This window comes from Rhinolophus hipposideros (genome assembly GCF_964194185.1).
Source record: "Rhinolophus hipposideros genome assembly, chromosome: 6".
NCBI lineage: Eukaryota > Metazoa > Chordata > Mammalia > Chiroptera > Rhinolophidae > Rhinolophus > Rhinolophus hipposideros.
Genome location: NC_138052.1, coordinates 803,718 through 925,613, shown reverse-complemented (window position 1 = coordinate 925,613; position 121,896 = coordinate 803,718). Strand labels below are relative to the sequence as shown.

The following is a 121,896-nucleotide window of genomic DNA, read 5'->3' as shown; positions in this document are numbered from 1 at the left end:
AGATGAGAACTAAGGACCACAGGGTGAAGTTGAGTAGGTCACTGGCAACTTTTAGGGAGCATTTTGAGAAGGGTGGCAGGAGCAGAATCCAACAAGGGTGGAGACTGCCTAAGGAAACGAGGCTAAAGTGTATTATTGCAGCAGCTCTTTCAGAAGAAATTTGATAAGGGAAGAAAGTAAGAAAGGAAAATGGTTTGAGGAAAGAGGATGGGTATTTGAGACTCATCCCAGCAAGCCGTTATCTTACACAGCTGGGCACGATAGAAAGAAGGGATTTACGCCCCGTTTATTTAGTCACAAAACGCCTGGTCTAAAGTATTACCTTGGGAAGGCAGGAAGGGGCACGTAATCTTTATTATCAGACCCGAACTTTGCTTCAGCAGCTCTAAGACTTCTATAGGTGTATAAACTCCGACCTTAAATCTCCCCAAAATAACAACAAATCAACACCACCCCCCCTCGCTTCTTCGAAACTGGAAAACTGAGCAGGTGCAACGTGCCCGAGCCCTGTGCCAGGGACCGCTATCCGGGCCGGCCTGCTTCCACCAGAGGGTGCTCGGCTCTGCGGCAGGCAGACCCGACAGTCTCCCCAGACCGGCACCCGGACCTCCCGCGGTGCGCAGGCTTTGCGGTCGGTGGCCTTCGGTGCTGTATTAAGTCCCACTCGCAGCGCGGGGAAGCGAGCTTAGTCAGGAAAACCCTCGCCGGCCCTGCGAAGACCCCTTCCCCCGCTGCAACCAGCCTTCTCCATTACCCTGTTCCCGCGCCGCACTTCCCTCGGGAAAATGAAAGCCATCGCCGTCCGCTGAGGCAAAGGGGCGGGATCCATTATCTTTATACCAGGCAAAGAGAAAAGCCAGAGACCACTCTAGACAGCAAAAGGCGGGTGTTGTCTCCGGGAGGCCCCGCCCAGGCCCGCCCTCCTGGCGCCGGGACTACATTTCCCTGAGGCCTCCGCGACTCCGGGGGGGCAGGCCCGTCCGCCCTCCGGCTCAGACTGAGCGGTGACTGGCTTTCCTGGGTGAGGGAGGGGCCTGCTCCAGCCAATAGGTGAGGGGCTCGTTACGGCGGCGGAAGTAGCGGCGCTGGGCTGAGGGGTGGGGGGCAGAGTGCTCGCGCCCCGGCGGCGGCGGCGGCGGCGGCGGCGGCGGCGTGTCCGGAGCCGAGGACGTCGGCCCCACAGGCGGAGAGCGCACGGCAGCGAGCTCGAGGAGGCGCGGTGGCCAATCGGCGCAGCACCCAGGTAATGGCGGGACGGGCGCCCGGGAGGGGAGGGGAGGAGACGAGGGGGCGGGGCGGCAGAGCCGGGCTGCAGCGTCCGTCCCGCTGCGCGTCCCCGGGGAAGAGCACCGGTGCCGCGTCTCCGGCGGCTCAGACCTAGGCTCTGTGGCAAGCTGGGCATGGCGGTTGGGCCAGTGGCAGGGGCCGGGTGTCCTACAGCAAGGAAAGAAGAGGCGTCGGGCTGACTCGGGCTTGGGGGCGTGGCGGGCGTGGGCCTTGGCTGGGAAGCCAACCGGCCGGGGAGCGCGGGCGGGCGGGCACCCCGAGAGTTTGGCTCCTACAGGAGTTTAAAGTGACTCTCCACATCCGGGCCCTGCGCCCGCCGCTTTTAGACCCCGACCGAGGCGGGGCCTCCCAGCTCTCCGCCCCCCTCGCCGGGAGAGCTGCTTTTTCTCTGCTATTGGCTCCATCTCGAGGAGTTTGGGCTACGCGGCCAAGGCTCGTGTCTGATTGGCTGGCAGTCGGCGGGAGGGTGGGGCGGGATCAGAGCGCGCAGGCCGCGGCGGATTGGTGCCGGCCCTCGAGTGACGCGCCCTTCCTAGGGCCAATGGGCGGGCGGGGGAGGTAGGGGCAGGTTCGGGGGAAGAGGACTGGAACGGAACGGCGGCGGGGTGAGCGGGGCCGAGGGGCTGGACGGCGGCGGGCCTGAAACGCGCTCCGCACGAGTCCTCTCCACGCCCCCGGAATCTAGCGCTACCACCGAAATGGGCCCTACTCGGCACCCCCAACCCGGCGAGATGGAAGCGGGAGGGGCGGGCGGCGGGCGGCGGCTGCAGGTAAAGGCACACTGCTTGTCCCGGGGCTCCACGGAACGCCTGTCGCCGGCCCCCAGACGGAGTCTCATACCCGAAGTGTCTGGAAACCTGTGTTCTCCGATCTCAGCTGGGGTGGGTGGGGGCGGGGTTGCGGGCGACTCGGGGATATCGGCAAAGCCTGGCTCCTGAGGGAAAAGTGGGCGGTCGATTTTAGAGAAGGCAGTGAAGATTTTGGGTCTCTCTGGCTCACGGGGGGGGGCGGGGGTTGTGAAAGATGGGGGAAGGGAGATCGGTAAGGGGAGGCCTATGCAAAAAGCATTCGAGAATTCTTCTTGGATCACGTCTTAATGTAAGGTTTCTGATTCTTAGGACAGGACATCTCCGATTCCTCCTATGACTTACTGATGACAATGTTCACCTTGGTGTGAGGGTTAAGTCTTTCAAAGGGACATGACATTTGCCATAAAACTTTACACAGACACATACGTATTGTGTTGATGTATTGTGGCTGTTGTGCAGGATTCAATATTGATTTTTGTGGCAATCCACAAGTATTTATGGAGGGTCATAGTATTCCCCCTATACCATGTTAACTGTTAACGATTTTATTATTAATTGAACCTATGTCCATCAAAAACGTAAAGAATTTAGATCATTTCTGAACTATATATTGATCACAAGTAATTGTTTTAGATAAATGATGCTGCATTTGCTTTTCTGAGGGAAGATACAGGTACTAAAGATGCTTTAATTTCTCATTGTAGATTCTAATCTCAGAATCCAGTAATAACCATATGACTGTATGCTCTGCAGGTGGAAATGAGTTCTCAACAGTTTCCTCGATTAGGCACTCCTTCCACTGGGCTAAGTCAGGCTCCTTCACAGATTGCAAACAGTGGTGCTGCAGGCTTGATAAACCCAGCAGCTACAGGTGAGATATGTGACATTCTTTTATATTGCTTTCCACTTTAAAAAATATTATCAGTTTTCTAATTTAAAAATTAGCAAATTCCTTCTGGGAGTTTAGTAAATACTAATAGGTTATCAAATTTAAAGAAAAGACATACTGCAATTTTACTTTAAACAAGGCCTTTTCATTCCTGTTTTAATTACTTCATTTACATGTACTAGAATACACATGAAAGTTACAGTAAGCATGCCGGCAAGAGCTGTTTTTTAAATATATTAATGTCTTCTCAGTTGAGGCCCAGAGGTATGGTAATCAATGCCATGAGCGAACCCAAAGGTGCGTAAGGCATAGATCTTGCCTTCCTTGCTATCTAGGAAAAGAGGCTAAAAACAGTTTACGTACACATAAACAGCTTGATTTTTTAGTTGTAGACCCTTGGAATGCAGCAGATCAATGGTGCTCAGTGGCATATGATTTTGCCTCCCAGGGAATATTTGGCAATGTCTGAATACATTTCTGGTGGTCACAACTAGGAGGTGCTATTGGCATCTGATTATTTAGAGGCTGGGATGCTGCTGAGCATCCTACAATGTGCAAGCTGAAGAACACCAAATAGCCTCTTTATATATAGCCAGTAAAATGATGGCCCTGCAACCCCCTGGAGTGAAGGCCAGGAGCTTGTCTGTGTCATACACCTTTGTATGTATTATGCTTGCTATATAGTGTAATGCACAAAGTAGTAGTCAACTAGTTCTTGTAAAGCCACTTAAGTTCCCTACTCCTTAAATATTTTGACACTATTTTGTCTTTGGTATACGTTCACAGCAGAATAATTTAAAAGCATAGCTAAAGAGAATATTTTTGAACATCTGTTCTTTGCAAAGAATAAACTTGTCCATTTAAAAAGGTGTCCGCCATCAATAATTGCCCTCAAATTTTGTTAAAAAGGAAATCATTGACTTATACCAAAATTGTGTATAATTTTACTTCTGAATAGTGTGTTTTTTCATCAGTGGCTCAAAAGAAAAAGAAAAAAGTTTTCTGTAAGCAGTTAGATGTTTTTTATACTTCCTATTCCTCTTATCAGAAGAAGTAACTTGGGATCCTAAGCACGTGAGGATTTCAGGTATACGTTCAAAGTTCAGAAGAATAGGTTACAATCACTTCTCTTAACTGCTGCTTCAAGATTCTTTTCTGGTAAAAATAAACTGAAATCGAGAACTTCAAATGTCTGGAAAGAAATGTAAACGGTTCCAAAAAGAACTTTACAGGAGGTGGTCAGAACATTATATCTTAATGAAATTGTCAAAAATCAAAGTCTTCCTGGACATATAAGTTTGAGGGGAAGTTATGAAATTGTCCATTTCCCTTAAAAACTTGATTAAGGGAAATATGTTTGGACACTGGGGAAAGTTAAAAATAAATTGATAATGGAAAGACAGAGGTAAAACTGTCTTTATTCACAAACATGATCACGTATGCAGAAAATACTAACGAATGTGAAAAGCTGTGTGAATGAAATTAATGTGTGTAAATGAAATTAATGGTTGCAGGATAAAGGTTTAATATAAAAAAATCAATTTTATTTCTAAGTACTAGCAATGCACAGTGAAATTTTTAAAGTGTTTACAATGGCATAAAAAAACCCAGAAAACTTAGGGACAAATTAACAAAATATGTGTAAGACTTGGAATTAGAAAACTATGTAAACATTTCTGAGAGAAATTAAAGACCTAGATAAATGGAAATATCTGTCATGTTCATAGATTGGAAAACCCAGTATTTTTAAGATGCTAGTTCTACCAAAGGGATCTATCATATAGATTCAGAGAAATTCTAATCAAAATCCTATCAGGCTCTTTTGTAAAAATTAACAGCCCGAATCTAAAATTTACATGGAAATCAAAGGACCTAGAATATCAAAGTAATTTTGATCAAAAAAAGAAAGTTGGAGGACTCTGCCATAAAGCTATGCTAATCAAAATAGTAATTTGGGCATAAAGGTAGAAATATAGATCATTGCAACAAAGTGGGGCATCCAGAAATAGACCCACACATAATGGTCAATTGATTTTTGACAAAAGTACATGGGCAATTCAATAGGGAAATGATAGTCTGTTCAACTATATAGTGCTAGAACACCAGAATATCCATATATAAAAAAATTAACCTTGATCTTTACCTTCACCATACACAAAAACTAAAATGTATTATTATGGACCTAATATAAAACTTAAAACTTCTAAAAGAAAACATTGGAGAAGCTGTTTGTGAACTTGGGGTAGGCAAAAATTGCTTAGGTTACAAAAATATAAAAGAAACAACTGATACATTCGTTGTACATCATTAAAATTAAAAATGACTGCTTTTCAAAAGACACCATTAGAAAAACAAAAAGGCAAGCCACAGACTGAGAGAAGACATTTATGATAAATATATCCTCAAAGTACTTAACATCTTGAATATATAAAGAACTCTTGTAACTCATTGGTAAAAAGATATAAACAGGCTGATTTCTTTTATTGGGCAAAATATTTGACTAGACACTTCACCAGACCCTATTTAAATGCCAAATAGCACTTAAAATATACTCATCAGTATTAATCCTCAGGGCAGTGCGAATTAAAACCACAGTGAGAAGGACTAAAGACCAACAATGCCAGGTTTTGATGTGTCTGTGGAGCAAGTAGAACTCTTACATTGTTGGCAAATATGGGGAAAAGTTTGGCAGTATGTTATAAAACATGAATTTACCGTACACCCCAGCAATCCCATTCCTAGGTATTGACTCCAAGGTAAATGAAAATGTATGTCGTACATACAAAGATTTACACTTCAGTGTTCATAGAAGCATTGTTTATAATAACCCCAAACTGGAGACAACCCTTATTTTATTAACTAGAGACTAGATAAGAAAAGTTTGGTTTATCCATACAATGGGATACTATTCAGCAATAAAAAGGAACAAACTTACCAGTATACACAACAACATGGATGAACCTCAGCAACATTATGCTAAGAGAAGAGCCAGACACAAAGGACCACATATTGTATGATTCTGTTTATATGAAATCCCAGAAAAGACAAAGCTGTAGTGACAGAAAGCAGATCAATGGTTTGTAAGGAGTAGGTGTGGGAGGAAGGGAATTTGCTGCAAAGGGTTCATGAATGAACATTTAGAGGAATGGAAAATGTTCTGTATCATGCTTGTGGTGTGGTTCTAGTACTGTGTACTTCTGTGAAAGTTAAACCGATTGCACAAGGAATTAGTGGAGTTTATGTGTAAGTTGTACCTCAGTAAAAGCTGATTAAAAATGGACAAAAAAACAGGAACATAACACTTCACAAAGGCAGATACATGTGAAAGTGGCCTATGATCACATAAAAAGGAGTTCAGCACTACTAGTTATCATGGAAATGCTACTGAAAACCACAGTGAGGTGGCTGCTTGTACCCCCACTAGAATGTGTGTGTCAGGAATTGGTGAGGATGAGGAGCAACTGGAACTCTGATACACTGCTGCTGGGGACATAATGTGATACCACTGCTTTGGAAAGTATAATACTTGGAGTTTCATATAAAGTTAAACATTTACTCACCATTTGACCCAGCTACCCTCCTAGGTTATTGGTGAGAAACTTTGTTCATATGTGTGTGTGTAAAATTGAAAACTCTACTCTTTTTTTTTTTTTTTTTAAAGATTTTATTGGGGAAGGGGAACAGGACTTTATTGGGGAACAGTGTGTACTTCCAGGCCTTTTTTCCAAGTCAAGTTGTCCTTTCAGTCTTAGTTGTGGAGGGCGCAGCTCAGCTCCAGGTCCAGTTGCTGTTGCTAGTTGCAGGGGGCAGAGCCCACCATCCCTTGCGGGAGTCGAACCGGCAACCTTATGGTTGAGAGGATGCGCTCCAACCAACTGAGCCATCCCGGATGGCAGCTCAGCTCAGTGTGCCGTGTTCAATCTTAGCTGCAGGGGGCGCAACCCACCATCCCTTGTGGGACTCGAGCAATCGAACTGGCAACCTTGTGGTTGAGAGCCCACTGGCCAATGTGGGAATCGAACCGGCGGCCTTCGAGGAGCATGGAGCTCTAACCACCTGAGCCACCTGGCTGGCCCTGAAAACTCTACTCTTAGAGTAGTCATTTTATTGTATGTAAATTATACATCAATAACGTAGTTTTCAAAATAAAACTTTTAGGGTGGCTGGTTAGCTCAGTTGGTTAGAGCTCAGTGCTCTTAACAAGGTTGCTGGTTTGATCCCCACTTGGGCCACTGTGAGCTGCGCCCTCTACAACTAGACTGAAACAACTACTCAACTTGGAGCTGATGGGTCCTGGAAAAACACACTTAACTAAATAAAAGTTTTTTTAAAAATCAAACTTTTAAAAAGTCTGACCTGGGAGGAAAGTTAATATATAGCAAAATGTTAAATATGCATCTGTCTTTTCACTCAGCACTATTAGAAATTTTTTTTCTGAGGAGATCATTGAATATAAGTACATACTCAATATAAGTACATACAGATATTCATCCCAGAGTTTTTGTTAATAGCAAAAATTTGGAAACAACCCCAAAGCCCATCAATGATATAATGGTTTAAAAAGCTATCATAGGTTTATGCAGTGGAATTCCATTTAACATTTTTAAAATGATGCAGTGTGTATACTATATTACTCAGCACTTCCACTTCTGGAGATATATCAAATAGAAATGGGACATTCTATGTAGGTATGATCAAACAATACCAGTGAATGTTTAAATAAAAATGTTACAGTAAAAGACACAGTGCCATTAATCCCCCTCAAAATACTCTCCCTCACTTCGACAGCTCAACTGAAGACACTCATGGAAGAATATTTCCAGAACTGCTTCAGAAAGGGGTTAGAAGGATGGGATAAGTGTATTCAAAGCAAGGGGAAGTATTTTGAGGGGGATTAATGGCAATGTCACTTTTGCTGTAATAAATTTTTTATTTAAACATTCACCACATTGTTTGATCACACCTCATATGTTTACCAAAAGACGTGCAAAAATGTTACTAGCACTTCTATGTCTAATAGCAAAAAAACCAGAAAACTGTTAAATGCCTATTAACAGTAAAGTAGATAATTTGGTTTATTCACTCAATGACGTATGTGCAATAACATGGATGAATCTCATACCTATAAGTGAAAGAGACAAGACACAATGGGGCGAGACATTTGTTATGAGACTACATAAAGTTCAATATTAGAAGTTAGTATTTTTGGGAGGGATAGGGACTGAATAGGGTGGAACAGGTTTCAGGGGAATCAGTAATGTTTCTCTTCTTGAGCTAGATGCTGATTACTTAGGTGTATTCACTTTGTGAAAGTTCATTGAGCTGCATAATTAACATTTGTGCACTTGTCTGTATGAAAGTTCAATTAAAAGTTAAAGTTAAAAAGTTAAATAGTTCAATTAAAAAGTTAAATAAAAACCTAACCAAAATTAAAGAAGTGAGAAGCATCTGAGTTTGTACGAAAATATTAACTGCTGATGCCTTTGGGAGCAGCTTTACTTTCGTTATAGTTTTCCAAACAATTAAATTTTTTTCCATAAGTATAATCTTTTTTTCCCAGAAAACTAATGATATTATTTTGGAAAAGTGATGGACAAGAATGAGTTAATATTTTCACAAACTCTCTTTCATCATTTCATGAGTTCCTTGATTTTTAAATAGGTTACGTGTTCTCAATGGTCCAAAATTCCAAATGAAAATGAAAAAAAGTATACAGTGAAAAGTATCTCTCTTATCCCTGTCCCCCTGTCCACTTTCTTTCTCTTCAGGCAGCCAAGGTGCTTTTGGAGATATTTTACCTATATACAAATATATGTGCATGTATGTTTTGTGTGCATTTTGTTAACTTTTTCACAGTTCTGTGTCTTGTTCTTGTCATCTATATGTTATGTAATTTTTCATAATATACCGGGGGTGCCAAAAATATGTATACACATGACTTGTATTTATCTTTTGTTTTCGGTATATATTGAGTATTACAATTTTAATTTTTTTCTTTCTTAAAACATTTTTTTGGCATCCTCTTTATGTTATTTAAAAAAAATTTTATTGGGGAATGTTGGGGAGCAGTGTGTTTCTCCAGGGCCCATCAGCTGCAAGTCGTTGTCTTTCAACCTAGTGGAGGGCGCAGCTCACTGGCTCATGTGGGAATTGAACCGGCAACCTTGTTGTTGCAAGCTCGCGCTCTAACCAACTGAGCCATCCGGCCACCCTGACATTCTCTTTATATTACAAGTTTTCCGTAAGAGTACCTAAAAGCCTTCCTTGTTTTATTTTTATAGTTGTATAGTAGTCTGTTGTGGGAGTACACGTAATTTACATAGCCAGTCTCCTGTTGATGAGCATATATGTTTTTTTCACTTTCTTTACTAGTATAAATATGCTGAAACAAATAACCTGTACATAACTTTTTACACATATGCTCTGTATCGATAGGACACATTCCTGCAAGTGGATTTGTTGAGCCTCAGAGGGTGTGTGGGTTGCAATAATGATAGAGGTTGCCATGTTCACTCTGTACGGATTTGGACTGAGAAATTTGTTTACAAAAATTATATGTTCTTGGACTTAAGACTGTACTTAAGTTATCTTTTAATGTTAGGTTTGTATGATTTTTTAAATAAATTTCAAATGAAATTGTCTGTATCTTTTATTGCACTCTGAACCATTTGAGCTCATTTTAGATAGCTGTGAGGTCCTTTGTTCTTAGAGGACTGGGAAAGCCACAGTATTCCAAGCAAGTCCCGTGTTCCACGTGTGGGACTCTTGGATTTGATGTCCATCGGGAATCTACTGCCCAAATTCTCCTTTTGAAGAAAATCTCACAAGAACATGGTTAGTTTATTGATTCCAAAACTTAACTGCAAGTACTACTCTTGTATATGCTGCTGTATTTACTAATGTTGGAAGGATATGACATGCTGTATTCCCTTTAATGTCTTTTATAGTCAATGATGAGTCTAGTCGAGATGCTGAAGTCACTGCCAGGGAGCACCTGGGCTCCAGCAGCGCCCTGCAGCCCCGTGAAGAGAAGCAAGAGCCTGTCGTGGTAAGGCCCTACCCACAGGTGCAGATGTTGTCTACACACCATGCTGTGGCCTCGGGCACACCTGTCACAGTGACAGCCCCACCAGCACATCTGACGCCAGCAGTGCCACTCTCATTTTCGGAGGGACTTATGAAGGTAATGGCGAGGTTTAAAATTTCACATTGAACAACAGCTGAAGACTGGTTCCTGACAATTTTCATGAAGTCTTAGGCTGTACACTAGGCTCATAGGTTTTTGGTTTGGTTGGTTCGGGTTTTTGACCTGTCAGTTCAGCTCTTCTCTGTAATTCAGAGTTCTGCTGTTCTGCAGTGCTTTTTCTTGTGCCGTTGGGCAGTTGGCATCACAGGATCTTTTCTGGTATCCATTTGACATTGGTTTTATTTACGTCATGGGTCTGCAGACTCATTTTATCTTGGAATGGCACTCTTCTCCAAGGTTTTGTTGCAGTAGCTTGCTAATTTGGGGTATCTAAGAATATCGCCTTGTGTATTACCTTGTGGTTATGTTTCAGGTACTGAAAGTTTTGTTTACTTCCTCCCAAACTTGGGGAGAGGGATAGTGTTGTGTAGAAGAAAGACTGGGCTAGGAGCTATACAGATGTGGGTTTTATTGCCAGGTCTAGATTTTACTGTCTGTGTGTCTTTCAGCAAGTGACTTAGCCTTGCTTTGCACATTTCCTCAGCTGTCTGTAAAATGGAAATGCTAATACATCAGTGCAAAAACTGTGATGCTGAGCGATCAAACATAAGGCTCCTGGCATCTTTCCTGGCACTCTTCAGGGTTGAGTTGTGTACTTTTAACTATAGAATGAAATGCATCACTAGTAAAAAGTTGTTGATATATTTCGTGTGGTTTTCTGTTTGCAGCCGCCCCCGAAGCCCACCATGCCTAGCCGTCCCATTGCTCCTGCTCCACCTTCTACCTTGTCACTTCCCCCCAAGGTTCCAGGGCAGGTTACCGTTACCATGGAGAGTAGCATCCCTCAAGCTTCAGCCATTCCTGTGGCAACAATCAGTGGACAACAGGTTTTTTTTCTCTTAATTTGCTGATTTTCAAACTGAGATGCCAAACTGTCGATCATTATTCATTGAATGCCAGCAGTACATTAGGCTCTGTACTAAATAAAAAATGGTCACTGATATCTACAAGGGGAAGATAGGTCTGAGAGAAAAGGACAGCTACCGGAAGTAAACCAGTGTGCGCAGTGGTCTTTGTCATTTAGCCAGTGGCCCCTGAGCCTATCTTGTGTTTGCGGCTCCACCCTCAGTGTGAGATGCTGCAGATCTAGAGAAGATAGCCCACGTCCTTAGGGGTTGCGAACAACCTCACAGTCGTTTTTTTCTCAGAGAGCAAAGGTATATCTCTTCAGTGGTTCCCTCAGGCAGCCACCAATCATGAACATTTATTTTTAAAGTCTTGTGCTTTAACTTTAAAAAAAAGAAATAATAGTCCTACTGCATAATATGTATTTGATTTATTTAAATATTTTAAATTACCAGTGAAAACAACTGAATCTCAAAACTTTTTCCCTTCAAGTTTTCAAGAAAACGTTGGTATTGCAAAAAGATATGCTGTGTTGTTTTCCTTTTGTCATACTGCTGAGTACTCTCAGAAGTACTGGGAACCTTCTCCTCCGCCCTCCCGCAACACACATACCTAAGAAGCACTGGCAGCAGGGTTGGGAGAGTGTGAGAGAGGTACGTTTCAGGGCTGAGCTGAGGAACTGGTACGGGGGTACCTACTGGATGCTACCTGACATTTCCTTAGAAATACAGAATGGATGACTGCAGTGGCGTGTGAAGGAAATAGTGAGGACAGGAAAAAAATAACTTCGGCCAAGGAAGAAAACAAGTGTAAAGACTGATACTAAAGGTGGGAGTCCAGAAGTGGACAGTCACTTCTGTCGCCTGTCACAGGGACCTGGCACCTGGCTGGGCTCAAGGCGGGTGGGGCATCCTCACAGTCTTACACCTGCCTGCTGGCACAGTCGCCATGCAGGATGCTGTAGAGAGAAAGCCGAAGGGCTTTCCTTGGGTTACTCACTGTATAAAAGGAGCGACCTAACCCATATTTGGAGGCAGTGGACTTCTTAGAAGCCATGGCTAAGCACATTGGCCAAGCCCAAGCAGATGACGTTGCCCCCTCCTGTGTTGCAGGGCCACCCCAGTAACCTGCATCACATCATGACCACAAACGTACAGATGTCTATTATCCGCAGCAGTGCTCCCGGGCCCCCTCTGCACATCGGAGCTTCTCATTTACCTCGAGGTAGACTGCCTGTTCTGTTCAAACTCTTGCAATGCAACATACGTATGGTAGAGGACACGGTAACACAAACCATATCCAGCTTACTAAAGCTGCAGGACAGAAGTAAGCGCAATATACATTTTTAGAGGGGTCTAGTATGTGCTTGTTGTAGATATATTACAGGAAGTGTGTATAGGTGTGTTTAAACTTAAAGCAATTCAAATTTTTAGTGTGGCCTAAAAATCGTCCCTTTTAATGAGGAACTCCTCAAGGCTACGGTAGCCTGAACATGGTCTTCATTTTTAAAAAATGAAAGTCACAAATAATACTGAAAATTTTTTAAGTTTAGTGATAATGGTTACTCAAAAATTTTTACTCGCATAGCAATAAAATGAATTTATTTTTATAATTCAGTTCTGATAGGTTAAGAAGTATTAAATGTAATAAGTTTTCTCAACTGCTTGATAAGAAATTGTTATCTTCTGTTGCAGAGTATAAAATCATTGCTTGTGAAATCAAACTAACAAATACAAAAGCAGGTTTACTCGGTCATAACAGAACTCAAAGAGTCTCAGAGTGAGGTTCACAGACCACGGGGTTTGTGTAAGGTCAAAACTATTTTCATGACGAGACTAAGACGTCGTTTGCCTTTCTTTTCACAGTGCTGGCATTTGCACTGGTGGTGCAGAGGCAGTGGTGGTTCCACTGAACTCTCACTCTTGGGGTTAAAGTGGTGGACCCTGGCTGGACCCAGGCCGGTGGCCCCACGCTCTGGTGTTCGTTGTGTGCCCATGGCTGCACACGTGTAGCCATTTTCATTTAAGAGTGTCCCCAAAGAAGCAGTACAGATTATCAGATTTATTAAATCTCAACCCTTGAGTGAGCGTTATCTTAATTTTCTGTGTGATGAAATAGGTATTCATAAAGCACTTCAGGTGAACACTGACATACGGAGTTTTAGAAATTCTGATGATTTTCCTAGGAATTATAATTGGACATATTTAAATTGTGAGCCATACTCATGCAAAGAATTATTCTTCCAGGTGCAGCTGCTGCTGCTGTGATGTCTAGTTCTAAAGTGACCACTGTCCTGAGGCCGACTTCCCAGTTGCCAAACGCTGCCACAGCTCAGCCAGCGGTGCAACATATCATTCACCAGCCGATCCAGGCACGTCCAGGGTGTGGGATCGACCGGCAAGAATCCAGGGCCTGTTCTCAGTCATTCGTTCTGCTGGGCACCGTGACAGACTTTGGGCCTGAAGTGACTTTTAGTCTAGTTGCTAAGATGTGGGGAAGGTTGAATTGTGTTCAGTCCTGTGACCTGCTGTAGGAGTTTAGAAGAGGTAGTAAGGGAGGGCTTTTTGTGAGGATGGATGTGGTAATGGGGATTCAGAGAAGTGAAGAGGAAGTCGGGGGGCAATGCTCTGAACCGTGGCAAGGAGGACAGTGGTGATTATGCACAATGCTTAGTAAAGGCTAGTTAAAACTGAGGAGTTTTAACGTGGACAGGGAGCTATGAATCCCCTAAATGTTTTACATATATATATATGCTTTTGGAGGAAGGTGGTCCATGCTTTTTGAAGGAAGTTTGTGGCCAGTACGACCGAAGTACAATGATTACAGTGCTGTATCTCTAATTTCAGAACTCTAGATACGGAGTGTAAGTTGATTTTGTACACTGCAGAGAGCCACTACATTTTTTAAACACAGTGACGTATGGTCGATGAAATACTTACGAAACGTTAATCTAGCTAAATTTCGTACAGGAGGTGGAAATGCAAACACATTTGGCAGCCAGACTGGTAGTGTGTGTGAAACAGCTGGGTTTAAGACAGTAAGAACAGTGCCGATAACATCGGGTAGTACATGTCCAACCAGAGCCTTCAAAATGCAAGAGCTTGCTGCTGCCAGGACACAGTCGGGTACTGAAAGGCCCCCAGCGGTATGTGTGGTGCATAGGAAGGACTGCAGAAAGGAGAACCACGACAAGGAGCTCTAGAGAGGAAGATGGCACAGCAGCCCTCCTATGAGACATCAGGCTACAACGATAGGTGCAGTAGGTAAGGGAGGTGACAGGTCAGGAATGGGCAGAGTTTGCGGATTTAACTGCATGTAATAAGGTCAGGAAAGGAACTACGCAAAGCACAACTGGATGGAAGAATTGACAGTGGACAAGCAGATGAAATTCAGTGTGGAACTAGTTTGTCAGGTGAAAATTTTACACACAGATGTAGTTGGTGGTAGGGGAAGTATATCCCTGTGAAAACATCCAGGACGTATGTGGGCACCCTGAGTCTTCCGCCAGCGAAGAGCGTAGGAGTGCGTGCCTGATGCGTTCAGTGTGCCATGCTGAATGGCCCGAGCGCCACGGCTCTCTCTGTCCAGGGGCTTGAGTAGGTCTCTGTGGCCAGCACTCGGTTGTGTGGTCGTGTAAATGTCAACACCAGGACCACAGCAGATCGGGGGGAATTCTAGACTCGGGGTTAGGTCCCAGTTTGCACTAATGGTATGACAGAATTTTTGATCCAGTTGTATTTGGAAAGGAGGGACTTGTATATTATCCAGCCAAAATCAGATTTTTTTTTAAAATTCTGACTCTTATTTTTATAACAGCCTTTGAAAAGAGAATTCCTTAATCAGAATGGTGAGAATTTACTATCATTTGGACATTAACATACTTACTTGAAGGCCCACATTTCCAATTATATTTTCAGTGTTTGACTTACTACATTTTATCTTGCCTTTTGCTTGAAGTGAAACGTTTTTCTCTGCTCTCGGTAGTCTCGTCCGCCTGTGACCACCTCTAATACCATCCCTCCTGCCGTGGTCGCCACCGTCTCAGCCACCCGAGCTCAGTCCCCAGTCATCACTACAACAGCTGCGCATGCTGCCGACTCAGCGCTGAGGTACAGCCGGGGCTTTGGACCCTCGCCATCTGCCATCCGTCCGTCTTCTCTCCCCTTCTCCTCTCCGTTCTTCATTCCTTCATTTAACTCAGTAATTAACTCGCTGAGTCCTGTGTTTAATGCGCCCTTTGGTGGTCTAGATCCCGCGGATGGCAGTGAGCAGATTCCTGTCCTTGCGGTTTCTATTTTAAGGGTCTCGAGACGTACAGTAAAAAAATTGAGTTTTTTAGGTAATGAAAAGTGTTTTTGGGGAAAATTAGGGCAGAGTGAATGAGATTTGGAGTGACAGGGTAGGCAATACGGGGGGCTTTTTCCTATAAGCTGATCAGGAGGGTTTTGTTGATAAGAATACATTTGAGCAGAAAATTGAAAGACACGATGAAGTGAGCCATATGGCTGTCTGGGTTAGGAGTGTTCTCGGCAGTGGGCAGAGCCAGTGCAAAGGCCCTGAGACGGGTGTGTTTGCCACATAGAAGGAGCAGCAAGAGATTATTTTGGGAGGTAACAGGGTCCCCAGAGCACGTGGGCCTTACAGACCACGCCAAGGATTTGGACTTGCTGGGGTGCATGGGGAGCCTTGGCAGAGTTGGAGCAGGGCAGTGCCATGATCTGAAGTTTTAGTTGAATCAGCCTGGTTGCTAGGTGCAGTAGGCTGTAGAGAGGGAAAGTTGGAAACAGAGAAATTGTTTAGAAGGGCATGGCAGAAATCCAGGAGAGGTGATTGTTGGAGGTAGAAAGATGTGCTTAGATTCTGAATAGAATTTTGAAGGTAGTCAAGAGGATTTTGGAAGAATTACATAGAGGGCTGTGGGAGGATGAGATGAGTTGGTCTGGGCAGCTAGCAGGGGAGTTGCATTAACTCGAGATGGAGAACAGCTGGAGGAATTGGTTTTGGAGGGGAATTCCATGGAGACTTTGGTTTGGAGTGTTTTAAGGTTGTGCTGACTTCTGAGCACCCAACTGGAGGTGTTGAGATAAGTTACTATATGAGTGTGGAATCCAGGAAAGAGTTCTGGGGGAGCTAATGTAGAAAGACAGTATAAATGGGGAGAGGTTTATGAGACAGAAAATAGCTCTCCGTTTAGAAGGCTGTGGGGAAAGCAGTGTTCTCAGGGGAGAACCAGGATTCATTAGCGCAGGAAGGTAAGGCTGATTCAGAGAAGAGGTTGAGGATTTGGGCGATTTTGTTAAAGATGTATTTTAAGTCCAGAAGGTATGGAGGAAGGGTTGGGTGTTTGAAAAGGAAGATAGTGTAATTAAGAGATTTATGGAGCCAGACAAGGATAAAGTCTGGTTGACGAGGGATGACCTCAGATATGAGTGACAGAATCAGGGATGAAGATGTAATGGGATTTGTCCTCATGGTCCCCAAGCCATTCGGGGTGGTGAGGCTTTGAAAGTGTGGTTGGGGAAGGCTGTGGGATTTGAGCCTCGTCAGGAGCACACAGTTCCAGTGGTCTTGCTTGATTCCTGCCGTTGGTGATGTGGATGCCCGGGAAAACCTTTGACAAGAGAGACAAGAAGGGGTTCAGTAAACAAGAGAAGAGGTAGTGGATATGGGGGATAGAGCTGTAAGAAACTAGACTCCCTCTGGAACACGTGATTACAAGCGGAAGGCACGGCAGAGTGGAAGGAGGAGTCTGAGACACCTCCTCTGTTTTTTTGTTGCTTGGCCAAGTACATGGAAAGGAAACAAGGGAAAGAAAGCAGGTTTTAGAAAGACAGTTGCATTTGGGGATACTACGTTTCTCTGTGGAGCATCAAGTGGCTGTGGTCAACAGGTGGTTGAAGGGCTGTCCATGCCAGAGATGCAGGTTCAGAAGTCACCAACACATGGCCTGCAGGTAAAGCGGTGAAGTGTCTTGAGTCTGTCTGGGGGGATGTGTAGAATGAAAAGAGGGCCTAGCACCAAAATCTGAAGCAGACAACATTGAAATGCGGAGTACTGCCCAGGACTTATCTTCAACCATTAGTCTGTCATTTACTAGCTGTGTGACCTCAGGCCATTTTCTCAGCTTCCCTGATCCTTAGTCCCCTCTTCAATAAAATGAGGACACTTTTTGGTGTTTGTCTGAGGTACAGTGAGACACAACTGCCCAACATAGAATAGACTGTGTGTTGTCATTTTAACTTCAGAGTGCCTTTAAAAAGTTAATATATTCAGATGGTAGGATGAAATTCAAAATGTACAAATGTGTATACACTGAAAACTAGGGTTAAGTTGGTTTTTTAAAAACCATGTTATCGAAGTATCTGTCTTTTCCAGGATATTGAGTTTTTAATGAAAAATAGACATGAATTTTGTCTGATATATTTTCAACATTCACTCATACAACACAGAGTCACTGTGTACCTTTCAGTGCTCTTGGCACTGGAAATACATTAGTGAATTAAACAGACAAAAACACTAATGTCAGATATAACATAAATACATTTTCTATTTATGTAACTGTGATGAATTCCTAATATCTTACTCCCTTTGAATTCTGGAGAGAGAAAATTTAAATAGACTAATTTCCATAGAAGAAATAGAAAAAAAATTCAGAGTATTCTCCCAGAGAAGCACCAGGCCCAGACTATTTCACTGAATTCTACTACAATCCCAATGACCAGATAAAACAGTAATAATTAAATTGATTTGGGGGCTGCCAGTTAGCTCAGTTAGCTAGAGCACAGTACTCTTAACAAGGTTGCCGGTTTGATCCCCTCATGGGTCACTGTGAGCTGCGCCCTCCACAACTAGATTGAAACAAGTACTTGACTTGGAGCTGATGGGTCCTGGAAAAACACACTTAAATAAAATTGTTGACAGATAGATAGATAGATTAGATAGATTCAAGGCATAGAAAAAGAAGGAAAGTTCAAAAAAACAATTTAAGGGGTAAGTCTTACTCCTTCTGTTAAGTAGATTCAGTCCTGTCTGCAGTTCTTTGATTTTTTTTTTATTTGTTCATTATTTGATGGAATGAAATTTATTCTCTGTTACTTTCTTCAAGAAGGGTTTATAGAACGAATATTTTTTTTCACATGCTTAAAATCGTTTCCCAGATGTCCTTATACTTAAGCAGTAGTTTGGCTGATAGTTTTTTTGGTTTCTGTGTTCTTCCCATGAGCACTTCATAGGTATTTTCCTCTGCCTTCTAGGGTTGGATAATACTGTACAGAAAAGGCTGAGGTTAGCCTGGTGGTTTTTTTTTTTTTAAGTCCCTTTAAAGGACCTTGATATTTTTTCCTGATTGCCTAAGATTCTTGATCATTGAATTTCAGCAGCTTCACTAGGATTTGTGTTGTAGTGACCATTATGTGTCGTTTTGTCTGTAACATGGTGTGTCTTGTTAACGTGCAGCATAAAACCATATTTGTAAAAACTTTTCTTGAATTGTATCTTTGTATGTTCATTCTGTTGCATTCAATTATGTATTTGTTGGATATTTTTGCATGACTTCCTTCTCTAATCCTTTTTAACTCTTCTTTTCCCCTTCAGATTCTGCTTACTTTCTCCCAATCTGTGTTTCTTAAACTGCATTTTTAACATTGTCTTCCTTGTTCTGCATTTAATTTTGCCTTCATTCCTGAAACAGCTGAATGCTTTTCGTCTGTCTCTCTCGAGCTCTGTTTGTGCATTTAGTTTGTCTCCATTGTTTTGTCATCACTTCCAGTGAACGTTTGCATCTTTGTGTTTTCATTTCATGGAAGCAGTTTTTTCATTAAGTTTTTATTTCATGGCACAATTTTCATGTGCTTCATGAAAGCATTTCTAGTGAACTTCTCTGTTTCTGTCTACCTTTTTTCTTGTAGCATCTTTGAATAGATCCTGTGCTGGTTCCTTTCTGAGTGCTCATCTCTGAATGAATTGAATTTATTCTGGATCAGCTATTTATAATTGGTTCTTGTAGGCTGGGCTGTGTACTGCATTAGGGGAAATTTTCCTGACTCACAGTCCTGTGCTTGAGCAGTTTGGGGCCATTATTTTTGTCCTGCTGGTGTAGACAGATTGCTCAAAGTGGCAGAGTTTCTCTATTCCCTGAATCTTACCAAACACAGTTTCCCGCATGGGACTTGATCTGCATTTGTATGATTCCTAGTCCTGCTTTGCCACTTCAGTCTTAGAACCGGTCTGGGTCGGCTTCACTGCCAGCTCCCACTGCTGTAGCAAGATGTTGGTCTCCTATGTCAGTGTGCTCCTCACTTTGGGAAATTATACTTTGCTGGATTTTTACCCCTTAAATTATAGCTGCAGAAATCCTTTCTCCATTGGTTCATGTGTCCCTTGGTTATTGCTACCTCTGACAGTTCTGCTACCTATTCTGTGGGTTGAGGTTTCAGGTGTCTCCTAGTTTTGCCAGAGATGGAGACTGCATTCTTATTTTCAGTTTTCCTTATTACTGCTCTCCGAAAGGAGGAGAAAATATCAAACTGGCAGTCCCTACCTGCAATAATTCTTGTCCTCAGCTCCAGAAAAGGCAATACAAGGACCCAGCTAAACACTAGGTGATCACTGTCCACTTGTAAATTAACCCCTTAATTTCCGTATATGTCCAGTTTCTAAATTGGATCTGTATCCCTAGAGTTACCTTTGAGGCAATTAACAAAAATCTGATCATTGGGAGAAACAGTGTAGTGATTAGGAGAGCATATTTGGGGGCACTTTCCAGCTGGCGGGACTTGATCATTTTGATGCTCGGGGTGGGGAGTGGAGTTGCCACTATAGACTCCAGGGTGTTTGACTTATTCAAAGTGATTTAATTAAAACACCTCTCTTTTTCTCCCAGTTGCCTCAAATTTGGCTACTGAGAACCCCTTTGAACTAGGTGTCCTTTTGATAACACCTGTTAAGTCTTTGAATACTTTCTTCTTTCTAGAACATGAGACTCAGGCTGTTTTTTACTTTCCCTGCTTCCCTTGTCTCGAAATCAGCCATATCACCACGGATTCCTGGTTCATGTTAGTGGAGAATAGTATTTAGCACCCAAGATCTGGGTGCTAGGGGTACACAATGCTTCTCGGATATCATTGCTTTTGGATTGTTTCTGTGGAAAGATGTGGTCAATGTAGTAAAGACAGTCATGTCGTCATACCAATATTTCTAAATGAAATTTAACAGTACAGGTTTTTTTCTTGCTTAGATTTTATCTTTGTGTATCTTTTATTTTACATCAAAAGCCTTGTTTCCTAAAGACATTAATATAACTACTTGGTTTTTTCCTCCATAATACATAAAAAAATAGTTTCAGAGTAACAGTTCATAGTCCAAAACCTACTTGTCATAAATTAATCCCTTATTTTCTGTAGGTTACTACTAACAATAAGACTACTGAGTAAAGTTTAAGATTACTTCACATTCTTCTTGTCCTCAGACTAGAGCTCACTAAGTAGAGTAGAAATGTGTTCAAAAGTCTCCTAAAGTGATTCTTTTCTCTGTGGGATATGTAGTAACATTTTCTTTTTCCTAATTTATATTCACATTTCGAAAATACAAACATATTAAGAAAAGTATACAATGAGGAGTGTCACTCTCATATCTGTCCCACAGATACCAATTTCCCATGTTCCTATCCCTCTGCTTTCTAAGGTAACCTGTTAATTTTTTGGTTGTCTTTCCAGTGTGTGTGTTTATTATAATTTAATATATACTAGTTATATATTTGTTTAAATTTGTTTTAAATTTTAGGATTTGCATTCAATTTAACTATTTTAAACATGGAAAATATTGATTAGGTTTAAAAGTCAAAGCTAATGTAAAGATGAACTCAGGAGTACCCCTGTCCCCTCCCAAGTCACCATCTGCTGTTGGGAGGCTCCATTTTATCATTCTCTGGTTTGCTCTCTCGGAGTTTCTTTCCATGAGAATAAATATACACACAGATAAACACACACATTTCCTTTTTTCCATTCCTTACAGAAAATACAGCATGCTATATTTACATACACTTGTTTCATACCTTGCATTTTTCTCATAACAGTATATTCTGTAGATGACTCCAAATTAGCCCATAGAGAATCTCATTCATTCTTTTAGGCTGCATTGTACCCCAGCTCATGAGGTACTGACGATTGTTTTGGCATATACAATTGAGTGTTTTTGATGGTATACCTTCAAGGTATATTTATGGGAATAGGAGTGCTAGGTCAAAGAGTAAATGCCTCAATTTCCGCACCTAAAAAAATGGCAGTAATATTACCTACCTCAGAAATCATTATGAGGAGTAACTAAGTGATATATATAAAGCATTTAAAACATATCTGGTGTGTAATATACATAACATATATTAACACTTGTTTTTACCCCTACCTTCTTCTGCCTCCCCTTCCCCCCCTCCCACCACTCCAGTTCAAGCCGTTGTGTCTCAGTCTAGTGGTATAGGACACAGTTCCGTGGCCCATGCTGGTATTATGAGCCTTGCGCTCCTCCCCAGCTAGGTCGGCTGCTCATGTTGGTTGCCGGCCACTCACTCTGGCCACTGGCCACTCGCCACTCACAGTGGCCACCGGCCACTCATGGCAGCACACTGTAGTCCATGGCAGCACACAGCAGCCCGTGGCTGCTCACGCTGGCTGCTCGCCACTCACCCTGGCCACTGGCTGCTCCTGACAGCACACGGTAACCCACGGCAGCCCACCGCAACCTCCGGCTGCTCATGGCAGCCCAGCTCCAGGGAGAGCCGTTGTTCACAATCTTAACTGTAGAGGGCGCAGCTCAGTGGCCCACGTGGGAATCGCCCAGTGACCTGAGCCACTGGACTAGCCCAACACTTGTTATTTTCCATTAGAGTAAATGAAAATCAAAGATTACTATGTTCTGTGCTTTCAGAAACACTTAAAAACACATTAAATACTTAATATAAATATTATTTTGGGGGTTTATTTTTATATGATCTGGACCTCTTAAATTACGAACGTGTTTAAGTTTGAATTAAGGAAACCCTTTCCAGGTGATTCTATTGGCATTCTTTGTTACAAGGATCTTGAAAATTATTTCCATAATTAGGTTCAGTTACCCTAAAATTTGTCACTGTTTTAATTGTGTATACATATATCGCTCTGAATGTTTTATATTGTAAATGCCGGGGGTATGTGGCTTTCATGGCACTGTGCTTGGTGACGTACATCGTCAGTTCATAAAAATCCAATCTCCAATAGTAGGCTTCCTTCTCTTGTTTCATACCATGTTTCCCCGAAAATAAGACCTAGCCGGACAGTCAGCTTTAATGCGTCTTTTGAAGCAAAAATTTATGGAAGACCCGGTCTTATTTTATTATAAGACTGGGTATACTACAATATAATATAATGTAATGTAATATAATATAATATACTATATAAATAATACCGGGTCTCATATAATATAAGCTGATTGTCTGGCTAGGTCTTATTTTCGGGGAAACACAGTAGTTGCATCTGTGGCCAGGCTTTCAGCTATCCTTTGAACTTGAGTGATTTGCCATTTAGTTCTTTCTCCAGAGAGAAAACCATCCTTTATTCAGTTTATAAACTTTATTCACAGATGTTCCACCAGGTCTGATTTTAAAGCATTTTGAGAAAGGACCCTTGTGGTGAAATCACTTAACATCTCAATCATGTTTTCACCCTTCCAGCCCAACTTACCAAGTTTTCTTCTTCCTACTTTATATTTACGTAGTTCTTAAATACGAAAGCATAAAAAGGTACACAATAAGGAGTATCACTCTCTCCTTTTCCTCCACCCATGAGATTCCTATGTTCCTTTCCCTTTGCCTTTCTAAGGTAACCTGTTAATAGCTATTTCGGGGAATCCTTCCAGTATTTCTTAAATACAGTTAATTTCAAATGCAATTCTTTTATTTATTTATTTATTATTGGGGAAGGGGAACAGGACTTGATTGGGGAACAGTGTGTACTTCCAGGACTTTTTTCCAAGTCAAGTTGTTGTCCTTTCAATCTTAGTTGTAGAGGGCGCAGCTCAGCTCCAGGTCCAGTTGCCATTGCTAGTTGCAGGGGGCGCAGCCCACCATCCTTTGCGGGAGTCGAACCGGCAACCTTGTGGTTGAGAGGACGCGCTCCAACCAACTGAGCCATCCAGGAGCTCAGTGGCCGCTCAGCTCAAGGGTGCTGTGTTTAATCTTAGTTGCACGTGCCGGAGCCCACCATCCCTTGCGGGACTCGAGGACTTGAACTGGCATCCTTGTGGTTGAGAGCCCACTGGCCCATGTGGGAATCGAACTGGCAGCCTTCGGAGTTAGGAGCAGGGAGCTCCAACCGCCTGAGCCACCGGGCTGGCCCTCAAATGCAATTCTTACTTTTATCCTTTTTACACAAAAGATTGTTTAATGCATATATTCCTCTACTTTTTTTTTCCTATAACAACATATATTGTAAGCTTTTCATTTCAGTACCTGGAGAGTTTCTTCTTTCTTTTAGTAGCAAAGATGATTTAAGGTGATTCACTGTGTAAATGGATTTGAGGTTGTATCTAGCACTTTACTATCACAAATAATATTGCAGTGAATAACCTTATATGTAGGTTATTAGTCATGTGTGCAAGAATATCTGTATTATGAATTCCCAAAAGTGATCAGCGGGTATGTATGATTATTTTGATGCCTCCTGTCTGTCTAATTGCGTTCCTTGGGCTTGATACCGTTTTACACTCCTTCCCAAATGTTTAAAAGTGCCTGTTTCCTTACAGCTTGAACAACAGAGTAGGCTGTCTTTTTTTGGATTTTTGCCAATCTGATAGGTGAATAATATCTCAGTGTATTTTAACTTCTGTTTCTCTTCATTTGAGTGAGCGTGAGCATCTTTTCTTTGTTAAGGGGCCGTATGTGTTTTCTTTTAGTAAACTATTCTTATTCTTTGCCTGTTTTTTATTGGGTTGTTATTTTTCTCATTGATTTGTAGGAGCTCTTAATATATATTCAGAAGATTACACTTTTACCTATGAGTCTTTTGACTTTGTTCATAGTGTGTTTTGCTATGTAGGAAGTTTACTTAATTCAGAGTCAAATTTATTGATCTTTCATATTAATAGATTGGGGACTTTGAAAGCTTTTGATAGAAAGCTCTCTCCTACTCCAAGGTTATTTAAAAATTCTATATCTTCTCGCCATGTATTTTTTTATTTTCCATTAAGTCCTTGATCATTTTTATATTTGTCCTGGTGTACTGTATGGATCGAAATTTATTTTTTCCAAATAGCTATACAATCTTCCCAGCATAATTTATTAAATAGTTTCCCCCCAAACCCCAACATGAGATGCCAACTTTGTTGCACTGTCAGGGGTTCTTGCTATTGTTGCAGTTCAGTAGCTTGTTGCCAGTTGAATTAACAGGCTATCTGTGTTGATATCCCTTTCAATCATTAGGCAACCATAACTAACTTTTTATCATTTGGTGAGAAATGATATAAAATTGCAGTGGGGGCAGGTCAGTACTTCAAGGGTCCTAAGTTAAGCTGCTGTTAATCGAGGTTGTCTGTAATCTTCCCTCAGAACAGTGAGAACCTTGGTGTCTATCTTCAGCTTTGTCCACAGAATGAAGAGTGTTCATTACAGTACTGCTTACTCTGGATTCGCATAGAACACTGATTAACTCTTTGGAGGGTAATGAGAATGATAAGGATTTGTTTATTTAGTTCATGGTACATATTGACACCTCTTAACATGAGGCTCATGGCAGTTTTGGGAGAGAAACTCAATGGGCCATTGCTTCATTGGTTCAACTGTGGACTTCTCAAACCTGTGAAAAAATACGACTGTGTAGTCTAGCACTAGATAGTAAACGGCCTTGACTGCCTGCATTGCGTCTGGAGACATCTTATAAATCATAATGTCCTTTCTGGCTTTTCAGTCGGCCGACTTTGTCTATCCAGCATCCTCCGTCTGCAGCAATTAGTATTCAGCGTCCTGCCCAGGCCCGGGATGTAACGACGCGAATCACACTGCCATCGCACCCTGCGTTGGGGACGCCAAAACAGCAGCTTCATACCATGGCTCAGGTAAAACCAGAGGGGAACACCTGTATATTCTGTGGGGTAAAACCAGAACTGTGCCAATGTGCCGAGTACCTGCAACACTGAAGGCAATGATTGCTTTTAACCCGGTTTGAGTGGGAAATGGTCTTGTTTATAATTCTGTACTGTGGAATTCCTCCTCGCCTCTACAGAAAACTATCTTCAGTACTGGCACTCCAGTGGCTGCAGCAACAGTAGCACCTATTTTGGCAACCAACACCATTTCTTCAGCAACTACAGCTGGTAAGTCAGCAGCCCTGTCCTTGCTTCTTGCCAAGGAAGAATGGAACGTAAGTGGTGAGTTAATTTTTTATTTCTCAGCTTCAGTCAGAGAAAAAGAATAGGCTAGGAAAAGTCTCTTAACTTTTCCCAAGAGCTTTTCTTAGGTTTTTAAGAATCTATGATGTATGCAGAGAGGCCATTGTTGAAAATTTTCCTTTTTTCTTCCCTTTCAGGATCTGTGTCACACACACAAGCTCCCACGAGTACAATTGTTACCATGACAATGCCCTCACATTCATCCCATGCTACCGCTGTGACCACCTCAAACATCCCAGTCGGTAAGTGTTGTGCAGCCTTCAGGCGGAATCGTAAAAGGAATTTTTCAGCCCCTCTGATCAGCTTTTCATACAGATGGCTAGCAGTGATTTTTTTTTTAATTGTTTATTTTCAAAGCAACACTGAATGTAACTTTTAAAAATATTTGTCATGTAGATTTGACATTGATGGTAGGGGAAAGAGAAGATAGTAATCTTTGAGAGCTCAAAGTAAACTTTATTTTAACTCTACTTTTCACTTCCTCATTTATCAAACTTTATCTCTTTTATGTGTACCTTTTAAAGAAATAAATTTACTGACATAGATAAGAACAACAGGAAAAGCAAGAAAGAAGCAAAGATCTGGATTGGAGAGATCTTGTACACTCATAGATTGTTCAGGAAAAATCTCTAGGTGATGAAACAATGGGAAGAATGCTAAACCTCGAGATTACTCTGGGTTTTCGTTTTCGTCTGAGTGCTGCCTGAGGATACTTCATGATCATCCTAAAATGTTTTCTAGGCTTTGTCTCCCTTTTAAATGTGTGTATACTTTGACTATAAAAAATCTTTAAAAAGTTTCTGACAGTCCAATTCAGTCATCATGAGCAGGGACTGGCACACATTTTCCTTTGGGCCATATAGTAAATGGATGTGTAGGCCTCCTTTCTGTGCGGCAACTACTCACTGGCAGATAGTACAGAAACAAGTGGGTGTGGCTATGTGTCGGGAATACTTGATGGACACAGAAATTTGAATTCCATCTAATTTTTATGTATCGCGAAATACTTTGATTTCTCTTCCCCCCTCCCAACCATTTAAAAGTGTGCACCTATGCCTCACAGGCCTGAGAAACAGGCATAGGCAGGATTTGTTCACCGTTGCCATTGCCTATCCTAGGGGCTGATACATCATTGTCACAATTCCCAAAGCAGAGATGGGACCTATGAGTCAGAACATTGCTCTCTTTAATGTATAAGCCACAGGTTTCAGTGTCCAGAGTTCCCTTTGCCTTGGTTCTGTAATGATGAACATGTCATCATCCTGTTCTCCACTCCCAAAGATCTGGATGGCTGCCATATTTTTTAACATACTCTACTCTTAGAAGTAAGACTGCTTTTTGTGAGATGATACTCAACATACTGAACCGTCAGAATCTGGTGATCAGACACAGAAGTGTGGCTTCCGTATCTCTGTGTTCCAGCCGTGCGGTGGTCGCTCCCTACTTCCTTCTTTAAAGAGCAAGGCAGGCTGCAGCTTCACAGCCCTCAGCAAACTTTGAGGACACTTGTCCAGAATAATGATTTGACCCAGGACACCCTTACTCCTCGTCTAGGTACCTGGGCCATGCCAGCCCTTAAATTGGTCCTAAGCCCTACAGAAGACTTCTAGCAGAGAAAACACTTGCTGGGTCTTTCTCATCTGACTGCTCACTGCCACTAGTCACCAAACTTCTCTCAGATTTGTCTGAATTTAATTTCACTTACACAGAAAGAAGTTTCTTACATATATGTATGGGTTTCACAGTAATGCACTTTGTTGAAAAAGATCGTTTGTTTTTCCATATAGTCATTTGAAACCGATTTCTGGCTATACATGACAATGTCATCACTGTTCCCCAGTAAAGTCCTGTTCCCCTTCCCCAATAAAAAAAATAAATCTTAAAACCACAATGAGATACCACCTCACTCTTGTCAGAATGGCTATCATGGATAAATAAAAAACCAACAAGTGTTGGTGAGGATGTGGATAAAAGGGAACCTTCGTGCACTGTTGGTGGGATTGCAGATTGGGGCAATCTGTGGAAAACTGTGTGGAGGTTCCACAAAAAATGAAAAATAGAAGTATCTTATGACCCAGTGTATAATTTCCTGTTTAGATTTTTGCAGTTGAGAATCCCACGAGGGAATCTGCAGCTGTAATGTAAACTCAGACCAGTAAAGAGGGGGCAGTGTATCCCATAGGGGTCCCCTGATTTCATCTTGAACCCTTTCTGAAAAATTATTTTGGGATTGGTTCTTGTTAATGTCACTGTATTTTCCACTGACTTCCACTGTGGAAGTTAATATCTTCATTCATTTGGCTAAAACTACCAACTTTTTACTTGTCCTGAGTTACTGTATTACTCTATTCTGTATCTCCCCAGCTTATTTATCTTTGAATTTTAACCATTTACCAAATTCTAGGTATGAAAATTATTTGACAGAAGTGTCCAAACAAATTTAACATCTGCCACTTAATGTGATTCACGTAAGGTCCATCACATTTATGCCTAGTTTTTATTTTTGTCTTTTATGGTAACCCAAATACTTCTTTGTTACATCATAATGTTGAGAAGGGAAACCTGAGCACAGATTTTCAAGTTCAGGAATAGGAGATAAAATTACTTAAGTGGCTATTTCCAAGTGACACTTGATTTCTCCAGATGAGATTAAATATTGAAGTCAGCCATTGTTGCTGATAAGATCTTGTTGGATGAGAGGGAAAAATCTGATAAACAATGACCATAGAGTTTTCACATCGAATGAACACTTATATCCAATAGAATACCATCCTTATTTTCCTTTTTTTAAATTAGTTCTTGGTGTACAAAACAACATGATGATTAGACATTTACACGCTCACAAAGTGCTAACCCCAACAAGTCTACTGCCCCTCTGACACTACGTAGCTATTATAATATCACTGACTATATTCCCTATGGTGTACTTTATATCCCATGACTATATATGTATTTATTTTTAATGATAGTTGACGTTCAGTATTTTATATTAGCTTCAGGTATATAACACAGTGGGTAGGCATTTTTATAATTTGTGAAGTGATCCCCTTCAATAGGTAGTACCCATCTGACAGGATACATGGTTTTTACATTATTGACTATATTCCCCATATTGTATTTCGCATCCCTGGGGCTATTTTGTAACGACCACTTTGTACTTCCTAATCCCTTCATGTTTATCATATACGCCCCTCCCATCTAGCAGCCATCTAGTTGTTCTCTGCATTTGAGTATTTGTTTTATTTGTTCTTTGTTCTTTAGATTCCACATATAAGTGAAATCATATGGTATTTGTCTTGCTCAGTCTGATTTATTTCACTTAGCATAATGTCCTCTAGGTCCATCCATGTTGCTGCAGATACGATTTCATTCTTTTTTATAGCGCAGAAAGACTCCATTGTATAAATGTACCACAGTTTGTTTATCTAATCATCTATCAGTGGGCATTTCTGTTGCTTCCATATCTTGGCTATCGTGAATAGCATGGCAGTAATCATACGGGTGCACATATTTTTTCAAATTAGTGTTTTGGATTTTTTGGATAAATACCCAGGAGTGAAGTTATACACTGGGTCATAAGACAGTTCTATTTTTTGTGGAACCTCCACACTGTTTTCCGTAGATTGCCCCAATCTGCAATCCCACCAACAGTGCACGAAGGTTCCCTTTTATCCACATCCTCACCAACACTTGTTGTTTTTTTATTTATCAATGATAGCCATTCTGACAAGAGTGAGGTGGTATCTCATTGTGGTTTTAAGATTTCTTTTTTTTTTTCTTTATTGGGGAAGAGGAACAGGACTTTATTGGGGAACAGTGTACTTCCGGGACTTTTCCAAGTCAAGTTATTGTCCTTTCAATCTTAGTTGTGGAGAGCGCAACTCAGCCCCAGGTCCAGTTACTGTTGTTTTTAGTTGCAGGGGGTGCAGGCCACCATCCCTTGCGGTAATTGAACCGGTAACCTAGTGGTTGACAGTATGTGCTACAACCAACTGAGCCATCTGGGAGCTCAGTGGCAGCTCAGCACAAGGTGCCGTGTTCAATCTTAGTTGTGGGGGAGGGGGTGGAACCCACCATCCCTTGTGGGAGTTGAACCGGCAACCTTGTGGTTGAGAGGACGTGCTACAACCAACTGAGCCATCCCGGAGCTCAGTGGCAGCTCAGCTTAAGGTTCCAGGTTCAATCTTATTTTAATATAAGACCGGGTCTTATGTTATGTACGACCCGGTCTTATATTAATTTTTGCTCCAGAAGACGCATTAGAGCTGATGGTCTGGCTGGGTCTTATTTTCAGGGAAACACGGTAGAATTTGATATCAGGTAGCATGATACTCCAGCTTTTCTTTTCTTTTCTCAGGCTTGCAGTCACTATTCAGGGTCTTTTATGATTCCATATAAATTTTAGGATTATTTGTTATAGTTCTGTGAAAAATGCCATTGGTACTTTGACAGGGATTGCACTGAATCTATATATTGCTTTGGGTAGTATGGACGATTTAACTATATTCTTCCTGTCCGTCAGCATGGTATGTGTTTCCATTTCTTTGTATCTTCTTTAATTTCTCTCTTAAATGTCTTATATTTTCTGAATACAAGTCTTTTACTTCCTTGGTTAAATTTATTCATGACCATTTTTTTTATACAATTGTAAATGGGATTGTCTTCTTAATTTCTCTTTCTGATAGTTTGTTATTGTGGTATAAAAATGCAACTGATTTCTGAATATTAATTTTGTATCCTACTTCACTAAATTATCAGTTCTTACAGGTTTTGGTGGAACCTTTAGGATCCTCTATATGTATAGTGTGTTATCTGCAAATAATAAGTTTTACTTCCTCATTTCCTATTTGGATGCCTTTTGTTTCTTTTTCTTGTCTGATTGCTAGGACTTTCAGTATTATGTTGAATAAAAGTGGTGAAAGAGTATATCCTTTTCTTGTTCCTGATCTTAAAGAGTATGCTTTCAGCTTTTTTCCGTTGAGTGTGATATTAGCTGTGGGTTTGTCTTCTATGGCCTCTATTGTGTTTCCCTCTATTTCCATTTTACTAAGAGTTATTATCATGAATGGATGCTGGATTTTCTCAAATACTGTTTCTGCATCTATTGACATGACCATACGATTTTTAGTTTTTATTTTGCCAATGTAGCGTATCACGCTAATTGATTTGTGGATATTGAACCAACCTTGCATACCAGGAATGAATACCACTTAATCCTGGTGTGTGGTCTTTTTACTGTATTGCTGAATTCAGTTTGCTGATATTTTGTTGCAGATTTTGCAATTTCTGTTTATTGGGGATATCAGCCTATATTGTTTTCTTTTTTTGTAATGTCTGTCTAGTTTTGGAATCAGATAATGGCCTCATAAAGTTAGCTTGGGATCCTTCCCTCCTCTTGGATTTTTAAAAATTGTTTGAAGAGAATAGGAGTTAATTCTTTCTATGAATGTTTGGTAAAATTCACCTCTGAAGCTATCTGGTTCAGGACTTCTGTTTGCTGGGAGCTTATTGATTACTGGTTTGACTTCATTAGTTGTAATCAGTCTGTTCACATTTTCTGTTTCTTCTTGATTCAGCCTTAGAAGATTGTATGCTTCTAGGAATGTATCCATTTGTTCAAGATTGCCTAATTTCTTGGTATGTAGTTGCTCGTAGTATTTTCTTACGTTTTTTGTATTTCTGTGGTGTTAGTTGTCACGTCTCTTTCATTTCTAATTTTATTTATTTGGATCCTCTTTTTCTTGATGAATCTGGTTAAAGGTTTGACAGTTTTCAAAAAACCAGCTTTTGGTTTAATTGATCTTTTGTATTGTTTTTTTGGTCTCAATTTTGTTTATTTCCGGTCTCTGTTATTTCCTTTCTTGTACTCACTTTAGGCTTATTCTGCTGCTCTTTGTCTAGTTCCCGTAGGTATCAAAAAAGAACATTGATTTGAGATTTTTCTTTCCTTAGTTAGGCCTATAGTCCTGTGAATTTCCATCTTAGGACTGCTTTCATTGTGTCCCATAGATTTAGGGTTGTTGTGTTTTCATTTTTGTTTGTCTCAAGGTATCTTTTGATTTCTTCCTTGATCTCATTGTTGACCAATTCATTATTCAGTAGCATGTTGTTTATTCTTCATGTATATGTGCTTTTCAGTTTCTCTTCTTGTAATTTTTAGTTTCATACCACTGTGGTTGGAGAAGATTTCTGATTTGAATTCAGTCTTCATAAATTTATTTAGACTTGTTTTGTGTCCTAGCATATGGTCTGTCTTGGAAAATGTTCCATATGCACTTGAAAACAATGTATGAAGTTTGACAATTAAGCCACAAACCTGCCACCGTGCGCTTACATTGGCAGCACTGTACAAACAGCTCAGTAAGGTTTCATAACCTTGGTGTATCTGTCTCACAGCTGTGTTCGTTTCAACATGTGACAATGTCTTGCTGAGTGGCATTCATTATTGCTTGTTTTTGTGTGCTTTTGTGAGATTGTCTGAGCTTGAATTTGAGAAATGAAAAATGTTAAAATTCCTCTTAAACTTGGCAAAAGTGGAAGTGAAATCACGTCACACTAAGTTTCTGGGGATAATACCATGAAGAAGACAACAGTGTACAAATGGATTAAACGTTTTTTAAAGGGGAGAGGATGCATCACTGATGAAGAGAGGTCAGGGTGGCCACTTTCAAGCAGAACTGATAAAAACATTGAAAAATTCATTGAATTGTATGTCAGAATTGTTGGCTAACTGTGAGAAGCATAGTATATCAAGTAAACATTGATAGAGAAGCAGTTAGGAAAATCTTAACTGAAAATCTTGGCATGAGAAAGGTGTGTGCAAAAATGCTCCCAGAGAAGCTCACCGATGAACAAAAGCGAAGAAGAGTTGAAGTTTGCCAAGTCCTTTTTGATATAGGCAAGATGACGTTTTGTACTGTGATATCACTGGTGATGTAACATAGGTGTGCCAATACGACCCTAAAACAAAGCAATACAGCACATAGTAGAAGTCAACCAATTCCCCATGACCAACAAAGTTCCATCAGTCCAAATCAAGAGTCAAAACGATGTTGCTAACCATTTTGAAGTCAGATTATTCATTATGAATTTGTACCAACTGGACAAACAGTTAACCAAGTTTACTATTTGGAAGTGATGAAAAGCCTGCATGAAAAAGACGAAAATGACCTGAACTTTTTGCCAACCATTCGTGGCTGTTGCATTGAATGCACCACAACAATGCATCAGCTCACACGGCACTGTCTGTGAGGCAGTTTTTTAGCCAGTAAACAAATAACTGTATTGAAACACCCTCCTTACTCACCTGATCTGGCCCCCAATGACTTCTTTCTTTACCCAAAGGTAAAGGAAATATGGAAAGGAAGACATTTTGATGACATTCAGGACACCAAGGGTAATGTGACGACAGCTCTGATGGTCATTCCAGAAAGAGAGTTCCAGAATTGCTTTCAAGGGTGGAATAGGCACTGGCGTCGGTTCATAGCTTCCTAAGGGGAGTACTTCAGAGGTGACCGTAGTGATATTCAGCAATGAGATATGTAGCGCTTTTTCTAGAATGAGTTCGCAAACTTAATTGTCAGTCATATATTCTGTTGCTTTGGGGTGAAATACTCTAAAAGTACCTATTAAATCCATCTGGTCTAGTGTGTCATTTAAGGCCGTTATTTCTGTGTTGATTTTCTGTCTGGAGGATCTATCTATTGTCAGTGGGGTGTTCAAGTCCCCTACTATGATGGTGTTACCATGTTTCCCCAAAAATAAGACCTAGCCAGACCATCAGCTCTAATGTGTCTTTTGGAGCAAAAATTAATATAAGACCTGGTATTATATTAATTATATTACATTACATTAACATTATATGAGACCCAGTCTTATATTGTAGTAAAATAAGACTGGGTCTTATATTAATTTTTTCTCCAGCATTAGAGCTGATGGTCCAGCTAGATCGTATTTTCAGGAAAACACGGTACTCTTGATCTCTGCCTTTATGTCGGTAAATATTTGTTACATATATTTAAGTGCTCCTATGGTGGGTGTCTAGACGTTTACTAGAGTTATGTCCTCTTGTTGGATTGATCCCTTTGTCATTACGTAATGTCCTTCCTTGTCTCTTATTATAGTCTTTGTTTTAAAGTTTATTTTGTGTGATGAAGTATTGCTATCTCAGCTTTTTTTCTCATTTCTATTTGCATGAAATATCTTTTTCCATCCCTTTACCTTTCAGTCTGTTGAGTCTTGCTCTGAGTTGGGTCTCTTGAAGACAGCATATGCTTGGGTCTTGTTTAATTATTCATTCAGCTACTCTATGTCTTTTGATTGGAATGTTTAATCCATTTACATTTTAAAGTAATTATTAATAGGTATATAGTTAGTGTCATTTTATTATTCATATTTTTGATCTTATTTTGTTTGTTCTTCCCCTTGTTCTTTAATGGAGTCCTTTTCACATTTCTTGTAATACTGGTTTGGTGGTAATGAATTCCTTTAGCTTTTTTTTGTCTGGGAAGCTCTTTATCTGTCCTTCAATTTTAAATGATAGCCTTGCTGGGTACAGTAGTCTTGGTTGTAGGCCCTTGTTTTTCATCACTTTTGAATATTTCCTGACACTTCCTTCTGTCCTGCAAAGTTTCTGTTGAGAAATCAGCTGATAGTCTTATGGGAGCTCCCTTGTAAGTAATTAGTTGTCTTTCTCTTGCTGTTTTTAGGATTCTCTTTGTCTTTAATGTTTGCCATTTTAATTACGATGTTTCTTGTTGTGGGCCTGTTTGGTTTCACCTTGTTTCAGACTCTCTGAACTTCCTGGGCTTACTTGTCTGTTTCCCTCACCAGGTTGTGGAAGTTTTCAGTCATTATTTCTTCAAATAGGTTTTCAATCCCTTGGGCCCTCTCTTCTCCTTCTGGTACTTCTGTGATGTGAATGCTGTTATGCTTGATGTTGTCCCAAAGGTCCCTTATACTGTCTTTGGCTGTTGTTGTGTTTTTTATTCATTTTTCTTTTTATTGTTCCAGTTGGGTAGTTTATTCTACTTGTCTTCTAAATCTCTGATTCAATCCTCTGCTTTATATAATCTGTTGATTTCGTCTCATGTATCTTCATTTCAGGTATTGTAGTTTTTATTTCTGACTGGTTCTTTTTTATGATTTCTTTGTCCTTCTTTATGCTTGTTATCTCCTTGTTGAAGTTCTCACTAATTTCCTCGAACAACCAGTGTTTTAAACTATCTCTTGTAGGTTGGTTGCCTCCAGTTTGTTTAGTTCTGTTTCTGGAGTTTTCTTCTGGTCTTTCATTTGGGACATATGTCTTTGTTTCCTCATTCTGGCTGCCACTCTGTGTTTGCTCCTATGTATTAGGTACTTGTGCTATGTCTCTCAGTCTTTGCCCGGTGGCCTTATGTAGTATGTGTCCTGTGTGTTCCAATGGCGCGGTTTCCCTGTTTTCCTGTGCGAATGTTCTGGGAGTGTCCCTTGTGTATGTTCTCCTGTTGAGCCTTGATTGCTTTTGGTGCATCAGTGGGTGGAATTGTCTCCCAGACTGACTAACTGTGAGGACTGGCTGTGCCCACAGTGTATGAGCTGTTGTGAGTGGGTTGGTCCCTCAGAGAGGGATTCACCCCTGTGAGTTCTTGTGCCTGTTAAGACCACACTTTGGGTGTGTTTCTTGTGGGGCTAACCAGGTAGTGCTCTGGTATGGTCTGAAGCTGGTCTCGGTGTGTTGTTTCTGGTGTCTCTTGGGAGGGGTTCCCATGTAGACCTATTTCAGCCTTGCCTCTTGCCTGCCTGCAGCTATCTGGTAGGAGCTACGCAGCTATATGTGGTTGGCTGCTGCCTGTGCTGGACCTGGGAGCATGTGAGGCCAACCACATATAGCTGTGTAGCTCCTACCAGATAGCCACAGGCTGGTAATAGGCAAGGCTGAAATATGCCTACGTGGCCACCCCACATTGTGAACCAAGGCCAGCTACCACCAATTGGGCCTGTGGCAGCTTAGCGAAAGGCCCAGGGGCCCCTAGGCTTGTTGCCACCTGCCTGTATGTCTCTGGTTTTGGAAAAGCCTCTTTAGATGTGCTAGCCAGGCTGATTGACCTTAAATTGAGAGTGTCCCCTGTAATGCAGTACTAGGTGGGCAGTGTTGGGTTCCAGGAAGTTACAGGGTGTGGGCAGTGGTTTTTACAAAATTAATGCAGTTTCGGTTCTTGCATTAGTGCTGAGCTCGTGAACATTTTGCAAAGTGCCCTAGCCTGCCATCCCTTGCCTCAGGCCTACAGTCCCCAAGAGCAGCCCAAGAGAGGCTGCAGGGTGCATTGTGGCACACTGCCCATCACCAAAATTTTCCCTGGAAACCAGGGGCTGTCTGCTGCTGTAGAAGACTTCGGCAGCATGTGGGGCAGGGCCAACCGTCTAGGAGCCTGAGTGTCCCTGGCAATACCCTTACAGCTGGGCGGGGTGGGCACCCAAGGTGTCACCAAGGTGGTATGCACACACAGATTTTACCAGACCAATGTGGTCTCAGATTTGGCTGCTTCGGGGAGGGTTCAACATAGAAAAGATGGAGCCCTCCTCTATGCTACACATGAGGCAGGCTCCTCATAAGGACAATGGCTTGTCCCTCCAGTCCTCACCCTGTGGCCACAAAACTCAGTCCTTCTCTAGATGTGTCCAGTGCCTCTCGCGTGGCTACCCCTCCGCCGGAAACCAGGTGAATGCTTGCAAGTGAGTGAGTCTGTGTGCAGGCCCTTTATGAGGGTGTCTGGGTTTCCAGTCGCCTTCTGTCTCCCTGGGATGGGCAGACAGTGTCCTCGCTGTTCTCACTGTCAGGTGTTGTGGGAACTCCTCCTCCTGGCCCAGGACCCAATGGCTGGGGAGCCCGGGGGGTGGGGAGGGCTGGCGTCCCTTCCCCCCCCCGCCAGGGGCTTACCCACTACCTGTGGGTGTGGGGTCAGCCCATTTTCCGTCTCAGCCTCTCCTACCAGTCTTGATGTGCGCTTTTTCTTTAGATCCTTAATTATAGGGATTCTGTTCAGGTAGACTTCAGATGATTCCCGAGGTTGATTATTCTGTAATTTAGTTGTAATTTTGGTGTGATCCTGGGAGGCAGCAGGCATAGCGTTTACTTAATCTGCTATTTTATACCTTCTCCCCATTCCTTCCTTTCTCCATATTTTGTCCCATATGACAGTGGTCTTAGAATTAGAAAAAGCAAAATCAGACAGTCACAGGATTCAGAAACGGATTATCTTGGGTGTTAGCATTGTGGCCAACTTGGGATTTCTGCTTTACATTTTTTCTTAGGTTTTATTTATTTTAAATAATTGAGAATATGGCTTTTTTAATTTGAAAAAGTAAAGATACAAATTTGATACAAACTCTTGGGTACGTGTGTGGTTACCAACCACTGGTTAGTTGCCCTGCCAAATGACAGCTGCGTTCCTATTAGAAGTATTATTTTGTCCTGCCTTTAATGGGCACAGTGAAAAAATAAGGCATAATTGCTTTTAACTCAACACTCACTACTGATGGAAAACGTGTCATGCCAGCTTCCTTCTGCATTAGCCAATAGATGCCATCATCAGTGGTCACATTGGGCATCTCAGCTATCATCCTGCAGAAACTTCTCCGGCTGCCTCCCTCAGGAAATAGCCAGGCATCGTGGTGGGTTTGTGCTGCTTGCTTACGGTTGGTGTTTCATGTGCTGCACTTTGGGTAACGTGGTGGCATCTTCCCAGTCTCTAGTGGTTATTTGCCTATCACTGGAGTAACTTGGGTCTTTGTATGGATGGAAGCTGTCTCTCTGTATTTCTGAGATCACACTTTTCTTTCTAAATTCCCAGTCAAAGAGTTAACTGACAGGTCTGTAAGAACTATAAAGTACAGTCCAGTTCAGCTCTACCTTCTGAACAAAATTTGATGGCAAATATTAGAGGAAAGCAAACTTTGAGCCTCATGGTAAATTTGAAAATTCCGTGGTCATTTTGATTTTGCTATGAAGTATTGTATAAAATCAGGACATTCAAAATTAAGTCATTACTTAGAGAAGGCCTCATAGATGTGGAACTGAGACTTGGAAATTAAAAGGATCTACTAATTACTAATTAGTTACATGTTACTAATTAGTTATGGACCCAACTAATTATGGAATAGAATCTAAGGTCTTTGTCATTTCTGTATTCACATTTTTGTTGATTTTTTCTTTTTTTAAATAAAATGTTTTCTTTTAAAAAAAGAGTCTCAAAGAAACTAGGTCATGGGAATAGTGGTCGGTTGCTGATAGTTTTGTTAAAGTATTAATTTTAACCCTGCTTTGACAAATAACAGTGTGAAACTATTAGTGGATCATTGGATTGCAGTAATTCAGTTGAACCTTATCTTTTATTTTTTATTTCGATTAAAACTAAAAATCCAGACTTCTTATTACTATTTACATTGGTAGGATTATTGCTGGCCAAGAATGATTTGGCATGCCAATAAAAGCACATGAGTGGTGATGTAAGTGGGTTCTGCTTTTTGTAGCTAAGGTGGTGCCTCAGCAGATCACGCACACTTCTCCTCGGATCCAGCCTGACTACCCCGCGGAGAGGAGTAGCCTCATTCCCATTTCAGGACATCGGGCCTCTCCAAATCCTGTGGCCATGGAAACCCGCAGTGACAACAGGTAGGAGGGAATATGCCAGTTACATTGCTCCATGATGTCATTAATCGTTTTGAATTTTCACTAAAACAAAATGCCCCACAAATATGGCATATATTTACTTATTTTCAAATTGCTCCCTGAAAATAATATATTGTGTTATTTCTCTTTTAATTTTGTGAAAATGTCTATATTCAGCCATTCTTCTTTTAATGGATGTTCTCCTAGTACCATTTTTTGTTTTGTGTGCTTCTGTTTATTTTGAGAGTAACAGTTGCAGCATCGCTACCCTACCCCAAAGTACTTCCATTTTCATCTCCAAAGAACAGATATTCTGTTAAGCGCACTACAGTTATCCCTGAAACGATTTTTTAGCTTTCCATTCTCTTTCATACATTGACATTTTTTAAGAGTATAGGTAGACCAATTGTTTTTATAGAATATTTTTCAATTTGGGCTTGTCAGATTGTTTTCTCATAAATTCAGGTTGTGTATTTTTGGAGCGAATACCATCTAGGTGATAACGTCCTTCTCACTGCTATTACATCAGAGAGCTCCTGCTTCCCCTCTGTCCCATTGTTAATTATGTCAACATTAATGACTTAGTGAAGGTGATGTTTGCCAGATTCTTCTATAAAGGGTTATTTTTTCTTTGTAAACAAGTGGTCTGTGTGGAAATATCCTGTCCCCCATTAAGCTTTCAATACTGTTAGTGCGTATTGATTATTCTTGGCTGAACCAATGGTTGCAATATAATGTTTGCAAAGTAGTGACTTTTTCTAAACTGTAATTTCTTCTGTATCAGTTGGCATTCTGATATAACGAAATTTATCTGTCCCCACTTATTTATTTTGTTGTGTATTTTATTTTTTAGAATTGGCACAGGCTCATGGATTTGGTTTTATTCATTATTGTAATAAATCCATTATTGTCTTTTATTTTGATGCTCCAATTGTCTTTGGGCTGGTCCTTGGGAACCCCTTCAGATAAGTTCCCGTGGTTTTGCCATGTCTTGGTCATTCTGGACCTTTCTACCACAACAAGATTCTCCAGGCTCCTCCTAAACTTTGTCTGAGCTTTGGAATCTGCCATTTCTCCAAGGAGTCTTGGTTCCTTTTCATTATTTAGAAAGCAAGATGTAGGCGTTGGCTTTGTTCATTGTTACTGGATTGTCAATTCTTTTAGGTCCTTTCAGCAGGCAGAGGTAGGGAGCATGTAACATTTTATAAACTCTTTAGAATGTACTTATTCCTCAAGTTCAGTCCCATTAGCTCCCCCATTTCATGCTTGTATCTCCCTTCTCCCAGAGTGAAAACCTGGTAGATGCACATAAAGTAAGTTCAGAATTTGGTCATTTTTAAATGATCTTGTTTAATTATTATGGTGATGGGAATGCTTACAGGTTTTAATATGTTGATTGTGTGTCCATCTTTCTGAACATGACTATTAGCTCTAAAAGTTTGTAGATTCTTTTGGATTTCCTGTGTAGATGTTTATTTCATCTACAAATAAGGACAGCTTTTTGAGGGTTGAGGGAGTTTTTTCATTTCTGCTTTGTATACCTGTGTTTATCTTGTTGTTGGCGAGAGCTTCCAATATGATGCTGAATACAGGAGAGATAGTGAGCGTCTTTGTCTTATTCCTGATCTAAGTGGGAATTCTTCGGAAATTTCATGATATATTTGGGGGTAATAATCCTGTTTTCTTAGGTATTCACGTCATGAGTAAGTGTTGAGAGCTGTTAAATATTTTTTATTTATCTTTTGCAAAGTTTCAAATTTTTTTTAGTTGTTTAATATCTAAACCATTAACAGAAATTCTGATATTGAATTATTTTTATCTTTTTATAATAAACCTTATTTTATCAAGATGTGTTTAATGTTATATATAGTACTTGATTCAATTTTATCTAGGGATTTTTGTGTCAATACAGAGAGATATGTTTATAATTTTTTTCATACACTTCCTGTCCAGTTTTGGTATCAAGGCTATGTTAAGCTCAAAAAACAAATTAGATTACTTTTCTTGTTTTTCTGGCCTCTGACTCAGCTTGTATAAGCTTGGGATTATCTGTTTGATAAAATTTGCCAGTAAAAATAATCAGAGCTTAGAGTCTTTCAAGTGGAATTGAGCAGAGAAGACATTGCTGAGGATTTTTTGAATCAGTTTTAGTAATTATTATCCCATATATATTTTACATTTAATGATACAGTATTTATAGTATTCATTTATTTTAAAATATTAGTCTGTATATCTGTATCTTTTCATCTAATTGGGACACAATTTGGGAAATGTTAGTATGGCAGTTAAGAGTCTGAAGAGAATCTGGGGGATAGGATCATTTGAAGATAAAGAAGAAAATAGACAATTTTGGTTCAAATTATCTGTATTCTATCTATAGACCATCTGTTCCAGTTCAGTTCCAGTACTTTTTGCCAACGTACCCACCTTCTGCATACCCACTGGCTGCTCATACGTACACCCCAATCACCAGCTCTGTGTCCACCATCCGACAGTATCCAGGTATGAGCCCCCCTGTTAAGATGACTTTTAGAATTTTAATTTTTGTAAGCAATGAGATAAAAACTGATCAGTGAATATTCCTAGTATGGATTTAATTATTGCAGCTTCTATTTTCAAATTCACATAAAGCTAAAATCTGAAGCTTTACGGTTTTAAATCACCATCTCATTGTTCATACAAAGGTTATTATTAGTGACATTAGCATGATTTTATCCCACCGTGAGGATAATTATGTTAACTTTTTATTATGCCTTAAAATTGTAATATAGTTAAAATGAGTAAAGCTGTACTCTCACAGGGCTCCTATTTTGTGAGCTTTGTGTTGTTTTTCATGTTAATCCACTTATGCTGAACACTCACCATTCTTGTAAATAGTATTCTTTTTGAAAATCCAGGAAGAATGATCCTTAAGCCTCAGCATTTGTGTCATACTTTCCTGTGGAACCCTCAGCTCACTGTAGGCATGAGAAAGACAGATTGTTCAGCTAGTGGACACTGCCCTCCACTCTGTGCCAGTTAGGGCTGCAGCCCAGGCCACGTGTCGCTATTGAGGACTGAAGAGGGACTCGGTGCAAATGAAGAACTGAATTTTTTTGTTTTACTTAAAATTGGAGAAACTTCACATATGTTTGAAACAACTTAGTGGTGTGGAACTACTTTATCAAAATGTAGATTTTATGGAATCAAAATACAACTCTAATTTTTGTGATAAAAATTTAGTATCTAAATTGAGATACGCTTTAAGAGTAAAATATACCCTGAATTTTGAAGACATAGCATGGAAAGAGAATGTAAAAGATGTTATTTAAAACGTTTATAGTGATTACATTTTGAAATGATAATATTTTGGATATATTGGATTAAACAAAATATATCATTAAAATCAATTTGGCCTGCTTCTTTTTACTTATGTTGCTATAGGAAAATTTTAAGTTGCATGTGTGGCTTATATATACAAAGTGCTGGTCTAAAACTTTGAAACGCTGGAAAGTATTTAAATAGCTTTGAAAACAGGTTCTTTTATCTCTGTTGGTTTGTTTTGGGGTTTTTTTTTGCAAAACTTTCTCCAAGTTTTATTTTTAATTTTTACCTCTAATGTGGGAAAATAGCTGAACTGTTCTGAATATTCTGCCATGTTTTGCTATACGTTAAATTAATACCATCTTTTCAAAGGAAATTCCTAACAATGTTCCTTATTGACAATCTCGAAGAGACAAAAGAGTGTGTAATTGATTGTCGCTAAAGGTGTTACACTTATTGCTCTAAATCCTTAAGTCGTTATCAGTGACAGCTCTTAACTTTCATGTTCCTTCAACTACTTTGACCAATTGAAACTTCAGTAACAGTGCAGTCATTTTGCCTTTCTGGAGAAGGTGACTCATGACCAGGACGTATTTCTCTGAATGCTAGCCAACTGAAAAGAATATGCAGAGTGTCTCCTGAGCTAGCCCAGTGATTTTCTATAAACGTTTGTAAAACTCCATCATACCAGCACCATGGGAAGTGTTGGGGATCCTGCCAATCATCTGGTTTTCTACATTATTCCAAGTGTCTTTCACCACCGCAGCAGCCCTGGTAGACCCTAACACAGAAAACAGAATGGTACACACAGTCCGCAACACTTCTTTCAGTACCGATATCTACACCATTGCTGGCGCAGATGAGAGGTAATACATTCTTTCTCAGACATGTCAGCCCGTACATGGATGAATACAACTGAAGGAATGATTTATGAACCAGCTTACAGTGTCCTGTTCCAGTGGCTCATTTCAAATAATTCCAAAACAGATGTTTTTCAAATCAGGAAGAGGACAGAAAAATTTTTATATTGTAGGCTCCAATCTTGCCAAATATGGGATTAATCTAATACATAGATTGTGACAGATTAAAGTAATTGTCTCTGGTTGCTTATAAAGGTGGAATCTTGGTCCATTGTTTATTAGTTCAATGTAGATATGAATATGTAATTATGAATATATGTAATCTGTAGTTTATAAGTGATTGATCTCTCTCCAATTGTTCCTAAAATTTCACTTATTTCAGAGGTGTTTTCCATTTTATGTATTCATTTATTCATTATTCATTCCTACATTTATTAATTTCACAAATATTTATTGACACCCTACTGTACGTAAGGTCCTATACCAGGCTCTATTATTAAAGTTGACTGTTAAACATATCTTGCTTTCAACAAGCTTAGAGTCTAGTATGGAAGTAAGACGTGAAGAGATAGTTAGTAGACAGAATAATAAGTCCCAGAAGAGAGGCTTGAGCAAAGAAAGCCTTTCTGCTTCTGAGGTAAGAGAGGTTATTTCTACATGACAGGGTAAGGTTGGAGGTCAGGAGTGATTTTCCTAAATGAAGTAGCATTTGGAAAGCATCTCTTAGAATGGATAAGACAGAGCTATGGTGGGATCAGAGAAAAGCACATTTCTGTCTGTGAATAAAGTATTAGCATAGAATATGTTTTTGGAACAGAGTGGTTCGGTTTGGGCTGGAGCACAGTGTGAGTGAGGATGTAGTCCTTTCAAGATTGGATCTTGAAAAGGCTTGGAATGGTGACTAGACTGCATGATCTACAACAGGCAAGCTACCAAAAACTATTATTGAACAGAAGTAACAGAAGTACATTTCTCAGGAAGAAACTAATGCTCTGGCACTATTTGCTAATTTATCAAGGGGGAAATTGCAATATAGCAGTGACTATAAATTTGCATGTACTAACTTTTCACTCTACTTTTCTCATTCAAAATAAAAATTGATCTTTATATGGTTTATAAAACTTTTTCATTTATATCTTTTTTAAATTGAAGTATAATTGACATATTAGTTTCAGGTGTACAACATAATGATTTGATATTTGTCTGTATTGCAGAATGCTCACCACAGAAGTGTAGAGCATCCATCACCACATATAGTTAAAATAATTTTTTTCTTGTGAAGTGAGAACTTTTAAGATCTCTCATAGCAACTTTTAAATAAGCAGTTCACTATGATTAACTATAGTCGCCATGCTGTACATTACACCCCGTTGACTTATGTATTTTATAACTGGAAATTTGTACCCTTAGACACCCTTGAGCCATTTTACTCAGCCCCTACCCCCACACCGCCCACCTCTGGCAACAACCAGTCTGTTCTCTATATCTGTGAGCTTGGTTTGCATTTGTTTTTTCTTAGATTCCAATATAAATGAGATTATATAGTATTTGTCTTTCTCTGTCTTTAGTTCATTTAGCACAGGACCCTCAAGGTCCATTATGTTGCAAGCAACAAGATTTCCTTTTGTATGGTTGAGTAATACTCCTGTGTGCGTGTGTGATATGCACATAGGTGATGTGTTTGCTTGACAGAAAAAAGAAAACTTGCTTGTACTGTCTCTTCAGTGGATATATGGAACTTAAAATTCATAACTGTTATATTTCAGAAATGCCTATGATAGTGGTTCTATCAAGTAAAACAAAGATTCTTGACCTGGGAGCCATGAGTGTATTTCAGACGTTTTATATTAATTACTTAGCACAATTGCCTGGCTCACATTTGGAATTTAGTAGGTGATTGGTTTTTTGTTTTAATGCTATTTCTAGTAATCTGTAGAAAGGTCATAGCGACTTGATAGGAAGTGAGAAGGGGAAAAAAACCTCGATTTGTAGTTTTGTATAGCACTTTTTTGTTTTTAACCGAGGGTTTATATCTTGTACAGTAGGAAAGTTCTGTTTTCATTTTAGTGTTTTTCTCCTATGTGGACTGTGTCTAATCAGAGCTAACACTTGTAGTCACTTTTTGCATTGTTTTTAGTTTCAGCTCAGGCTCCAAACTCGGCCATAACGGCTCAGACTGGTGTGGGGGTGGCATCTACCGTCCACCTAAACCCCATGCAGTTGATGACAGTGGATGCATCTCATGCTCGGCACATCCAGGGGATCCAGCCTGCGCCCATCGGGGCCCAGGGGATCCAGCCTGCGCCCATCGGGGCCCCAGGCATGCAGCCAGCACCCATTGGCACACAGGGAATTCACTCCGCAACCCCGCTCAACACACAGGGACTTCAGCCCGCAGCAGTCGGTACTCAGCAGCCTCCGCCCGAAGGAAAGACGTCAGGTAATTTTACTTTCTGCGTGGGAGTTGGTGTGGAGAAAAGAGAGATACTGGGTTTAAATCCTGATCCGCCGCTTGCTGGCTTTGTTGTCTCAGGTAGTTTCTCCAGGCTTTCATTTCCTCCTTGGAACAGGAGTTGCTTAGAACTTTCCTGTCAGGGTCACTGTAAGCATGAGAAATACATAAACAACCTAGTAGCCATTTACACGTGGTAAGAACTGCATTCTGGAAAGGACTCTTAGTTGAGAGAGCAAATTCACCTTATAGTAGTAATAGTCTCATTCCATTTAAGATTTTTTTTAAAGCTGTATGTAAAGCTGTAAAATTAAGATTGACTGAATTGTTCGTACCACTTTTAGGGATTGAGAGGCAGTTGTGTTTTATGAAAACTGGGAGAACATTTCTTGAAGTATACTGTGTACTTTATGTATCTTACCTCATTTATTAGGAGTGATGATCATACAGAAAAGAAAAATTGTTATTGATTACGTACCAAAAGACTCCTAACCCTTATCTTCTTGAAATTGGACAGTCATAGCATGCATGCTCTGATTCTGGTGATCTGATTGCTTTTTATTTGTTATGTGACATTTTCGTAGTTTTTCTTTCGTTTCCCTCTCCTCACTGTTCTCCCTGCCCCTCCCTGTCCTCCAGCAGTGGTCCTGGCAGATGGAGCCACAATTGTAGCCAACCCCATTAGCAGTCCATTCAGTGCTGCCCCAGCCGCAACCACGGTGGTGCAGACCCACAGCCAGAGTGCTAGCAGCAGCGCTCCAGCCCAGGGCTCATCGCCCCGGCCAAGTATACTGCGGAAGAAACCCACCACAGATGGGTGAGTAGGCCCAGTCGTGCCAGATGCCACTGCTCATGCTGGCTATGAGTGGTCTAATCCAGTTGTAGGCTGTGCTTATGTTCCACTCTGGTACATCGCGCCAGTCGTTTTTCCAGGTGCTCATATCCGTTTACACCCTCGCCAGCTGTGGGGATCATTGCATTCATCATTACCAGCTCTTGTTATTGGCACTTTTTTAAAGTTTAGTCATCTCATTAGGTTGTTTTGTTTATTTTTGCTTTTGGGGAGTGGGTAATGGAGTTGATCTATCTTTTCTGTTTATTTCTTATGGAAAAGTTTAAACATAATCAAATTTTGAACATATAAATGTGTACCCATTATCCAGCTTCAGTTATCAACGTAACAGCTCATGGCCGATTTTATCTTTATGCCCACCGACCCCCTGCCACCATATTATTTTGAAGCAAATTCAAACAGCACATCGTTTCATTTTTATATTTTTCAGCATGTCTGTTGAGAGATAATATATTTAAAAAATGCAATGACTCCTTAATATCAAATATCTAGTTATTGTTCAAATTTCCACTGATCTCAAATGTCACAAGTTTTGTTTTGGTTTATATTATTTACTTGAATTAGTATTTTGATGTGGTGCACACGTTAAGATTAGTTGATATGTCTCTTAAGACTCTTCTAATATGCAGGTTTCCTCCATCTCTTTTTTTCATGCAATTTATTTGTTGAAGAAACTTTGTCTTTTGTCCTATGGAGTCCCTCACTCTCCCCCCTGGAATTTGTTGATTGTATCCACCTTGTATTAGTTTCTTAGAACTGCTATAACAAATCACCACAAACTTAGTAGCTAAGAACAACGGAAATTTATGCTCAGGATTCTGATGGCTAGAAGTCTGCATTCGAGGTGTTTGCAGGGTCGCTTCTTCTGCATGCTATCAGAATGCTGTCTTCTGCATGCCGTCCCGTGCCTGTCTCTCAGCTGCTGAGGCTGCTGGCGGTCCTCTGCATTCACTGCCTGTGGACTCCTCACTCCAGTCCCCTTTCATGTTCATGTGGCCTTCCCTTCTCAGGTCTCCCTCTCCTTTCTGTTATAACTGCCAGTCATTGGGTTTAGGGCCTTCCCTAAATTTAGAGTGATCTCAGCTCAAGATCCTTAACTTAATTACATTCGCAAAAACTATTATACTCACACGTGCCAGGGATTAGGACTGAGATGTATCTTTTTAGGGAACACAACTCAAACCACTAACCTTATAGCGTAGTTTTACTTGTTCTTCTCTCCTCCCCATTTTCTCTAGTTGTTACTTGACTCTGAAGGCTTGATTAAATTCAGTTTTTAAATTTTTGTTTTGTCAAGACTACTTCATAAGTCTGTGATTTAGTCTTTTACCAGGAGACAAGGTGTCTGGTGCTCACCGTTTTTGAGCTGTTACCTGTCTTGAAGATCAGTATCTGGGTCCATTAGTTATTGGGCGTTGCAAAATGATGTATTCTGGTTCTAAAACTTCTCTCTCATACCTACTCTCATCTAACTTTCGCTCTACACCACTGCCTGCATTAACATGTCGTGGTCGTTCACGACTTCTGCATTGCTGAGTCCAGCGGTCAGTTCTCAGTCTGAGCCACACATGGTCTCTCTACCGCACGGCATAGTTGGTCACTAACGGCCTAGATCAGCCTTTTTCACTTGGCTTCCAGGAACTTGCTCAGGTCAATATAAATACATAGACATTATAATGACTGTAGACATTTAATATGGATTTAAATTTTAAGTGAAAAGGAGATGTGGCATGCTAGTAAAAGCAACTAAAAGAGTTACAGTGATGGCTTTCTGGAGAGTTCTGGGCACGAAGTGGGGAGGGATAGGGAATGGACCCGCTCTATTTTGTTGAAAGTCTTCTAGTACTGTTTGACTTTTTAAATAACATGCCTATATTGCTTTGATAAAATTTTAAAAATCATTAAAAATTAATTTAAAAATTCACTTTAGTGTGTTTTTTTTTTTTTTTTTTGCAATAGCTATCTATGCCTAACAAATGTGCATCTCACACTTATCTTTTAAGGCTTTCAGACTGCTGTTTTCCAGGCTTGCCTCTTGTCTCTTTCAGAATGGCAGTTCGGAAAACCCTCATTCCTCCTCAGCCTCCTGAAGTGGCGAGTCCTCGAGTGGAGAGCACTATGCGCAGTACATCCGGGTCACCTAGGCCTGCAAGGTGAGCGCATGATGGTTCCCACTCTTCGCTTCCACCTGCTGTAATCGGGGAGGAGAAATTCTAATACATGTCACGAATTTCACATGTTTTATATGCTATTTCTAGCTACATGACCTGGACACATTTTTCAACCTCTCTGACCCTCATTTGCCTCATTTATAAAATGGAGATGCTTATAACAATTACCTCATAGGATTCTTATGTATTTACATGAAACGATGCATTAAAAATACTTAGAACAGAGTCTGCCTCATAGTAAGCAACCAGTTGTTTTTGTTGCTAAAAATGGCTTCACGACAATACTTAATACATGCTTTTTTCTTTATTCTTTATCATCTGAATTCCAAAAGTGAAATTATTTTGGGGAAAAAGTGAGACAACAGAAAAACAATTTAAAAGTGAATATACAGTGAAAATCATTGTCCTAGTCTCCATCCACCTTGTCGATCCCAATCCCCAGAAAAATATTGATGGGTAACAGTTTTGTCAAGTATCTTTCCATATCTTTTCCTACATATACATAGATGGTTAGATTCTTAAAAACAAGATCTTGCTGAGTGATTATTCTGTAACTTACTGTTCTGTATCTTTTTAATTTAACCTAATATTACCATGGTAATATATTTAGATCTACTTCATAAGCCATTCAAGAAAAAAATTATGAATACCTTGAGGATGCCAAGTGTCATTTTAGAATTTGGGGATATATAACAGTGATTAAAACAGAAAAAGTGTCCTTTCTAGTGAGTGTAGAGAATGAATAAATGTGTGAAAAGCAGTGTGAAAGGAATACAGTCGTATCTTTTCAAATTAGTGTTTTTGTTTTCTTCAGATAAATTTCCAAAAGTAGAATTGCTCGTTCACATGGCAGCTCTATTCTTAGTGTTTTGAGGACTCTACACACTGTTTTCCATAGTGGCTACACCAATTACACTCCCACCTACATACAGGGCACAAGGGTTGCCTTTTCTGCACATCCTCAACATTTGTTGTTTGTTGACTTTTTGATAATAGCCATTCTGACAGGTGTTGCAGTACCTCTTTGGAGATTTGATTTGCATTTCCCTGATGATTAGTGACGTTGAGCATCTTATCATATGTCTGTTGGCCATCTGTATGTCCTCTGAAGAAATGTCTCTCTGTGTCCTCTGCCCAGTTTTTGATCGGATTGTTTATTTCTTTGTTATTTCTGTTATATGAGTTCCTTACGTATTTTGGGTAGTAGCCCCTCATTTGTGAGTATATTCCCCCATGTAGTAGGTAGTCTTTTACTTTTTTTCTTTAAATTTTTTAGTTAAATTTTTTTTTATTTTTTTTTATTTTTAAAGTTAATTGGGGTGACAATTGTTAGCAAAGTTACATAGATTTCAGGTGTACAATTCTGTATTACATCATCTATATATCACATTGGGTGTTCACCACCCAGAGTCAGTTCTCTTTCCATCACGACATATTTGAGTCTTTTCATTTTGTTAGTGGTTTCGTTCACTGTACAAAAACGTTTTATTTTGATGTAATCTCATTTATTCATTTTTGCTTTTGTTTCCCTGCTTGAGGGGACATACCCAAAAGATACTATTGATGTCAAAGGGTTTACTACCTCTGTTTTCTTCTGTGAGTTTTGTGGTTACAAGTCTTACATTTAAGCCTTTAATTTACTGTTCCATTTCTTTTTTTTTTTCTTTGCATATATCTGTCCATTTTTCCCAGCACCACTTATTGAAGAGACTGTCATTTCTTCATTGTATATTCTTGCCTCCTTTGACCACATAAGTGAGGGTATATTTCTGGGCTCTCCGTTCAGTGATCTATGGGTCTGTTTTTATGCCAGTACTATGCTGTTTTGATTATTATAGCTTTGTAGGATAGTTTGAGATCGCAGAGCATAATGCCTCCAACTTTGTCCTTTCTAAAGATTGCTTTGGCTATCTGCGATCTTTCATGGTTCCATATAAATTTTAGGATTACCTTTTTTACTTCTGAGAAGAATGTTGTGGTATTTTTATAGGGATTACGTTGAATCTGTAGATTCCTTTGGATAGTATGGACATTTTAACGATATTAGTCTTTCCAATCCTTGAGCACGGTATATCCTTCCATTTATTTGTGTCCTTTTTAATTTTTTTCTTCAGTGTCTTATAGTTTTCAGAGTATAGGTTTTTCACCTCCTTCGTTGAATTTATTTGTACGGTGTTTCACTGAAGACCTAGCTGGACCACCAGCTCTAATGTGTCTTTTGGAGCAAAAAGTAATATAAAACCTGATATTATATTGTATTGTATAATATTATGTCATATTATATTAATCATATTATGTTGTATTATATTAATTACATATTATGTTATATTATACCCAGTCTTATATTAAAATACAACCGAGTCTTATATTAATTTTTGCTCCAAAAGACGCAGTAGAGTTGATGGTCTGGCTAGGTCTTATTTTCGGGGAAACACGGTAGGTGTTTCATTTTTTCTGAAGCAGTGGTAAATGGTATTATTTTCTTTTTTAATTAAAGTTTATTGGGGTGACAGTTGTTAGTAAAGTTAAATTGGTTTCAGGTGTACAATTCTGTATTACATCATCTGTGTATCACATTGAGTGTTCACCACCCAGAGACAGTTCTCCTTCCATCACCATGTATTTGACACCTTTTACCGTCATCTACCACCCTCCTCTCCCCCACCCTCTGGTAACCACTAAACTATTGTCTGTTTCTATGAGTTTTTGTTTCTTCATTTGTTTGTCTTGTTCCAAGGGATTATTTTCTTAATTTCTCCCTATTAGTATATAGAAATGTGACAGATTTCTGTATATTGATTTTGTATCCTGCTATTTTACTTATTCATTTATTCTAATAATTTTTAGTGGAGTCTTTAGGGTTTTCTATGTATAGTATCATGTCCTCTGCAAATAGTGACAGTTTTACTTCTTCCTTTCAAATTTGGATGCCTTTTATTTTATTTATTTTTGTTTATTTATATATTTTTTTAGTTTCAAGTGTACAAAGCAAAGTAATAGACATTTAAACCTCTCATGAAGTGATAACCCACCTCCCAAGCTACTGCCCCTCTGAAATCTTATATAGCTGTTACAGTACCAACGACTATCTTCCCTATGTTGTACTCCACATCCCGTGACTATATATATTTATATATTTAGTTGTAGTTGACATTCGATATTACTCTACTGGAGCTTCAGGTTTATAGTGCATTGGTCAGGCATCTACACTGTCTATGACGTGATCCCCCTGATAAGTCCAGTGCCTATCTGACACCTTACATGATCTTGACAACATTGTTGATTATATTCCCCTTACTGTATTAACTATCAATTTACATTTCTTAATACCTTCACATTTTTCACCCTGCCCTCAACCCCATTCCCCTCTATTATCCTGATAGATCTAGTATCTATCTGGTACCATATACCTAGTTATTAAAATATTATTGACTGTATTCCTTTTGATATACCCTACATCCCCATGACTACTGTGTAGCAACCCATTTGTATTTCTTAATCCCTTCCCCTTTTCACCCATCCCCAAGAAGTCCCTCTAAGATTGCTTGTAAAAGGTAGCTTCTTATCCTTTCTCTTGTCTGGGAAGCTCTTTATCTGTCCTTCTATTCTAAATGATAGTTTTGCTGGGTAGAGTAATCTTGGTTGTAGGTCCTTGCTTTTCACCACTTGGAATATTTCCTGCCAACCCCTCTGGCCTGCAAAGTTTCTGTTGAGAAATCAGCTGACATTCTTATGGGGACTCCCTTGTAGGTAACTAACTGCTTTTCTCTTGCTTTTAAGATTCTCTCTTTGTCTTTAACTTTTGGCATTTTAATTATGATGTGTCTTGGTGTTGGCCTCTTTGGTTTTGTCTTATTTGGGACTTCCTGGGCTTGTATATCTATTTTCCTCACCAAGTTAGGGAAGTTTTCTGTCATTATTTCTTCAAATAAGTTTTCAATTCCTTGCTCTCTCTCTTCTTCTTCTGGTACTCCTATAATGTGAAAGTTGGCACACTCAGTGTTGCCCCAGAGGCCCCTTAAACTCTCCTTAGTCTTTTGGATTCTTTTTTTCTTTTTGCTGTTCTGGTTGGGTGTTTTCTGCTACCTTATCTTCTACATCGCTGATTGGATCCTCTTCTTCATCTAATCTGCTATTGATTCCCTGTAATATATTCTTCATTTCCATTATTATATCCTTTATTTCTGACTGGTTCTTTTTCATGGTTTCCATCTCCATTTTTATGCTTCCTATCTCTCTGTTGAAGTTCTCACAGAGGTCATTGAGCATTTTTATAACCAGTGTTTGGAACTATGCGTCTGATAGATTGCTTATCTCCTTTTTTCTCTTGGTTCTTTTTCTGGAGTTTTATTCTGTTCTTTTATTTGGGACATGTGTCTTTGTCTCCCAATTTTGGCTGCCTCCCTGTGTTTGTTTCTATGTATTAGGTAGGGCAGCTATGTCTTCCGGTCTTAGCAAAGTGGCCCTATATAGTAGGTGTGCTGTGGGGCTCAGTGACGCAGTCTTTCTGATCACCTGAGCCACGCACTCCAGATGTGTCCCTTGTGTGGGTTGTGTGTGCCCTCCTCTTATAATTGAGTCTTGGTTGATAATTGCACATCAATGGGAGGGACTGACCCTTTGGGCTCACTGTTTATGAGGACAGGCTGTGACTATAGTGGAAGAGTTTTGCAGGGGCTGATCCTACAGAGTCCCCTGCCCAATCCGCCCCTTGGGTGTGTCGTCCTTGGAGGCTGCTAGGTGATGCTCCAGTTCATTTTAAAGCTGGCCACTTGGGGCGCTAGCCCCAAGGCCACCTTGGAGGGGATTTGCTGTAGGTCTAGTTCAGTCACAGCCTGTGTCCCACCCAAGGCCACCCAGTGGGAGCCAGAAAGAAATCCGCAGATGGCTGCCACCCGTGCTGTGCTTGGAAGTACCTTGAGAGGCCAAGCTGTGAGCCAAGGCTGGCTGCCCCTAGTGCCTACTTAGGGCTGTTCAGCCAGAGGTACAGGAAACGCTCAAGCCAGATGCTGCTTTTCTGGATTCTGCGAACCTTTGAGAGACCCTAGAAAAGTCTGTAGCATGAGCTAGGGCAGGCGGTCTGCACAGAAAAGCCACTGAAAACAGCCTGGGTGTGCCCTAAAGTTGGACAGGGTGGGGTCTTGAATCGCCAGGGCCTGGCAAACAAAAGGCACAGTCTCAGATATGTTGGCTGCCTGTGTTCACATGTGGAGGAGGGATAGGGCTCAGTAAAGAAAGTGGTCTCCGCCAGCTCCCCTGTCCAGGAGAAAGTCGCCCCTCCATCCCAAGCCAGACTACTCAGTTCCCCATCATTTGTCCGTGCAGCCTATCTAGCCGCTGCCCCAGCGCTGGAGCTCAAATCAAGTGATTCCATTGGTGGGTAAGTCCGCGCGCAGTCCCTTAGAGAGGAGCGCTTGGGAGTGCGACTGTGCTCTGTCTCACTCAGTCACAATTTCCGCTGGTTTTCACAGCCAAAAATTATGGGGACTTCTCTCTCTGGCACTGGAACCCTGGGCTGAGGTTGGCTGGGGATCTTTTGCTCCCCACAGCCGAAATATTCCTTCTGATCTTTTAATGGTTACACGTGGGTGTGGGACCAGCCGATTCCATGTCTATTCCCCTCCCACCAGTCTGGAGGTGGCTGCTTCTTCACATCTTTAGTTGAAAGGCTTCAGTTCAGCTTGATTTTAGGCAATTCTCAATAATGGTGGTTTGTAGATTAGTTGTAATTTTGATGTGGTTGTGAGAGAAGGTAAACACAGCATTTACCTACATCGTGGTTTTCTTACCTGGTCTTTTATTTCTTTTATTTCTTGTCTAATTGCCGTGGCTTCGACTTCCAACACTATATTTAATAATAGGTGTGAGAGAGATCATCCTTATCTTGTTCCTGATGTTACAAGAAAAGCTTTCAGCTTTTCACCATTGAGTATGATGTTAGCTAGGGGCTTGTCATTACATGGCCTTTGTCATATAGACATAAATTCCTTCCATACCTACCTTGTTGAGAGTTTTATCATAAATGGATGTTGAATTTTCTGTATTTGTTGAGACAATCATACTATTTTTATCCTTGGTTTTGTTGCTGTAATGTTTCATTAATTGCTTGGTGGATATTGAACCATCCTTAATCCCTGATATAAATCCCATTTTATCATGTTGTTATTGTCTTAATGGATTGTTCGATTCAGTTTGCTGGTATTATGTTGAGAATTTGTACGTCTGTGTTCATCATGGATATTGATCTGTGATTTTCCTTTTTTTAGTGTCTTTGTCTGGTTGGAGTATCTGCGTACTAATACTGGCCTTTGTAAAATGAGTGTGACAGGGTTCCTTCCTCTTCAATTGTTTGGAATCGTTTGAGAAGCATTGGTATTAATTCTTCTTTCAATAATTGTCAGAATTCACCTTTGAAGCCATCTGGTCTTGGACTTTGTTTGTTGGGAGATTTTTAATTACTGCTTCAATTTCCTTGCCAGTAATAGGTCTGTTCAGATTTTCTGTTTCTTCCGGCCTTAGTGTTTAATTAAAGGTTGTATGTTTCTAGAAAGTTACCCATTTTTTCTAGGTTGTCCATTTTGATGGCATATAATTGTTCATAGTATTGATTAACAATCCTTTGTATTTCTGTGGTGTCAGTTGTATCTCTAATCTCTCTCATTTTAAATTTTTCAAATTTTAACTCGCTTTCTTTTTCTAGATGAGTTTCACTAGAGGTTTATCAGTTTTTTTATCCTTTCAGAGAACTAGCTGTACATTTCATTGATCTTTTTAATTTTTTTTTTTTTAGTCTATTTTGCTTAGTTCTGCTCTGATCATCATTATTTTTTTCCTTTTACTTTAGAGGGTTATTTAATTCATTTTCTAATTTCTAGGTGTGAAGTTATTTGGGGTTGACCTTGTTTCTTGAGAAAGGCCTGAATAGCTGTAAACTTCCTTCTTAAAACTGCTTTTGCTATGGCACATAAATTTTGGAAATTTGTGTTTTCATTTGTCTCAATGTGTTTTTGGAATTCCTGTTTGATTTCCTCTTTGATACATTGTTTGTTTTTTTAGTAGCATGTTGTTTAATCTCCATGTATTTTGGGGTTGGTTTATTATTTTCCTGTTTTCTTCCTGTAGTTAATTTCTAGTTTCATACCATTGTGGTCAGAAGATAATGCTTGATGTAATTTCCATCTTGAATTTGTTGAGGCTGATTTTGTGACTGAATATGTGGTCTGGAAAATGTTTCATGTGCATGTGAGGAAAATGTGCCTTCTGCAGTTTTGGCATGAAATGTTCTATAAATGTTTACTAAGTTGATCTACTCTAAATATGACATTAAGGCCATTATTTCCCTATTAATTATCTGTCTGAATGATCTGTCATTCTGGTAAGTGGAGTATAAAATTCTCCAAATATCCTGTATTATTGTTAATTTCTGACTTTATGTCTATTAATTTTTGCTTTATATAATTGGGTGGTCCTATGTTGAGTGCATATATATACAATTATTCTGCCTCCTCCATGCTTTATGGTTTTGATGGCATATTTTATATATTTCTGTTTTGTGTATCTACTATTTTAGTTAATAGTTAGTTTTGCTACTTTGTCTTTTAACCTTTATGTTAACTTTTTTAGTGGTTGATTCACTGTGTTCATTATGTATTTGTGTTTACCAGTGACATTTCTTTCTTTCTTGTATTTTCTTATTTCTGGTTATGGCCTTGTCTGCCCAAAGAACACCCTCCAATATTTATTGTAAAGCCAATTTAGTGATGGGTAACTCTTTTAGTTTTTCCTTGTCTGGGGAAGGTCTTCATCTCTTCTTCAATTCTGAATCATAATCTGCCAGGTATAGTATTCTGGGTTGTAGGCTTCTTTCAGCACTTCAGATATTTCCTGCCACTCTCTTCTGGCCTGTAAAATTTCTGCTGAGGTATCTATCAGCTGATGGCCTTAGAGGATTTTTCTTGTATGTGACCTGTTTCCTTCTTGCTGCCTTCTAGATTATCTCTCTGTCCTTGATTTTCACCATTTTAATTGCAGTATGTCTTGGTGTGGGCCTCTTTGGGTTCTTTGGAACTGTCTGTGCTTCCTGAATTTAGATGTCTATTTCCTTCCCCAGATCAAGGAAGTTTTCAGCCAAATTTTTCTTTAAATATATTTCTGCCCTTTTCTCTCTCCTCCTAGAGTCTTATAATGCGAATGTTAGAGCATTTGATGTTGTACAGAGGTCCCTTAATACGATCCTCATTTTTTAAAATTCTTTTTCATTTTGCTGTTCAAATTGTATGATTTTTACTATTCTGTCTTCCAGGACATTCGTCTGTTCTTTGCTTTTAACTAATCAGCCGTCAGTCCCTTAGAATGTATTTTTCATTTCAGTTATTGTATTCTTCATCTGTGATTGGTTATTATATTTTCTAATTGTTGAAATTCTGAGTTCCTGTATTCTACTGTCAAGTTTGTTGAGCTTATGACCATTTCTTTGAATTCCTTATCAGACAAATTACTTACCTCCATTTCATCAGAGTTTTTCTCTGGGTTTTTTCTTCTTCCTTCATTTGGACATACTTTGTCTACCCATTTTATTTGACTTTCTGTCTTTGTTAGATAAAATAGCTCTCTCCCAGTCTTAAAAAAGTGGCCTCTGTGTGGAGTGTGGCAGATATTTTTGGCAGGCTGGATATAGCTGGAGTAGGCGCTCGCAGTGCCTGGTATGCCACGTGGACAGAGGTGTGGGTTTCATGTGGAGCAGCTGGATGTACATGTGTGCAGTCACGCCTGTTGTTCTGCTGTCCACGGCCACAACATAGTTGGAGTTAAGCAGCCGGATGTGTGCATAGTTGCTTGCGCTTCTGTTTGGACGGAGCCCTGTTGCTTTAGTTTTTGCCCAAACCACGACTCGGTGGGTTGCCCGGAGCGTGCATATTGCGGTGCTTTTCAAGTTCTGCGAGTGCTCCAGTTGGGGCAACCCTGTGGGCTCGCAGCAGCACCCCAGTGGTTCTGCACTTTCTGCAGAGGGCACAGTCCCATGTGTGCATACAGCAGCACCCCCGTCTCCGCAGTTTCTCCAGACAAAGCAGTGCTGCATGCAGACAGTGCTTTGCTACTTCCTACTCTCTCCTTGTGGTGGCCCCGCAGGCACGTGCAGCCCAGTGGGTGTGCACAGCGACACCAGGATCCGGATTTGAGTGGAGAAGCCCCGTGCGTGCAGTCTGACGTGCTCCTCTTCTTGCTGGAGCTAGCTGTGGAAGGGCTGCCTGGGACTGCAATACAGCAACCCTGCAGTTCAGCCTGACCACCTAGATAGAGCTACCGCCTGTTATCCAAGGTCAGGGGAAACATGAACAAGGCACTCACTGTGCCTCTTGTCCAGGAGAGTTCCCTCAGCTCCCAAGAGAGCTTTTGCTATTCCCCAGCCTTCTCTGTGCAATCAGTGTCTCTCTCTCTCTCTGTCTCTCTCTGTCTATGTCTGTCTCTCTGTCTTTCTCTGTCTCTCTCGTTAGTTGTGCATAAGCTGTTAATTGGCCCTCAGTTGTCTCTCAGGAGGTATTGCTCTAAATACAGGTATACATTCTATGTACTCTTGGGAGGGGGCAAAGTCAGTGTTTTCCTACACCGGCATCTTGGACGCACCTGTGCTTCTGGCATCTTAGTTTTTCTCTTTCACTGTTGTGAAATATCTCCAAGAGCTCCTTTATCATGAGGTTTTTTTGCCAGCACCACTTCCGGGGACATCTTCATCCTTTTCATCAAAACCACCTGCCTTAACTAATTCTTGGAACCTGGGTGCACATTTTATAGAACTTCTTTATCTGAGCTAGCAATTTCGTCAGATAGTTTCATATTAACCAAATTCATGCTAACTTTTAAAACAGTAAAACTAGCCTCTATTGGCAGGAGGTGTTTTTCATGTTCCTTATAATTGCCATTTTCTTTCACTGTGGCAGCTGCCTTCAGCACTTTGGCCTGAATCATTAGGACTTTTTTTTTTTTTTTTAAACAATCTTCAAAGAAGTGAATACTTCATTTCACCATCGTGGCTGTCTGTTCCTATTATAGTTTAAGAAGTGATGTGAAGCGACTTTACCTTTTTTTTCCATGTTCATTGGACTTTCTCAGTATGTTCCATACCATGGTTTCGTATGAGCCTAGATCGATTCCTGTAATTCTCTTTGCTATTGCCATTTTCAATCTTCTAATCACGTCCAATTTTATTTCCAGAACTATCCCCCTTTTTAATGCATTTTCATCTTTGTTGGCCAGTTCTCTTTCAGTCATCCATTGTTGTAAAATTTCACCTGGGCTTTCACTGGGAAACAAGACAGTCCAAATGCATGCTTTGCTGTCTGCATGAACTAAATAACAGATGTGCAGAAACCAGTCAGTGACATACTTCAAAAGAAGTGATGTGATTGGTTACTGATCATAAAGCACAGTATGTTAGTTACATAATGATTTGTGGACTGAAGAGCTAGCAACAAAGTTTGCAATGTATGCAGTTACAGTTAATATACTGTGGTAACTGAAATTTGAATGGTGTTGGTGGTGTATTTGTATAATCTAGGGTGGTGTGTGAGTGTGTGTGTGTGTGTGTGTGTGTGTGTGTTTTTAATTCACACATCAACATCGTGTGAAGTGAGGACTGCCTTTGTATTAAGAATGCTCAAAAGGACAGCAAGGGAGACCATCCTAGAACAAGGGGAGAGTTATACAACATGGTTAGAGGACCGGATTTTATAAGGCTTGTGAACTGTTCAAAATTGGAATTTATTCTGGGTAAGACAGCCACCCAAGGGCTAAAGCTTAGGAGTGACATGATTTGACTCATTTTAAAAGGATTACTCTGGCTACTGAGATGAAAATAAACTGCAAGGAGGCAAGAGTGGAAGGGGGTAGACCCAAGTGAGAGATAATAGCAGCTCAGTCTATCAGAGGCTTGGACCAGCTTGGAGGAAGTAAAAGTGTTCAGAAGAGTTCAGATTCTGGACATGTATTGAAGGTACAGCTGACGGAATTTTGTGATAGAGTGGAGAGAAAGAGAGGTGTCGAGGAAAGCTACAAGATTTTGACCGAGCAACTACAGATAAGGAATTAGCCTTCTAAAATGAGGATAACAGGGAGGAAATCAAGTTTGATTTTAAACAGTTTACTTTTGAGATAGCTAAGTGGTTAGACACATCCTAGTAGAGATGTTATTTGCATGGTTGGATATAAAAGTCTGAAGTGTGTACAGTTCTAGAATTAAAAATAGAGGTCCACATTGGTGATTAAGGTTTGTGAATTGCAAACAGGTAGACCTTCTTTAAGACCATGAGAGTGGAAGAGATCCCAGTGACAATGAGAGTGAGTAGAACGTGGTACAAGGACCATGCCTTAGGACATGTCATCTTCAGAGGTCAGGAAATGGAAAACCAGAACAAGAGACTATTCCTGTGCTATGTGATTTTCCCAGATGTATTGGTGCCATAATTAGTCCTCAGTTAATGAACACTTGGAATTTCCATTGTCGCTGTCGTAATCAGTACTACAGTGATCTCTTTATCACTGAGGCCTTTGGCAGTCACTTCTCTGGGCTCTCTTTCTGGAAGTGGCATTGCTGGATTATAGTAAATGTGCCCTTAAATTCTGGTTTCCAATTACTATACCTGTTTACATCCTCATGAAACATGTGTTCCCATTTTCTCCACATTTTTGCCAACACTAGATATTAACTTTTACAAATGTAATATATTATTTTTTGGTTTTTTAAATACTTTTTTTTAAGTAGCACATGGAGTTAACTTTCAAAGTGCTGGAAAAAAATATGTAGTTCCTGAAGGTGAAGAACACACTGTGAAGCCCAAAAGTGTGTCCCTTGTGCACAATAACGTGTAGAAATCTGGGTAAAGAGGGGCTATCTTTAGAATCTTTCCTGGCGTTAGTATGGTTCAGAGAAACTGGACATAGGCTCCCACCCGACACCCAGGTTGACCTTATTCGCAGTAGGCAGTCTGTTTTTGTGGTACGGGAAGGAAAGTACGGGAAGGAAGCGACAAGCTGGAAGAGCAGTCTCCTCACACCCCACGCCCGCGTATGAGGAATTTCATGTAAGTAGCTGTTTTCAGGAATTGCCCAACTCATTCACCAATGAGTAAAAAGAGGATCAATATGAAGGTAACAAATTAAAAATTAAGAAAAGAGCAACAAAATATAATAATTTGTTCACTAAGAACACTCACCAGCAAAATATTTACATGGGACAGATGAAATCTGTAACAGAATATTTGACTATGAATTTAAATTACTTAATGAAATAACTACAACCTCGATGGAAAACACAGAAAGATGAAATATAGAGACTACCAAGAGTAAATAATAAAATGAAATGACACATGAGCTCACAGAACTCAATAAAGATCTAGAAGAAACCATCACAGAATTAAGCCAAAATTAAAACAAAAATATGTGGACACGGAGGCCAGAAAAGAAAAAAGTGAAGAAAATTTTTAAAAGATTCTAATAAAAACCATGCAAAACATAGTATGATACAGGTAAGATCAGCATATACATGTCAACCTCTCTGAAATCAATATGTGATTTAAAATTAATGGCATGTCAATATTCTATCATTAACTAATGTATGGTTAGGTAGTACACACAGTATTGGTGTGTTGTGTATTTGTAGACAAGGTCAATGAAAATTAGAAATAGAGTGGTATTGTGTGGAAATGGTTGTGGATCGGTTCAGGAACGGCGGAGACTTTTAAAGTGTGAATATATTACTAATTCAAAACAAACAAAAAATTCAGGAAAATTAAAGTATTTTAAATTAGAAAACAGTAGATATTAAAAGTAAGTCCAGAAGCTGTTAAAATAAATTTTTTAATTGAATTTTTAATTGAATTTTTTTAATTGAAGTTACATAGTACTACAAGGCTACTGCTAATGTTTTCTTTGTTTTTTTCTGCCAATCACTAATTCTTTCTCAAACTCCACCAAATCTGTAGCCCTCTAAGTACAGGCCGATCTAGCAGATCTCTGTCGGTTCCATTTTTCCTAGATCACATCCTTCTTTGAAGCCTTGTTTCCTCCTACTCCAGTCTGCATTGGTTGCTCTTGGACTTGATGCCCAGCTGTTTATTCTTGGTGCGTCCTTTTTCCGTAAAGCTCTGACTTCCCTTTAGCTCAACACCTGGAGCCCACACACTTCCTTTTTCTTGGTTTACTCTTGATTTCTTACAGCTCCTCTTTTGTAGTAGAGAAAGAGTACATAAGATGCCAATTTTTGACACTTTGTATATCAGAAAAATGTGTTTATTCTACCCTCACTCTTCAGTCTATGTTTCTGTTACTGAGATTAGGTAAATTATACTGATCTGTCCTGAAGCCCACTAATTCTATCCTCTCTCATCTCTACTGCTGGTAATATCCACTGAGTTTATTTGTTCCATTATGTTTTCCAGTTCTGTAATTTCCATTTGGTTCTAACTTTGATTTCTTTGCTGAGATTTTTGTTTTTTTATTTGTTTGAATGACATCAGCTAATTCCTAAACAACACTCATCTCTTCAAGTTGTGGTTTTTCTGAATCTTCTTTAGATGAGTGGTTTTCTATTTGGACCTGGACATTTTAGGTATTATGAGACTGGAATTTTATTTATATAGTTTTTGTTTTAGCAGTCCCCCTCTCACACTACCCAGTGGGGAAAGGGAAAGCATTGTCTCGTTACTGCCATGTGGGAGCTGAAGTCATCGTTCCCTGCTTGGTCTCTCTTAACAGCACTTCAGTAGTGGGGGTAGGAAAGAGAGGATTGGGGCACCACATTACAGCCCGTCAAGTGTGTAAATGTACGTTCTCCATAGCCTCTGCTGGAGGACGTGGGGCAAGGTCACAATTGTAATGTGGTGTTTCACTGGAGTAGAGCAGTTATTGTCTAAAAGCTTTTCATTGCTAAGCTGCTCTTTGGCTGCAGAGAACAGACTTTTCTTGGGACTTTTTTTTGTTAGTGCCCTTTGATATTTCTGGGTTGCATGCTGTCTAGCACACAGTGTGGGAGGAGGCAAAAAGGAAACCCAAGGAACTCGCTGTTGTGTCATTCCTCGGGTCCTGAGATCCCTAGCCAAGTCTGTCTACTCCTCACCTTTCCGCAGCTTGCTTGTTTGTTTTATATATAATAGTCATGATTAACATTCATGATGCTTAGCAGGAAGAATAGGAAAAAGTACATCTCTGCCATCTTTTCATAAATGTAAGTCCTACCCACACTCTTAAATGATACCGTGTTTCCCCGAAAATAAGACCTAACCGGAAAATAAGCCTTAGCATGATTTTTCAGGATGACATCCCCTGAACATAAGCCCTAATGCGTCTTTTGGAGCAAAATTTAATATAAGACCCAGTCTTATTTTCGGGGAAACATGGTATAATGGCTAGGAGAATTTTAAATTGGAACACACTTTTTCTTTCTAGGTGACATCTTCAACTTTATCTTAACAGCATTCTATTTTTAAGTCCTTAATATGAAAATCTATAAATGTGGAGGAAAATAGAGAAAATAATATTATTCAACTAGATTTAATTGTTTTAACATTTTGCCATGCATTACCTTTCTTGGTGCAATTAAGTTACAGAATTTCACTTTTAAATAGTTTATTATGCATTTTGACAATTTAATTATGATGTGTCTAGGTGTGGGTTCTTTTAATTTCTCCTATTTAGAGTTCCTTGAACTTTTGGATGTATAGATTAATGATTTTTATCAAATTTGGGGGGCTTGGGGCCATTATTTCTTCAGATATTCTTTCTGCCCCTTTTTCTCCTTGCCTTCTGGGACTCCCATTTATGCATATGTTGGTATTCCTATTGCTGTCCCAGAGATCTCTGAGGCTCTGTTTATTTTCCCTCTTTTCTTTCTTTTTCAGTTTCTCAGACTGGATATTCTCAATTGACCCATCTTCATATTTGTTGATTTTTTTCTTATGCCTGTTGAAAATATGCTTTTGAGTCCCTCTAGTGACTTTTTCTTTTTAGCTTTTATACTTTTCAACTTAAGAATTTCTATTTGATCTTTTTTTATAATTTCTCTCTTTGTTGATACTCTCAATTTGCTGAGACATCATTTTCATGATGTTCTTTAGATCTCTCCTTTAGTTCTTTGAAGATATTTAAAACAGCTAACTTAAATTCTTTGTCTCATAAGTCTGACATCTGTGCTTCCTCGATGAGGTTCAATTAATTGCTTCTTTTCCTGTGTTTGACCAATGCTTTCTTGTTTCTTTACATACCTCAGAATCATTTGTTGAAAACTGGACATTTTAGGCTATATCATGTACCAGCTCTGAAAATCAGATTTCCACCCGTCCCTGGGATTTCTTATTGCTGCTTGTAGTTATGGTTATTTGTTTACTTTTCTAAATTAATTCTTTAAAAATCTATATCTTTGTCTTGTGTGACCACTGAATTTCTCTACTTGGATAACTTTATAGTCGGCTGATGATGGAACGACTATAAACCAATAAGTCTCCCTGTGTTTGCAAAGGGGCTCTGTGTGTGTCCTGCCATACCCCATCAACATTCGGGCAGGCGGCTTTACAGTTCTGGCTTTACAGTTCTGCCTCCCCCGCCTTTTCCTGCTTGTGCAGGACCACAAAGCCCTTGGGGGTGCCTGCAGTCCTACGTTTTTATTGCTTCCTAGATGGCCAGAAATATGTTGGTGCTTTTCAAAGCCCCTGTGGGTATTTCATTCTCCAGCTTTTCCTTTCAAGTTTTTTGGGTAGCTTATTGTTTGCTCCAATTGTTACCATCCTCTCAGTCAGCTGGGAAGCTAAGCAATTGCCTCTAATATTTTTCTAACAAACACCTCTTGGGAAAAGGGTGTTTGCACTGGACAAAGTCCATGTCAGGTCAAATAAGACATTCTTGCAAATAGGAACAACTAGACATAATCATATGATGATCGTTTTCTGGTAAAAGGAAGGTTTGAAGTGGCTCTAACACTGGTAGCTGCCAGGCTGCTGTTTTTCACTGTTGAGTGTGGACTGTTGGTTTGCAAGCCTACCATGAAGTTGGGAATGGGGCAGGTTAAAACACACATGAAGTTGACTGTTCTTACCGAGGTTCAGTCAATTTTCTTAAATAATTTTACTATATTGTTGGCAACCTTTGTTTGATTTCCAGAGTTCTGAAAAAGTTGTTTCCGGCCCTTTTTTGCCAGATTTTTGTTGCTTTTATGAAAGAGAGTTTTCAGAGATTCTTACTTCTATTTTTTTGCTGGTGACTGGTTATTTTGTCTTTTAATTCACTTTAATTCCAGAATAAGCTTTACCTCTACCCCACCCTTATTTTTAAAATATATATTTTGAAATAGTTTAAGACTTACAAAAAGTTGCAAAAGTAGTACAGAAAGTTCCCATGTACCCTTTACCCAGCTTCCCCCAGTGGTTACATCTTATATAACCCTAGTCCATTTTCAGAATGAAAAACTTAGCATTGCTACAATACTCTTGACTTAATTACAGGCTTATTAGAATGTCACCAGTTTTTACATGCACTTTTTCCTTTGGTGTATACTAATTTGAAGAGATTTGTAAAACCAGTGTCATAATCAGAGTATGGAACTATTTATTAACCACAGAGACATTCTCTCATGTGCACTCTCTTCCCAAACCGAGGGACTTGCCACTTAGCTCTTCTCCACCACTATAATTGTGTCATTTTGAGAGTTTTATGTAAGTGAAATCTCCTAACTATTACATATATACTACATGCATTGCATATATAATATTTTGCATACAATAACATAATGATACTAGCTTATCACTCAACGTAGTACTTTGGAGACCCATCCTCATTGTAGCGTGTATCACTAGTGTGTTCATTTTGATTGGGTAGTGCTGCACTATATGGATGTGCCAGAATTTCTTTATCTATTTGCTTACTGAAGTCCGTTGGGGTTTCTAGTTTGGGGCTATTACAAATAAAGCTGCTATTACAAACATTCCATGTACACCTTTCTTGATAGACACACATTTTCATCTCTCTAGGGTCAATTTCAAGAATGCAATTGGTGAGTTGCTTGGTACATATATTTTCCATTTTATGAAATACTTTCAACTTGTTCTCCAGAGTAGCTATACCACTTTAAATTCCCACATCCACCATTTGAGACCCTTTCACCCTACAGACTGGCTAAATAAACTCATTCGTTACTGCTAACCATTTTTTTGTAGCTCTAGTTGCTCCTTTCAGGCACTTGGTGTTACTGGGCTTTTTAAATTTTACTTTCACCATTCTGATAGGTATGTGATAATATATATATTTTGAATATAATTCCTTTTTCAGGAATTTTGGTGGCTTTTTCTTTTGTCATTGCTGTTTGTTTTTTTTTTCACCATCTTAACCATTTTTAAGGGTACATTGTAACGTTAAGCGTATTCACACTGTTTTGGAGCCAAAGATCTTTTTCATCTTGAAAAACTGCAACTCCGTAACCGTTATTCAAGGACTCCCCATTTTTCCTCCCTCCAGCCCCTGGGAACCTCCTCTTTTTCAATGAATTTGACTATTCTTGGTTCCTCATATAAGTAGAATTGCACAGTATTTGTCTTTTTTTCATTGGCTTATTTCACTTAGCATAATGTCCTCCAGGTACATTCTGTTCTGACAGATACGTCTGACAAATATTTTCTTTCAATCTGTGCCTTGTCTTTTCAACCTCTTGAAATGGTCTTTAGCAAAGCAAAAGTTTTTAATTTTGATGAAACTCAGTTTATCAGTTTTTTCCTTTATGGATTATGCTTTTGGTATTTCACCTACAACTAGGTTTTCTTCTATATTTTCTTATAAAAGTCTTATAGTTTTACATTTTACATTTAGCTTTATGATTCGTGTTGCTTTCATTTTTGTATGTGGTATGAGGTTTAGGTTAGTGTTGAGTTTTTTCACCTATGGAAGTTGTTTTGGGCCTTCACCTTGAGCAGTATTGTTTTGTTTTGTTCCTTTCGATATCCTGAATTTTCAGCAGTAGTAATATAAATAGGTAAACCTTTATAGCTATTAAATGAAACTTTATTTTTAAATAATGCTTAAGAATTTGTAATGACATGAATGACTTGTTCTTATAAAACTGAAAAAAATAGGATATACATTTTTGAACACTGTATCTGTGACTACTTTAGATGCCTAGAGTTTCTCTGGTAAAATATACTGGAAATTTGAGTGGTGCCTCTGGGTAGAGGGCTGAGTGTGTAAAGTGGAAGGAAGTTATTTTTCAGTTTGTATTCTTTTTTTAGTATATGTGCTGCGGAAGCGAGCACTCAGTTTGTATTCTTTTGTATCTTTGCCATGTGCATGAGTTTCCTTTCATAAAAAATACCATATATATATATATATATATATATATATATATATGTATATATATCTGAAGAAACTGCGTATGAAGTCTGAGTACAATTGTAATATCAAAAAACCTAAGATAGCACATGCGTTAAAGAATTCTGGGAGGAAAATACACTAATGTAATGAAATGTGGTTGTCTTTTGATGATGTGGCTTTGATTTCTTTAAAATGTTCTTGGTTTTCTAAGTTAATTTTATTGCTGCTTATAGAAACATGAGTATGGGGCAAGGAGGGGATCCTTTTAAAATTTGAATTTCCTTTTACTTTTTCAACTTCAACTTTTAGAATCACGGCATATTGTTTTAGTTTTGCTGTGTTTTACAAAAAGATTTGGACAAATATGCATCCTCTGAAATGTTACAAATTAAGGCATTTTTCTGTTGTTTGCCACGTTATCTTTGCTTTTGTGTTTTAGTGCCAAACCTAAGTCAGAAATCCACGTATCAATGGCCACTCCAGTCACTGTGTCCATGGAGACCGTGTCCAATCAAAATAATGATCAGCCCACCATTGCAGTCCCTCCAACCACTCAGCAGCCTCCACCAACCATTCCAACCATGATTGCAGCAGCTAGTCCCCCATCACAACCAGCGGTCACCCTCTCAACCATTCCTGGAGCAGTTCCCATTACTCCACCCATCACTACCATTGCAGCTGCCCCCCCGCCATCATCAGCTGTGGGTAGCAGTCTCTCCTCTGTTTTGGGCCCTCCTGTACCTGAGATAAAAGTTAAAGAAGAAGTGGAACCAATGGATATCATGAGGCCAGTTTCTGGTAAGTTCATTCACCGAATGCTCTTTATTGATGATTGCGCTTCCCCTTTTCTTGATTCTCCTGAGTCCAAGCTCTTGTGTTACCCTCAGCCAGGAAGCCTGACTCCTCCAGGCCCGTTTTCAATTAGTTTTTAATAAATGGAAGCTCCTTTTGAAAACTAAAACCAGTTTGCTGCCCTTTTATAATTTTTATTTCTTACCAAAATCATGAAAAAGATTAGTATTTCCCCAAGGATATCCTTAAATATAACTTCTTTGTATTCATTAAGAAAATATCTCCATGTAAAAGAAGTCAAGATATGATCATACCTAAGTTCTGATTATTTACGATTTATTCCCTGCCAATTTTGTTGCCTTGTTATGCAGTAAAGTAAGATTTATGTTGTTGAAAATATTCTCTCGGTAAACTTACATGTGATTAGTAAAATCTTAAAACTATTCATTACCCTTTTTCCCTTTTCTTCTCGACTGTAAACTTCAAGTTTGTGAAAGGCAGGTCACTTGGGAGGTTTTTGTTTTTTTTTTATGTGGATCTAGTTTTTCATAACTACAAAAGTAGCATTCAGTGTGAGAAATTTATAAAGTACAGACAAAACCAAAGTGGAAGCAAGTCATTCGTTTGCCAGTAACCCAGTGTTACCCTTTTGAGCATTTGAGAGAGAAGGTCTTTGTGTCCCCTGCCTTTGTTCAGTGAAAGGTGTGGTCATGCGGTATCTACACTTTCTAAGCCTGCTGTTTTTTTGCTTGTGTGTTTTCATTTGTTATGCCATGAAATATCCTTCTATGGTACCCATGCTGTGCCTCAGCACTTCCATTGAAAGATACCATGAATAACCCAGAAGGGGAAATGAAATGTTCTTAAGTTTGCTGTTCGTCTTGTCTCTCATTTTGGGTTGTTCCTCTTGCCTCTCGGTTCTAGCACACTGATGGTTACCCCGCTGACGGTAACCCCGCCTGAAACTGGGCGCTGCACGAGTTCTGCTGACACAACCTTGTACACAGGCGCTCCTCCATCCTCTTGGAGCTCACACCCTAACATAGGCGGCACACAGTCAGGAAAGCAGGGACAAAACAGAAGGGAAGGGTAGGACTGGAACTGCGATTTCCAAAAGACTTGAAGGCCTACTGAGGGAGTAATCTTTGAGGAGAGACATTAAAGAGATGAAATGCTGAGTGTGAGGCTATGTGGGGAAAGAGCGTTGCGGACCAGAAGAGAAGCACTAAGTGTGACACTTAAGACAGCAGTGTGCCCTGTGTGCTCATAGAATAGCAGGGGGCAGAGGCAGGAGGTGCTGAGTGCGTGAGGTAGCGCTAGATGACAGGGTCAGAAACAGGATCAAGCATGACTTGAGAGCCCATGGGCCACTGGGGGCACTTGGGCTTTCGGAGGGCGGGAGCTATTAGGGAGTTTTGAGCAGAGGGGGCTGGAGCTCATGTCCCTTTTGAACAGACCTCTCTGGCTGCTGTGTAGAAGAAAGACTGGGAGCAAGGATGGAATTAGGAAGAGGCTGCTGCTTTCTTTGCAGGCAACATTGAAGGCTTCAGCCAGGCTAGTAGCCACAGAAGTGGTATGAAGTGGTTGGAGTCTAGGAATGTTTTTAAAGTAGAACTGAGAGGATTTCATTTAAGATTGGATGTTGAGTGTGAGAGAATATCATCAGGGTCAACTACACATTTTTGGTCTTAGTAACTGGAAGCATGGAGTTACCATCAGCTGAGATAGGGAAGATTGCAGAAGGACCACATTTTGTAGGGAAAATTAGGAGTTAGTTTTTGATGTGGTAAGTTTGACGTATCTGGTAGAACTCCAAATGGAGACGTCAAAAATTTAGGCGTTTGGATCTATGAGCCTGGCTTTTGGAATAGAAAGTGAAGTCGCAGGCATAAATTTGGGAGTTGTAATTTTATATACATAAATTATGTTTAAAGCCATGGATCACTTAAGGAATGTGTGCCGATGAAAAACAGAACCAGTTGTGGACGGAGCTCCTCTAGGGTACTGCACTTTGTGAGGAGGGAGAGGAGGCAGAAGCAAGCAAAGGAGACTGGAGGGGTCAGAGCAGTAGAAATAAAACTCATAGTATGTGGTGTCCTGGAAAGCCAGGACAAATATATTTCAGGGGAAAGGGAGTAATCAGCCGGGTCAAATGCTGCTGAGAGATCAGTTAAGATAAGGGCTGAGCTCACAGTGACCATTGGGTTTAGCAGCGTGGAGGTCATGGAGATGTTGAGAAGAGCAGTTTTCATTTTATGATATCAGTCAGAGTACCGTGTTTCCCCGAAAATGAGACCTAGCTGGACAATCAGCTCTAATGTGTCTTTTGGAGCAAAAATTAATACAAGACCCAGTATTATGTTATTCTATTATATTATACCCAGCATTATATTATATTATATTACATTATACCTGGTCTTATATAAGACCTAGTTTTATATTACAGTAAAATAAGACTGGGTCTTAATTTTTGCTCCAAACATTAGAGCTGATTGTCCGGCTAGGTCTTATTTTCAGGAAAACATGGAATGACTGGGAGTTGGTTCAAGAGAAACTTGGAGAGAAGTATTGGAGACAATGAGTATAAACAACACTGGAGGAATTTGTTATAAAGGGATAGGAAAAGGAAGGGCAATATCTGAAAGGAAATGATGTCAAGAGGAAGTTATTTTTAAGATGGGACAAATGACGGTGTCGTATGTTAATGGGAACAATCCAGTAGAGAGGAAAGAACTGATGATGCAGGAGAAAGAGATGAGAATTCCTAGGACACTATTTCAGGAGGTGACAATAGGTGGGATCTATTGTGTACGTGAAAGGATCTGTTTTTGCTAAAAGCACAAAGAAAGGCACTGCGTGGTCAGCATGCAAGAAACTAGTTAGATGTGGTAGTATAAATTTGTGGACATTTTCTTCTGGTTGTTCCTGGGTTTGTTTTTGTTTGTTTGTTTGTTTTTTCAGTAAAGTTGAAAGCAAGGTCATCAGCTGAGAGTAAGGATAGTATAGGACGTGCTATAGGTGTGAGGTGTGAGGAGAAAGTGTGAAATGATCACGTGGAGAGTGGACTTGGCCCACATGGTAGGATTGTCCCACAGCAGGTAGGGGCCTACTTGCAGTTGGTTGGTGAGCGTGTTCATGAGACCAGTCAGCTTTGCTGTTCACCTTTCTCTGGCAGCATTCAGCTACATGGGTGCAGGCTGGTTAGAGACTTGGCTTTCACCTGTTGTGCTTTTGCTTAGTGAATACAGTGAAGCAAGAGGAAGGACAATGGATGAATAAAACTAATACAATTGCTGGTAGAATCAAAACCCAGTGATAGAGGACTTTACAGGAATAAGGGACAGCAAAGAAAAGGAAGGATTAATGAATAATTGTTCCTAGTGGGGCCTACGGATTGTTGGAGACTTGTTACTAAGAAAAGTGGCCTGGAAAGATGAGTTGGTTTTGGCTGGACACTCAGATGCTAGAAATTGCGATGTGATGACAATGTTTAGGGTATGCCTACTGGGTGTGGGTGGCCGAGGTAGGATGGAGGAAAAGGATGGCACTAGGAAGTGACAGAGTGAAAATAAGAGTTGAGGTGAACTTTCATCATGATTTTTAATTCCCCGGATGTATGATCCATACAAGCCCAAACAAATGTTTACTTCATACTGTGAGTGCCATTTATCTGAAGCCTGTGCACTGCGGTAGTCAGAGGGCGAGCTCTGCTGCCTCTGTCAGCTCCCAGCTCTGCCACTTTACTTGTGTCGTTTGTACCATTTTCTTGTCTTTAAATTGGGGATAATAAAACAGTGCCTACTTATTTATATTATTTTTAAGATTATGTGATTTAATAGGTTATCTGCTAGGAATTAATGCAAAAAGGCTTGAAAAATAGTGACTTGAACATAAGATTTTTGTCTCCCTTGGAGCAAATCCTGAGGCAGACAGTCCAGAGATGGTAATGTGGACTCCATAAAATCATTAGGGATCCACGCTTCTACCACTCCTGCCATTTAACCATCATGCTCTTTTCTTTTGTTTCAGGTGTACAAAACAATATAGTAATTAGAAATTTATGTACCTCACAAAGTGATAATCCAGTCAGTCTAGTACTCATCTGACACTGTACATAGTTATTACCATATTATTGACCATATTCCCTGTACAATACATCCCCATGACTATTTTTTAAATTATAGTTGACATTCAATGTTCTATTAGTTTCAGGTGTACAGCGTTATGGTTAGACATTTATGTAATTTGTGAAGTGATTCCCTAATAAGTCTACTACCCATCTGACAGTAATACGTTGTTTTTACAACATTATTGAGTATATTCCCCATACTATACTTTACATTTCCATGACTATTTTTTAACTACCAATTTGCACTTCTTAACCTTTGCCTTTCTCCCCCATTTCCCAACCCCCCTCTCCCATCTAGTAAACATCAGTTTGTTCTCTGTATCTATGAGTCTGTTTCTGGTTTTTTTGTTCATTTATTTTGTTCTTTAAATTCCATATATAAGTGAGATCATACGGTACTTGTCTTTCTCAGTCTGATTTAATTTCACTTAGCACAGTACCCTGTAGGTCAATCTATATTGTTACATAACCCTCATTCTCTTGATTCAAGATAGCTGCTAGAACGCCAGCTATCACATCTGAGTTCCAGAGTCACAGAACAAAGACGAGGAAGAGAAGATTATACCTTCTTTCTTTTAAGGAAGCTTCCTGGAAGTGCTACAAAACACTTCTATTTTCATTGCATATGGTCACACCTAACTGTCAGGGAGACTAGTAAATAGAGTGTTTCAGATGAGTGGCAGTGTGCCCATCTAAATGTGAGGGTCCTTGTACTAACAAAGGTGAAGGTGTGAGGTTTTAGGAAGCAGTTGGCAGCCTCTGCTGCAATTAGAGTGCTTAGCACAGTGCCCAGCACAAAGAAAAGTCAACACATGTTATCTCTGTTCTGTCTTAATCATTCTCATTGCTGGGCATCAAGTGAAGCTTTCCATTGTGCCGGGGTTCTCACACGTGTGCTCTTTCTCCTACGACAGCAGTTCCTCCACTGGCTGCTAACACCATGTCTCCATCCCTTGCACTGCTGGCTAACAACCTGTCCATGCCTACAAGTGACCTACCACCTGGTGCCTCCCCAAGGAAAAAGCCTCGAAAGCAGCAGCACGTGATTTCAACAGAAGAAGGGGATATGATGGAGACAAATAGCACTGATGATGAGAAGTCCACTGCTAAAAGTCTTTTGGTGAAGGCTGAGAAGCGCAAGTCTCCTCCTAAGGAGTATATCGGTAATGATCACTTCGGCTAACTGTTGTCAGGTGCAGCTTTCCCAACTTAAGTTGGGAGTCCATCCCTGAAGCTCACTTACTGGAACTGTACCTGGAAGGTTGTTGCAACTATGTAGTAAGCTTTTTAATGTCTTCTTTTTCTTTTGAATAGATGAGGAGGGTGTGAGGTATGTCCCAGTGCGTCCAAGACCTCCCATTACTTTGCTCCGTCACTATCGGAACCCCTGGAAAGCTGCTTACCATCACTTTCAGCGATACAGTGACGTCCGGGTCAAAGGTTAGTTTCCCCCAGAAACATCCACTATTAATGCATGAAATTGGTCTTTCACTTGCCTATATAGCAATCCACACAGTAGAATAGAAACACAGAATCACAACTTTCTAGTTTCCAAAAAACCTCATTATTTTATAAAGTCTTGACACTTCAGTGTTTAATTTAGGCAAAATATGTTTTTGAGTAAAAATTTGGAAAATTATCTTCTGCTTCAGAAAGTTGTGTACTTTATTGGAAATCCGGTCTAATGAATAAGTTAAAACCTTGTTTTTAGTAAAATTCATGTGTTACCAGCTCCCAAGTGGTGGCAGATGACCTCCTTAGCCCCCAGAGTAGTTATGGGAAGAGCTGTACTAGATTGTTATTTGGCATAGTACATATTTGTCCCTACGATGCTCCAGTGTGCATGCATTGTAAGCCCTCAGAAATTTTATTTTCCAAAAGACCTTTGGCTTAACATATGTGTAGCTCTAGAAATAGTCCAGAGTAAGCCCTCAATACATGTTTTTGTTTTTGAACTTAAGAATAACATTTTAGTAAACCCACATATAATGAAAATGGTTGCTAGTACTTGGCAAATATTTCTCCTGATGGATTTGAACTGTCAGATATGGTCATTTCATAAAGAAGTGTGAGTTTTCAGAGACTTGGTCATGTTTCCCACCCCCTCACATAAATTCTACTTGGAAACTTCTCTGAAATTTTCCTTGTAGCCTCATTTTGAGTCATAGTTGGAAGGGATTGATTACTGCCTGTGAGCAGAGATGAAGGTCCTGACAGTTAATGGAAATACAGAGGTGGCAGCACTTCCCAGCTTTACTGTCTGACAAGTATACCCTGAGGTTTGAGAAGAGGGTGAGGTTACCAAAGGTCACGAAGTGTTGACCTTTGGTGGAAGCAGGATATGGACCGCTAAACATCTCTTCACACCCCAAGAATTCCATATCATAGCAGTAAAATATTTAAAGGTTTCCCTGGTAACATCCCTGTTGGGCCATACTGAAAAACTCTCATTGTTTGTTGGGACTCACTCTTCATAACTATATCAAGAAGGGTAATTTGACAACTGCAACTGTTGATGATTCCTAAATCTTACACATTTGGATATATACATACTAATCACCTTTGCGCCAAGTCTCTTGACTATTAAATTTTAGTTGAACTGCTTTGCCTGAGCTTTAAAATCACATATAAATAAATCCTGATGGACTACTAAAAATTTGTCAGGTAATTCACAGGCAGGAAAGAAAAGAGAAATAGGATCAAGAAGCACAGAAAACAAATAATAACATGGCAGACTTAGCGATACATACTAATAATTACCTTAAATGTAAATAGTCTGAACATACCAATTAAAACAAAATAGCAGAGTAGATGGAAAAAAATATTCAGCTATATTCTGTCTATAAGAAGTTCACTTCAAATTCAATGACGTAGGTAGACCTGCAGATGGAGAAATATAGGCAACCCAAAAATAAAAAAAGCAAGAGTAGCTTTATTGATACCAAATAAAAAAAGTAGACTTCAGAAGAAAGAAAATTACTAGAGACAAAGAAGGACGTTGTATGCTGTTTAAAAATGTAGAGGCAACAAAAATCAAGAGCTTCAGAATACCTGAAGCAAAAAACAGTAGAGATGAAAAAATAAATAGGTAAATGTACATTTATAGTGAGAACTTCAACAACCCATTCTCAGTGATTGATAGAAGTACAAGGTGTGATCAAACAATATGGGGAATGTTTAAATAAAATAAAATTATTACCGTAAAAGACACATTACCATTAATCCCCCTCAAAATACTACCCCTCACTTTGAACACACTTACCCCATCGTTCTTGCCACTTTCTGAAGCAGTTCTGGAAGTCCTCTTTCATGAGTATCTTTAGTTGTGCTGTTGTGGCTGCCTCGAATCATTTTGACTTTGGGGGAGATCCAGAAGGCTCACGGTGCCAGATCTGTTGAATAAGGTGGATGAGGACACTCCGTAATATTTTTATGTGACAAATTGCTGTATACCGGAAGTGATGTGTGACACGGAGCGTTGTCATGATGGAGGATGATTTAGGGCACACTTTAAAACACACCATCTCTCAACTGTAGCTCACATTGACTGACTGCGCCGAACAAGTTGAAACTTGTCACACACTGTTACTAAGGTTTGACACGCTGCTTCCCATATTGAAGATCCCTGCCTTTCCATTGGATGGCACTCAGCAGCAGCATTCACTGTATCTTTTGATCACAGTGGACAGGCTCTGTGTCACACATCATTTCTGGTATACGGCAATTTCTGTCAAAAACATTACACTGTATCCTCATCACAGTGTGTCCTTATTCACTGGATCTGACACTTCTGGCTCTTCCCCAAAGTCAAAATGACCATGAAAGGTAAATGTTTTGAATTGACTCAGAACAAGGCAGCCACAACAATGCAACTGAAGACACGAAAAAGGACTTCGAGAACTGATTCAGAAAGTGGCAAGAACAATAGGATAAGTGTGTTCAAAGTGAGGGGGAGTATTTTGAGGGGGATTAATGGCACTGTGTCTTTTACTGTAATAAATTTTATTAATACAAACATTCACCGTATTTTTTTTTTTTATCACACCTCATACTTGACAAAACCGGCAAGGATATAGAACTGAATACTACAAACCAACATCTAATAAACATTTGTAGAATGCAGCAGAATACATATTCTCTCAAGTGCCCACGCAACAGACTGTGTCCTGGATCATAAAACAAACCTCAACAGATTTAAAAGAATTGAAATCATACAGAGTTGTCTTCATTCACCATAATGGAATCAAATTAGAAACCAGTAATAGAGATAACCAAAAAAAAATCTCCAAACCATGAAAATTGACACACTTTTAAGTAATGGGTCAAAGAGGAACTCTCAAGAGAAATTATTAAAAATACATAAACTGAATGAAGACGAAAATAAAATACAGCATACCAAAATATGTTGGAGGCAACTAAAGGAGTGTCAACAGGGAAATTTATAGCACTAAATGCTGCCGAAAGAAGAAATAGAAGACAGATTATGACTATCAGGAATGAAACAGGATATTACTACAGATAGTGCTGCAGCCATTAAAAGCATAATAAGGAAGTACTGTGAACACCTTTATGTCCATATTCACTCAGATGAAATGAGCCAATACCTACAGAAGCACGAACTACCAAAACTCACCATCACCAACTGGAAAATCTGAATAGCCCTATATATTAAATAAATTGAATCCATTATTTAAAAACTTCCAAACAGAAATCTCTAGGCTCAGATACTTTTACTGGGAAATTCAATCAAATGTTTAAATGAACAGTCAACATCAGGTTTTCACAGTCTCTTTCAAAGTATAGAATGGAACATTTCCAAATTCATTTTATGAAGTCAGTATTTCCCTGATATGATAATCAAAGAGATTACAAATATTGAAACCTACATTATTAGTATTTCTCATGAATATAGAACTTCTGGAGGATAGAAGTCCAAAATCAAGGTATTAGCAGGATCATACTCTGAAGCCTGTAGAAGAGAATCCTTCCTTACCTTTTTATAGCTTCTGGTGGCTGCCAGCAATCCTTGGTATTATTTGGCCTGCAACTGCATCACTAGTTTCTGCCTCCATTTCCACACAGTGTTCTTCCCTGTGTATCTAAGCTCTCTCCATCCTCATAAGACATTACTCATTAGATTTAGGGTTCAGTATGACTACTTGTTAACTTGATTACATCAGCAAAGACCCTACTTACAAATAACGTCACATTCATAGGTACCACAGGTTAGGAATTCAGCATATCTTTTGCAGGGGACAATTCATCCTACAACAAAAGCTAAAGAAGAAAAATCACATGATCATATTAACTGATACAGAAAAATTATTTGACAAAATTCAACGCTTTTTTAAAAGATTTTATTGGGGAAGGGGAACAGGATTTTATTGGGGAACAGTGTGTACTTCCAGGACTTTTTTCCAAGTCAACTTGTTGTTCTTTCAGTCTTAGTTGTGGAGAGTGCAGCTCAGCTCCAGGTCCAGTTGCCATTGTTAGTTGCAGGGGGCATGGCCCACCATCCCTTGCGGGAGTAGAACTGGCAACCTTGTGGTTGAGAGGACACATTTCAACCAACTGAGCCATCTGGAGGCAGCTCAGCTCAAGGTGCCGTGTTCGATCTTAGTTGCAGGGGGCAGAGTCCACCATCCCTTACAGGACTAGAGGAGTTGAACCGGCAGCCTTGTGGATGAGAGCCCACTGGCCCATGTGGGAATCGAACCGGCAGCCTTCGGCGTTAGGAGCACCGAGCTCTACCCGCCTGAGCCACCGGGCTGGTCCTCAACACTTTTTTGTGATAAAAACTCTGAAAAATAAGATAAAGACTTTCTCAACTTGATAAAGTCTATAAAAAACGTAGTTGACATTACACTTATTGGTGAGAGACTGAATGCTTTCTACCTGAGAGTAACAAAAAGACCAGGCTATCCTCTCTTGCCACTCTTACTCCGCATTGAACTAGAAGTTCTAGCTGCACCGTAAGGCAAGAAAAAGATAAAAGACTATACAAGTTGGAAAGAAATAAATAAAACTGTCTTGATTTGCAGATGACATCATTGTCTCTGTAGAAAATCTCAAGGGATTCTTTGAAAAAACTCTAGGAACTAGTAAATTCAGCAGTCACAGGACACAGTATCAACACACAAAAATCAGTTGTAATTTTAGATACTTGGAATGACGTTATGATTTTGAAAACATAATGCCGTTTATAGTTCTCCCCAAAATGATATACTTAGTGTATTTGCTGAAAACTGCAAAATACTATGAAAGAAACAAAGCATCTAAATACATGAAGAGACGTACGATGTTCCTGGATTAGAAAACTCAGCATAAAGGTGTCAGTTCTCCCTAGATTGATCAGTAGGTTTAATACAGTTCCTACCAAAATCACAGAAATGTTTTTGTAAACATGGTAAAGCTTATTTTAAACTTTATGTGGAAAGGCACAGGAGCGAGAATAGGTAAAATTATCATGAAAAATTAATCGTTCTTACCAATGTTAAAGCCTGTGATTTAGCTACGGTAATCACAACTTTGTGGTATTTCCAGAGGACAGATGCATATATGACTGTAATAGAATAGAAAATGCAGAAATAGACTCACACAAACATGCTCGACTGATACTTGACCAGAGTGCAGAAGCTATTCAGTGGTGAAGGAAAGTCTTTTTAACAAATGATGCTAGACACCTGTAAGTTCAAAAACAAAACAACCCACAACCTCCACCTAATCCTCACATCTTGTACAAAACTGAACTCAAAATGAGTCACAGGTTTAAATATGAAATGTAAAACTATAAAACTTTTAGAAGAATACCTGGTATAAAGTCGCCTGTACCTAGGACATAATGAACAGTTCTTAGATATGACACTAAAAACATCTATAAAGGAAACAAAATCAATAAATTGGGCTTCATAAAAACTTTTTATCTGTGAAAAACTGTGTTAGGAGGATGAAAAGAAAAGCTATAAACTGTGGAAATATTACCAAATCACATATCGTACAGAACTCATGTCTAGAATATATATTAGGAACTCTTAATACTTAACAGTAAATAAAAACAATAATCCAATTAGAAATGGAGGAAGGCATAAAGACATATTTCACCAAAGAGGATACACCATTGACAAGCACATGAGATGTTCAAGGGAACATAAAGCGTAGTCCTTTTGTGTGGGCTGCTCAAAGTTGTCCTGTGTGGAGGAGGTTGGGGTACGGGTAACTTTACAATGAAGACACCTGACACATACCACCTCAGCCAGGTGATCTGGTCAGTATCCATAGTGATGAATCGTGAAAATAGTATGCACCCATCACAGGCTACGAGAGCAATGGTACTTCCCCGTATGTCTCTCAAAAACATAACAACAGTCTGACACTAAGAAAAACATTAGACACATCCAAATAGAATGGCAGCCTACAAAATACTTGATCAGTACTCTTCAAAACTGTCAAAGTCATCAGAAGCAAGGAAAATCGGAGAAATAATTAAGCCAAGAGGAGTCTAGGGAGATAAGTAAATGTAATGAGGTATCTGGATTGGATTCGGGAACAGAAAACAACCTCTTTTTTTTTTTTTCCTAAGTTCAACCTCACCAGCCATTAGAGAAATTTAAATTGAGATGTCACTACACGTTTATCAAAACAGCTGAAATAAAATACTGATAGTGCCAAATGCTGGTGAGGATATGGAAAAATTAGATCTCTCATACATTCCTTTGAGCTTTTTGAATATGTTATGCCACTGCTTGCTGGCCTCCATTATTTCTCCTGAGAACTCATTTTACTGGGCTTACCTTGTAAGTGATGCATCATTTTTCCTCTTGCTACTTTTAAGATTTTTACTGTGACGTGTCTGTTTGTGGGTATTTTTGCATTTATCATACTTGGAATTCCTTGAGCTTCCTGGATGTATAAGTTGTTTTTGTGTGTGTGTGTTGGGGGTGGGAGGTGTTCTGTAAATTTGAGACGTTTTCGGCCATTTTTTTCTTGGAATATTCTTCCTCCTCCTTTCTCTTTTCCTTCTTGTATTCCCAGTACACATATGTTGGTGCTCTTAGTGGTGTCTCACATTTATCTGAGGCCCTGTTCATTATTCTTCAGTCTTTTTCTCTCAGCTCTTCAGCTTGCATAATATCTGTCGATCTGTCTTCAACTTTGCTAATTCCTTTTCGTACCAGTTCAGATCTGTTGATCCCCTCTAGTGGATTTTGTAAATTTTTATTTATTGTACTTTTCAATTCTAGAATTTCCGTTTGGTTTTTTTTCCTTTCTCTTTGACGTTTTCTATTTAATGTGACATGATCATCATACCTTTTACTTCACTCATGCTTTCCTTTCATTCCGTGAATTTATTTATAATGGCTACTTTCAAATCTTTTTTCCAGTAAGTCTGACATTGGTCACTCTCACAAGCAGTTTCTGTTGCCTTCATTCTCCCCTACACCTCCCTCCCCCCCCCCCCCGCCCCATGGATGCGTCATGCTTGTCCTGTTTCCTTTGCATGCGTCTTTTTTGTTGGAAACTGAATACTGTAGATAATATTATAGCATCTCTGGGTCCTGCTCTTCATCCCCCCCATTGTTATTATTTGCTTGTTTATTTGTTTAGTGATTGCTGGGATTGTTTTAATGAAGTCTTACCACCTTTACCCCCACCACCCAGTGTTCAGCCTCTAATGTTCCTCCTCAGGGAGTCATAGCATCCAGTGTGCCCATAGTCATCCTGGGAAAGAGTGGAACTGGAGGGCTCTTTCCCACTCTCCAGATTCTACTCAGCTGATAAACTTCACAAATTGCTTGTCATTGGCTCTACTAGAACAGAGCACATGCTGGAATTTGCCCTGTAACACAAATTAAATTCCTCTGCAAACTAACGCAGTCAAATGGTAGGTGGTTGCCACAATAATTTGTGACGTTGGTGTTTGGTGTTTGTTCTGACCCCGGGAGGGCTTCTCCCCCTCCCCACTCTGCTTTCTCCTGCAAACTAGTCAGCCCACAGTCCAGGCCGTGTCTTCATTAGATCCAAGAATTTCCTTTCTTGTGTTTCACTACAACCTCCCACTGTTTTGGGGAGCACCTTTCTGTTTGAACTTCACACCATTTTGCAAATGGAGTCCATCCCTCTGGAAAGAGATTAGAAGCTACCAGTTTTATGGCCTGTTTCTCCCCATAGGCAGACTCTCTGAACCTAGGTCTATGGAGACTGGGGTGGAGACACTGGCCACCTTCTCTGAGTAATAAACACTCAGTTCTCTAGACGGTGAGTGAGTGCTGAGTGCAGGGGCAGAGGTCTGAGCAGCTAGGAGCTGCCCGGCTTGCCTCACATGCCAGGAAGAGGGCTCCCGGCGCCCCAGTGTTCTCAGCACATCTTGCCTCAGGTACAGTCCATTCCACGAGTGGGGGTTGAGCAGAAGGGAGCCCCCACATCTTGATTGTACTCACCTGTGACATAGGTGCAGTGGAGGCAGGATAAGAAGTGCTGTTCCTCCTGGGCAGAAAGCCCTCCGCCCAGCTGGAGAGAAGGGTGCCCTGCGTAGCCGCCTGCAGTGGGCTCTGCCTCACTGAGCTGGGAGGAAGAGAGGGAACAGTCTGTCCAGACACCACAGATTTGCTGCTCTTACCATACTTTAGCATGTTTCTGCATTTGCTATTTGCCCTTAGGACCTTTCCCAGGGTTTAGATGGGTTTTTTATTTTAATTTTCACCAGTCTCACTGGGGAGCAAGTTAGCAGAGCACTCTTGTACAGCAAGTGAACTCATGCATTGCTGAGCTACTCTAGAAATTCTTTGGCGGTTTCATAAAAACAAAATACACCCTTACTATATGATCTAACAGTTGCACTCCTGAGCATTTTTCCCAGAAGAAAACCTGTGTCCATGCAAAAATCTGTACACTGGTGTTCATAGCAACTTTTTGTAATAGCCCAAAACTGAAAACACAGGTGACCGTCAATAGGCAAATGATTCAACCACCTGGTACCATTGACTACTACTCAGGAATGCAAAGGGAAGAACTTGCTGTGGGACAGCTTGGGTCGGTCTCGAGGGCATACACTTGTGCTTGATGGGGAAAGCAGGCCTTAAAGGGACACCCACAATGTGAGTCCTATCTGACAAACTGGTACAGATGGAGAATGATCGGGGGTAATGTGGGAAGGCGGTGGTGTGAACGTAAGATGTAGCATGGGAGAGCTCTGTGTTGCTGTACACTAGTTCTGAATCTCTTACGATGGTGGTCACATGAATCTGTGCACATGATAAATTACAAAGAACTACACTCACACTGCACATCAGTAATGATTTCCTGGGCTTGAACTGTACTGTAGTTATGATGTAAGATGTAACCAGTGGGGCAAACTTGCCTCTCTTTACTGTCTTTTTCTAATACCTTTATTGAGGTATAATTTACGTAGCATACAATTCACCTATTAAAATGTACCATTCCGTTTTTAGTGTATTCACAGAGTTGTGCACATCACTGCAGTTTTAAAACATTTTTATCATCCCAGTAGGAGACTCTACACCCCTTAGCCTTCATTCCCAGTCCTGCCATCTTTACTCCTTCCTCACCCCAACCCTAGGCAGCATCTGACCTTTCCATTTCTTGATTTCCCAATGCTGGAGATGTCATGTGCATGGAATCGTAATCCACAGTCTGTGTGACTGGCTCATTTCACTGAGCATAGTGTTTTCAAGGTTCATCCATGTTGTAGCACGTATCGGTACATCATTCCTTTTTCCTGCCAAATAATAATGTAGTTTATGGATATACCCATTTTATCCACTCATCACTTGGGCATTTGTGTGTTTCCACGTGTTAATTATTATGAAAATGATGCTATGAGCATTTGTGTACAAATTTTTGTGGGGATATCTTTTCATTTCTCTTGGGAATGAAATTTCTGAGTTGTTTGGTGACTGTATTTAATCATCAAGGAACTGCTAGACTTTTCCATAGTGAATACATTTTACTTTCCCATGAGCAATACATGAGGCATCTGATTTCTCCACATCCTCACCATGACATATATAAGTCTTATATTAATTTTTGCTCCAAATGACGCAGAGCTGATTGTCCGGGTCGGTCTTATTTTCGGGGAAACATGGTATATTCTACAATCCTGATTACGGGACTTTTCTATCAAAGTTTAAACATTATTCAAATTTGATTCCTGTGATTTCTCCAAGATCTAGATAACACCAAAGAGTTTTTAAGACTTAATGCCCAACTCTCCACATGCTTAACAAACATCACACATGAGAAGACCTCCAAACCACTAAAGATCATTTTCCCTCCTTTAAGAGGTTAGACTAATAACTCACTGTCTTTTGAACTCACTAGATTATCAGCATGTCTTTAAAGCATTCCTCTGGAGTGCACAAAAAGAGCTTTTGTTCATGTTGACCTCTATTCCTCATGACTTAAATGCAAAGCAATTATTTAAAGATACTTAAGTAAAGAAATTCTTTTTTTTACATTAGTTTTTCTGTTGTTTTTTTTAGATTTTTTTTTTTTATTGGCGAAGGGGAACAGGACATTATTGGGGAACAGTGTGTACTTCCAGGATTTTTTCCAAGTCAAGTTGTCCTTTCAGTCGTAGTTGTGGAGGGCGCAGCTCAGCTCCAGCTTCAGGTCCAATTGCCAGTTGTTAGTTGCAGGGGGCGCAGGCCACCATCCCTTGCAGGAGTCGAACCTTGTGGTTGAGAGGACTCGCTCCAACCAACTGAGCCATCTGGGAGCTCAGCGGCAGCTCAACTCGAGGTGCCGTGTTCAATCTTAGTTTCAGGGGGCGGAGCCCACCATCCCTTGCGGGACTCGAGGAGTTGAACCGGCAACCTTGTGGTTGGGAGCCCACTGGCCCATGTGGGAATCGAACTGGCAGCCTTCAGCGTTAGGAACACGGAGCTCCAACCGCCTGAGCCACCAGGCTGACCCCAGTAAAGAAATTCTTGATAAAATAGTAGTGCTTAAGTGGCTTTTTGAACACGAAGCATTTTAGCTTTCTAAAAATTGAATTGTCCTTTTTATTTTTTTGTGGTTCCAGAAGAGAAGAAAGCTATGCTGCAGGAAATAGCTAATCAGAAAGGAGTGTCCTGTCGTGCCCAAGGCTGGAAAGTCCACCTCTGTGCTGCCCAGTTGCTACAGCTGGTAGGTGGAGTTGAGAGTTGTTACGTCCTGCTGAAGAGAGGGACAGATGCTGGAGCTGTCTGAATTCACAGAGCATTGTCTTCTGAGTAATTCTGAAACATTCCCAATTAACATGGGTTATGATAGAATTTGTATGTTTACTATGTAATATGTAATTACGCTCTAAATACGTCTTAGTTCTGGTACCCAGAACCAAAATATATTGAACACCTGTGGTGTGAGACCTACAGTTAAGTTTCAGTATTATGTGTTGTCTTGACTTGTGAAACGGAGAACCTCAGAGGGCCTCACTGGAAGCCCCTCCTACCCACTCTTCTCCTTATCCCGGGGACCAGGCACAGTTCCCTCTTCTCGCTGAGCATTAGCCTTCAGTTCTCTGCCAACGTGTGATGTTCAGATAAGCCAGTCATATCCTCCTGGGAACCAGGGGCCCTCTCGTTCTTGACACTGCAGAGCCTGCCTCCTGCAGCCCCTACTTGTTCACTCTGTTCCTGAGTACAACCCCCGTGGCCACGGATGGCGTGCAGTGTCCTCCTCCCCTGGGCTGTGAGCACACTGACTAGTAAACTGAGATTGATCTCATCTCTCCAGTGTCAGTGGGGTCTCAACCATTTCCAGAACCCTTTCCAGGGCAGGAATCTCTCCATCACCAACAAGGCGAAGGTGAGACGATCAAGACAACCTCATGAAGGTTTTCTATCTTTGCAGTAGCTATGATCTGAAGAATATTGTCTGTTACAAGTATATTTTAAAAAAAATTTTTTAAGTAGTGCTATGGCTAGGTTTATACTTATCAGAGAAGCACATTTCTGTGAAACTTGACTTGTTTTCCAGACAAATTATAAATTCAGGGCAGTATTTACAATTTACCCTTGGAGATGGGCTCTGAATTACAGCAAATTGTAATGTGAATTGTTACTGATAAGTTTCCATTACTGAAGCTTCCGTACACCTTAGTCGTTGAGGAGAAGGATTTCATCACCCGAATAGCCCTCCTACTGGTTTACAAGGGGTTTCCAGCGGGTGTATTTGCCTGAAGCTGAGAAAGAAAAGTATCTCTGAGGTCACGATGCCTTCCCGTTGTGTGTTGCAGACGAATCTTGAACATGATGTTTATGAAAGACTCACCAACCTGCAGGAAGGGATTATCCCAAAGAAAAAGGCCGCGACTGATGATGACCTGCACCGAATAAATGAGCTAATCCAGGTTTGCATGAGCCCTTCCCCTTCTGATCATCTGCTTTACGGAGTTGTTTACCGTAAAGTCTTGCTTCTCCTTTTCCCTCCCTCATCCGCTAATACCTTTAGTAAAAACCGATTGTTTGCTTCAGCCTCCGTTACCAAGAAACACTAAAACATTTATCTATGTGAAAGCCTCAAAATGGCCTCATTACACAGTCAAGGTTACTGATGACTGATTTCATATCTTTGTTTCAGGGAAATATGCAGAGGTGTAAACTTGTGATGGATCAAATCAGCGAGGCCAGAGACTCCATGCTTAAGGTTTTAGATCATAAAGATCGGGTCCTAAAGCTTCTGAATAAGAATGGGACTGTCAAGAAGGTATCAAAATTGAAGCGAAAGGAAAAAGTCTAGATCCAGAAGAATCAGGACTTTGCAAACAGAATTTATGAAGAATGATGGGGGTCGGGGGAAGGGTTTGGTTATTTTCAAAATGGAACATTGAAATAAAGGAAGCAATTCTTAATTCACATGTGAAAGCAGAGGGACCCATGGCACCGTGTCACGAGAGGATCAGAATGGATCTGACATAGTGAATTCCATTCTTTCTTCCAGGCATCTCCCTCTTAAACTTGCTGTGTTGTAAATGACTCCCAGTGCCTCCATGTCTACCAGTAAGAGTCAGTAACAAGTGATAGCTGGCATTTTCCAGCTTTCTGGTTTATAAACTGTGTTTATCTGGTGGATTTCTGTAGGACCCATACTGAGCCTGGACTGAAATTATCCACTTGGACCATCTGTTATCTACACTGAAAGTCAAACCTCCCGCTCCCTGCCGGTTCTTACTGTCTGACCTTCAAATGCCTGATGGCCTTTTATGGCAGTGCCATGGCACCCAAGGACCTGCCATGTCTCACACTCTGGAAAGTTTGAATTATCAATTAATGGCATTGCTTAAGAACCATTTCAAAGTGAAATTATTATATTGTGTGTCCTGCGTGCATCTGAGTTGGAGTTTGTGGAAGTTCAGAGCAGACAGCACCGTATTGCTCTGAGAGCCTTGTCCTGAAGGACAGTTTCGGTTCTCTGTACTTCGTAGCTGGTGTGAGCTGTTAACTGTATGTACTGCCCGTCTCCAGATACTAATAAAGGACTCCAAGGTTTGGTACATGAGCAGTGTGCGTATTCATCCAGCTGATCAGCGCTGTACGGAACACGACTCCGTGCTGACCCTGCTGGAGTTGCTCACACATTGCAGAGAGTCTTCTCTGTTAAAGTTCTGTTATTCCACAGAACGAGTTCTGCTTACCCGGTATTTGAAGGTGTCGCAGTGGGGAAGTCTGCTGGCTCGTGGTTATCGTAAATGCAAGACAAGTGTGCCCCATTGCAGATACAGATTGGTTAGATAGGACCACGAAGGCTGCAGTAGTACGGGTTGCTTCCAGGAGGGTGGGTTTTCTTCACAGTTACTCTTGCAGCCTGGTCAGGAGTGCTGAGGTAGCCAGGCTTGCTTCGTTTGGGTAAAGGTAGCCATATCTCCCTTCTGGCTGGTTTTCCTTCCAGCTAGACATTTATTTCCAGTTGCCAACTTTGGGCTGGAGCTCTTCCCTTTGCCCTGATCTGAACAGATTTGAGATGGGATCTGCCAGTTTTGGCGGTCTTTGGGACCAACGCTCTTGCTCTGTAGACTGGCTCGCCTGTGACGGCCTTCTTCACATTGGAGTGGAAAGTTCTCACCTGGTAAAGGACTGGTGGAGAGAATCAAAGCAGGCTTCACCTTCCTCTGCTTAGTTAGGACGCAGGCCTGCATAGCCTCGTCCTAAGGGCCGTGACAGTCGGGCTGAGCCACTAGTGTTTCACTGGAGCGTGGAGCCAACTGAGATCACTGACTGTTTACGAGGTGCTAGTGCAGTATGAGTGCTGGGACCGTGGGTTTGCCTGTCTCGTTTGTGTGTACTGCCCCAGTGATCTTGTGTTCCTGCCTAGTGAAGGACAGGGTCAGACTTTGGGGATGCTGCACTGCAAACCTGTTCTCCCTCAAAGTATCACAACCTCCATTTAAACAAAACTTAAGTCAGCCTGGTCAAGGGAAGCCTGTCAGTGAGGTTAGAAGAATAGTGTTCTCAGTTTCCTTTCGCCTTATGAGGACAATATGATTAGAAGTTAGGAGAGGCAGGGGGAGATGACTCTTGACTAGTGCACAACGTTAAAAAGTTTTATTGGAAACTAATTGACACACAGTAAACTAAACATTTCAAAGTATACATTTTGATAAGATTTGACATACGTGTACACCCCTGAAGCCATCACCACAATCAAGACAGTAAACATATCTTGTCAGACCCAAAAGTGGCCTGTGCCTCTGATTTTTCTCACCGTTATCTATCTTCCCATGTTCCGTTAAACAATCTGCTTTGTGTCACTCTAGTGTGCATATTCTGGAATTTTATATGCATTAAGTCATCCAGTGTATTCTTTTTTAAGGGAAGGAGTCTGGCTTCTTTTACTTGGCATAATGGAATTTTATGCTGAGATGGATTCATGTTGCTTGTTTCAATAGTTGTTGTTTTTTTTTTTAATTGCTGGTTAGCAAGCATCCCACTGTATGGATATCCCCCAAGGTGTTTATCCGTTCACCTAGGAAGCGTTCTGGTTGTTAGCAGCTTTAGTTATTACAAATACAACTGCTTGGCACATTGCTGTTCTTTGTATGGACATATGCCTGTACACAGCTTTTTAAAATTGGTTTTATGTTGTGCTTTCCAGAGAGTTACAATCGGGAGATAGTGCTGAGGAGTTGAGAGACTTAGTGGCTCTTGGTCCAAAAAACTATCATTCATATACTTAAAGATTAGAAAGAATTGGAAATATATTTGAGGTTAAGACCTGGATTTGGTTTTCTGTTCTTTACAGTGAAAAGAAGCATAAACTTGGGGGGGAAGTGTTAACCCACGTGTGTGGTCTACAAAATCTTTCATATTATTTATTTAAACCTAGATATTTTAAATATTAAATAGAAAATGTCTTATATTCATTTTCAGTGATTTTATCATTGTAATATAGACTCACCCAATTTTAGGCTTTAAAAGTTATTTAGAGGTTATATAGTCCAACCCACCCTGTGGTGAAATGGGCACGTGTGGAAGGTATTTTTTCGTACTTTCTTGTCAAATATGGCACAGATACACAAAACTACATGAAACAAAAGTGTAGCTTCATAAATTCTTAAAAGAACAACTTCGAAATGAGCATGAAGGGTAAGAAATAGAGCTTGGCTACTGGCAGCGGAAGGTTGTCATCGCCAATTCACTGTCAACAAGAGTCCAATTTGGGGTGCAGTGAGGGAAGAAACTATTCAGTGTAAATAGCTCAATTGTGGAACAGTTCAGCTGTGGGACAGCTCTGGCAAGGCAACCTGCGTGAGAAGGCTTTGGTGCTACAACTCTGGTGTCACAGCTCAGCTCCGGCAAGACAGTTCCACTCTGCTCCAATCAAATGTAACAGCTCCAGCCTGAGAAACTGAGTGCAATGGAAACTGATGAAAGGGTGCGCCATTGAAGCGGAGGTGAAGCTGGCTTATGTAGAGAAGAGTGCCTACCCCCGTCCGTGATTGGTCCATTTCTATGAAAACGAGGCCTCCAAATCCTCACAGCTGCACAGCTCCAATTGGTCAAATTTCTTTCCTAGGAGCTCTCTTAAGGGTCAACTCAGATGGCAGGAGCACTGTGCCGGAGGCTGGCAGCCCAGTCTGTAGATTTTCCCTGAAGTGCAGTGTGTGTGAGCACCTTTGCATACAATGGCTGCTAGATTTTGGTTGTAAATTTGAGCTCAATTAACCACAAGGTATCCTTTTTGGCAGATACACTCTTTTTGGGGCCAACACTAATCACCTTAGAAGCCCTGCAACTGCTCCATCCCAATCACAACCCTTTACATCCCTCCAAAATAACCAGTATCTCAAATTTTTTTTAACATAACCAACTTTATCACATAATAATTACATAAAGTAAAATACCCAAATCTTAAATATAGTTTTATGTGTTTCAACAAATATATACAACCATAGCTAACATCTGAATAAAGACACATGACATTACCATAACCCCAGAAAGAGTGCCCTTTTGTAGTTGGTACACCTCTGTCCCGCACCTCCCCCACAAGAGTAAACATTGATCTAGCATAGATTTGTCTGTTCTTGAACTTGATGTAAATGAAATTATACCATCCACACTTAATTGTGTCTGGCTTTTTTGCTCAACAAGTTGAGATTCAGCTATTTGTTGTATCATAAGTTGTTTCTTTGTACTGCTGAGTGGTATTCTGTGTGAATGTGCAACTGTTTATCCATTTCCCTATTAAAGGACATCTTGATTGCTTCCATTTTTTGACTGTTATAAATAAAGCTGTTATAAACATTTGCATGGAGGTTCCTGTGTGGAAATAAATGTTCAAATCAGTTGGGTAAAAACCTAGCATATGATTGCTGGACCATAAGGTAAATCTGTTTAGTTTTGTAAGAAACTGCGGAACTGTCTTCCAAAGCAGCTGCACCATTTTACCTTCCCACCAGCAGTGAATAAGTTCCTCTTGCTCCATGTCCTTGCCAACAGCTAGTGTTGTCAGTGTTTTCTATTTTATCAAGTTTAATAGGGGTGTAGTGGTATTGTTTTCATTTGCAGTTCCCTAATGATATATGATTTAAACATTTTTTCATACATTTACCGTTTTTATATCATTTTTGATGACGTATCTGTTCAGATATTTGCCCATGTTTTAATTGTCTTCTGAGTTTCAAGAGTTCTTTGTACATTTTTGATGCCAGTCCTTCAGATACGTGTTTTGCAAATATTTTCTCACGTTCTGTGGCTTATCTTTCCATTTACTTAATAGTGCTTTTTGAAGAGCAGAAGTTTTTAATAAAGTACAGTATCACTTTTTTCTTTCATGGATTGTGCTTTTGGGTTATCTAATGACTCATCACCAAACCCAAAATCACCTAAATTTTCTCCTGTGTTTTGTTACATGAGTTTTTACTGTTTCATATTGCAGAGTTAGGTCTACGATGATCCATTTTGAGGTAATTTTTCTGAAAGTTGTAAGGTGTGTGTAAATATTTTTTTTCTTTTGCATGTGGATGTCCAATTGTTCCAGCACTATTTGTTGAAAAGACTATCTCCATTAAATTGCTTTTGCTCCTTTGTCAGAGATCAGTTTTCTATATTTGTATGGGCCTATTTTTGGGCGCTCTATTCTGTTCTTTTAATCTACTTGTTTGTTTATTTGCCAGTACCAGGCTGTTTTGATTACTATAGCTTCATAGTAAGTCTTACAGTGAGCAGTATCTGTTCTCCAACTTTGTTCTTCACTGTTATGTTGGCCATTCTGAGTCTTTTGTCTTTTCATATAAATTTTAGAATCTGTTAATAGCTACAAAATATCTTCCTAGAATTTTTATTAGTATTACATAGGCATGTATAGGTCAAGTTGGGAAAGAATTGACATGTTAATAATGTTGAGTGTTATAGTCCAGGAACATGGACTCTCCATTTATTTAGATCTTTGATTTCTTTCATCAGTTTTGTAGTTTTCCTCATATATACCCTGTATACATTTCATTAGATTAATACATAAGTATTTCATATTTTTGTGCTATTGCAAATGGTACTGTGTTTTTAATTCAAATTCTGATTTTTCACTGGTGGTAGATGAGAGAGCAACAACATTTATATACTGTTAACCTTGTATGTTGAGAGCAACAATATTTACATACACAACATACACAACCGTGTATGTTGTGATGTTGCTATATTCACAGAAGTCCTTTTGTTGATTGTTTGGAAATGACTACATAAACAATGCCGTCTATGAACAAATACACTTTTATTTATTCTTTCTCAATTTGTATAGCTTTACTTCTTTTTCCTGCCTTACTGCACTAGCTAGGTCTTCCACTAAGATGTTGAATAGGAGTGGTAAGGGGGAATATCCTTGTCTTGTTCCCAATCTTAGGAGTCAAGTGTCCAGTTTCTCACCATTGAGTATATTACCTATAAGGTTTTTTGTAGATGTTCTTTATCAAGTTGAGGAATTTCTCCTCTATTCCTAATTTGCTGAGAGTTGTTGACGTAAAGTGGATGGTGGATTTTGTCAATGTGCTTTTTCTACATAACTGATAACGATCATCTGAGTTTTCTTTAGCCTGTTGATATGATAGAATTCATTCATTGATTTTCTATTATTATACCAGCCAAACCAGCATACCTGGAATAAATCCCATTTGGTTATGGTGTATTATTCTTTTTACACCATTGTTAGACTCAATTTGTCAATATTTAGTTGCATGTATGTTTATGGGCAATATTGGTTTGTGTTTTCTTTTTTGTACTTGTCTGGTTTTATTGTCAGGGTAATGCTGGCCTCATACAATGAGTTAGGAAGTGTCCTCTGCTTCTATTTTCTGCAAGGGAATGTAGAGAATTGATATAATTCCTTCCTTAAATATTTGGTCAAATTTACATCTAGTCCTTTACTTTCTGTTTTGGAAAATTTTTAATTATTGATTCAATTTTTTAAATAGATATAAGCCTGTTCAGATTGCCAATCTCTTTGTGTGAGCTTTGGGAGATTTCTATCTTTGAAGGAATTGGGCCATTTTCATCTAAGTTATTAAATTTGTCAGCATGGACTTGATTATAGTATTCCTTTATTATCCTTTCCATATCCATGGATCAGTAGTGATGACATTCTTTCATTTTTAAAAAGATAAAATTCACAAAGGAGGTAAAATTCACAAAACATACAATTCACTTACTTAAAATTCATTGACTTTCACTATATTCACGGTTGTGCTTCCATAACCACAGTCAATTTTAGAATATTGCCCCCAAAACAAGGCCTGCAACCTGTAACTGTAATTTCCATTTAGAAGTTTAATCCATTTTAATGTTTGCGTCTGATTTATTGTAGGGGATCCAACTTCCTTTCTTTTGCATGTGGCTAGCCAGGTTTCTCACGACCATTTGTTGAAAAGATGTTTTCACCATTAAATTCTTCTGGCAATTTGTTGAAGGTATGTTAGTTGTATATGTGAAGGCTTATTGCTGGACTCGCAGTTACAGTCCACTCGTCTATGTCTAGCTTGTCACTACCTCACTGTCATTTACTGAAACTTTGAAGCTTTGAAATTGGGAAGTGTGAAGTCTCCATTTTGTTACTCTTTTTCAAGATTGTTCTAGCTGTCTTGGGTCCCTTAAATTTCAAGGTGAATTTTAGGATCATATTATCAATTTCTGCAAAGAAGTCATACGGGATTTTGATAGGTATATTGAGTCCATAGGTAAATTTGGGGAAATTTGCTATCTTATTATTAAGTCCTCTGATCATAGCCTATCTTTCTATTAGTTTAGTACTAATTTAATTTCTTGCAACAGTTTTCTGTAGTATTCAGAGTAAAAGTTTTTCATTTGTTAAACTCATTTCTAACTTTTATTATTTTGATGCTGCTGTAGATGGAATAGCTTTCTTAATTTCATGTTTTTATTCATTACTACTGTATAGAGATATAATTTATTTTTTAAATATTGTATTATTTATTTTGAAACAGTTTGAAATATAATTTACATGCCATAAAATTCACCCATTTCAAGTACATAATTCAAGGTTTTTTGATACATTATTAATTTTTTTAATTGTAAAAAATATACAGAGGGTGCCAAAAAAAGGTATACACATTTTAAGAAATGAAAAAACTGTATTAAAATTGTAATAATATATACTGGTAACAAAAGATGAATACGAGTCACGTTTGACTTCTGCAATGACAAGAGGTGCTGGAAGTGGTTATTATCAGCGTCCAGACACTTCTGATTACGGTGAACTGCTCGGGCAGCGTTGACCAACGTGCCCACTTGCATCGCTGCGCGTGCTGTTTCGATTCTTCACACAGTGCCGTGCGTGTCAAACTTACCATGAACGCGTGCAATTGTTAAGACGTGTTGGAGGTTCTGCTGCATACTCACATACTTCAACAACAGTCTCTCATTTCAAATACCACTTCAAAATGGTCTTGTGCTCCTGGAATGACAACCGTGCTTCTGCCATTTCCTTTGACAGCCCTGCCTGTCGCATGGTGATGCTAGCATTCATCTGATTAAGGCCATCCTTTGAGCGAACGTCATACTACACATTGCTACCATAATTCAACTTCGATAAGTAATACATAGATAACATCTCTTATAATGTGTTTACACTTTTTTGGAACCAGGTATAACATAAAATTTGCCATTTTAACCATGTAAGTATACAATTTTGTGGCATTAATTACATTATAAACGTGCAAACATCACCATTAGCTATTACCAAAGTATTTTCATTACCCCTTCTCACCCCAAACTCTGATAAACTCTAAACCATTTTCTGTCTCTATGGATTTGCCTATTTTAGGTACCTCGTGTAGGTGGAACCATGCAATCTTTGTCTTTTGGTTCCGTATTGTTTCACTTTTTATATGCTTTTCAAGGTTCATCCAGTTTGTAGCATGCATCAGAACTTCATTCCCTTTTATATCTGACTAATATTCCATTAGATGTATGTATCACATTTTATTTTATTCATTTATCAATTAATGGACACTTGGATTCTTTTTACTTTTCGCTTCTTGTAAATAATGTTATAATGAAAACTATGATGCAAGTGTCTGTTCAAGTACCTGGTTTCAGTTCCTTTGGATATATATCTAGGAGTGGAATTTCTGAATTGTGATAATTCTGTGTTTAGCTTTCTGAGGAACCACCAAACTATTTCCTATTAGCTGTACAATTTTACATTGCTAAGTATTTTATTCTTTTGATGCTATTGTAAATGGAATTGTTTTTGAATTTGCTTTTGACTCGTTCATTGCAAATGTTTAGAAATACAACTGATTCCTGTGTGTTGACTTTGCATCCTGCAGGTTTTCTGAATTTTGTTTATTAGCTCTAAAAGCTCTTATGGAATCATTTTTTTTTCTTTTTTAACATATTAGCTCATGTCGTCTGCATACAAAGATAACATTACTTCTTCCTAGTTTTGATGTCTTTTACTTCTTTTTATTACCTACGAAATTGCTCTGGTTTGAATTTCCAAAACTATGTTGACTAGAAATGGTGAATGCTGACTTTGTTGCCTTATTCCTGGTTTCAGAAGAAAAGCTTTCAGTCTTTCACCATTGAGTATGATGTTAGCCATGGGGTTTTTATAGATGGTATTTATCATGTTGAAGAATTGACCTACTATTTCTGGTTTATTGAATGTTTTAATATTAAGTGTATTAAAATGCTTTTTTAATGCATCAATTGGGATAATCATGTGGTTTTATTCTTCCATTAATGTGATTTACTATATTGATTTTAGTATGTTGACCCATTCTTCCATTCCAGAAATAAATCCCACTTAGTCATGTGGTAATCCTTTTGATAATGCTGCTCAATTTGGTTTGCTAGTATTTTGTTGAATATTTGCCTCTATATTCCTAAGGATTTTCATCTGCAGTTTCTTTTCTTGTGCTTTCGTACAGTTTCGGTATTGGGTAATGTTGGCCTCAGAGTGAGTCAGGAAGTGTTCCCTCTTCAGTTTATTGGAAGAGTTTGAGAATAAATGGTATTGATTCTTCTTTAAAGGTTTGGTAGAGCGGCCGGCCCGGTGGGTGGCTCAGGTGGTTGGAGTTCCGTGCTGCTAACTCCGAAGGCTACCGGTTCGATTCCCACATGGGCCAGAAGGCTCTCAACCACAAGGTTGCCAGTTCAACTCCTGGAGTCCAACAAGGGATGGAGGGCTTCGCCCCCAGCAACTAAGATTGAACCCGGCACCGTGAGCTGAGCTGCCTCAAAGGCAACTGGACCTGGAGCTGAGCTGCACCCTCCAAAACTAAGGCTAAAAGAACAACAGCTTGACTTGGAAAAAAGTCCTGGAAGTACACACTGTTCCCCAATAAAGTCCTGTTCCCCTTCCCCAATAAAAAAAAAAAAAAAAAAACAAAGGTTTGGTAGAATTCACCAAAGAAGCCATCGGGTTCTGTGATTTTCTTTTTAAAGAGGTTTTTAATAACTATTAGGTTGGTGCAAAAATTATTGCAGTTTAAAAGGTTAATAATTGCAAAAACCACAATTACTTTTGCCCCAACTTAATAATTTAACCTCCTCAGAAGAGGACGTCATCAAAATGGCGGCGTGAGGTGAGCCTCTGTAAAACTCCCCTGGAATTTACAACTAATCGGACAATATTAACTCCACAAAGGACTCCCTGCACAGCAGACAGGCAAGACCAAGAGGCCCACTACTGAATTCACCAAAAGGTGGGTGAATCGCAAACGGGGGAGGAGGGAAGGGAGAAGTGCGGGGACGGAGCCGCGCGGGCGCAGGACGCAGACCTAGCTCAGTGCTCCGAGCTCATCCCAGAACTACCGCAGCTGCGGGAGAGGGAAGAGCTCGGACTGCTAGAGCTCCGCTTATGGCCCACAGGGTTGAGGGGGCAGCACATAACACGGCTGAACCCAACGCTCGCTCACGGCAGAGACCTCGGAGCAAAGACTGAGGGAAGAAGGCTGAAAACGGTGGTTTAAGCCCTCACTGCCGAGCAGAGAACGGAAGCCTTAGGTGCTGAGACTAGCCGCCCCCTCCCTACCCTCCCAGAGCTCGCCCCGCCCCCCACCTACACGTGCTAGAAGCGATAAAGTAGCAGTCAGATCAAAAGGACAGGATATTTGCTGTTCTGAGAACTGTGGGCCACAGACACAGATTAGCAGCCCAACTAGTTCCAGCAAAGGGGAGGGAGCTGTGGAAGCAGGACTGGCTGTGGTGGTGGTCGCTGCCATTGCTCTGGGCCACCTCTCACAACTCACCCCGCCCCTGGCCCCACCTATCTGGGCGGATCCCTGCAGGAGTAAACAGAACTGCTGAAACAAACGGGCTCTGAATCTGGTGCAGAAAGAGCTTTGGAACTTCAAAAGCTCTCCGCATCCCCACAGGGACATGGCGCCCTATGACCCAGGTAAACTGTTAACAGAGGAGAGACCCGTCTTCCAGGGAATCCCCCCATTGTGTGAGAAGCTGGAATAGTGCAGAGAAAACATAGCACTACCGTGTGAGAGAGAGAAAAAAAAAAGACTGCAGTCGGAGAGAAAACATTCTACCAACAAGTACTGGAAAACAAAAGAAAGACCTCTTCCTATCAACCTGTTGCAGAAGCCACTCCTGTAGATGTCTAGGAAGACAAATAATAAATCACTAATTGCCATGAATAACGAAGGCAACACGACAACTCAGAAAGAAAGTGAAAAGTCTCCAGAAAAGGAACTTAAAGATATGGAAATATGTGACTCAAATGACAGAGAATTCAAGATTGCAGTTCTGAAAAAACTCAATGAGATGCAAGAAAACACATAAAGGCAATTTAATGAACTCAGAAACACGATCAAAAAACAACATGAGCATTTTATGAAAGAGATTGAAATTTTAAAAAAGAACCAAATGGAATTTCTGGAGATTAAGAACTCAATAGAAGAAATTAAGAATGAAATAACCAGCTTAGGTAGAGGAGTTGACCAGATGGAGAAAAGAATCAATGACATCGAAGATAGAAACCTGGAAATTACACAGATGGAAAAAGGAAGAGACTTGAGACTTAAAAGAAATGAAAGAACTCTACAAGAACTTTCTGACTCTATCAGAAAGAGCAATATAAGAATAATGGGCATACCAGAAGGAGAAGAAAGAGAGAAGGGAACAGAGAATATATTCAAAGAAATTGTTAATGAGAACTTCCCAAATTTGTGTACAGAACTGGATCCTCAAATCCAAGAAGCAAATAGAACACCTAATTACCTCAATCCCAACAGGCCTTCTCCAAGGCACATTGTATTGAAGCTGTCTAAAATTAACACCAAAGAAAGAATCCTCAAGGCAGCCAGGGAAAAGAAGACGGTAGCCTACAAAGGAAAGTCCATTAGATTATCATCAGATTTTGCAACAGAAACTCTACAAGCCAGGAGGGAGTGGAACTAAATATTCAAACTATTGAAAGAGAGAAATCATGAGCCAAGAATAATATATCCAGCAAAGATCTCCTTTAGATATGAAGGAGGAATAAAGACCTTTCCAGACATACAGAAGCTGAAGGAATTTTCTAATACATGACCTGCACTACAAGAAATACTAAAGGAGGCTATTCGACCGTCATCAACAGGGACAGTTTGTGGCAACATAAAAAGGGGGAGCGTAAAGGCCTGAACCGGAATATGGGAATGGAGAAAGTAAGCGTGCTGAAGAAAATGGAATACTCTAAATATCAAACTTTCTTTTACATAAACTTAAGGGTAACCACTCAAAAAAAATCCAGAACTGAAATATATACTGTAAGAAAAGTAGAAACAGAGGGAAACATCATAGAATACCACCACACAGAAATAATAGACAACAACAAAAAGGCAAAGAAACAATGGAGACACAGACTTACCAGAAAACTAAAGATAGAATGACAGGATATCCTCATGTATCAATAATCACCCTAAATGTAAATGGACTGAACTCACCAATAAAAAGGCACAGAGTAGCAGATTGGATCAAAAAACTAAACCCAACCATATGCTGTCTCCAAGAGACACATCTCAGCTACAAGGACAAGCATAGACTCAAAGTGAAAGGGTGGAAATTGGCACTCCAAGCAAATGGTACCCAGAGAAAATCAGGTGTAGCCATAATGATATCAGATGAAACAGACTTCAGGGTGAAAAAGGTAACAAGAGACAAAGATGGACATTTCATAATGGTAAAGGGGACTATACAACAAGAAGACATAACAATCATCAATATTTATGCCCCCAATCAGGGAGCACCGAAATATACCAAGCAACTACTAACAGAACTAAAGGGAGAAATTGACCAAAACACAATTATACTGGGGGACTTAAATACATCATTGACAGCTATGGATAGATCATCCAAACAGAAAATAAATAACGAAATAGCAGCCCTAAATGACACATTAGATGAAATGGACATAATTGACATATATAGAGCACTTCATTCTAAAACATCAGACTATACATTCTTTTCGAGTGTACATGGAACATTCTCAAGGATAGACCATATATTGGAACATAAAAGCAGCCTCAGCAAATTTAAGAAGATTGAAATCATACCAAGCATATTCTCTGATCACAAGGCTTTGAAATTGAATATCAACTGCGAAAACAAAGCAGGAAAAAACACAAATACATGGAGATTAAACAACATACTGTTAAAGAATGACTGGGTCAAAGAAGAAATTAGAGGAGAGATCAAAAGATACGTGGAAACAAATGACAATGAAAATACATTCTACCAAAATTTTTGGGATGCAGCGAAAGCAGTTTTAAGAGGGAAATTTATATCATTACAGGCCTATCTCAAGAAACAAGAAAAATCCCAAATAAATAACCTCATGTTACACCTTAAAGAACTAGAAAAAGAAGAACAAGTGAAACCCAAGGTCAGCAGAAGAAAGGAAATAGCAAAAATCAGAGCAGAGCTCAATGAAATAGAGAACAAAAAGACAATAGAAAAAATAATGTGAGAAAGAGCTGGTTCTTTGAAAAAATTCAAAACGACAAACCCTTGGCTAGACTCACTAAGATAAAAAGAGAGAAGACACTAATTAACAAAATGAGAAATGAAAAAGGCGACGTTATCACGGACACCACAGAAATACAAAGGATCATGCTAGAATACTATGAAGGACTATATACCACCAAATTCAATAACCAAGAAGAAATGGACACGTTCTTGGAAACATATAGCCTTCCAAGGCTGAACCATGAAGAACTGGAAAATCTTAACAGGCCGATCACCAGTAACGAAATTGAATCAGTCATCCAAAACCTTCCCAAAAGCAAAAGTCCTGGACCAGATGGCTTCACTAGTGAATTCTACCAAACCTTCAAATAGGATCTAATACCAATTCTGCTCAAACTCTTCCAAAAAATTGAAGAAGAGTCAGTACTCCCTAACTCATTTTATGAGGCCAACATTACCCTGATACCAAAACCTGGTAAGGACAACACAAAAAAAGAAAACTACAGACCAATATCTCTGATGAATACTGATGCAAAAATCCTAAACAAAATTTTAGCAAATCGAACACAACAATGCATTAAAAAGATTATTCATCGTGACCAAGTTGGGTTCATCCCCAGGACACAAGGATGGTTCAACATCTGCAAATCCATCAATGTGATACATCACATAAACTAAATAAAGGTAATAATTTAACCCCCTTAGCAATGATAGGTTATCTTAATTCAAGCTGCTATAACAGAATATCTTAGATGGGGGGCTTATTTCTCTGTTTCCAGAACCATACCGATGTCTGGTGAAACCACTCTTCCTGCTTTCCAGATGATCGTCTTTTTATTGTGTCCTCATAGGGAGGAGGGCAGAAAGGGAAGAAAGCTCTGTTCTCTTCTTATAAGGACACTAACCCCATTCTGAGGGTTCTAACCTGATGACCTAATTACCTTCCAATGGCCCTTCCTCCTGATACTATCATATTAGACCTTAGAATTTCAATATATGAATTTTAGGGGGACACAAACATCCAGTTCATAGCATAAATCTATTCAGGTTTTCTTTTTTTTTAATGTGTAAGTGTTGTATTTTAATTACTTTTATATGGAGGTGCTTATTTTTGGAGGACTGTAAGGCATTTACTACTTTTTTTTATTCCTTAAAGGTTTCCACAGGTTTTGGCCAATTCACATTATGCTCACAAACATATTTCAGATTGAGTCCAGGCTTGTCAGCAGATTCATCATCAGTCCACCTCACCAGCATTTTATCTGTGCACAATATGCTGGAGCCAGCAGCACAGTGCAACGTGAGTAAATGGATGGGCAAAGTTCAGGGGGTCACCGATGGCTTCTTCGAGTGGTTGGACCCTTGCGTTAGGCAGGCAAGGCCTGACCGTGTTACAGGCCAAATATGTGTTCAATCTTAAAGGTTAAAGTCTGCCAACACTCAAGTAGCAAAGTATTAGTCATTTCAGGAATGTAATAGAAATTAAATAGTCACTTGAAGATGTTTTTTGGAGCTTCTCCACTTTGTATTTGTGAACTCTGAAAATCATTGTCATACCTGACAAAGCTGAATATTCACACAACATCTGTCAAAGAGTCCTGTCCAGAAATTACAAGATTATCTTGAGTAAAGATAATTATTGTTATCCTCACAAAACAGAATGTACCTTCAGATTTCTTTTTTAAAACTATAGGAGATGCCATCCATGATTTTGTGTGTTATTGTTGACTCTAAAGGAACACCTCATTGCAGAGACTGGAAGCAGTTCTAAGAGTTTTCCTGTCAGGCCACGGAAAAATGCTTCATAGTAACCCTTGTGCCATTTAATACGTTCTTCATTGGGAATTCTGGTGTTCCCTGGAGATCCAGTATGTAACAATGAACTGTATATTTAATACTGCATTTCTCTGTAAGGATGATTAAAAACCTATTCAAAGTCTTTGGGAGACTTATGATGGGAAGAGATCCAATCTGATTGCAAATGCAAAGTATTAAGTCCAAAAATAATTACTCTCTAGCTGGAAGGATTCATTCATCAAATGTTGTTTACCGGAATCTAAGTTTTCATACTGTTACACAGGTACTGCATTCTTTGAGGTGAGAGCTCTTTCAAATTTCTGTTCAGAGAGCCATACTGTTTGTATCTTTACAGAGAAGGGTTCCTGTTGAAGTTTTTTTGTTGTTGTTTTTTTGTTGTTGTTTTTTTTAGTTTTATTTTATTTTATTTTATTTTTACATCCCTCACACCGTGAACCCCCCTCCCCCCTCCTGTTGAAGTTTTTGTTGTTGTTGTTTTTTTGTTTTTTTTTAAAGATTTTATTGGGGAAGGGGAACAGGACTTTATTGGGGAACAATGTGTGCTTCCAGGATTTTTTTCCAAGTCAAGTTGTTGTCCTTTCATTCTTAGTTGTGGAGGGTACAGCTCAGCTCCAGGTCCAGTTGCCATTGCTAGTTGCAGGGGGCGCAGCCCACCATCCCTTGTGGGAGTCGAACTAGCATCTTTGTGGTTAAGAGTCCACTGGCCCATGTGGGATTCAAACCAGCAGCCTTCAGAGATAGGAGCATGGAGCTCTAACTGCCTGAGCCACCGGGAGGGCTCCCTGTTGAAGTTTTTATGTTACAAAAACAGGAATGTGTAGGCCAGGCAGTACAATTATGTGGAGTGCCCTCACCCCCCACTGGCCTAATGCCACCGTCACCTCCCGTGGTAGCCCTTGCACACCTCCATTTCTTCTTGAGTCAGTTTTGGTAGAATATGTTTCTAGGAATTTGTCCATTTCATCTATATTAGGTTACCCAATTTGGTGTACAACTATTCATAGTATTACCTTATAATGCTTTTTATTTCTGTAAAATCAGTAGTAATGTCCCTAAATTCATTTTAGATTATAGTAATTTGAATCTTCTCTCTTTCATTCTTAGTCAATCTAGATAAAGGTTTGTCAACTTTGTTGATCTTTTCAAAGGACCAACTCTTCATTTCATTGATTTTTTTTCTTCTATCTTGTCTCTGCACTACTGTTAATACTTCCTTCTGCTAGTTTTGGTTTAGTTTGCTCTTCTTTTTTTACTTACAACTAGGTTATTGATTTGGGATATATTTCTTTTTTCAACATATACATATACAGTTACAAGTTCCCTGTAATCACTGCGTTTGTTTCATCCCACAAGTTTGCTGTTATGTTTTCTTTTCATCTCAAGTAACTTTCTAATTTCCCTTGTTATTCTTCATTGACCCATCAGTTGGTTAAGAGTGTTTGTTTAATTTCCACACATTTGTGGGAATTTCTAGTTTTCTTGCTGTTATTTCCAATTTCATTGTGATGGAAAAGATAGTGTGTATGATTTCTATCTGTTTAAATGTATTGAGGCCTAATACATGGTCTATTCTGTAGAATGTTCCATATATACTTGAGAAGAATGTGTATTCTCTTTTAGTAAGTGTTCTGTATACATCTTCTAGGTCTAATTGGTTTATAGTGTTGTTCAAATTTTCTTTTTCTTCTTCTTCTTATTATTGCGGAAGGGGAACAGGACTTTATTGGGGAAGTGTGTACTTCCAGGACTTTACAAGTCAAGTTGTTGTCCTTTCAATCTTAGTTTTGGAGGGTAGAGCTCAGCCCCAGTTCCAGTTGCCTGTTGTTAGTTGCAGGGGGCACAACCCACGATCTGTTGTGGGAGTCGAGTCGAACCAGCAGCCCCGTTGCCCAGAGCTTGTGCTCTAACCAACTGAGCCACCCATCCGCCCCCCAAATTTTCTATATCCTTGTTCATCTTCTATCTGCTTGTTCTATCCATTATTAAGAGTGAGGTATTGACATCTCCAACTATTATTGTAGAACTGTCTATTTTTCCAATCAATTCTGTTGATTTTTGCTTCCTATATTTTGGGGGTCCTTAAGTACAAATATGTTATAATTGTTATAGCTTCTTGTTGTATTGAAAGTGTTATCACTATGAAATGGCCTTCTTTGTCTCTTCCAATCTTTTTTTTTCTCATTTAAAGTTTATTTCTGTCAATAATATAGCCACCACAGCCCTCTTTTGTTTATTATTTGCAATATCTTTTTCCATCTTTTTACTTTCAAGCTCTTTGTTTTGTTCTAAAGTGAGTTATAGATAGCATATGGATTGGTTCTGGGGTTTTTGTTTTGGTTTGCTTTTTCTGTTTTTTTTCCAGTCTGCTAATCTCTTATCTTTTTTTTATTTTTTTATTCTTTTATTTTTATTTTTTTAATTTATTGGGTGACATTTGTTAGTAAAATTACATAGATTTCAGGTGTACAATTATCTTTTCTTAAAATTTTTTTAAAAAGATTTTATTGGGGAAGGGAAACAGGACTTTATTGGGGAGCAGTGTGTACTTCCAGGACTGTTTTTTCCAAGTCATGTTGTTGTCCTTTCAGTCTTAGTTGTGGAGGGTGCAGCTCAGCTCCAGGTCCAGTTGCCGTTGCTAGTTGAAGGAGGCACAGCCCACCATCCCTTGCGGAACTCGAGGAATTGAACTGGCAACCTTACGATTGAGAGGATGCGCTCCAACCAACTGAGCCATCCGGGAGCTGAGCGGCAGCTGAGCTCAAGGTGCCGTGTTCAATCTTAGTTATAGGGGGCGCTGCCCACCAATCCCTTGCAGAACTCGAGTTGTTGAACTGGCAACGTTGTGGTTGAGAGCCCACTGGCCCATGTGGGAATCGAACCGGCAGCCTTCCAAGTTAGGAGCATGGAGCTCTAACAGCCTGGGCAACCGGGTGGGCCTCTCTTATCTTTTATTAAGAGAGTTTAATCCACTTACATTTAATGTGATTAATGATAAAGTTTTACTTCTGTCATTTAGCTATTGGCTTTCTGGGTGTCTTCTATGCTTTTTGTTCCTCAGTTTCTCCATTACTGCCTTTTTTGTAGTTACTTGATTATTGTACTGTACCATTTTGATTCCGTTATTCTTTCCTTTTTTGTATGTTCTTAGGTTATTTTCTTAGGAGTTACGTTGCATATTACAATTAACATCCTAAATTTATGACAATATGCTTTGAGTAATATCCACTGAGTTTCAGTTGCATGCACTCTGCTCCTATATATTCACATCTCTCCTTCTTATGCTGTTCTTATCACAGATTACATGTTTATGCATTGTATACCTGTTATATAGATTTATAATTACATTATACATTTTTCTTTTAAATAATATAGGAAAATGGGGACATTATAAGCCAAACCAAAAGTACAATAATACTAGCTTTTATATTTACCCATAAAGTTACCTTTACTAGTGTTGTTTAATATATTCTTATATCTTTGAGTTACTGTCTAGTGTTCTTTCATTTCAGCCTGAATAGTTCATTTTAGAATTTCTTTTGTGGTAGGTACACTGGTAATGATCTTTCTTAGCTTTTGTTTATTTGGAAATGCCTTCATTTCTCCTTCATTGTTGAAAGATAGCTTTGCTAGATACAGACTTCTTGGGTGACAGTTTTTTATTTCAACACTTTAAGAATGTCATCCCCTGCCTTCTGGTCTTCATGGTCTCTGATGAAAAATCTGCTGTTGACCTTATTGAGGATCCTTTGTACATGAAAAGGGACATGTCTCTTGTAGCTTTCAACATTCTCTGTCTCTTTGAGTTTCAGTAATTTAACTATAATACATCTTGATGTGGATCTCATTAAATGTATTCTGTTTGGAGTTTGTTGAGCTTCTTGGATTGCTGCATTTAGTTTGTTGATAGTTGGAGGCATCTGCTTCTGGCTTTCCATACTATTTTTGCAAAGTGTGTATTCTTTTTTGTGTGCGTTCACTGAAGCTTCTCTTCTGTTTTCTCTACAGTTAGCCTGACAAAGTTTTCCTGAAACGTTTGGCTCCCAAAAGAGAGAGAGAAAAAAATGCATCCTGTCTGTTGAAGTTCTTTCACGGCTGGGAGGCAATTCAGCCCATGAGGTTTGAGACAATGGCCAACCTCCATATCTGCCACTCACTGATTTAAAAAAAAGCAAAAACCCAGCAATCAGAAACCACAAACCTGACTTTTCAGGGATGAGGTCCTTATTGCCTACTCTGGCTCCAGCCAGGAACGTGGGCTTCTGTACCCATAGCTGCTTGTTCTGGAGCTGGAAGATAGAAAACTTCACCAAAGCTGAAATTGACAAAAATTTACCAGCTCCTTCATCAAACTCTCTCCTAGATGTTGCAATTGTTCTCCTACATACAAGTTGCAAAGTAGTTGCTTCAGACAATTCCTGCAAATTTGCTTGTTGGTTCAGTGGAGGGAAGGATTCCTGGAGCTTCCTACAGCTCCATCTTCTTTGACATGACAGTGGGTTGTTGTATATTGATCGTGTGTCCTGCAAACTTCCTAAACTTTTTTATCAGTTCTAACAGTTTTTAAGTGGATAACTTGGGAATTTCTATATACACGATTGTGCAATGTGCAAAAAAGGATAGTTATTCCTTCTTTCTTTCCAGTCTGACAACTTTTATTTCATTCTTGTCTAATTGTCCTATCTATAATTTTCAAAAATATTGTGTAAATGTAGTGAGAAAGAACTTTGTTGTGTTTTTCCTTAGGGGGAAAACATTTAGTCTTTCATCACTAAGTGTGAGGTTAGATGTCAGTTTTTCAGAGATGCCCTTTATGAGGTTAAGTTCTCTTCTGATCCTAGTTTGTTGAGTGGTTTTATCATGAAAAGGGTGTTGGGTTTTGTTAAATGCTCTTTCTACCTCTATTGAGATAATTATGTGGATTTTGTCTTTTATCCTGTTGAAGTGGTGTATTACATTATCTTCAGATGTTAAACCAACCATACATTCCTTTGGTTATATCCCATTTAGTCAGGGTGTATACCCCTTTTTATTTAATACCCCTTTTTATTTAGGAAAGGATTTGATTCGCTATTTGGGTTTTGTTTTTTTTTTAAGATTTTATTGGGGAAGGGGAACAGTACTTTATTGGGGAACAGTGTGTGCTTCCAGGCCTTTTTTTCCAAGTCCAGTTGTTGGATTTTCAATCTTAGTTGTGGAGAGTGCCATTCAGCTTCAAGTTGTCCTTTCAGTCTTAGTTGTGGAGGGCGCAGCTCAGCTCCAGGTCCAGTCGCCATTGCTAGTTGCAAGGGGCGCAGTTCACCATCCCCTGCAGGAGTTGAACCAGCAACCTTGTGGTTGAGAGGACGCGCTCCAACCAACTGAGCCATCCGGGAGCTCAGCGGCAGCTCAGCTTAAGGTGCCGTGTTCAATCTTAGTTGCAGGGGGCAGAGCCCACCATCCCTTGCCGGACTCAAGGAATTGAACTGGCATCTTTGTGGTTGAGAGCCCACTGGCCCATGTGGGAATCGAACCGTCAGCCTTCGGGGTTAGGAGCACAGAGGTCTAACCACCTGAGCCACTGGGTGGGCCCCGTTATTTGTGTTTTTTTTTTTAAGTATATATTTATAAAATATACTGCTCTGTACTTTTCTTCTTTGTGTGTTTCTTGGGGTGACAATTGTTAGTAAAGACTACCAATTTATATTTTTAATCCTTTCATATTTTTCACCCACCCCCAACCACCTTACCATTTGGCAGCCACCAAAATATTCTCTGTATGAATTTGTTTTTGTTTGGTTTGTTCACTTATTTTCTTCTTTAGACTCTACATATAAATGAAATCATATGGCATGTGTCTTTCTCTGTCTCATACTCCACTCAGCCCAACACCCTCTAGGTCCATCTATGTTGTTAGAGATGACAACATTTCATTCCTTTTTATAGCGGAGTAACATTTCATTATAGAGATGTATCACCTCTTCTTTATCCATTCATCAATTGATGGGCACCCAGGCTGCCTCCATATCTTGGCTGCAATGAACATATGGATGCACATGTCCTTTCAAAGTAGTGTTTTGAGTTTCTTTAATAAACCCAGAAGTAGAATTACGGGGCCCTTCTTTCACTCTTCTTATAGGCTTTGTTTTCAAGTCTATTTTGTCTGGTATAAGTATTGCTACCCCAGCTTTTGTTTCTTTGTTTCTATTTTCATGAAATATCTTTTTCTATCTCTTTACTTTCAGTCTTTGTGTGTCTTTCAATCTGAAGTGAGTCTCTTGTAGGCAGCATATGGAAGGGTTTTATTTTGTTTTCTTCCCCCTCCCCTTTCTTCCTCCTCTGCACCTCCAGTTCAAGCCGTTGTTTCTCAGTCTAGTTGTGTAAGACACAGCTCCCTGGCCCATGCTGGTGTTATGAGCCTTGCACTCTCCCCGGCTCGCTCACAGCAGCTCTCACTGGCTGCCAGCCACTCATGATGGCCGCCAGCCTCTCATGGCGACACACTGTAGCCCGCAGCAGCACACAGCAGCACAGACCAACCTCCAGCTGCTCTCAGAAGCCCAGCTCCAGGGAGAGCTGTTGTTCACAACCTTAGCTGTAGAAGGCGCAGCTCAATGATCCATGTGGGAATCTGACCGGCGGCCTTCTATGTTAGGAGCAGGGTGCTACAACCACTTGAGCCACCGGCCAGGCCTTATTTTTTATTTAAATATAGTTAGCATACAATATTATATTAGTTTCAGGTGTACAGCAGAGTTTTTGGACACATTAAAGTCTAATAACCATCTGTCACCATGCAAAGGCTATGGGGACAGAGTCCAGGAGAGCAGTTTCCAGGCTCTCAACCTCGCATGGGGAGGTGCTGGCTCGGCTAATGAATGACCATTGACTGTGATTGGTTGGCCTCCAGCTGTAACCAGTTAGCCAATTGGCTACTGATGTAACTGCATTGCTGCATTGATTGGTTAGTTGGTTGGCAGGCAGAGAAGTGAATGGCGGACTGCTGATCATGTGGCTACTACTGCATGTGTCTTGCCCAGCCGCCAGAGAGAATACCGTGGTATGACTCTCCTACCTATGGCTCCGTGGGTGTTCCTTTTTGGCCTCACCATATCCTGCGTTCTTATGTGGGGAGCGGGACGAGAGGCCCCACAGGCAGCTCCGCACGACAAATGGCGCAGTGAGCAGGGTCTCCCACACGACAGTAATTACACCATTACTGACTATATCTCCCTTCACCTTTCTCACCTTTCCCCCATCCCCCTCCCCTCTGACAACCATCAATTAGATCTCTGTTTCATGAGTCTCCTCTTGCTTTGTTTTGTTTGTTTTTATATTCCATATATAAGTGAAATCACACCATATTTGTCTTTCTCCATCTGACTTATTTCACTTAGTATAATACCCTCTAGGTCCTTCCATGTTATCACAAACGGCAAGATATCATTCTTCTCATTTCTGAGTAATATTCATATATGTATAATATATGTCAGAATATATATATATTCTCCATTTTTTATCCATTCATCTATCAATGGACACGTAGGTTGCTCCATATCTTTGCTATTATAAATAGTGCTGCAATAAACATAGGGTTGCATATGTCTTTTAGAATTAGTGTTTTCATTTTCTTCAGATAAATACCCCAGAGTAGAATTGCTGGGTCATATGGCAGCTCTATTCTTAGTTTTTGAGGAATCTCCGCACTGTTTTTCATAGTGACTGAACCAATTTACACTCCCACCTACAGGGAACAAGGGTTGCCTTTTCTGCACATCCTTGTCAACACTTGTTGCTTGTTGACTTTTGGATAATAACCATTCTGAAAATATGAGGTAATATCTCATTGGGGTTTTGATTTGCATTTCCATGGGGATTAGTGATATTGAGCATCTTATTATATGTCTGTTGGTCATCTGTATATCCTCTTTGGAGAAACATCTTCTGCCCAGTTTTTTATCAGATTGTTTATTTCTTTGTTATATTTGTTACTTATATATTTTGGATATTAGCCCCTCATTTGTGAATTATTCCACCATTTAGTAGGCTGTCTTTTCATTTTGTTAATGGTTTCCTTCACTGTGCAAAAGTTTTTTAGTTTGATGTAATCTTATTTGTTCATTTTGCTTTTGTTTCCTGTGCTTGAGGGGATGTTTCCAAAAGATATTACTAAGACTGATGTCAAAGAGTTTACTACCTATATTTTCTTCTATGAGTTTTATGGTTTCAGGTCTTATATTTAAGCCTTTAATCTATTGTCCAGTATCTATTTCTTTTCTTTTTTCTTTCTCACTTTTTTGCATGTATCTGTCCATTTCTCCCAGCGCCACTTATTGAAAAGACTGTCATTTCTCCATTGTATATTCTTGCCTCCTTTGACCGCATAAATGAGGGTATATTTCTGGGCTCTCTAGCCTGTTCAATGATCTATGGGTCAGTTTTTGTGCCAGTACCATATTATTTTGATTATTATAGCTTTGTAGGATAGTTTGAGATCACAGAGCATAATGCCTCCAACTTTGTTCTTTCTAAAGATTGCTTTGGCTATCTGTGATCTTTCATGGTTCCATATAAATTTTAGGATTACTTTTTCTAGTTCTGAGAAGAATGCTGTGGTATTTTTATAGGGATTACGTTGAATCTGTAGATTGCTTTGGATAGTATGGACATTTTAACGATATTAGTGTTTCCAATCCATGAGCACGGTATATCCTTCCATTTATTTGTGTCCTCCAATTTCTTTTTTAAATGTCTTACAGTTTTCAGAGTATATGTTTTTAACCTCCGTGGTTTAATTTATTCCTAGATATTTTATTTTTTCTGATGCAGTTGTAAATGGGATTGATTTCTTAATTTCTCCTTCTGATTGTTCATTATTAATGTATAGAAATGTGACAGATTTGGGGGCCGGCCCCGTGGCTCAGGTAGGTAGAGCTCCATGCTCCTCACTCCGAAGGCTGCCTGTTCGATTCCCACATGGGCCAGTGGGCTCTCAACCACAAGGTTGCCGGTTCAACTCCTCGAGTCCCGCAAGAGATGGTGGGCAGTGCCCCCTGCAACTAAGATTGAACACGGCACCTTGAGCTGAGCTGCCGCTGACCTCCTGGATGGCTCAGTTTGTTGGAGCGCATTCTCTCAACCACAAGCTTGCTGGTTTGACTCCCACAAGGGATGGTGGGCTGTGCCCCCTGCAACTAGCAATGGCAACTGGACCTGGAGCTGAACTGCGCCCTCCACAACTAAGACTGAAAGGACAACAACTTGAAGCTGAATGGCACCCTCCACAAACTAAGACTGAAAGGACAACAACTTGACTTGGAAAAAAATCCTGGAAGTACACACTATTCCCCAATAAAAAGTCCTGTTCCCCTTCCCCAATAAAATCTTTAAAAAATAAAAAAAAGAAATGTGACAAATTTCTGTATAGTAATTGTGTATCCTGCTACTTTATTCAGTTCATTTATTAATTCTAATAATTTTTGGTGGAATCTTTAGGGTTTTCTATATATAGTATCATGTCTTCTGCAACTAGTGACAGTTTTACTTCTTCCAATTTGGATGCCTTTTTTATCTTTTTCTTGTCTGATTGCTGTGGCTTCGACGTCCAACACTATATTTAATAAAGTTGTGAGAGTGGCCATCCTTGTCTTGTTCCTGATGTTATAGGAAAAGCTTTCAGCTTTTCACCATTGAGTATGATGTTAGCTAGGGGCTTGCAATATAGGGCCTTTGTCATATAGAGATAAATTCCTTCTGTACCTACCTTGTTGAGAGTTTTATCATAAATGGATGTTGAATTTTCTGTATTTGTTGAGACAATCATACTATTTTTATCCTTGGTTTTGTTGCTGTAATGATTCATTAATTGCTTGGTGGATATTGAACCATCCTTAATCCCTGATATAAATCCTATTTTATTGTGGTGTTATAATCTTCTTAATGGATTGTTCAATTCAACAATTGACCAGAGGTTTCTCAGTTTTATTTATCCTTTCAAAGAACTAGCTCTTAGTTTCATTGATCTTTTCTATTTATTTTTAAGTCTGTTTCATTTTCCACTCTGATATTCATTATTTCCTCCCTTTTACTTACTTTGGGTTTTCTTTGTTCTTTATTTTCGAGTTCATTTAGGTATAAAATTAAGTTATTTGGCATTGTCGTTGTTTCTTGAGGTAGACCTGTATAGCTATGAAGTTCCCTCTTACAGCTGCTTTTGCTGCATTGATTGATTTGGGGGAGTTGTGTTTTTACTTTCATTTGTTTCACGGTATTTTTGGGTTTCCTCTTTGGTTCATTAGTTGTTTACTAGAATGTTATTTAATCTCCACATATTTATGTTTTTTCCAGTTTTCTTCTTATAGCTGATTTCTGATAAAATTGACTCTTAGATGTGAGCAAAATGTTAAACTTCTTTCCTCTTCACCTCCTTCGCCATTTTGATTTTGTTATTTATATGTATTTTTAAGGTAATCAGTATAGGTTCTAAGTTACACTGTTCTACAGGAACTAACAGTTCAAAAATTTTAGTGGCTCAACAGCACAAGTTATTCCTTGCTTATGTTACATATGTAACACTGATTTCCAAGGGCACTGCTCCACCGTCACCTCGTGAGCCAGACTGACAAAGGTTGACCATCTTGTATCTGTGACGCTGGAAATACCTGTCCTCAGTGTTAACACCCAGAGGAATAGATTGCTGGGAGGTGTTCACACAGGCAATTAAATGCTTTAGCCCAGAAGTAAGACTTGTCACTTGGAGTCACAGCACTTTTGCCAGACTCACAAATAATTGCCCTGTCCTAACTGCAAGGGGATAAGAAAGCATAATTTCTAACACCCCTAGCAGAAAAGGAAGACTGGATATGATCAAACTCTGGAAGGGGCAACCATGGCACATGAGTTGGATCAAGCCAGTCAGATCTGTCTTCCCTGGACTTGCAGTATATCACTGAGATGCAAAGGGTCAAGAAGAGTAGAGAATCTTATGTCTCTAGGGATTGTAAGAAGACTCCCCTTTTCTGGGGCATGAATGCCAGCAGCACTGTGCCATGGGCTGAGCTTTGGGGTCTCATCTGCATTAGCAGCAACCTTGCTATTGTCACAGAACCTGTGCTGAAGTACAATTTTGACTGTGGTTCTCCCTGCACAGCCCAGGAGCCAAGCTGCTTCACCAGCTCTCCAAAGAAGTCTGTCTTTCCATAAATTCTTCCTCTCCTTGTAACAGCCAAAATGGATTTTTGCCACTTGAAGTTGGGTACACTTACTGATAGGCGAATGCTATACATATAGCAGTTAGAACCTCTGGGAAAATTGTCCATTCTCATCAACTTGTTATGTTTATGGATAAGACTTAATTTATGGGTTGGGCATAAAAGAATTTACTCCCAGCCCCCTACTGGCATCTGAGAATTGCTTATTGGTGGGGGAAAGCCTCCACACACACGTCGGAATTGGCTCCAGGCAACGTGGGCCCCATTTGGGGACACAAATATTCATAGCTGCACTTTTTATAATACATAAAAAATGGAAGCAATTCAAATGTTCATCAACTGATGAATGGATAAATATAATTCAGTACACTCATATAATGGATTATCATTCAACCATAAAAAGAAATGAAGTAGTGATGTTACTGTAGGCAGAAAGAACAGAGGAGAGAGGGGGAGGAAGGGAAGGTGGAAGTGCAGGAAAATAAAGGAGGAGATGAGGTCATTCTTAAAAAATACAGCAAACAGATTGGCCAGAACTAGATTTTGGTGGCCAAGAGCAGATCCAGCACACCATCTTGCCCCTCAGGTGACCTTTAGCTAATTATAACGGGTTTTACTATTATTAGCTTTGTGGTTAGGGAAAATCTCCACCACCACCACCACCGCCGCCACCCCGTGTTGCCATCATAGTTCCTACAGGGGCCAAATAAGGATAAAAATCCCTCCTTCCAACAGGAAGGAGCGGTCAGCAAGGACCCATCCTGGGAGTGCCTGTGATGCCACCCCTAAATCTTGAATATTTTGCACCCTCATTTTAGAAATAATAAATTCCTAATCCTCTTTGTTCTTTAGGGCTGTTGCTCTTCTCCAGGCCTGCCCGTTCCACCACCTTGGGAGTGTACTATACTCTTTCAATAAAATTCTGTGCTTGCTTGGCTTATTCATTGTGTCCTTGAATTCTTTCCTGTGACGATACCAAGAACCCATTTCCAGCAACGCTGATACATGTTATAACATTGAAGGACCTTGAAAACATTATGCTAAGTGAAAGAAACGGATCACAGAGCATATATTGTATAATTTCATTCATATGAAATGTCCAGAGAAGCAAATCCATGGAGACAGAAAGTAGCTTATTGGTTACCTGGGCCTGGAGGAAGAAAGGGTGAGAAGTGGCCACTGAAGGGCATGAGGTTTCTTACTGGGGTTTTGAAAATGTTCTAAAATCAATTGTGGTAATAGTTGTATGATGCTGAATATAATAACAACCACTGAACTGTACATGTTAAAAGAGTGAATTTTGTGTTCTATGAATTATATCTCTGTAAAAGTATACAGACAACAAACAGTTATTTTGTTCAGATTTGTTTTTTTAAAGGTTTCAACAAGCTTGTTATTCTCATTTTCGGCTTTTGACAGTGGTTGCATAAGAAAAAACGAAATCAGCCTCTTGTTAGTAAGAGATAGTTAAAGTTTTGCTTTGGGGAATAACACATTAATTTGAGCCTAAATTCTATTAAATGTATTCAGTGCTTACCCACCCTTTCCCCTAGGTCTCCATCTCCTTGTTAAAGAAACATTTTCCAAGGGCTGACATGAGAGCCTGAGCATGCTTACCTCTCATCGCATTGAGGAGCAGAGTTTGCCACCCCAAAAGGTGTCTTTTTTGGGATATTGATTTTAAACTGGTTATTTTTCAGAAACAAAAGACTCAGGAAGAACATTGGACCACCCCGCTAACTGCCTGAAAGGAATTTAGATAGAGGACCTGCTCCAGGAAGAGAGCTCTCATCACAGATAACCAGTTTCATACGAACTAGTGTGAAAGACAGGGAGGAACCTAGCAAGGCCCATTTGACCAAAGTCCTTTTTGTGTCCCATTGTTAAAGGTGGATCAGCAAACATTTATGGACCAAATGTGCTTTTCCTCGTCCAGGGGAACTGCTTTCCTGCCCTCTCAAGTCCCAAGCCACACACCCCATCCCCTTCTCCTTAACTCAAGATGGCCTCTGAGCCTCTAACTGCCAGATGTGTGCTCAGGCCCATTCTCTTCTGAAACCCTCACATGTACATGCATAGTAAATTTGGCTATTTTCTCCTGTTAATCTGTCTTATGTCAATTTAATTATCGGACCCGCCAGAACTTAGAAGTGTACAAGGAAAAGTAATTCTCCTCCATTGCAATGCCCAGGGTTTAGGTTCAGAAGTGACCTGAAAAACCCTCCCCACTGACACCCTAGGATGTACAGCTCTACAGACAGCATAGAAAGGAATGACCCATCTCTATGTTCCTGTACAGGACACCTGAGATTTCCTTCCTTGTCCCACTATCCATGATTTGGGACTTCGTAGTCAACTTGGAGGATGTAATCTCAAAATGCAGCCATGTCCCTTTAATGTCTGATCACGAAAGTTTAACATGGTCAGGATGGTTAGTGTTTGGCTAGAAGACTGCTTTTTAGGAACGCTTCTGATACATTGGAATAAGTGCAGCCTGGTGGTTCTGAGACTGATGGTACTCGTGACGTAGCTGGCCACGCTTCTCTGCTATGGGCAGGTCACTCCACTGGGGGGGCCTCTATTTCTTTATCTGTAAAATGAAACTTTTGGACTGGATAATTTCCTCTTGGGTTACATTTCTTTCTATAATAGAAACAGATATGTGTGGTTATGGTTCACAAGACCCCGATACTTAAAATTTGGGTTTCCTTCTCTCCTTTTATAAATATTTCCATTCCCTGATTTTAATAAAAATTAGTATCAGTTTTAGATATTTAATTTGTATGTATTAATTTATACATGTAATGTTTAATTTTATTCTTATTTAAGGGGTAGAAAACTTTCAAATCAGCACTGACTCATAGGTCCAGTAAGAGTGGGCTCCCTCCCACCCCCGCCACCCACCCCACCCCTGTATGGGGAATCCACATTTGTCCCGTCTACCTTTCAGGCAAGTCACAGGAGAGAAAAAAAACAAGAGCTGTTTCCTGTCCCCCGCCTTGCCACACCTCTGCCCTCTCTCCAGTGGAAACCACTGTTAACAATTGTGTGTAACCTTCCCAGTTGTTTTCCGTAGAGTGACATGTAGATACGTAGATAAGCATACACAGATATATCACAGTGCTTTTGCATAAATGAAATAGGCTGAGTGGGGCCCATTTCTCAGTTCACATTTTCGTAGAACATTTTCTTTGTCGGATGTCGAGCCCCGCCAGGCTCTTTTCCCAGCCACGGGGATTTCCTTATATGAATGCACCATAGTGAATTCTGGACTCACCTTCCATAGTTATTAAATTAGGTGGTAAAACATTCCTTTTTGCATCATAAAAATGCTGCCCATCCTTGTATTTGCGTTTTTGTGCACATGTGAGTGCCTAGAAATGAGCACATGTGACAAAATGAGCACATGAGCATATGACGAAATGAGCACATGAGCTGTGACAAAAGGCCTCTCTGTTGAAGAAACTGCTAATGTTGCTGTGTATCCTTCCAGCCTTGTTTCCAGGCTGTGGCATGCAGATCGATAAGAATACGGAGAAATACATGTATGCACAGAAACAGATCACGGCTTGTGTATACTAATAAAAGTAGGGCTGAGGTTGGGTTTGATAGGTATTGCCAATCACTTCCCCACCATTCCACGCTTTTCCATACTCCCTTACACTGGAAAGTGTCAGTAGTTTTACATTTTACTAGTTTAATGATGGAAAATTGTCCTAATTTACATTTTCCTAGTTGCCAGTAGGATTGTCATTTTAGTATATGTTTATTAGCCATTTGTATTACTTATGATATGCATTGCTGTTCATATTACGGCCAATTTTTCTTTTAGTTTTGTTTTTTTTAATTGGTAAATATTGGAGAACAGTGTTTCTCTGGGGCCCATCAACTCCAAGTCATTGTCCTACAATCTTAGTTGTGTAGGGCACAGCTCAGCTCCAAGTCCAGTTGCCATTTTCAATCTTAGTTGCAGGGGACTCAGCCCACCATCCCATGGGGAAATTGAACTGGCAACTTTGTTGAGAGCCCACGCTCTAACCAACTGAGCCATCCGACCACCCCTCTTTTAGTTTTTTTGACTTTTTCTTATTAATTAGCAATTACTGTATAATGATTCTGTATATTAACCTTTTGACTATTAAGAATGTTGTAAATATTTTTCCCAGCGCAAAATTTTCTCTTTAGCTTTGTTTTCCTAATAATTTTGTTATTTCCCTTTCATTTACCATCATGTAAGCAAATATTTACTAACGCCTTTTCAAAGGCATTTTTATTTAAAAAAAAATACTAAGCTCCTAATTTGCCTTCTTTTTTAAACAAGAGTTTAAAAAAGTTCTCTTATGTAAGTTAGCATGGGCCTTGAAGTCAACCAAGCAAGTTTTCTTACCAGAACATTCTGGAACATTTATTCTGAACCGAGCAGTGTACAGCAGCAGATGCCACTTCTTCTGAGTGCCTTTCTCTCCCCACTTTGATCAGGAGGCACAGTTTCTTGGGGTCACCAGCACATCGGCCTCCTCCTTTCAAAGAGCAGATTCGCAAGCAGAATCCAGGTGCTCAGATGTCACTTCCTCCATAGCACATCTGCCTGCCATCAGCTTAGAAATCCTAACCCACTGTGGATCTTTGATGTATGTTTTCTATCAGTGTATCATATGGACCTTGTCCATGTAGAAAACGATGATGTGTGGCCTTTTAGCCCTCGCAGGGCCAAGGGAACAATGGAGAGACGCGGGGAGTGGGAGATAACACTCCTCCTTACCTGTGGTGGTTAAGTAAATATGGAAGTTGTGGTTGAAGAAACCTGTGGGTATGCCTGCCGTCATGTCTGCCTTACAGCAGGCATGAGTAGTTGTGGAAGTTATTATTGTGCATGTTAATATACACTGAAACCATGTTTCTAGGCACTTACTTGTATGGCTTTACCTCCTAAAATTCACAGTACGCCTAAGAGGCATTTTAATCTGCACTGATTTAATTTCCTGCTGAGTTTCCTAAAATGTCCAGACTGAGACGTAGGCGGAAGAGACCAGGACTGGCTCTTGTTGGCAGTTACTAGACAGGAAAAGCTTCCATAAAACATAAAATTACCATTAACTTAATTTTTTACGGTCACTTGGAATGCTGTATTTGGCACCAGTCTTGATACAGTGATCAGCAGCAATAAGCTTAATGTGGAGGCATGGCAGCTGGAACTGCAAATGATTTCCTTGAAGGTAAATTGTAAACGGCCTTTCTTGGAAAGTTTAACTTTCTAGAGCAATATTGGAAGCTCCAGCCAATCAATGCACAGGCGTCAGTGGCCGCTGTAGAGTCTGACTAAAGCTGCCCGCAGATTCTGCCTGCATGTTCGTGACCCGGACGGCAGGAAGTCGGGGCTGTGCCACATCACATCTTCCCTTTATCATCATCATGCTTACAGGTTACCCGTGTTGTTTAATAACAACACGGGTTACCTGTTGGATGCTGAGAAGAAAGCTGAGGTTCAGAAAGGTTAGTGCCTGCTCAGTGACTGGAGGAACCTAAATACACACGTCACACCGGTGTGCTTCTCTCCTTATGCCATTCGACTCTGCTGTGGACTGATGGTTCCCTCCTCTCCCAGTTTGGTCATTTGTATGTTCACTTGGCCTTAAATCTAATGAACAGAGGAGAATTGGCAAATAACTCCAACAAGTGTGTCCTGTGTGCTAAAAACTATTGGGTGCCTTATGATCACTTGAAAATAAAAAGGCCTTCCAAAGTGAGAAGCAACATGCATTTATTTGAGATCAATAACAGCTATTGGGAAGCACTGATTCAGATAGAAGCCCAAATAGTGTTCCGGTTAGGAGACAAAGGCCAGGGGTGTTTATGAGAAGAGTGGGAGAACAATTACATTAGTAGAAGGAAGGTATTTCTATTGGTGCAGATAACAACGTAGGTGTTAATTCTAAACAATGTTTTTAATTTTCAGTCCAGTAGTCATAATATCTGCTTTCTTGGTATCTTTGCAAACAGTTTTTTGGAGACACAAGATTTCTTTAGGACCAGTCCAAAGGTTATTGTTCCGTTTTAACATTCCAAAGTGTGAGGCACAAAATGTACAAGGCAGTTCCTCTGGGATGGCAGCTCTGGCTCCATTTTAAAGTGGCTCCATTTATGTTATTGTTTATGTTACGAATACCAGGACCGGAAAGAACCCAAGCAGCTCTCAGAGAGTTAGGAGAGTCAGCTTTATTACGCCGGCAGGCTCAGTGGGATCCTTCCCAAAGACTGAGCCCCCAGCAAGGTTTTGAGGTTTTTATGAGTTGGGGACTTCCTTGAGTTGGGGAAGGGGTAGGTGTCGTCTGGTGATTGGCTCGGGGTGTGGCTTGGAGGGGCTTATGTGGAAGTGGACTGGGGCTTAGGCTGGGGACTTCTCTCTCCTCTCGGGCTGCCATTTTAGGTCAGTTTCTCCATCATTTACACTTACATATATGATCTCTTAATCATCACAGTTCTAAGAGGTGATTACCTTTGAACTTTTTATTTGAATATTGTCACTTATTTTTCAAATTGCAAGTATATACAGATAAGTACGCAAATCCTAAGTATACAGCCCAATGGAGTTTCACATGAGCACATCTGTGTCATCTCACTGACCAAAAAACAGAACATTCCCAGTGTTTCAGAAGCTCCTTTATGTCTCCTCCCAACCATTGATCCCAGCCTTCATTTCAAGGATAATCACAGACCTGACTTTTCACACCATAGAATGGATGTCTGGAATGAGGGTCCCTTCTCTGTAGCTAACAATGGACTGGTTTTTTTCTTTCTCTGAAGCTGTCTTAGCCTAATCAGCCTACTATACATGACAAAGTACCACAAAAATCAAGTGACTTAAACAATAGAAATTTCTCCCAGTTCTAGGGGCTGCAAGTCCCAGATCAAGGGTTCCTGGTGAGAGCGCCCTTCCTTCGTGGTCTGTAGACAAGCCCTCTGGGTGTGTCCTCACACTGAAGGGAGAGAAAGAGCCTCTCTTTCTCTGCTTATAAGGTCACAGTCCCAGAGGATTTTGGCCCCACCCTTGTGATCTTTCATACTTAATCATCTCCTAAAGATCTTACCTTCGTATGTAGTCACAGTGGGGATAGGGCTTCAACAAATGAATTTGGGAGGGACACAATTCAATCAATAGCAGAAGCCAGTGTTTCTCAGACTTTGGTGGCTTTAGAACCCCTGGAAAATATGACTGAGATTTCATATCCTGTCCAGAAGATACTGAAGAGGAGGCCTAAGGTGGAAAGCTTCTTCTGTGTTGGCGACGTGTTCCTTTGATGACGCTCCTCCTCCAGCTGGGAAGCCACTGCCCCAGCCATGAAGTTGTAACAGCCTCCTTTGAGCGACGTTTGTCTTCCTCACCGTACTCCCACTCATCCACCCTCTCTCTAGCTAACGCGTTTATCTTTACACAAGCTTGCATGAGGACTTTTGTGTCTGATTTGGACAGGGTTGCAAATAATTGAGAAAACGGCATTGTAAAAAAATACAGATTTTTATATTGTACAGACTCAGAATGAGATTGCTAAGCCTAGCCTCTCCTGTCATGTGGGTCTAACTTCAATGTGAAGAGCACAGATAATGATTTCAAATCAGAATCTTTGGTAAACGTCCCATAACTTGACCAGAATACTCCAGATGCCCCCATGTTGTAGGCATTTCAGCAATACTTATTTTAAACAAACATTTCTTTTGCAGGTACCGAGCACCTGGCAGGCACCAGATACACTGAGCGGCCGGCCTGCCGCCTCCTTTCCCACACACGTCTCCTTTCAGAGCCAGAGGACGGGTTTGCCTGTATCGTGGTTTTGGCGCCAACTCTCAGCTTCTGACACCCAGTGAGGGTCCCACAGTTCACCTCTAATACTAATGGACCAGAGTCGGCATGAGACCCAAGTGTAAGGATTCAGTTCCACAAGACCACCCCCCTTCACATACTAATTGCAAGTCCTGGGGCGTGGGACACACACCTTGTGGACCGTCTATAGATAGGAGGGTCCCACGACCCTCTCCTCGGGTTCAATAATCCACTTGACTCACAAAACTCAGGAAAACACTTTTCTTACGTTTATTGGTTTATCATAAAGAAGACAACTCAGGAATAGCCTAATAGAAAAGATGCACAGGGAAGGAGCTTCTGTGCTCTCAAGGTTCCCTTTGCCCCCCACTAACTCCGCCAATCAACTTCTCTGAGCCCTGTGGTTTAGAACGTTTGTATGGAAATTCCATCGAAGGCATAAGTGATTAAATCATTGGCCATGCTTGATCAAATTTGATCTCCAACCCTCTACCCTCCCCAGAGATCAGGCTGAAAGTTCCAACCCTCTAAAGACATGGTGGGTTCCTCCGGCACCCAACTGCCACTGGGAGTCTAGTGACCCACCAAGAGTATTGTTAGTGCATAAACTCTAGTATGGCGGAATGTACTTACAAATAACCAAGGTGCTACTATAACATACCAAGCATTTTAGGAGCTCTGTACAGAAAATTGTGACAAAGACCAAATATATACGAATATTTCTTATTATACCACAATGGTAATTAAGAGATACTAGTTTATTTTTAATTTTGATTTCCCACAATAAAGTTTATTGTATTTCAATTGAGTTTCCTTCCCCCTCCTAGTTCCTCAGACGAGTTACACCAATGATGGTCTTCCCATGTCCTCAGTCAGGTAGGAGAGACGAGGTCTCTGAGGGGCTTCACGGGGTTTGTTCACTGGGAAAAACAAGTGTTTTAAGGCAAGATTTTACTGCATCCGTGTCAATAATCATTCTTATACAATGTCAACTTTGTTTTTTAAAAAAAATCTTTTTAAATAATAATCATTCCTAAACATGTAGATTAGTCAGCCTTAAATGGAAGAAAACTCTGATACATGCTACAACATGGATGAACTTTGTAAACAATAATATTAACAGAGCCACTTTAAAATGGAGTTGGTGCTGCCGTTCCAGAGAAACTGCCTTGCATATCCTATACCTCAAACTTATGGGATGTGAAAAATAGGACAAAATAACCTTTACACTAGGACTAAAGCAACCTTGTGCCTCAAAATACTATTTGCGAGGATAACAAGAAAATAATTATGACTACTGGACTAAAATGTAAAACATCATTTAGAATTAAATTCACTGCATGTTATCAGCACCAATAGAAAGGTGTTCCTTCTACTGATATAATTATTCCGCTCCCCTTCTCATAGACAAACACCCCTGGCCTTTGTCTCCTAACCAGAACACTATTTGGGCTTCTGCCTGAATCAGTCCTTCACAAATAGTTATTCTTATTGATCTCAATAGACACTTGTTACTTCTCACTTTGAAAGGCCTTATTTTTAAGTCAACAACCTTGAGGACATTATGCTAAGTGAAATAGGCATCACAAAAGGGCAAATACTGTATGTATCCACTTATATAAGGTACCTAGAGTATTCAAATTCATAGAGACAGAAAGAGAATGGTGGTAGCCCAGGGCTGGGGGAGGGGGTGGGTACAGTTTCAGTACTGCAAGATGAAAAAGTTTTCAGATCTATGGCACAAGATTATGAATGTATTTAATACACCTAAAAATAGTTAAAATGGCAAATTTTATGGGTTTTTTTTAACCACAATTTAAAAAAATCTAATTCTGAGGGCAGTACTGACACACATGAATAAATATAAAGCGATGTAAGACAATAGGTACTAAACTGTGAAGTGCTGTTGGAGTTTAGAGAATAAGATGGCAATATTAATTTGATTATTAGACTAGATTTGAAGTAGAGTAAAAATTGAGTTCAACCTTGAAAGATGGTAGTGATAATGTTAAAACCAATATCACTATTACAAAAAATAAAGTACCAATTTTTACAACTTTAAAAAAAAGGCTTGGGGTGGCCGGTTGGCTCAGTTGGTTAGAGCACAGTGCTCATAACACCAAGGTTGCTGGTTCAATTCCCACATGGGCCAGTGAGCTGCACCCTCCACACCTAGACTGAAAACAACGACTTCACTTGGAGCTCATGGGTTCTGGAAAAACACACTGTTCCCCAATATTCCCCAATAAAAGAAAGAAAACCCCTTCAACTGAATGAAATAATGAATTGATTAAGTAGATGCTGAATCATGTCTTCAATCCTACCACTTGTCTTGCTCCATTAAGGCTGCTATAACAGAATATCAGAGACTGAGTGGTTTATAAACAACAAAAAATTATTTCTCACAGATCTGGAAGTTAAGAAGTGCAAGATCAAGGCACCAGCAGATTCTGCTTGGTGAGGCCCTCCTTCCTGGTTCATACGTAGATGGCCACCTTCTCCCTGAATCCATTTATGGCAAAAGGGCAAGAGAGCTCTCTGAGGTCTCTTTTATAAAAGCACTAATTCCATCATGAGAGTTCCACCCCACAACTTAATCACCTCCCAAAGTCCCCACCCTCAAAAATCATCAAATTGAGGGTAGGTTTCAACGTAGAAATGGGGGGGTGTGGACACACAAACATTCAGTCGATGGCACCTCTCCTATGTAATAAAGGAATTCATGTCATATTTTTTTTGTTTTAAATCACTTTCTTTATAATTATTTGAAATGTGTTAGGATACCTTGGGGCAGTTCCCTCTTCCTACCAGGGTTATTGAAATATCTCACAGAAAGTGACTTTTTTATGAGAATTTGGTCATACATTTTCTGCTAAAGTATTTAAAGTGTATGGGCCTTAATTACAAAGTTGGCTAATATAGTTTTTATCATACATTAGTCGAATGATTGGTGGGTTACTTGTGTACTATTCCAGCCCCATGTCCTCAGGCTCTCACTTTTCTTGTTAAGAGCCAGGACCTGTTAACGGGAAGGCAAAGCAGCCAGACGCTCAGGCAGACAGGAAGCACAGCCAGGCCTCTGTATTTGCTACCTCTTCAGCGTTGCTAACAGAAACGCTGA

The 121,896-nt window shown here is 39.9% G+C and overlaps 1 protein-coding gene across 8 annotated transcripts; it reads left to right on the top strand.

Annotated features, from left to right (window-relative positions):
• The first annotated feature begins 1,078 nt into the window (after nucleotides 1–1,078).
• On the top strand, nucleotides 1,079–88,790 carry SAP130 (Sin3A associated protein 130). 8 transcript variants are annotated; one of them, XM_081051677.1, is made up of 21 exons: nucleotides 1,079–1,243; nucleotides 2,850–2,967; nucleotides 9,933–10,168; nucleotides 10,900–11,058; nucleotides 12,190–12,301; nucleotides 13,324–13,448; nucleotides 15,062–15,186; nucleotides 25,009–25,156; nucleotides 25,324–25,414; nucleotides 25,627–25,731; nucleotides 38,000–38,141; nucleotides 40,519–40,640; nucleotides 44,439–44,741; nucleotides 45,393–45,570; nucleotides 47,655–47,759; nucleotides 66,559–66,917; nucleotides 71,955–72,203; nucleotides 72,355–72,480; nucleotides 83,081–83,184; nucleotides 84,278–84,391; nucleotides 84,622–88,790. In XM_081051677.1, exons 2-21 carry the CDS (start codon nucleotides 2,856–2,858, stop codon nucleotides 84,778–84,780), a joined length of 3,174 nt encoding a protein of 1,057 aa, XP_080907803.1. In that variant the 5' UTR covers nucleotides 1,079–1,243; nucleotides 2,850–2,855; the 3' UTR covers nucleotides 84,781–88,790. The 8 variants fall into 8 exon arrangements, with proteins under 8 accessions (XP_080907803.1, XP_080907807.1, XP_080907805.1 ...); XM_081051681.1 differs by having other exon boundaries at nucleotides 1,091–1,243; nucleotides 9,933–10,033; XM_081051679.1 differs by having other exon boundaries at nucleotides 1,095–1,243; nucleotides 45,396–45,570.
• The last annotated feature ends 33,106 nt before the right edge of the window (nucleotides 88,791–121,896 follow it).

What these genes read in the sequence shown, in the direction of transcription:
- SAP130 (XM_081051675.1), top strand. Translation starts at nt 1,986, where the DNA reads ATGGGCCCTACTCGGCACCCCCAACCCGGCGAGATGGAAGCGGGAGGG. An exon ending in AGCTTCATACCATGGCTCAG is followed by an intron (nt 25,157 to 25,323) that starts GTAAAACCAGAG and finishes TCGCCTCTACAG; the next exon opens with AAAACTATCTTCAGTACTGG. An exon ending in CAGTGACGTCCGGGTCAAAG is followed by an intron (nt 72,481 to 83,080) that starts GTTAGTTTCCCC and finishes TTGTGGTTCCAG; the next exon opens with AAGAGAAGAAAGCTATGCTG.